The sequence below is a fragment of the Coptis chinensis genome, chromosome 2 (assembly GCF_015680905.1).
Source record: "Coptis chinensis isolate HL-2020 chromosome 2, ASM1568090v1, whole genome shotgun sequence".
Classification (NCBI taxonomy): domain Eukaryota; kingdom Viridiplantae; phylum Streptophyta; class Magnoliopsida; order Ranunculales; family Ranunculaceae; genus Coptis; species Coptis chinensis.
Genome location: NC_141457.1, coordinates 53,718,177 through 53,862,355, shown reverse-complemented (window position 1 = coordinate 53,862,355; position 144,179 = coordinate 53,718,177). Strand labels below are relative to the sequence as shown.

The 144,179-nt window shown below is 37.5% G+C and overlaps 10 protein-coding genes, 3 long non-coding RNA genes, 2 other non-coding genes and 2 pseudogenes across 22 annotated transcripts in view; 8 read left to right on the top strand and 9 right to left on the bottom strand.

The window, feature by feature from the left end:
• Window positions 1-4,612, bottom strand: part of TPLATE (ARM repeat superfamily protein) — a 9,598-nt gene extending 4,986 nt beyond the window's left edge. Inside the window, exons 1-3 of the mRNA XM_086589141.1 lie at window positions 3,281-4,612; window positions 1,145-1,741; window positions 53-414 (exon numbers count right to left, since the gene is read on the bottom strand). Coding sequence (XP_086445267.1) covers window positions 53-414; window positions 1,145-1,741; window positions 3,281-4,399 — 2,078 coding nt within the window. The 5' untranslated portion in view covers window positions 4,400-4,612. The remainder of the gene's footprint in view (window positions 1-52; window positions 415-1,144; window positions 1,742-3,280) is intronic.
• A 7,636-nt stretch (window positions 4,613-12,248) lies between these two features.
• On the bottom strand, window positions 12,249-13,207 carry LOC147516600 (uncharacterized). Its single transcript, XM_086593329.1, has 2 exons — window positions 12,941-13,207; window positions 12,249-12,839 (listed from the first exon to the last, which is right to left on the bottom strand). The coding sequence occupies exons 1-2, from the start codon at window positions 13,205-13,207 to the stop codon at window positions 12,249-12,251; spliced, it is 858 nt and encodes a 285-aa protein (XP_086449455.1).
• A 7,654-nt stretch (window positions 13,208-20,861) lies between these two features.
• LOC147516599 (uncharacterized) lies at window positions 20,862-22,792 on the top strand. Its single transcript, XR_015213704.1, has 3 exons — window positions 20,862-20,946; window positions 21,047-21,137; window positions 22,740-22,792. It is a non-coding gene; the product is annotated as an uncharacterized LOC147516599 (long non-coding RNA).
• Window positions 22,793-23,346: 554 nt separating this feature from the next.
• Window positions 23,347-24,423, top strand: LOC147516598 (uncharacterized). The gene is made up of 3 exons (XR_015213705.1): window positions 23,347-23,451; window positions 23,552-24,229; window positions 24,335-24,423. It is a non-coding gene; the product is annotated as an uncharacterized LOC147516598 (long non-coding RNA).
• A 20,174-nt stretch (window positions 24,424-44,597) lies between these two features.
• On the top strand, window positions 44,598-44,682 carry LOC147516597 (small nucleolar RNA SNOR75). The gene has a single exon (XR_015214692.1). It is a non-coding gene; the product is annotated as a small nucleolar RNA SNOR75 (small nucleolar RNA).
• A 77-nt stretch (window positions 44,683-44,759) lies between these two features.
• On the top strand, window positions 44,760-44,847 carry LOC147516596 (small nucleolar RNA Z101). Its single transcript, XR_015214658.1, has one exon. It is a non-coding gene; the product is annotated as a small nucleolar RNA Z101 (small nucleolar RNA).
• Window positions 44,848-45,795: 948 nt separating this feature from the next.
• Window positions 45,796-50,830, top strand: LOC147516595 (uncharacterized). Of its 2 annotated transcripts, none has more exons than XM_086589139.1 (7): window positions 45,796-47,272; window positions 47,350-47,480; window positions 47,607-47,729; window positions 47,831-47,875; window positions 47,960-48,011; window positions 49,962-50,058; window positions 50,323-50,830. In XM_086589139.1, exons 1-7 carry the CDS (start codon window positions 46,930-46,932, stop codon window positions 50,486-50,488), a joined length of 957 nt encoding a protein of 318 aa, XP_086445265.1. In that variant the 5' UTR covers window positions 45,796-46,929; the 3' UTR covers window positions 50,489-50,830. The 2 variants fall into 2 exon arrangements, with proteins under 2 accessions (XP_086445265.1, XP_086445266.1); XM_086589140.1 differs by having other exon boundaries at window positions 50,310-50,450.
• A 354-nt stretch (window positions 50,831-51,184) lies between these two features.
• LOC147516594 (NADP-dependent D-sorbitol-6-phosphate dehydrogenase-like) lies at window positions 51,185-53,770 on the top strand (annotated as a pseudogene). The gene is made up of 6 exons (XR_015211099.1): window positions 51,185-51,449; window positions 51,787-51,881; window positions 51,991-52,108; window positions 52,461-52,593; window positions 52,935-53,154; window positions 53,292-53,770. The product of XR_015211099.1 is annotated as an NADP-dependent D-sorbitol-6-phosphate dehydrogenase-like (transcript).
• Window positions 53,771-60,719: 6,949 nt separating this feature from the next.
• Window positions 60,720-61,747, bottom strand: LOC147516593 (uncharacterized). Its single transcript, XR_015213703.1, has 2 exons — window positions 61,693-61,747; window positions 60,720-61,267 (listed from the first exon to the last, which is right to left on the bottom strand). It is a non-coding gene; the product is annotated as an uncharacterized LOC147516593 (long non-coding RNA).
• A 5,481-nt stretch (window positions 61,748-67,228) lies between these two features.
• Window positions 67,229-67,849, top strand: LOC147516592 (uncharacterized). The gene has a single exon (XM_086593328.1). It carries the CDS (start codon window positions 67,229-67,231, stop codon window positions 67,847-67,849), a length of 621 nt encoding a protein of 206 aa, XP_086449454.1.
• Window positions 67,850-69,785: 1,936 nt separating this feature from the next.
• Window positions 69,786-70,685, top strand: LOC147516591 (uncharacterized). Its single transcript, XM_086593326.1, has one exon. The coding sequence runs from the start codon at window positions 69,786-69,788 to the stop codon at window positions 70,683-70,685; it is 900 nt and encodes a 299-aa protein (XP_086449452.1).
• Window positions 70,686-73,071: 2,386 nt separating this feature from the next.
• Window positions 73,072-77,804, bottom strand: LOC147516590 (ruBisCO large subunit-binding protein subunit beta, chloroplastic-like). Of its 4 annotated transcripts, none has more exons than XR_015213701.1 (11): window positions 77,094-77,804; window positions 76,880-77,006; window positions 76,650-76,776; window positions 74,877-74,974; window positions 74,647-74,755; window positions 74,308-74,502; window positions 74,076-74,178; window positions 73,875-73,955; window positions 73,683-73,776; window positions 73,328-73,415; window positions 73,072-73,241 (listed from the first exon to the last, which is right to left on the bottom strand). XR_015213701.1 is itself a non-coding variant. In XM_086594590.1 (10 exons), the coding sequence occupies exons 6-8, from the start codon at window positions 74,422-74,424 to the stop codon at window positions 73,693-73,695; spliced, it is 282 nt and encodes a 93-aa protein (XP_086450716.1). In that variant the 5' UTR covers window positions 74,425-74,502; window positions 74,647-74,755; window positions 74,877-74,974; window positions 76,650-76,776; window positions 76,880-77,006; window positions 77,094-77,804; the 3' UTR covers window positions 73,072-73,241; window positions 73,328-73,415; window positions 73,683-73,692. The 4 variants fall into 4 exon arrangements, 2 of the variants coding, with proteins under 2 accessions (XP_086450716.1, XP_086450717.1); XR_015213702.1 differs by lacking the exon at window positions 74,076-74,178 and having other exon boundaries at window positions 77,094-77,234; window positions 77,419-77,804; XM_086594590.1 differs by lacking the exon at window positions 74,076-74,178.
• A 7,943-nt stretch (window positions 77,805-85,747) lies between these two features.
• LOC147516589 (putative F-box protein At1g67623) lies at window positions 85,748-86,488 on the bottom strand. The gene has a single exon (XM_086593325.1). The coding sequence runs from the start codon at window positions 86,486-86,488 to the stop codon at window positions 85,748-85,750; it is 741 nt and encodes a 246-aa protein (XP_086449451.1).
• A 681-nt stretch (window positions 86,489-87,169) lies between these two features.
• LOC147516588 (lipase class 3 family protein) lies at window positions 87,170-95,084 on the bottom strand. Of its 2 annotated transcripts, none has more exons than XM_086589137.1 (7): window positions 94,545-95,084; window positions 92,282-92,479; window positions 91,853-92,125; window positions 90,229-90,331; window positions 89,114-89,232; window positions 88,842-89,018; window positions 87,170-88,010 (listed from the first exon to the last, which is right to left on the bottom strand). In XM_086589137.1, exons 1-7 carry the CDS (start codon window positions 94,836-94,838, stop codon window positions 87,264-87,266), a joined length of 1,911 nt encoding a protein of 636 aa, XP_086445263.1. In that variant the 5' UTR covers window positions 94,839-95,084; the 3' UTR covers window positions 87,170-87,263. The 2 variants fall into 2 exon arrangements, with proteins under 2 accessions (XP_086445263.1, XP_086445264.1); XM_086589138.1 differs by lacking the exon at window positions 94,545-95,084 and adding an exon at window positions 92,926-93,111.
• A 312-nt stretch (window positions 95,085-95,396) lies between these two features.
• Window positions 95,397-102,473, bottom strand: LOC147516587 (uncharacterized; annotated as a pseudogene). Its single transcript, XR_015211097.1, has 10 exons — window positions 102,334-102,473; window positions 101,153-102,005; window positions 98,933-99,016; window positions 98,746-98,841; window positions 98,488-98,640; window positions 98,287-98,376; window positions 98,094-98,213; window positions 96,003-96,128; window positions 95,725-95,808; window positions 95,397-95,666 (listed from the first exon to the last, which is right to left on the bottom strand). The product of XR_015211097.1 is annotated as an uncharacterized LOC147516587 (transcript).
• A 9,303-nt stretch (window positions 102,474-111,776) lies between these two features.
• On the bottom strand, window positions 111,777-112,079 carry LOC147516586 (uncharacterized). The gene has a single exon (XM_086593324.1). It carries the CDS (start codon window positions 112,077-112,079, stop codon window positions 111,777-111,779), a length of 303 nt encoding a protein of 100 aa, XP_086449450.1.
• A 475-nt stretch (window positions 112,080-112,554) lies between these two features.
• LOC147516585 (uncharacterized) lies at window positions 112,555-113,244 on the bottom strand. Its single transcript, XM_086593323.1, has one exon. It carries the CDS (start codon window positions 113,242-113,244, stop codon window positions 112,555-112,557), a length of 690 nt encoding a protein of 229 aa, XP_086449449.1.
• Between the last annotated feature and the right edge of the window lie 30,935 nt (window positions 113,245-144,179).

Genomic DNA, 144,179 nt, shown 5'->3' with positions numbered 1-144,179 from the left:
GTTCAAACTGTTTACGTAAATAGGTAGGTATGTGAAATAGAATAATACTTACTTGCTTTCTGGATGACTTGTAGCATATTTAATCCTTTGTAATATAAGACGGCACTGATGTTTGTTTACAGAATCAGCGAAACCACTATTTCTAAATTCTTCTAGTTCTTTACTCAACAACTGCCCTGCCCTACTGTGGCGTGATCCCAACCGCTGAGTACAGAGAAGAACTGCCTGGACATCTTGAAGCCTATTTGACGTACTGGCAGAGGAATCAATGTTAAACAAGACTTTGTGAATATTAGTAATGATAATGTTCAATGGATCCTCTGGGTCATCAGCTAATAGTGGATCAAGACCTTCTAGATCAATGTGTTCTGCAACAGCCCATACAAGACGAGCACATATTCTTGGCGTGTTCACCTGGTATTGCAAAAGAGAACGCTCATCGGTGAACATAACATTTCTCATAGTACTCAACGACTGAATGCCAAGAAATATGTAATCAACTAATTAAAAAAAAACGTCCACACTTGTGACTACAACAACTCCAAATGATGGAACTGCAGGAGGTGGATTTGCTGTGATTGTGCTTGAGGGTTGGGGGTAGATATGTTCATTACAAAACTGCTAAAACTTTATCATTGGCAACCAAGTATGAATTTGACAGGTAACTCAGAGCTTTTAGCAACACAGAGCCGAAGTGCACAACAAGTGAGAACATTGTTCTCCTTTGTTTGTTATTTTCACCAAGTATCAGGTAACTGAAAAAGATTTTTTTTTATTTATTTGGTAAGTGATCTTTATTAAGAGGGTAGTGCATAGCACAAAAGTTACAAAAGAAAACAAAAGCGTAAAACAGTGAGTGAGGACCTCACTTGTTTACAACCCAACTATTTTTTTGCTATAGACTTTCAACCCAACTAATTTACATCCGGATGCACATTCTTGAAGATGTTGCACTGTTGCAGTCAGCAATAAACTCAACGCAACTTTTTTAAATATAAAGCAACCCCAAGCAAAGTACTTTTATTCAATTGTAGAGTTGCAACTTTTTTACTGTTGCATTCAATCAGTGGGGTCTGTGCAGTTGTATTTGTCCACATGCAGTATAAACAAAAAAATAAAATAAAATAGCAAATACTTTACAGACCTCACGCAGATCTTTGACAAGGTCACGCTGCAAATTTTGTAGCCTTGTTTCATTTAGAATCTGATCCTGAGAAGCCCCATCCTTAACCCGTTTAACACCTCCTCTTGTGTCATAAATATGGCAAAGCCTAACCAGCAACTTTAAATAGCAATCTATAGCATAGGTTCGACCCTCACAGTCCCATTTAACACAGGGTCTGCAAACTTCCACCACCTCCAAAGCTGGTTCTGTCCAATTTAATGCACCATAACCAGTACCATAAGCCAGTGCTCCAATGACTCGGCTTTCTGTACCAGAAGTCTTTTGCTCCGGCAATGGAAGAGATAACTGAAAACAACTTTCCACAAGTGATGCTACCAGCTCCTCTCTAAATAAACTTTTCGTTGTTGCACTATGTAGATCATCTCTTATCCTCACATCCTCAAATAGCGAGGCAATATCAGTTTTCAGGAGGGGTTTCTGGCCTCTTCGAACGCTCTCCTTTGCAAAAAGATCAACACATAAAGCTGTTCGGCAAATACATGCAAGAGCATGCATACGATCTGATTCTGCTCTCAAATTTCTGACCATATGAAGTAACCTCTTAAACAAGGAAACCTACAGGTAGAACATATGTGTTAAGTGGTTGTATTCAACTTCATCTCTACAATTGTAATTAACATCTGTCCATGGCAAGAATTACCAAGTCCTCTACAACTTCAGACACAAAACTGAGAAATGAAGAGCTAAAGTCTGGGGTAGTACCTCAATAAGTTCTAGTTATTCATTTATTGATCTATCAGTAAATTGCATTATATTGATATTAATTAAAGAAATTACATCATCACCCAAAAAATAGGCAAGGCTAAGTTACTAAAGTGAACGATTCTTATTTAGCTAGTTTCTCTAGCTTCTTTTTTTTTTTCTTTAGATTGTACTAGGAAAACCTATGATGCCATTATCTTGCGGTATTGAAAAATATTAACACTAAAAGTTGTGTACATTGTATAGGTTGGCCAATCATATATCACATAAATACATAACGATCATACACATCTATGTATACATAGAGAGAAAAAGACTAAACTGCAGCAAGTTTGGAGTTGATCAAGTTCAGTACGGTAAAATGGTACCTGATTGCACCTAAATAGTAACTCAGTATACAACTGGCAGACAGAAGCAAGTTTGTCGTAATGTGGGGATCATCACATTCTAGGATAGGATGGAGAGATTAAAAAAAAATAGTAAAACATACTTTATCAACAACTGGTTCACAGAATTGTCGTGTCGGCTACATGGTGAAAATAAGAATGATGATTTTGTCAAGTTTCGAACTAGAAGGAAATAGTAGAAGCTTATAATAAATAAATGAACTACAGATTTTCTGCCTGGACAAGGTATGAATATTTTGAGGAATTACCAAGTGTGAAAATTTTAGTGGAAAATATACAAGATCCTAAGGGGCTACTAAACAAAGAAATTAATAATAAACTATGGTCGTAAACAAATAAGAAACACAATTGTTGAGCTGATGATCATCCTCTTAGTAAGGTGCTAATAAAATACTACAATATACAAAGAATACCACAAGTCCCCCTTTCCGAGATGTGCGCTTTCTATAAGCAAATAAAACTCGGAGACTGCCAGTCTACAAGATGCTGGCAGAGCTTTAGCCATTGGAACACATCAATCTATCCTACCTACACAGTCACCCTTTCTTGTCTTGCTCATTCCTCAAATGACGACTATATACGTTTTCAAAGACAGGTACTATACAGCCCCAAGGAGAATCTAAGCCGAAAGGATAGTCATGATTGTCTACTGGACTCATGAAAATATTGCAAAGAACCATAATCAACAAATGGTAGAAACATACAGTCCATATATCACAATTAAAGGCTCAGTTGGCATTGTGACATTTTCTGTTAAATAAAGCATGCCCTTTAACTTGAGTAGCACCAGTCTTCATTATAAATACTTTGAAGAAGTGCATATCTTCATTATAACAAAATTGTCTCTTATGTATATACACTTTTTTTTGTTAAATGGTCAACAAATGACCCACATAGAATTCATATAAATGTGTTCGAATGTTAAAGATATGCTTATAAATGCATTTGAACGTTAGAAATATAAAAAGTCGGGAAATGTGAGAACCTGCATATGAAGATCGAGTAGGTGTAAATTTGTAACAACAGCCCTGACAATCGTTTCTCTAGCAGAAGAAAACTCTTGCCTATCCCAAAGTGTAAGAATCGCCGTAATAGACGCCGAAGCCCACTCAGGCTTACCACCAGGAACATCAGCCAAATACAACATATTAATCCCAACTTCAAAAATCAAAGCTGGATCCAACGAGGCCAAAAACGGCGCCAAATGCGTAACCACATCCGAAACACCCACAAGCTTCTCCGCATTATTCCCAGACTCCAAAACCTCCACATTCCCATTCTTCGAAAGCTTCCTAAAAACCTCAACCGCACCGGACGCGACAGTCTTAACAGCATAAACAAGTGGGAAAACCGTAACTCTAAAACTCTCGATCGGTAATATCAAACTCCTAGCAATCAAAAAATTCCTCTTCTTCCAAACGAAATCCACCATCCACGCAACCCAACTTGATCTAATCGCCAACGAATTCTCACTATCGACCAACTTATCCCCAGCTAATCTACTCATCCTTTTACTATCAAATTCTTGAAACAATCTCCCCACCGACTCAACGGCCACTTTGGCCACGGCATCAGACCTATCCAACATATTCCCACCTATTCTTTTCCACCAATTAGACACTTTCTCTAACAAACTAACATTATTCTCACACAAAATTACCAAATCATCCCTAGCTAAAATACACCCAAGTGTCTCAGTAATAGAGTATCTCAAATTATCACTATTGGAATCAAAACAGTTACTAATCTCTTTACTGCAATCAGTTATTAATTTACCGAGACGGTGGGACGGGACCGCGGCTAAGATTGAGACGGCAGCTGCAGTTACGTCTGGGTCAGGGAAGTCAAAATCGAGACGGACACCAGTACAGACGGTTTCCCATAAGTCTGATGTGAGACGAGTGGACCGGATTAAATCGAATGCTAGTTTTTTACATACGGCGGATGCGGGTGAGGCAACTATTTCTTCGCATGCGGATTTGGCTATTATTGATATGTCACGTCCGGCTGCGGATTGTTGGAGGGCTTGTAAGAGGGCTCCTGATTGACGTAATGCGTCGTTTGAGCGGAGATCGGCTTGGATCTGTGCGAATAGGATGTCCATGTTTTTTTTTTATTATTATTATATTAAATGTGGGATGAAATCATATTTTTGAGCTTGGAAATGAAGTTGTTAGTTTTGGAAATGTTTGTTTGTTTGTCGTAGATCGAGTTCTGAAACAAATGTGGTGTTGATGTGTTATAGGCTGGCACTTCTGAGTTCTGACAGAAAAGGTGATGCTTTGGGTTGCCAAGTTTCTATTCCAAGCCCGGGCCCGACTTAAGAAATCTAACAGAGCCCAACCTTTAACAAATTTTAACACTTATTAGAGCATCATCAACGCGTTGTTAAAAAAAATTGTGACACGTCAGCTTTTTTCGTCGATCAAAATTTCTATTTTCGTGTCAAGTACCAACGCATTTTTGACAAATTTGGGGTTTCTATTTCAGACGGGAATAGTTGTCCCGTCTAATATGTTGGGCCCAAAAAAATATAGCCCATTTTAATTTGTCAAATTTAATTTTTTATTAAAAAAATTTGAAAAATTTCTGGACGGCTAAACTTATCCCGTCCAACATCTTGGACCCCACATACAAAATTGAAAAGTTTTATTTTTTTATTAAAAAAAAACAAAAAAATGCCGGACGGACTAAAGTAGTCCGCCCCCGCTCTTGGACGGGTTAAGTTGTCGTGCACACCATTTCTATATTCTTCACCAATTTGACTCCAGTTTTGACAATTCTTAAAATCAAAACGACGATTTAACAGCGCGTTGGTGATGAAAATTGCTAAATAAATTGTCAACTGTCACATTGGAAACACATTATAACAATGCGTTGATGATGCTCTTATTCAAGGCATGGTAAATACAAATCTATGTCCAATAGGAAATCTTTAAGCACAAGTAGAACTGAATTGTAGGCATCCCTGAAGTGCCAAATTTATCAACAACATTTGTGGTTGATGGTGAGCAGACATACGATGGAGAGAAGATACGGTGGAGGAGGAGAGAAGAAATGATGTTCTCATAAAAGATTTTGGGGGTTGTAAACGAAGAGGGAAATAAAAAGATTTTGGAGATTTCAATTTCAGAGGCAAGTAAAAAATCATATCGGCAATTGAATTAATAACTTTTAAAGATAGAATGCAATTACGACTGCTGAAATTTGGGAATAGAAGCACTAAAGAGCGAAACGCTACTGGAAAAATAAATAAATAATTATAGCGTTTTTTTTTTTCCAAATGCAGACCGAAAGTGTTTTTCCATGTAGTGTGGCTAATCAATTAAACGCTAGATTCAAATTAGTTATTTTAAAAAATGTTAGTATTGGCTCTGTAGTAACAACTAACAAGGTACTATGATGGGATCCAAGCAACCTCTATAAAGGGAAACCGAACTAAAGGAGATGTTGTTCTCATGAGGGCCAGCTCTAAAGGAATAAAGTTGCTCTCCGATTCCATTAAATCTGTAGGAAATGATGAGACCACTGGTTTTAAGCTCGCGGAGCTTCAAGCTCAAGCTCTTAATTAAAGAATATGCTGAAGGAGGCACAATGTTACTGTTACTTGCTAGTAGTGAGATTAAGGAAAATAACTTCAACTTCTTTTCTGTGGCTCAATCTATTGCGACTTTTACTTGATGCTCTGAAAAAAGGTCAAGTGATGTACGTCAAAGGTGTTCAAGACAAGTGAAATAAATTGACGAAGTATGTGATGCTCTGCAAGAGTTTCACCCTGGCTTCCGTTGCATATGTAGGGGTGCCATTTTTTATGAAAACCCAATTTTTCCCAATTCCAATCCAATATTTTTTCGAATTTGGCCATCATATTTGTGTTCCCATATCTGAAATTTGGACATCTGATTTTTCCGAAAAATAATTTGATCGGGATTGGATGTGTTTTCAAAATCCAATTCGATCTGATTTTCTATTAATTTCTGAATTTTTAACATATAGCGGTCTATTTCATATAGTTACTAAATTAAAACTACAGATACTTTACAAACCAAATAAAAATCCTAAAGAAGTAGAACATTGTCTCTCTCACAACTTTAAGAAATCAATATTGTCATTCTAGTATATGTCTCAATTTCTCCAATCTTCTTATTTACTATATCAATGCATTAACATGAAGAAAAAACTTATTGAATGAACATATTTAAAGGTTTAAGTTATTTATTACTGAATTAATACATTTCAAAATGTTTGCTAAATGAATGTATTAATTGAGTAAAAAATAGTTATTCTAAAAGAGAATCCGATTATATAATTCAAATTTATGATTTACTTCCATATTTTGCGGATTCTGAATTTTTGAAAATTTTCTGATTTTTCCGAACTTTTTGAATTCGGAAAAAAAATTGTCATCCGAAAAATAATTGGATCGGATTTGGAAAGGATATTCTCATCCGAAAAAAATTATAAATTTTTCCAAAAACCTTTTATCCGATCCGAAGTCACTCATTCTTCGGGTGAAGACAATTATTTGTATAATGTCATTTTTCTTCGCAATTGTAGCACTTTACATATTTCAACGACTTCTTTGACTTTGACCTAAACCTTTCATTGCTTGTAGAGACATTTTCATACGACCTTCCTCTTGCCACTAGCCCCTGACCTGCATCAATGTTATTCTTAACTTGTATCTTCTTCATCAACTCATAAGAAAGAAGCACACTTTAAACTTCGTCGAGATCAACATCTTCTCTGTTCATAAAAGTAGTCATTAGATGCTCATAGCTCTCGAGCAAAGAGAATATTAAACATACCGCTTGATCCTCATCATCCATTTTCATGCCAACATTCAAATAATTCGCGAGGCGTCGACGGAACTCACTAATGTGCTCTTGCATCGTTGAACCATCTACCATCATGTACCGATAAAGACACTTCTTAAGATACATCTTGTTCGTCATGCTCTTGGTCATATACATAGATTCTAGCTTGAGCCAAATATCGGCAGCAGTATTTTCTCCCATCACATTATACATAACCTCATTTGCAAGACACAATCAGATTGATGAACAAGCATGTAGATCGAACTCTTCCCAATCATCATCATTTACGTTCGCCGCCTTTGATTTAATCCCCTTTAAAGCCTTGTGCAAACCTTGTTGGATGAGAATGTCATTTACTTGAACTTACTAAATCCCAACGTTATTCTTCTCATTAAATTTATCTACTTCAAACCTAGCATTTGACATTTTGAGAGCCATTTTTCAAGTTACACACAATAACCCAGAAAAAATTTCACTTCGAAATTTTATCAAACACCTTGTCTACACAAATTTTGAACACTATGGGTCTGCTTGATAAGTTTTCCCACATGCTTGGCAAATATGAAAGAGGGAAAATATTTTCGCACTTAAAAATTTGCCGACAAATTACCAGCAGGAAACTAACTATTTGCCGCTGCTTGTTTCGTCGAGAGGCAAATGTTGGCAAATGGGATTTGCAAGTTTGTCGGTGCTTGATAACCCAAAAAAATTTGCCGGCAAATTCGGCAAATATTTTTAACCCTAATATAAATTTACTTCTCTCACTCTCTCCTCTGTATTCTCTCTCTCTCAAGGTAGCCGCCCTTTTCCTCTTTTAATTCGAATCAAGGTTACTTGTCTCCCTCTCTTCATTTCTCATTCAATTCAATTTCGTTTTTTTTTTTCCTAATATTAAATGCTTAACGATTTCTGTAACAGGTGTGAAGTATATTAATAATTAGTTCTGTTATACATTGTGAAATTTATTACTTACCATAGATGAAAATGTGCTTTAATATTAATGAGACTGTTACACCTCAAAGTTCTTCTTGTTTAGCTTTACTGCTTTTGTCAATATCTTATGATTGTTGTACTAGTCAACATAATGACTTATTATAAAGTGTCAATCAACTCTCTTCTAGATATCTACCGGTCGAATGGTCGTTCATTTGTTATAGGATTTGACATCTTAATATTTTCTTTATCTAACTTATATCCTTATATATACTTGATAGTTGCATGAATCTCATAGTTGTGGTTACTATACTGTATAAACAACATAGATCCTCATGATTTCTGGCTAGATTCTTTTATGCATGTCTTTATATTATCAATTTATCAGGCAGAATCTGTCTAATGTTTCCAACCCAGTTTATTTTCATAGTTATGGCAGGTCTGCAACACACCCGTTGGTCTCTGATGATGGATGACATCCTGATTCAAGTGTTGTTGGAGAAGTCTCCAAATGGTACTGGTGGAACGTCAAGGAATAGGTTTGACATCGGGACCTTAAAAGAGGCGGCTAAGGTTTTGAATCAACGCTTTAACTTGTCAATTGGGGATGTACATGTATATCAGAGGATTAAAACTATGAAGAAGGATTACAACAATGTCAAATAGCTTATCGACACTACTGAGTTTGGTTTTGCATACAACCAACACACCAAGGTTATTGAGGCTGATCGTCAAGCATGGGATGTGTATTTCAAGGTAAATGATTTGTCTATCTTGTAACACATTATTAGTAGAAGTTATATAACCCTAGTGTGCTTCTAAAAGAAACTGTTTATTGTTATAGGCACATCCCAAAGATAAGCACCTAAGAGAGGATGTTTCCTCATTTTGCCGAAGCTTGTGCAATATTTGAGAATGACTTTTCACATCATATTGTCAACGTTGATGCAAGGTTTGGGCTATTAAGCTTTGGTGACACTTCACAAGCTAAGAGTGTTCAAGCAGATACACAAGTTGAGAGTGGTGAAAGATTTGGTGGACACGGTGAAAGCTCGGGTGTGGTCGATGATACTACCTCCTCCCCCCTTTTAGTGGAGTATTCATGGTAGTATATTCCATAGCTGTTGAACGCACTTGTTATTCTTGAATTTGGTATGTGTTTTAGATATTTTAGAATAAGATTCTTCATGCAATCCGATTGTTGAAGAAACTTAAAACATGATTAGTATGTGTTTGACTTAAATTATTAAAAGTCTTTAATTTTTCAGTTATGGTTTTTTTATGCATGGGTGCTATTTCTATTTGGTCTTTGGTTCTTGAAATGGCTGGTAGAAGTTAGTAGAGAAGTAAAGTATAATTAGTGGCGGCTGCAGTACCTAGTGACTTAGTGCAGTGCCTAGTGACTCAGTTGAACTCTACCATCTCCATTGGTCGGTAACTATAAAGAAGTGGAAGCAGTTGGCTCTAGTGTGAAGAAGTTGCAGTCCCTTACTAAAGTTGGGAATGCTGCAGAGGCTGAAACATTGAAGTTTTCAGTGTTGTTAGCCCTATATTGTATTTCCCTCAGTTTTCATGGAAGGCCTTCCTTGTTTAAATTACCTTGTGGGAGAAATAGATGGAGCCAACCCGGTTAGGGATCCCCGAGTGCCCGAGAAGCAGCAATCAATGATCTCATTTACGAAAAAGGCAACTCCTAGTAGTAATATCGCTGCTGGTGATGGATTCCCAACAAAGGTTTTCTTTAACGGAGAGGAGTGCTCCCTTCCTACAAGTATTCCTAGCAATAGTGTTCATGGGACTGCTGCTGCTATGAGCTTATGGTCCCCCCTTCTCACTATTTTTGTTCTCTTCGTGATACAGCAATAGCTTTGTTTTATGAGCATTGGTGCTTGGTTGGCCATTTCTACATATTCTTTAATTCTTTGGTGGTGTGCTTGATCAAGTGGAGGACCAGACGTCTTTTGATTACTGAAAATTTACTCATCTAATGGGACGTAGGTCTTCAGAATCCCAAGGAAGGAATTGTAAGGGTAAAAGTTATATTTTTCTTCCTTGAACATTTGTAGTTATAGAAAATTTGTAAACTTCGATACAAATCTGGATTGAACTGATCAACAAGGTAGCTAGCTCATACTATTGCATATGTAACTCATTTGTTTGGCTATATTACCACAATGGCTTATGGAGGTGCTTGCTTCAAGCATGTAGCAATTTTTGATAGTTACTCACTACTTCTTCTAGACATTTAATTACTTTTCTAGAAGTACTATATTTGTCTGAGTATCACAAGTTTTTATAAAAAAAAACATACTATGGCTATCAATTTCCTGTACACCTGCTTCTTTCACACATTTTAGGTGGTTTTACACATATACGATTGTCTGCACAGTTTATGTGTAAGATTATGAGAATATTTGTTGGTTTGTTACTTATGTTTCATAACTGAAAACTACAAGATTTGGTCATCTTAGATTGTGACCCAATAATCTCAAAATGATTTAACTTAAATAAGATTAACAAAAGTTCTACAACTATTTGTTAATAATAATAGTTTTGTTGCTGTTATACAATGGAATTATACAACACAAACTGCATCTTTCCTAGAACATAAATTAGAAAATTACACTAGCATACATGATACATTGATACATGATACAACAAGAAGCCAACATCTTCAGGGGCTTCTTTCAAGGCTTCAACATTTCATTTCCTGCCACCAACAGATCCTCCGCCATTTCCCTAAAACAACTTATTGATCATATCTTCAATGTCTTCCACACTATACTTGATATACTTGTCTCCATGTTTCCCCAACTCTGGAACAGTTTGAAACCTCACCAAGAAGTTCCTATACGCCGGTGCCAAGTTTCCAAAGAACGAAACTCTCAACTCTGCTTTCGAAATTGTTCATCTGCGACAACCCAATTGGATTGAGTTCTACATACATCTTCAAAATGCATATTGAAAACCTTAAGTTTCTCTTTCATAGACTTAGCAACAACATTCGGCGCAAGTGAGTTATTATCCAACTTCAATGTCGCTAAAACTCGCCCCATGAACTTTTTGGTAATTCGGATGGTTTTGTCGAACCTTGATCAGACGTTTTGAATCAATCATCTCCAAGAAGTGATGCTAATTCACCATCTTTCACTTTTGAAACAATGTACCTGCCATTGTTAATCAAAAACACATAGCTCAATGCAGAGTCTTTATAAATTTTCGACTTAGTTTCCAAATTGCTTTCCAAAAGCTCCATGATCCAACTCAATTGTACCGCTAACGAAGAGGAATTTGTATTATCAGAGTTCCGATAATCTCCAATTGCAATTCCATCTCAATCGGTTGGTTCTATTGATGTACCTAAATAAAGGTCGTCAATACCTTTAGAATATTCACCTCATCATTCTTAGAATCAGAATACGACATCAATAATTTAGAAGAGATTGTTTTTCATGAAGCTTACAAAAATTGGTCGAGACAATTCGATATGTGATAGCGCACCTTGTAGTTGAACTGTAAATAGTATTCATGCCCTGTCCACAGCCATTATCACAAATCCCAAAACCAATCAAGAAGCATGAGCTGAAAACATGGTAAAAAAATGGCTGGGTCAAGGTGTGTTATAGAATCATATTCAATTCAAGCTAAGGCAAAGAAGCATGAACTATTGTAGGCTTGTGACGAGTAACCACCTCAGAAATTCCTGACCAAATGGTTTTTTTTTACTTTTTACCAAACAAAAAGTGATGCCATTGGAACAACTAAAAAGGAACAACACATTTTTTCCATACTAAGATCTAGCAGAACAGAAAAACACTATTGATATTTAACGCAACAAATAAGGTATAACTTAAGTGCACCTTCAATTCCTTAATCTTCTCTTGAAGACTCTCATTTGACTCCTTCAGCTTTTCAGATTCACCAAGTAGTTTGGTAACCATCCTAACAGCATCACTCAGTATAGCAGCCTTATCCAATTTAGGCGGCCTTCCAAGCTCCAAGATGGAGCCCAACTCAACAAACCTTTAGCATGCCAATGTCAATACAAGACAGGAAAAGTAAAACAAATAGAAATTAAAACACATACATAGTGACAACAAGCATGCCTTTCAAAATATCATACATATAGCGAATTCTAATTCAAAATATCATTCTAAAATATCCAAAAGACACAAGTTAACGGCCTACATTCTACTGCTCGATCTACTTCCCTGACTGCTCAAGCTTTCTTATAAGCCACGAATACTTCAACTGAGGATTACGTATCCCCAAAAAGAACTTAAGCAAGGGCTCATTCTCTACTAACAAATCAAGGGCCCTCAATATGAGATCAGGTTCCATGTTAGGAAGTTCTTCTAAAGCAGCGATTAACAAGGTGGAAGGGTCAACAGGAGTGAAGGCATTAGTTAGTTGATGCACTGCGTCGGTTAACTCCTTGAAATCTGGGGGTGGAGGCATGGCCTCAAGACCAAGACGAGACCTCTTGCGCTTCACTAAAGAAGGGGTAGTAATGCGCCGACTACCAGCTTGTGTAGAATCACCAACTACAAAGCTTTCACCAGGTGAACTATCACCATCATTGGCATTAAGATGTGGACTTGGAGGCTGACTTGACTCTTCCTCTGTATTCTCTGGCCCTTCATCTGTAACTTCTTCATCTAGAATCACTACTTCCTCATCATCGTGTCCAGCATTGCCCCCTTCCCCAGTTGCCACATCACTCCCAAATACAATACAAGCTTCCTCAAAATGAGGAAACATCTTTTTTCGTAGAGGCCTCGCTGTAGGATGGGCCTATAACAATAAACAATTGCTTAGAAGATATTGTAATAATAAGAAGTAATTTAGAGTTACAAGTTAGTAAAATATATTATCTTGCAATACTCTTCCCATGCCACATGATCATCATCAATACATTTGGTTTGTAGGTTGTACGAAAAACCAAAACCACTAGCCTCGACAGCCGCCTTGGCAGCAAGGTAATCTTTCTTCATTGTTTTCAGCCTAGAACGTACATTGTCATTCCCGATTGACATATTCAATCGTTGATTCACAGCCTCAACAACCTCTTTTAAGGTCTCGGGCTTCCACCCATTGTCTGACTTCCTACCTAAACCATTTAAAGTCTTTTCTAACAAGATCTCGATTAAGATCTCATCCATTGAGGGGTACCAACGAATTTGCTTCTACCTGGGAACAGGTGATTTGGTCACCTCACCCTCACTAACCACACCCTTACCCTTGGATGAGTTGGCCGCCCGCCTAGCCATAACTGTTAGAAGTATCATTAAAATACAAACAAAGAAATAAAAAAACAATATCAAATTCATTAATAACTAACAACCTCTAATAAGTATTCATTAAACAAATTCATAGATAACAATATCCATTAAAAACCATAATTAATACAAGCACCAATTCACTAATAAAAATTCACATTAAAAAGACAACGCGATCCATTATAAAAGATAATTAAAACACCATCACATATTTAATGTGGTCCCATGGTATCTTGCCACATCATTAAAGCCAAAGCATCTCTCCAATTTGTCCAACCGTGGGTAGGTACCATATCAATTGGTATTTGTTGGTCTTCATTACCATTAGTGTCATCCTCATTAATGCCCGCATCCCCATTTTCCTCATCCGAGCTCGATTCTTCATCGGTTAACGTACTGTCTGGGTTTTCCTCCCTCAAGAAATTATGGATATCACAACATGCAAGGATTACTTTTGTATGTACACTCGTATCATAATGAGGGGCATGCCTAAGACATGCAAAACGTTTCTTCAACAACCCGATTGTTCTCTCAACAACCATACGCAATAATGAATGCCTAAAATTATACAACTCTTTGTAATCTTGAGCATCCTCTGTGCCTATGTCACGGAGATGATATCGCGTGCCATGAAAGGGTATGAGGAATCCGGGACTAATCGCTAAAACCAAAGATCCCATAAGATAGTACTTCGATCCTGGGACGGTGTCATGTTAAGTTTAGTATATGACATTTTTATGTGCTAAGATAGATTACAATTATAAACCTTGACATACCAGTGGGTAGAGTAAGTTTGTGCCCAGGGCGAGATATGACACTCCTCAAGACTCGACCATCATGGGCAGAACCCTCCCATCCAACAAGTACATAAGTAAACTTCATGTCAAATGTACAGGCAACCAATACATTTTGGCTAACGACAACCTTTCTATTACGATATCTACCCTGGTCTTCCACATCTACTTTGGTAGCAATGTGAGTACCATCAATAGCACCCACAGCATCCTAAAACCAAAAATGGTTGTTAACGACAATTTTATAAGTCAAAAGTTTAATAGAATGGACATCAACATGCTTCTATATATATCTCTCTAACCTGAAAATACGGATGCCATTCTTTTGTTTCCTAGCACTGCTTAGGAGAGTTTGCAGCGGTAGCATTATTGACCACTTCTATATATAACCTCAAAACCACTTGCAATACCACATGGAAATAACGATAAACTGTTTTACATGAGCGGAAGAATTGCAACTCAATATTTCGTTGTCGCATGTCATGCCCGATTGTGTACAAGAAATACGCGACTTGCTCCTCGACTGACAGATACCGGCTGTCATTAAGACCAAGTCCACGCAAATGGAGGCAAAAGCGACGAAACATTTCTCTATTCATCCTCAACATGTTATGACAATAGTGGTCACTGTCCATATAAAACCTCCTCAACACAACACTCCATTGCAGATCCATATTCCTACGCAGAGCCCTAGGTACGGGTGCCTGTATAGCTCTAACAACCCTACGCCTAGTTATATATATCCTATACCACCAATCGTAGTATGCCATCATAGCTTGAGCAATAACAACAACCACCAAAGTCGCGACTGCCCTACACTCACGTGTAGTTCTCCTCATTCTACACAAATTCATAAAGTGTAATAATAAGTAACAACTAAAATACCACAAAGTCGAGATACAAATACATATATACGAAATGACTAGCAACAAGCCGCATGCATAGGCAGCTAGCAGGAGCACACACCACCTGACACACACACACACAAACTATCCTACAGGAGCATTCAAAGAGTCCCATTGTACACATGAAAAGCAAGACAACTTAGTGCGGTCTAAGTGCAAGTGTCAGTAGTGGCCAATATCTGAAAAATAAGTTTTTCATGTAAATAGCTATGGTAAGGCCAAGCTCCAAAATCAAAACCTATGGACATGGACCTATAGTAAGGCCAAGCTCCAAAATCAAATAGCTAACATCGGTTTGATCAACTGAACACAACACAATCTGAACAAGTATTTACACTGTACTAACTCGCGATTCCTATCCAACTGCACTCCACACCCTTCGTCAGACCCCATTCTTCCATCAATTCCCTCAACGCACTTTTGAATCTCATCCCACATACTTCCACATACTAACCTAGAAAGCAAAGTTAGAGGGCAAGATCCACGAGAGCAAAGATGCCCACCCACCGGCAGCTAGCAGCCCACCACCAACTCCACCAAAGATCCACGATAGCGATGCCACCAGCCGCAGCTGGCGGCCACCACCAACTCCAAAGATCCGCGAAGAGAAGAATAACCACCCAGCCGAAAGCAGCCACCACCACCAACTCCACCACCACCACCACCACCAACTCCACCAGCAGTAGTAGTAGCAGCCACCAGCAGAGGCAGTAGCAGCAGACCACTCCACACTTCACACCACATGACTGTGCACTCTTCACCACTCCTCCGCACTTCACACCACCTGCACTAGACCACCACACACACTACACTGCACTGCACACATACTACACTACACTACACAGACCTCCACCACCCACAAACGGACCTCCATATACTCCGCCTCCACCACCACTTCACTTCCACACCGGACACACACTTCACACTACCAGACTCACAGCCTCCACCACACTTCACACCACAGAGTTCATATCATTCATTATTCTCCTTCAAAGTTCAAACACTCCAAATAAAATTTAGTAAGTGAAAAAATGAATGACTGATAATGCCTCCAAAACAGTCCACACCACGACCATTCTTAACCAAGCTAAATATACAAACTTTTTTCTATACCATTTTTTACGCACTGACATTGTTGTTGAAACTATTATTTTCCTAACAAACACAACCTATAGGCTACAATCTTGTACAAAGTCATCAAAATTCAAAACTACCCGAGTACGACAGATCAAAACACAATATGTCAGAGAGATCAATTCCACTTAATACAACTATAAGTTTCCTATCATTGTATACCCATAATAAAACATATTATCCATCCATAATAAAGCATACAAATAATGCATTATAATCATTTTATCAAGTTTAAATCTTTACATTTCTCTGACACAACAACAAATACCCTTTGTTTAATTCCAATCTAAAATGATGAAGCTTAGTTCACCAGAATCTGCTGCCATTTCTGCTATGTCAATGGGACAACTTGTAGTGGAATGTTGGTTCAACGATTGTGCAAGTATTCTCGACAAAGGAGATAATTATGTGAATGTGGGAGATACAAAGGAGATAACTGAAACTTTTGGTGTCAAATCCTATTCACCAAGAACAAAAAACTTGTTGCGTACTGGGAACGAGTTTGTTTTTTTTTAACAGAATAGGCCCTGTAGCTCTTGTTACGACTGAATAAAAAAAAAAAAAAAAACCTCTTCACGTTTAAGATCTACAAACAGAGATTTGGACACAGGATACCATCGATTGTCATCAGAAGAAACTGATGGGCAGCACAGAGTAAGAAGCTTCGCTGAAAAATTTGCCTAAAATTTATTACTTTTTCCCCAAAAAGGAATTCTTCCTAGAATTAATAGGGGAGTAACAGGACACAAATAATCAAGTCTGAATCAAAATAAACAAATAATTAACAGCTAAAAATAAAAAATAAAATAGTCAACACCCAACAAGTAGATCAACAACAAGAAAAAAAAAGTTCAAGCTATAATAACTAGTAAAAACTACCTCAATAGAGTTAAGCTTTCTTTGGTAAAACAGATCAGCAAATTCAGGAACACCACCAATATTTCTTCCAATCTTCTTACAAATCGTGCGAAATCAAAATCACAGTTATTAAAATCACAGATCAGTAGAGTAACACAAACCTTGAAATCAATTTTTTCTGAAAAAAATCAAAAGAGAAAGAGGAAAAGAGAGTTGCGGCGCTAACCTGAGAGAGAGTGAGTATGAGAGAAGAAAGTGAGTACGAGAGATTGCGACCTAGGGTTGATTCAATTTGGCAAATAAAGTGGGAAAATTTTGGGCGATTTTTCTCTGGCAAAATATATCCATCTCTGAGATGGATAAATTTTTCCTGCTTCGAGTGGGAAAATTGGGTCACGTGACTGTTTTGCCGGCAAATCACAAAAAAGTTTGCCAGGTCCTAAAATGCTACCAAGTAGTGGCAAATAGGTTGTTAAGTGGGAAAAGACTGATTTGCCAGCGGGAAAATCAGTTATCAAGCACGCCCTATGGTTCTTCACCAAAACTCGAAATCCTAGGTTGTATACCTCACTCTGATACCAATTGTTGTGAATAACTAACTGCAAAATTAATGCTATTCACTCCAAATAGATCAACCTTACACAAAGTTTGATCCTTCTTTCTAGACAAGACTTCAACACCCTTCAAGTACTATCCCAACACTTCTCAATATCAATTAACTAGCATATAAAGTAAAGAGACTAATGCAAAAGAAAACAACCCACAAACCACAAGACACAGATATAATGTGGTTCGACAATGTGCCTACGTCCACCGGCGAGTTTCAAGCTTTACTAGATGTTCAGAGTAATAGATTACAAGAGCTCTCAATTCACTCACAAAGAATGAACACTCAACTCACTAAGAATCACTACACTATAATAGGGATTTTGCAACAATTGCATTTTTTTCGTTTGTAACACATACTCAGCCGTTAGTAAATTAATAACACTTAGAGTTCTGTTACAAAATTACGTAACCGTTAGTAATTTACCTGAATTATTTTGTGACGTCTATTAGATATTAACTAATGGTTACTCAAATGTTGCAAGTGTTAGAAAAAAGTAAATAGCAAAATTGGGACTAATTAAAAGAAAACAAAAAACTAACGAACTCATTAGGTCAGTAACCCTTCAAGTGAAAAAAAAAGAGGAAAATTGGCTGCTGATGTTGTTGTCAATGTAAGTGTTCATCTTCCTTTTCATTTCTTCTTCCATACATTTCTTCCTCTTCTCCATCTTGCTCAATTCGCGACTAATAAGAACATTTTTTTGCTCGATCTCGTAGGGTTTTTAAAGTTAGCTGTTGTGGTGCCAAAAAGGACATACCTTTATTCAATATTTCAGCACGAAATTGTTTGATCTGTGGAAGGAAGCTTGCTTTGAAAATGGTAACTAATAATTAGGGTACTTAGCTTCACTGATTTTGTTTTCGTCTGGTTATTAGTATAGTTATAAAAAGCACTTGAATTGTTTGATTGCTTGTCTATATGGGGTTGGGTTTTTTTGGAATTGTTAATTTTCAAGTATAAACTCCATTTTAGTATATTGAGTGATCATTTTCTTCAAATTATTGTTACATCTTTTTTGTTTGTTTTTAGTTTTTGATCCGAATGGGACAACACCATTTTCTTATGTTCATGTGTTTTTCAAGTAACAAGTGAAAACAGGTTAGCTTTGTTGAGGTTCGTGTGATCAAAATGATGTATGACCCATGTCTTTATATCATGTTTAGATCCTGTTTTTAAGGTTTTAAATATTGAGAAGTTTATACTGGAATGGCTGATTTTGGTTTTTTAAATAAATCAAAGGTTTATCTTGTGTTTTGAAACATCTCCTTTGTTTTACTCTTTGGTTTGTTCTTGACTGCCCATTTCTTCACATCAAAGAGTACTCTTGTTTCAAGTTCTAATCTACAATTGATTACTGATGCTATAAAAGATTGCAGAGAGTTACGAAAACAAAAAGGCTATAAAGCCAAGTGTCTGTTTTTTAAATCCCAACAGTCATGTGACACCAGTGGTTACATTGACTATTTTTACCTGCTTTATTGTTTGTGTGGGAATTGGCCTTTTCTGGGTTCTACCCTTGTATTCCTTTGGATTCTTGTGTTGTTTTACATCTTGGGGGATACAACTTCTACTTACTTTTGTACATCACTTGAAAGCTTGTCAAAGGTATTGAAATTGTCTCCTACTATAGTTGGAGTTACACTTTTGACTGGTCAACCGAATCCACAGTCAAAGAAGGTGTAACAGAATCTTTTGTATAGCATTGAATTATTATGGATTTAAGTTTTAAAGAAGAGTGTTCTGGCTTAAATGAAACCTAACCGACTTGGCCAAACTCAACATGTGGGAACCGAGATGACCCAAGTCCTTGAACACCAACTCGACCGATTTGAGAGAAGGAGAGGTGGAGACAATTAGGAGAGGTTTTGGTAGAGATAAACCTCTCCATGGCGTTTGTTTCTGACACTAGTCTTTTCTTTTTGTTGGTCCTTTTTATTGGGACGTTTTGGAGGAAGGGTTTTAATGTGTGAGTTTTTTGGGTTAAGGGGAGAGCGAGAGAATAGTTAAGGGTAGGAAATGATAATTATCTCAAGTAAAGTAGAGTAAAAGTAATGGAATCTAGTAACTTTTTTTTGTTTTAGCAAAAGTCCAGAAAAGCCAGGTCAATGTGGTCCGTTTTGGTTGACCTAATTAGATTCTCTGTGTCAAGTTGTTGCTGTGATCATGGTTGGTGGACCAACTAAAGGTGAAATCTTGATTTGATTATGATTGAATTAGTTGAAATTTTAGTGTTTAGATTGGTAGGTTGGATTGGTGGTGTCTGTTTTTTTTTTAGTAGAATTTTGGTTATTGTGTTTGGATTTTGCAGGAACTCATTTTCGACCGTTGTCGTTGAATATACCCAAGCCATTATTTCCTTTGGCAGGGTAGGCAATGGTTCATCATCCAATTTCATCTTGTAAAAGGGTATGCTCTTTAGTACTTCTGTTATGTGTTTGGATAATTTTATTTTATTTATGTAATTAAGATGAATTATGGGCTTGTGTAGATCCTTAACTTGGTGCAAATCTATCTCGTTGGGTTTTATGAGGAGCGTGAATTCGCATTATATGTTTCGTCCGTTTCTAATGAGCTTAGATTCCCAGTAAGGTAATTGTTATGCACTAGTGTGTTTCTAGCTTTAACTTTGGTTACGTATACTATCTGAAAGTTCGGGGTTTATTGATATGCAATTGCAATGCTGAAATTTTATAGATACTTGAAAGAAGATAAACCACATGGTTCAAATTTGGTGGACTTTACAACTTTAGAGATCTAATCATGGAAGATAATCCGGTTTGACTTCTATTTTTCTCCTTACTCATGTGGACCGAGATCTGTTTGTATAATGATTTTTTCCAGTTCCGTGATTCCATTTCCAATAAAATAGCTAATATGGTTGTTGTTTAATGTGGCGATCCACACATCTTTTTTGCTGAATTGTGACATTTCTTTGCAGTTTTCCATTGCCGAAATGCTTGGTAGGTCTATCAAGTCGGCGATGTTTAATACTCCTATTAATAATAAACTAGAATTGTTTCTACCTTGAATTGTTTTCTTTGTGATCTCATTGTTGCTTGTTGTTTTGGCTTGCCCTTCATTATAGCTGCCCATAGAAGTTATGGCGGGATGGGAACAATCTTAGTGATTCAGTCGGCTAATCAAGCATGAACTTTGTTTGAGTAGATTTGATGTCGGCTTAGTTGATTTTTATCATGCTCATTTTTTTCCTCACTTTTCATGTGTAGGTTTTGGCCCGAATCAACAAATCGGTTTGGGGAATTGGTGGCAGATCCTATCACCAACGAATTATTACGTTACACAAAGAAACCAGAGACCTTTGTACGTAATCAGTTTAGATTCAACTTCTTTTCAGTGTATAGTCGGCAGCTTGTAAATGAGAACTTGTTTCTGACCAATGTTGTTTTCTTGTGATCAACAGGTGAGTGATCTTATAAATTGTGGTGTGTACATATTTACACCAGATATTTTTACCGCCATCCAGGATCTATCTACACAACGGAAAGACAGAGGTTCGCAACTATAGATCCGTGCTGATAGGATGTCAATTAAGTTTCATTTTTTTTTTAACTTTTTATATTTCCATTCGATTAGAGCATAGTGCATATTGGATTCAAACTGCCCCGTTGAGGATGAATATTTGCGCGAAGTAAAAAACTTCTATATATAAGAGAAGGGCTTTCTTTATCTTCACTCCCGTTCGTGTGTGTTTGTGTGTGGATGTGCCTGCAGTCTAGACCCATATAACTAGGAAACTCCAACTTCTAGGCATATTCCATGCGACGGATTTCTCTTTTAGTTCTACGTACATATTCCTAACTGTAATTCTTCTCTAATGAGGTGATACCTTTCACGTACTACCCTACGCTTAAGCACGTCTAGTAGATTGTTATTTGACACTGAACTTAGTGAATGGGTTGAGCACGTATGGAAAAACAAGGAAGTAATGATCTCTGCCCTTTCTCCTATCCCTAAGAGTCCAATGATCCCCAAATAAAGTCGTGGCTATATAGTAAACTCATGCCACCTTGGACCACACCCTAGTCAGAAATGAAGCTCACGTTGTCGGCCTCTTGTCCGTGAGCCAATGATTTCTCATGTTTAACGGTGGGCACACCTTCTCATCTGTTTCCGCAAATAAAACTTCTTTCATGTGCCGAAGGTGGATTCAGCTAACTTTATTAGTCTTTCTAAAACTGTGAGTGTTTATACCAGGGACGTAGGTATTTGCATTCACCTGCTTCTTAAAACAGAAGTGAAAAGAATTAGCATGTGTCAAAATGTGTGAGCATGAGTGCTAGAAGACAATCACTTCTGAGTTGCATACAAGCCACCTGGCTAATAGACCCCCTTTTTGTCTGGGTTCCAACTTTCAATTGTACTTTTGGAATGTCGGGACATTAAGCTGCTTTTTAGTGAGGTTGTATGCAACTCACATAGTGCGTTTCCTGTTGCATCCTCTGTCAGGTCATATATTGTTTTTATGCTTTGCAATATGAATTTTATTGGCTCGATGTTAAAGTGGTGTTTAGCTAGCTTCATATCTTGAACTTATCCGTTTTTAAAGGTCTTACGCACACACAAAATTCTTTATTTGGACTATTTCATTCAGTTTTTATCAAAGCATTGAACTTCAATAGATAAATGATCACGAAAGAACGTTTAAAGCTGGTTCCTGTGATTTGTACCATCTGAAAGCTTTGGCTAATCTGAGTACAGAATTTATAATAAATTTAATAGCTCGTTCTAGTACCAACTTTTGGGTCAAATACTGAAAATGGCCTTCTCTAATACCGTCATAAACTTTGGAGTTCCTAAAGCCTGCAATCTCTCAAGTTACATTCATAAACATAAATCGAAATCGATGACTTGTGCATTTGAAAATTGAATCTAGCATTTGGTTGTTACCCTTGTGAAAACAATTCTACTATATATTGTTTACTCATCTGATTTCAAAACATCTATTATGGACTTTGTGATAATATGATGAAAATTTTGATTTGTTTATTTTCTCAGACAAAAGATAAGGTGTCGGTAGATATATAAATGTTGTTATTATTGCTGATTTCTTATATTACTACTGTTGATTTTCTTTTCATTTTTTCATTTTGTAGCTAATCTGCGACGTGTATCCAGCTTTGAAGCTCTCTTTAGTCAGCCACAAAGTATGATATTTAGCTTTGTAATAAGTTTGTTAAATTAGGGTTATTTTGTCTTCAAAACATCATGGATTACTCAACGTGATATCAAAAGATATGTTGAATTTACTTTATTAAATGCATTGTCTTGTAATTCCTGGAAGTTGAAATTGTCTGGATATGAAATTTCTCAACTGGTTGTCTACATATTAGTGTTCTAAAACAACATAGAACGTGAACATGTTATATATCTAATGATGTTATTTGATACATAATCTTAACATCATATGTTGTCATTGTAATTTTTATGATACGACTACACAATCTAGGACTTGCGATTGAACACACTTCGTTTAATTCTTTGGTAACTGAAATGATGCAATAAGGCAAAGTCTGCAATCAGTTAAACTCTTGCTGATGCAGAGTTTACTTCTTTCTTTTGAATGCGGTTGACGGATGTGATTATTATTTACTCATGGAGACATTATTATTGCCATGTCTCCATTGGCTTGCGAAGAAAAAAGCTTTACTTTCTTTGACTTCTATCGGTATGTTTTCTCGCTTCAACGGGACACTTCCTTCGAGACTTTGTAAGATTGGATCAAGATATTTTATCACCTCTTGCCGAAAAAAAACAGCTATATACATACAAAATACTAGATTTCTGGGAACAGATCAAAACTCCGAGGTAATAAATTTCAGCCAATTCTCCATTTTCTTCTTTTTCCTCATTGGCATTAATAAGGAGACTCTGATGACTTATCCAAACTTTACAACTGAATGTGCAGAATGTCTCTGAAATGTTCCGGACTCTATCTTGCACAGTTCCGGTTAACTTCTCCTCATCTTCTAGCGGCTGGCGATGGTTCAAAGAGTGCTACCACTGTTGGGGATGTGTATCCATCAGCAAAAGTACATCCATCTGCAAAGGTGAATGAATTTTTTTTCAGACCAAATACAATTTTCCCCTGTTGTAGCAATTCATAAAAAGTCCATTAAATATGACGATTTCAGACCAAAAACACAAGGTGTTTGTCACAGCCTCAATGAACTGAGCCATAGGAATTTACACTGACTAGCCCCTGAAATAACAGAGGTATGATGAGGAAGACCTATATTTTACCATATTTATAAGTCAGCATAACTTTTTAGTGCTTGTTATGGTCAGTTTATATCATATGATTGAATCCTTTAGCCTAATTTATAGTGTAGCATGAAACTCTCATCTTTTGCATATAACAAAATCATTATTTTTTGTTATCCCTGAGTTCGAGACGGTCGAGGCATGTGAACAAGCGTACTTTAAGGTATGTCAGATTGACTGAATTTTTTTCCTGATGAAGAAGCATTTAACGGAAATAATAAGCCTGCCGGCGATCATCTTAATGTTCCTGATGAAGAAGCATTTAATACATGCGTTGTCGGCCAAAAACAAGGGGGTTGGACTACCTTCCCCTTTGTCACAGGTCTTCATCCCATTCCATTCGTTTTTTGCATGATGGTTTAATAAGTGTCTTCATGTTTGACAGAATCATGACTTTGTGCTTATTTTATATTGGTTGTGGTTGCAGTTACTTTAATGGGCTTAACTATTGCTGCTTCTGGGTGGAATACAAACTTGATCGTATATCTAATAGAATGTTTCAACATCAAGAATATCAAGCAAAGATGAGGATATCCAACGTTGTCAATGGTTCCTCCAGTTTTTTCCTATAGTTGGAGCTATCATCGTGATTCATTCTTGGGCAATTTCTTTGTTGTATCGACGGCTTCATTGTTTATATCCTTCTTTGGTAGTAGACCGACTAAAAATTACTTACATGTATCTTACTCTTCAAACTCAAGCGCTCATAGTCATAAATATATTTATTCGTTAAAGAATAGCTGATATGGGTTTAATTTAATTTGCATGTACTTATCTAATGACATTTATTTTGGCTTATATATTTTCAGGGTCTTGTTCTATTAACACTAACTGCAAGCCTCCAATCATTACAGGTGGCCCATATATAAAAGGGCTAGAGAAAACATTTTTCTTTTGTATAAAATGAAAATTCGATAGTAACGGATACAGAACTGTTAGCAACAAATTTTTTTTTATACAATGAAAGTTCGTTAGTAACGGATACAGAACCGTTAGCAACAGAAAATCGAAGTGACTTTTATATCCATTACTGATAGATGATAAAAAAATTTGATAATCTTTACTAATAAATTCTAACGGTTACGTATCCGTTACTGAAATTAATTTCAATGACATTTTATAACCATTAATAAATTTTGTAACAGATAATAAGTGTTACAAATATCTGTTACTAATATTAGTCACATTTTTGTGTCAACGCAAGATGACCGTTACTAATATTTTTTACAACGAATATATATCCGTTACAAATAGGTTGTTATGGTGTAGTGAATTCTCTCTTACAATCTCTCTCTTTTTCTTATATTGGTTAGGTTAAGTTTTTAGAGAAAAAATTTATGTTTATACTGTTTCCGAAAACAGTCGAAGTCCTGCTAAAATAAGGTGGAGCGCGGGTGCGCCCTTGGCCAGGCGAAGTCGAGCGCCCGACATACTGTTTGTATACTATTTTTCTTTCTCTCAACCCAAATTTTGGCTAATTAAGAAAAACTCCAAAGAGGGGGGTGGAAAAAAAACTCCTTTTTCTCTACAGATGTGTATTCTATGTTGAGTCCGGTTTTTCTATAACTGGGTATAGAGATCAATCTCTGTAACTGTTGAAAGTTTGGTGACACCGGCCTGTCCACTTATAATTCCAGCAAACTGAGCCGTCAAGTTTCCACTGTTAGTTTTTCTTCTATTTTTTTTGTTTTTTTTCCACTGGTAATTCTCACTATTTTACCACTTTTTTGTTTTTATATAACTTATAGAGGAACCGGACTCTTTTGTGAGACCCTCAAACGACTCTCTTCAAGAAGTTGAACGATTCATTAACCTTTATGATAACCGCAACTTCAAGACTAAAAGCTTAATGTCTAAACTAACGAGTAACAGGGTGTTCAAGTCTGTATGATATGTAATCCACTGTCTTAAGATAGATGATTTGATCAGCCGGGCCCTATCAGCCTTTAGACACAGATATTCACCACTCTTGACAGCCCAGAAAGCCCCCTCGTGGGATATTCAAAAGCATGCCAGTTGGTTTTGAACTGGCTTCATCGCAGCCGGTTTTACTGACAGGCTTAGTCTACATCAATTAGTTTTCGGGATGTACAATTCTATAATGTACTTCCGATGATTGTTAATATATCATGCACTTGCTGATTTGCAATCAAGTAAGTTGTAGGTCTCTACTGGGTTCAAGCTGCTAATCCAACCTTTAGGAAGCGAGTCCCTGATGTGTTATCTAATATGCAAGCAGTCGTTCCAAGTTTGAATACAGCACACCGAACTTGTCCGCCAGTGGCTGCATAGTTGCTCGTCTCAGTCATGGCGAGCTTTACGATGCTTATCTCAACTGCATAGATGATATAAGCACTCCATGAGGAGATGGCTGTATTACAGAAGCGGAGAATATCTGAGTAAATCATAATAAAACCACACATCTTGTTCCGGTCCCAGGTGGTGAAGTAGGACAGTTTCAAAGCTAGTAAGATTCTGACCGTTGTAGTTGGCTGAACTAACCAATGTTGAAGCCAATAGAGAGAGTGGCTTATGCATGGCTAATGGAGTGGATGGTGCATATATGAGAACCTCTGACTTCCGATCTGAAATTCCAGGATGGGAATAGTCGTGATAATAGCCTTCTGTTAAGATAATAAGTCTCCTACAGGGATGCGTATAAGCAAATTATGATGAAGAGCCTCTCTCAAATGAGCACCAAGGCCATATCACTCTTCACAAATTACACAAAATAATGTAACTGCTACCACTCTTCACAAATTACACAAAATATCTTGGGACTAACACACCTTTTCTCTCCACGTTTTGCAATGTGCCAGTACACCAAAATAATGAACCCTCAAAAGTTTTGTTTGTTCTTTAAAAAATATCATATCTTTAATCTTCACATCAACTTCAAAATGGCAGTCCAATCTTTTCAATATTTATAGCTTCCTTTGCACAAGAACGCTCAACTCATCGTTGTATAGTCCGTGAAATTCAACTTCTTGTGTGGTAATAATGTTGGCTTTCCCGTATTAAATATCTCCTAGATGTTGATTCAATAAAAAGAGTTAAGTGAATGATAATGTCGAAGGGAATAGTAGCATATTAATTTACACTATAAATTAATTGTCAACTTGTTACCTTGTTAAACTCAAACCCAATGGTACCAGGAAATGATTGCATATTGTTACGAATCAATGGCTATGGCATACTGTTAAGAACTGATGGCTGCATACTTGCGGTGTCCCCATCGTTAGTTGAACAAACTTTAAAACCAGTAGGTGGACGAGACTCGAAGCCATGAAATCTAGAATCCTATATAAAACCAAATAGTATTAACTGAAAAATGATAGGATTAAACCAAGTACGAACACTTGAGATTGTAAACATCAAACCAATTAATTACCCGTTGTAGCAATTAAGTAAAGGTTGGATATGAGGCGTCACCAATTTCTAAAGCATGAGTGCAAGAACCCTGTAAAAAAATCAATAGTACCACTAAGACGATCAAAATAACTCAAGTATCAATTCAAATTAGAAAAAGTCTACATTGGCGATTAAGTCACTTGTTGTAGCAATTGAGTAAAAGTTGGGTAGGAAATATCCCCAGCATTTACTGGATAGACTTCAAATCCCATGGATTAGTGAAGCCGTGTGGAATGTGAGGCATATTGTGGTCTAAACTAGGAACATGGCGAGCATCTAAACCATGTGGAAAGCCAATCACATTATGGTGCAAACCAGGAATACACATGGTTAGCTTCGAAGCCATGTGGTGTAAGGCATATTATCGTTCTCGACACATTCAAGATATCTTGAGAAAACTTCTGGTGCATTGCCTACATCCTTGACTAACTTTTCTGCATCCCCTGAAATCAAATAGTAACTCTATTTAACTTGCATGAGAATATAAGTCCATCAATGGACAAAAATAATTAATTAAACAACCTTTGCTCGTACTAGTTTGCTTCTTTTTGGGTGGTACTTCAAGACAAATCTTTAGTCTATTCTTTGGTCGACCTTTCTCACATCCTTCTGCAACAGTCAAATGCTCTTCAACCAATCGGGTTGAATCCTTTGATCTCATAGTATTTGTTGAGGCATGCATCTTGACTAGCTTTTATATCATATTCAATTTTTTTCAAAGCATCCTCCAATGCAAGCTTAGCCACCAAGTGTACATCTTCACTAACTGAGCCCTTGACAGCACAATTAATAGCCATATGACAAAGTTCATTAATTGTACCTCAAAGATGTGTCTGCATTGCAATCAACATGAATTGGGTTTCCACTTCTGTCTATGACAAGGCCACTTTTAGCATCCTTTGTCCACCTTTTCAAAATATATTGGATTGGGATCTCATGAATATTCAAATGCTAAAGCACCTTGATAATATGACAATAAATGATTCCAATAAATTCAAACTTCTTGCAGTTACATACAACATGACAATTTAAGTGATCAAATTGAACAATACGGTTTCTCCTCTCCTCTTGGGTAACTTTGTACTCATATACCCCATCATTGACATCACGACCTTCAAGCTTGCAGAGAAGATGCGCTTTATATTCCTCTTCAAACATTTTATATATGACATATGTATAAGAATCAGCTGCTTGCTTTAACATTGTTGCAGGAGCTAATAACAACTTTAGCATTGACTTAACCGCTTCAAAATCACTAACTAATTTTGTATGGCGTCGCCTTGTAAGTGCTTTTTCATATCGATTAACAAACTCCGTCAAACTATATTTTCTCTTCACAAATTTCTTCAAAAAATTATTGATGCTTTCACTACGTTGTGTAGTAGTCATATCTGCACAAAACGTATCTCGACCATACACCAATGCCCATTTTTCGTGTACCTTATATAGGCTAACCAACCAATCATTTTTTACCAAATCAAAGTCTTCCAACATCTTATTCCATCTACTTTCGAATTCTTCTACTGTTTCAGAATTATATATACACCTCTTCAAAGTCTTAGTGAAACCGTCTACCTTATATACGTGGGAGAGATGTTTAGCACTATTGAGAAATATGTGCTATAAACAAAGTCTATGGTTTGTTTATGGAACTGGAAAAACTTGTGCGATGGCTTTTGCCATTGATGGACACTGATAAGCAAATATTGTCCTTGGTTTCTTTCCATCCATGTCTCAAATAGCCAAACAAATGACTTTGCCGTCTCATCTATTAAAAGTGCACCACCAAAAAAGATCCTTATGATGATTTACCCCCACGAATGGAGCAAACGGGTGACCATATACTTATTTGTTCGATATGTCGTATCAAAAACAACCACATCGCCAAAATGGTTATAATCAATAATGGGCATTGCATCAGCCCAAAAGAGATTAGTCACCTGGTTTTCATCATCGAACATGATATCATAGAAAAAACATGAGTTTTCTATTTTTTTTCCTTGTGAAATAATTCACTAAAGCACTTGCATCACCCAATTTAAGCTCTTCCGCTCGCTTCTTTCGAAGAAAATTATTGTAATCAACCTGTGTAATCCCAACATTGGCATGTCCTCCAGCTTTTTGAACTATGTAATCAAAGCCATCAACTGGTGGAATTCCTACTGCGTTCAAAATTTGAATTTCTCCTTTATGTACGTCTTTCATACTTCGGTGCGATCTCAACATATGCTCTTTTCTTGGAGTTAGGAGAAGATGATTGTGCTCAAAAGTAATTGAGCTAGCAACCCATTCATCCTCATTTTGTTTAATCATCATGCGTGCTTTACAACCAGTTATTGTTTCTTTATGTTCTCTCACATTCTTCGCTCTATGGTCATTCCGTCTAAAACCTTCTTTGAAACAAACAAAAACCCGACTTCGCACTGTCCCATCAGGCCTCTTATAAGAATTTCCTTTCCAAATACCAAAACCCACCTTCCTTGCGAACTCGTTGTATTTTTCGTACGCGTCATCTTCCGATTCAAAAATCATTCCTACGTACACCATATCATTGGCATTCTTCATATTTCCTTCCTCATCTTCTACCATTAATTCGACTTTATCTTCAATTTCGTTATATGAGGCTTGCAATGATTCACTCCCTTAGCTCTTTGTGCTATTACTCACACCTGTTGGAAGAACCGGTGAAATCGACGTAAATGTATATACTTGATATAGTTATTATAGCATTTAATTTGTGGAGAAGAAGAACTACCTCTGAGAATCTAATCGATATAATTTATTTTAAGATTCATGAAAATGAAAAATCTAAAGAAACACACCTGTGTCTACCATTGGACTTTTTGTGTCTAGCGCGGAGATAACTTTGTTGGTGGTTGGAGTTCTCATTTGAGAGGTAAGAGTAAAGGGTTGAGGTGGAGTCGCCATTTATTTGTTTATTTGGTTGCTGGAAATTAAGGGTTTAGAGAAAGAAAATGAAGAGTTAAGTGGGTAGAAGAAGAAGACATGGTTACTTAAGGAAACTAGGTGGGGTTTAGTGATAAGAGCCCAAAAATGTAGTTTTAACCCCTTTAACAATATCACTTTTGACCAATTATGTGATTAATAAGTAAGAGTTAGTATTGTTATCGTGTTTTTATGTATTTCAGACATTGGAGTCAAATATGTACAGAAATACACATTTTTTGCAAGATAAAGGAGCAAGGATTGGTTGCTAAGAAGTTCTATGATAAAAGGCCAAGATTCAAGGAGAAAAAACATTTTTAAAGCCCAGTCAAATCTGAAAAATCAAAGTCAACGCGGGCAGAAACAACACACAAAAGTCAGCAGAACTTCCGAAAGCTGTATCTTTGGACTCAGACCTCGGAATTGGGCCTACCTTATGTCAAAACGACCGGCTTGGAAAGATCTTTCCAATGGTCCCATCCTTGACCCAATCAAAAGAGCAAAAGTAGACAAAAAGACTGTTGAATTCAAATCCAACTGAAAATCCCTTTGTGGACTGAAGTACTGAGGTTTTGTGCTCGATTTTCCGGCCCAAAACATGGTTCCTCAACCCATACACGAATTTGTGAATCTTGTCTTTTCTATATTAAGAGACAAAAGCTCAGCTCTTAATTACTTAGTTTTACTTCATAAAAATTAATTTTAGAACAATAAGTACTTAGTTTTTACTTAGTCAATTAGTTTTAGTTAGTTTTTACTTAGTGAATGATTAAAATACTTAGTTTTAATTCATTAAATTAGTTTTTATAGATTAATCTAGTTAGTTGTCAATTTTATTAGTTGTTAGAACAAGTTTTGAATTTTAGAATAAAATACTTAGTTTATATTTCAATCTTCAAATTCGAATTCAAGTTATTTTAATCAAGTTTAGTTTAATTTAATTATGTCTTATTATTATTATCTATTGTTAATGAACCCAATGAAACTAGGCTAAAAACTCCATTAGAGGAGTTTTATGAAGTCTATGTGAGGGTTATGCTTGTTCTTATTTAGTTTTCTGATTGTTTTATGTGCTCCAAGTTCAAGTTTTATAATTGTCTAGAGATAGAGATTATAGAAGTTGAACTAGAGAAAGGAAACTCCACAAAGAGATTTATGGAGAGAATCTCTCTTATGCTAATCATATCTTAGTACAGAGATTGCTAGGATTGGTTAGGGATCAATAATAAATTGTGGCTTTTGTTGTTTTACCTTGTGTAGATTAATAAAGGTTAAGATTAAAACATGAGAAACTAGTTAGAATAATCATAGCTTCACATAGATGGATTAATCCTTCCTCTATGTTCTTCCAATTCATTAAATTCACCTTTTAATTGCTTAGTTAAATTAGTTAAATTTATAATTAGTTTTAGTTTAAATAAATCACAACACTACTCTCATTGTTCTCACCATTGTTTCCTCGTGTTTGAGTAATTGAATTCGTTTAAGTCTAGATAGATTAAGAGTGGAACGAATCCTGACTCTCTATTTTGTATAATGAATTGAGAGTAGGAATATTGATTTAAGCACTTATTTATGTGATTGATTATTTGTGTTTACGCATAGATAATTAGTTTACGTAAAATTTGCTATTATCAAATGATGTCGCTGCCATCTTAAACTCTTTCAGGACAAGAATTCAATTGCTTGAATCTAAGGGGCAATCCCCCATTCTCAACCCACCCACCCTTGTTTGGTTCTAACCATGATTGTCTGGTTCATAAACTAAAAAATTCCCGAAAAAAGCCCCGTAGCGCATCCCATCCAAGGCTAAGTTTGAAGCGTACCACTCGCTAAAAGCGCTTGGAACTCGAAGTTGAACCCGGCGCGACCAGCCCTATCAAGGCAAATTTCGGCCCTGGCGGCTTAAAGTGCCTAGAACTTCGAGTTGACCTGAGCGACCGCCTACCAAGGCCATTTCGACCGACCCCCTCTTCTCTCGAGCGACCCGATTTTCCGCAGGTTAGTCTAAATTTCCATTTCTTCAAGTTATTTCGTGTTTCTAACTTGTTAAATACACTAAGCTAGCGTAAACAAGACGTTATTCATAAGCATAGCAAGGAGGTATTCAGGTACTCCTTCTTACACTCCTCGCCTCTTCTATCAGAGGAGTTTCAATTCTAGTATAATCAGGCTTGTTTTTTGTAGACGCAATATCACATGCCTATCTAGAATTTCACACACTACACCTGCATCAATGGCTAAAGAACCAGAGACACATCTCTCTGATTTTTATAAAGCACTAAACGATGGCCCTAAGTCATGCATCATTCTTGTAGACCTAGTAGGGGATTTTTGAATTCCCCCTAATATATTTAACTTGTTACCGATTTTCCATGGTTTAGACCATGAGAAGCCTAACTAGCATATGCGTAGGATAGAACAAGTTCTCACTACATTCCATCATCCTAGCATAAGTTCGGATCAAGTTAAACTTAGGGTGTTTCCTTTCACCCTAGTCGACAAGGCGGCGTCTTGGTTAACTGCCCAAACACCAAACTCGGTGGACTCATGGGCTAATCTTGTTCAATTGTTCATGGAACAGTTTTACCCACCACTGAAGACAGATGAAATGCTTCAAAAGATTCATTTCTTCCACCAGAATCCTCATGAATCCTTTTCAGAGGCCTGAAATCGTTTCACTGATCTTCTCATTGAACGCCCGCATCATAATCTTGTGAAAGACACGCTTGTTCGTGCCTTCTTCAAAAGGCTTTTACATCATCATAAGGAGGTTCTAGATATCATGAATGAGGGTAGTTTTCTTAGTAAAGGAGCCTTGGAGGCTTATAAATTCTTAGAAGATCAATCTAAGAGGAACAACAATTGGGGAGGTAACAAATCTTCCAGCTCCATTCCTTCTTCTGAGGTTAAACTTGATCCCGAGCTTAAAACTCTTATCGATGTCCTCACTAAAAAGGTAGATGTTCTCTCTATTCAACAACAACCCACTTCAGTCATGAACATTAAATCTACTCGTTGTAATGTCTGTTTTAGTCTTGAGAATTTCGACTTTTATTGTCCTCTTGTCTATGCACAACCACCACCACAACCATCACACTTCAACCAGTTAACTCAACATTAAGGACAAGGGAACTTAGGTAACCAGAATAGAGGTTTAGTGCTCATGACCCAGAACTATCAACATCAAGACATGAACGCTCAACAAGCCTTAATTCAAGTTCAACCATCTACATAAGAAGTAGTAGTGACCTTGTTGGAAAAACAAAATCAAATTATGGAACAAAACTCCAACTTGATGAAAGATCAACATGATCAAAACTCTAATATGATGAAACAAATGATGCAAATGATGCAGTCTTTGTGCCAAAAGGTTATTGACATGTCTCCTAACCAAAATAATAACCAAACAGGCGTGTTTCCAGGTCAAGCAGTGCCTAATCCTAAGTCAACAAACACCTCCTTCGAAATAAAAAGTATTTGGTGTAATGGTAATATAACCCCAGGGGACCTACAGGCAGTCACTACCATTCGTTCAGGGCGAGTAGTTGATAACCAAGTGACTATACCTAAAGATCACCCGCAAACTAAAAATGATACCATACCAAATACTAAAATAGAAATTGAATACCCTACACCTGTAGAGGTTCCAATATGGACACCTAAATGGAAAATGGCTAAAGATAAAGCAAAGACTAATAATATTGTTGACCCTTATGCTAAATATAGAGATAAACCACCGTATCCTCAAAGACTAATTGTGTCTAAAAAAGACGAGAATTTTGATGAGATTAGGGAAGTGTTTAAAAATCTGACTATAAACCTACCTTTTCTAGATGCTATAAAAAGTCTACCTGGACACACTAAGTTTCTAAAATAGTTGTGCACCAAGAAGAGGAAAACCAACATACCCCATGAAGCCTTCTTAACTGAACAATATCTCTCTTTATCTGAACATAACGGAATTGTTAAGTACAAGGACCCTGGTCGTCCTACTGTATAATGCACCTTAGGTGATACCTGATAGGGTTATATACTAAAAGCATTACTTTTGTATTAACTCTAATTCTTTATATTTTGAATGAGAATCATATGGGCAAATGTTATGCATTTTATATATGTTATTAGTTATATGCATGTGTCTAATACTTTATGTTGTAGATGATATGGTGTGAACACACAGAAGATCATATCATCAGTACCTTATAAAGTATAAGTAATCGTTCACAACCTAGATGGATTTGGACAAACCATTAGTACGGTTGTAGTATAATCTGGTATTAGTCTATCTTGACTATAGGATTACACTAGTACACTTTGTGTGTATTGAACAGGACCAAGTGAGGTTGATTCTCCTTATACCGACTATATAAGAGAACAAACGCCTCTGTTATTATGGATGATTGTCCTCCTAATCCGGATATAATAACGGGCACTTACATGCATTGTACATTGCTTTAAATCATCAATGAGTGAGATTCATTGGTGAATAAACAAACTCAATGGATTGGGTAATGACATTGTATGTAAGGTGTGCTGTTAATTATAGAAGGAATCTGTATCCCGCAAGAAGTCGGGTTGATGATGTCCCCTTGAGGAGCTCAAAAAGATTGTCATGTAAACCCTGCAGGTGGATTTATTCCGACATGACAATGAGGTTGAGTGGTACTACTCAAGGACATAAGAAGTTGATTAATGTAGTTGTCAGTAACTTAACTTAATCAACGAACATTCGATATCTTAAACACGGGGAGATCAACGAGCATATAATATGGAGCCCATAAACACTGACACATAATTTAGGATTAGGGCGGTAGTGCAACAATGACATTTAGTGGAATAAGTCATTTGTTGACGGACTTGGGCCGTGTGTTTTGGGCGAACATGGGAAGCCCAAGCCCGTCAGGAGGCCCAACCCTAATTTCTTCTCATGGTCCATGTTGTAGCCTATAAATAGAATAATCTTTCTCTGGCCGAAATTCAATATTCATCTGAACAGAAAAAGAGGCAAGGAAAAGATAAATCCAAAATTAGATCTAGCTTTAGGAGAAAGAAGGGGATTGGTAGATCGTTGTCCACACAACGTCCAATCTATTCTAAAGGAATACAACAGAAGATCAAGGGGTTGATTGTTGATTTGGATTCATAAAGCTTGGATTCTCAAAGTTATCAAAACCAGATCTGAAAAGGTATGTTCTCTAATCACAAATCGTGGACACCCATTGATTCCGCTGCGCGTGGTGTTCGCGGTTTGTAGAAATATTTGCATTCTGAATAACGGTTCCTACAATACCTTCATATCAACTGCTTTATTAGACCTAGGGGCGAGTGTTAACTTACTCCCTTTTTATTTATATAAACAACTAGGTCTAACAAAACTTCAACCAACCAAAATGACTTTGCAGTTAGCCGATTGTTCTATTAAGTATCCCAAAGGCGTAGTTGAAAACATTCTCGTTAAAGTTTAGGATTTTTACTACCCAGTTGACTTCATTATTCTCGACACAAAAATTGCTCATGATTCTATTCCCATCATCTTAGGGCGTCCTTTCTTGGCAACCGCCAATGCCCAAATGAATTGCCAGGATGGCTCAATGACTCTTTCTTTTGGAAATCTTTCTGTGGAGGTTAACATGTTTAGACTCAAGCAGGGACAACTAGGTTTGCCGGTAGAAGGAGAAGTGAAGTTCATTGAGAGTTTTGTATCTCACATTAGTGTGGCCGACGCTTTCGTCCCCACATTAGTAGATACCCCTCTTATGGAAGAAGACAAATATCATAATTTCGACTCCTTGGACGTGATTGATGACTTTTTCAAAGATGCAGATGAATACCATAATTATGTAGATGCGACCAAGCTAGATGAGGAATTCTATGAGTTTCTAAGAGCCTGTGATGATCCACCCTCTCAAAAACTACCTAGAGCACCACCTGACCACCATCCACTTGAGCTATTCCCTCATAGAATCCAACCATTCTTTCCACCCTTTTCTTCTAACACTTATCCACATTCCAAGTATTTTCCACAACCATTCTTTTTTTCATGATCATTCACTTGGACATCCTTTCGTTCAAAAAAGAAGAGAGTACACACTCGATTAGGTTCCAGATCCATCATAATTCACTCCTATTGCACTAAGCCACGTCATAGAAAATCTTGGTGTTTGATTTTGCTTGATGGTGCATTACGTGTTAACTATTTATGGAAAGATCCACAATTATTTAGATTATTGATATATGGTAAACTGCATGTTAATACATATATATCACATTAAATCTAGGGAATCTAACTTTAAAAGACCCAAGTTTTTGTATAAAACCACCTTTCTGGAGTATGGGCCAAACAAATATTTTCAAACTTAAAAAGAGTTTTCCAATTTTGTTTGGGGGGTGGCATATTTTGGTATTTCATTTCAAAATATTTTGCCACCCTTTGCCTGTCATGTTACTCCAATTTAGTTAGTACGTAACAGTTTAATTGTGCTTCATGTTATCATATCATCTTTACAATATTTCTGTTACAGGTATTGCCAATTTTTGCCACGTTTCTATGGTAAATTCTTTCCTTATCTCTTTACACTTTAAGGACAAAGCGTTCGATTGTTTGGGGGTGGGATAGAAACATTTGCAAATATTAGGCACTTTTAGGATGTAAATTATGCACTTTTCTTTATAAAAAATTAAAAATCATAAATATTGTTTATACTAGGCACTTAGTGATAATAGTATTGTTCCCTTCTCCATGATAATATTAGTCTAGAAATCTCACGTAGTACTTGAATTAGGATTTAATTTTTGAAACATAGATTAATAGGTAGGTAATAGTCATTGCATCTTTTCACGAATATCTTGCATGAGCATCTTTGATTGTACTTGGCAGTATTTTTCTGAGACCTAGGTTAGAGTACTTAATACATATCCTATAAGCATCTAGCCTAAAGCCTCATACGAGTGAAATATCTAAGTGATGACACAAGGGAGAAGTAAATTCCGAGTAGAGAAATCACACATTCACTTGCTTGATTACCACACCATATCATAAGTGAGAATTTAGGCCATCTTTGGATCGATATAGCCAGAAATTCACACCTATATGAAATTTATTATCCGCTAGTCGCCCCACTGAGCCTTTCATTAGCCTTTTCACAAACCACAAATCATTTACCCAAAAAAAAAAAAAAAAATCAGCCTACCTATCTGGATAAGTATCAGAAATAGGATGAGTAAAGAAAAGAGAAGAGAAAAACCTATGTAAACAAAAATTAGTTAGTTGCTTCAGAAAAGAAAAAGAAAAGAAGTTTCCATCCAAAGAAAAGAAAAAAAAATAAAATAAAAATAAAAATAAAAATAAAATAAAAACTTCAAAAATAGAATAAAAGGAGTCAAAAAGCCAAAATAAAAAGGCTAAGGATGGAAACAAAGTGTAGAAGCAAACGAACAAGGTTTTCTCTAGTTACATAATATGAAGACCCTATTTTCTCAGACTTGTCTTTTTGAATATCCATTTCCTTCCTTCTTGAACCAATACCTACACCCCGTATCACCTAATAAAGACATCTAGCTCAATTAGGAATAGGTTGATATGATAGTAAGTGGTAGATGTGTTTGATCGACCTCGGCTTCCTTGGATTGTCATTGAGATTATGAGGAAACGTGTGCCCACTGCACACTGGAGTTAGCAAACTTGAGTGGAAAAATCAGAGTGTTATGTGTTTTGACACATTCCTTGTGAGAACCTACTTAGGTACACTACCCAAAAGTTTCAGAAACGGACCTGCCATTGCATTTCATATCATAGTTCATTGTATAGTTGTTTATCTTAAGATAATTTGATTATTATTCATATATTAGCTTAGGTTTTGACTTGATTATTCTGTATTCATTGCTAGTGAGATGTATAGATATTTGAGAATAAATAAGGAAACAACAGTTTTATTTCTTAGTCGTTGTAGTATAGATGAAGTTTGTGAGTATCTTCACTGGAAAACTCTTATGAGGCTAAAACTCGTCCACTAGGGAATTCTTAGTGGTTTAAGGTCTTGTTGCATATGGTCAATGCAATCGCACTTTCGGCGAAACGAGATTAGTTAGAACTCCATTTTTGGTCACTTATTCTAATTTCTCATATTTGCTTGAGGACAAGCAAAATGCTGTTTGGGGGTGGTTTGATAAGAGCCCAAAACTGTAGTTGTAACCCCTATAACAATATCACTTTTGACCAATTATGTGATTAATAAGTAAGAGTTAGTACTGTTATCTTGTTCTTATGTATTTCAGGCATTGGAGTCAAATATGTGCAGAAATGCGCCCCTTTTGCGAGATAAAGGAGCAAGGGTTGGTTGCTAAGAAGTTCTATGATAAAAGGCCAAGATTCAAGGAGAAAAAGCCTTTTTAAAGCCCGGTCAAATCTGAAAAGTCAAAGTCAACGCGGGCAGAAACAACACACAAAAGTCAGCAGAACTTCCGAAGGCCATATCTTTGGACTCAGACCTTGGAATTAAGCCTACCTTATGTCAAAACGACCAGCTTGGAAAGATCTTTCCAATGGTTCTAGCCTTGCTCCAATCAGAAGAGCAAAAGTAGACAAAAAGATTGTTGAAGTCAAATCTAACTGAAAAGCCCTTTGTGGACTGAAGTACTGAGATTTTGGGCTCGATTTTCCGATCCAAAACATGCCTCCTTAGCCCATGCATGAATTTGTGGATCTTGTCTCTTCTATATCAAGAGACAAAAGCTTAGCTCTTAAGTATTTAGTTTTACTTCATAAAAATTAATTTTAGAACAATAAGTACTTAGTTTTTAATTAGTTTTTACTTAGTCAATTAGTTTTAGTTAGTTTTTAATTAGTGAATGATCAAAATACTTAGTTTTAATGCATTAAATTAGTTTTTATAGATTAATCTAGTTAGTTGTCAATTTATTAGTTGTTAGAACAAGTTTTGAATTTTAGAATAAAATACTTAGTTTATATTTCAATCTTCAAATTCGAATTCAAGTTATTTTAATCAAGTTTAGTTTAATTTAATTATGTCTTATTATTATTATTATTGTTAATGAACCCAATGAAACTAGGCTAAAAACTCCATTAGAGGAGTTTTATGAAGTCTATGTGAGGGTTATGATTATTCTTCTTTAGTTTTCTTATTGTCTTATGTGCTTCAAGTTCAAGTTTTATAGTTGTCTAGAGATAGAGATTATAGAAGTTGAACTAGAGAAAGGAAACTCCACAAAGAGATTTGTGGAGGATAATTTCTCTTATGCTAATATCTTAGTACAGAGATTGCTAGGATTGGTTAGAGATCAATAATAAATTGTGGCTTTTGTTGTTTTACCTTGTGTAGATTAATAAAGGTTAAGATTAAAACATGAGAAACTAGTTAGAATAATCATAGCTTCACATAGATGGATTAATCCTTCTTCTATGTTCTTCCAATTCATTAAATTCACCTTTTAATTGCTTAGTTAAATTAGTTTAATTTATAATTAGTTTTAGTTTAAATAAATCACAACACTACTCTCATTGTTCTCACCATTGTTTCCTCGTGTTTGAGTAATTGAATTCATTTAAGTCTAGATAGACTAATAGTGGAACGAATCCTGACTCTCCATATTAGATAATGAATTGAGAGTAGGAATATTGATTAATAACTTATTTATGTGATTGATTATTTGTGTTTACGCATAGATAGTTAGTTTACGTAAAATTTGCTGTATCATTTGGCATGCTGTATAAGTTATAAAACTGGTAAAATAGTGAGAATTACCAGTGGAAAAAAAATAGTGGAAAGTTGACGGCTCAGTTTGCTGGAATTATAAGTGGACAAGTGTCACCAAACTTTCAACAGTTACAGAGATTGATCTCTATACCCGGTTATAGAGGAACCATACTCTTCCATGTTTTGAGTGTGTGACACATTTCTACTACTTATAAGAGGCTTGGGTGAGTTAGCCATTGAGATGTCTCTCTGTTCTAACAAGTGCTCATTTCTTGACACATGTCACATGTAGCCATCTAAGCCGGTCAAACAAAGAAATCAATTCTAAAAGGTTTTTTTTTTCTATTTTTTTTTTTGGGACAAAACTGTTTGTTCAGTTCTGTCTCTGTGACTTCTGTCTGTTTTTTCACTGTTTGCTTTTTGTTGGGCCCTACCACAAAAAAGTCGATAAAAAAAAAAAAAGTTAAGCAAATGTAATTCACGTGCAAATCACGTGCTAATTGCTAGTAATAAATAATTAGGCTTGGGTAAATTAGTATTTTTGTAAGATTACACATGGGACGCGTTCTGTTTATCTAGGGCCGGGCCTATGCTGCCTAAGCCCTTGCATAGGTCCCCAAAATAAACCGAACTTAAAAAGGCCCATTATGTTATAAAAAACCCACTACAATGTTAAAAAAGCAAAATAAAAGCCTAAAAAAGAAAACAATAGGCCCCATGTTGCAAACCTGCTTGCATTCGACCTTTGGAAAGTCAAGGTCGACCTTATGTTTATCCACCATGTGGATTTGCTAATGCATGATTTTGAGAATTAACTTTTTTTTGTAACATCAAAAAAGGAAAAAATGGTGAAAGAAGAGAGAAGATCAAAAGAAAAAGACATATCATCTACTTTTTAGCTTCTTCTCGCCTCCCTAGGTTAAACATAGATGGATCAAACATTATAATAAAATCAAACATAGATGGATCTACTACTGGAAACCACACCCTTCATGCATTGGTATCTCCTTTCTAAATCACTAAATCACTTGGGTGAATTCTTGTTGACTCTGTGGCAGAACATTGGTGTGGGCACTAACTTCAAAGCTGAGGGTCTAGCCTTAGTGTAGAGGTTGAGACTACTTTAGATAAGGGATGGAAACATTATTTATGGGTGGAGTCGGACGAAGCTACTATTAAGGCTTCTGAAGCTGATCAGATTCCTTGGGAGCTCCTGCCAAGTTGGATGAAATGTAAAAATGTTATTCAATCTCTCAAAGCAACTTCAATATGGTAAGAACATTTCCAATGCAAGTCACTTTGAGGGGAAATAATAACTTGTCACTATTGTGAGCCAAAAATAATGACCTAATGGAAAGGTGACAATGAGGGTAGCTTTTCACTAAGTAATAATGAGGATAGCACTTGCTATGGAGATAGCTGCTAAGTTGTGAACTTCAAACGAAACCTAGCTTTTATTTCATCTCGTGTGTTTTTTCTTCTTTTCGGACGGGATGTCTCATTTCGTCCGATGTGTGTGTGTGTGTGTGTGTGTGTGTGTGTTTTTTTTTTTTACATTTAGACGAAATAAAACATTCCATCCGAATTTTAAAGTCACATTTGCAATGGGCACCCCCCTAGTAGCTTCTCACCAAGAAGGTAACTATGATGGAAAATAGTCCTATGTGGCGCCTATATAGAGGGAACAAGTTGTTGCTTGCATTGGAAACACTCTAAGAAGCCAAAATCACAGTTGATGCGCTAGCCAAAGTTGGTGGTAGACTTTAGGTTCAATAAAAGATGATTCGATCTAAAAGTTAGAAACGCCTTTGCAAGTGTTTTTTTAGATTTGAATGAATATAATACTCACTGCCATTTATAAACGGGATAAGAATTATGCATAAAATGGCTAGATCTTAGTGAGCGGCATCCTCTTGCCCACACTACACATTTTTGTCACTTTTTTTCCTTTCTTTTTAATACGATTTAAGCATACATAGAAAAAATAGCAAAAAAAAGAAAAGCTAATGAACTTTATCCACTGGCGAGATATCATATGTGTAGTAGTAGCCATATTCATATATGGGTATATATTGGGCCAAGAGATAGGCCCAAGACCATGAGATATAAGTAGGTAGTAGACCTAAGAGAAGAGGAGAAGAAAAAGAGGGGAGAAAGGAGGAAAGAGAAAAAGGAGAGAATGGAGGCACAAGAGAGGGAGGAAAAAGAGAGGTCTAGAGGGAGGAGGAGGGAGGAGACAACCAGAGTAGGAGAGATGAGACGACGTCCAGAGGAGACAACAACCAGAGGAGACGACGTCTAGAATAGACGATATCTAGAGAGGAGAAGGGAGACGTCATCCAGAGAGGAGGAGGAGGAAGAGGAAGAGAGAGCTAGAGAAGAGGAGTAGGGAGATGACGTCCAGAGAGGAGGAGGAAGAGGAAGAGAGATCTAAAAAAGAGAAGTAGGGAGACGACGTCCAGAGAGGAGGAGAGATCTAGAGAATAGAAGTAGGGAGACGTCGTCCAGAGAAGAGAAAAGATCTAGAGAAGAGGAGTAGGGAGACGATATCTAGAGATGAGTAGGGAGACGACGTCCAGAGAGGAGGAGGAGAGATCTAGAGAAGAGGAGTAGGGGGGATGACGTCCAGAGAGGAGGAGGAAGAGGAAGAGAGAGCTAAAGAAGAGGAGTAGGGAGACGATGTCCAGAGAGGAGGAGGAGAGATCTAGAGAAGAAGAGTAGGGAGACGACGTCCAGAGAGGAGAGAGAGAGGAGGCAACTCCAAGAGAGAGACACAAGAGGGAGGAGATAGGGGAGAACTACGGCGCAGCTTGATCCCCTGGTAAGGGGGTATGCAGGCAACCCAAATGGGTTCAGCTGAGGAATTTAAATCATGAGTATTTCTTATTTTCAGCATCAAAAAGAGGAGTCGAGACATATAAGAATAAAAAGTATGAAATGGGTTCATACAATACGTCGTATGTTTTTTAATTGACATTTTCCACAAGCAATATTACAATTGCCTTAGGCTATGTTCGATTGCTCAGAAAAATTATCCAAAAATTATTTGATCTATAATGGGAAATTCTCTCATGTAAATTTATCCAAGCATATGTACCATTGTTGCGTTTGGTCGCACTCACCTTGTTAGCAATTCTCCAAAAAATTTGCGAATAATACACGAATCAAATTTTTGAAGGCCTAAACGTTTAATACTTCCGCACTTTTAATTCGGAATAATTCACATTTGTTCACTATAAATGTATAAAACACGAATTCCCGAATTATTCAAAAATTCATTTAAAAAATACTTCATATAATAATAATAAAAAATGGAAAGCCAAATTCTTATAAGGATGAGTAGCATGAAGATACATAAATAAGAATAAAATAGTAAACTATGAATGCCATTCTTAAAAGTTTTTGTATATAAGTGAAGAATTTTTTTTTTGCAATTCAAAAGAGTAAACTAACTTAGAGACATAAATGTGTTATTTCTAATTCTTATTTTCCCCTACAATTTGCAAATCTACATTCTAAAATATATATGAGTACAAAAGAGATAGAAAAGTGTTGGAGAATAAAATGCTTAATGTTTGGGTGATCGAGTAAAATACTAGACTCTAGCCTGACTCACCTAATTCAAACGTTCAATTTCTAATGAACCCGCTAGACAACATGGTCAGATTTTTGAAAAGTAACTAGCTAAGACAAATATTTGTGAATTGTGAGTGACAATTATATAATTGATTGTTGTATATCTAGATTATTGGAGTTTATGTAGAGTAAAGTAGTGGAACCTTACAAAATCGGTAAAACCTTTGGGTGATGATACCAGAGGTTTAGGGCTCGAACCCTGCCCGCATCAAAGAATTACTGATCTCATTTAAAACAGACTTGCCAATAAATAAATAAATAAAAAGTGGTGGAACATTTTAATTATATTGCTAAATATATATTCCAAAACCTTTTTTTAAGTGTATTGAATGTTTGAAATCCGAATTTTTATTGCAAAGCGTTCAATACTCGTATAAAACATATTACATATTATTAACGTATTGTATTACGGATTTTTTTACCGAATTTTTCTAATATGTAAACGAATGAAACTCGAATAATTTTCGTACCGAATGATTATTGGTAAACTTTGAAAAATTTCACGTTTGAAATCATTCAACAAGGTTTGTTGTCATCATTATTTTCCAAGAAAAATTTCGTATGTTCAACTTCAAACACGAGAAAATAGAAATTTTCCAATGGTAAAAAAAAAAAAATGGTGGATCAAACATCAAAGGCCCTAACTAAGTTTAGATACCCGACAAAGGGCCAAATAAAAAGTTTATGCATTGGGAGCAGCTGATTGTTTTATTTCATCAAGCAATCAAGGGTCATTCCTGTAATTTAAGGCGTTCGGAAAGGGTTTAGTGAAGCAAAACCCTAAACGCTTGTCTATAAAAATACATAGAATCCATGCCTTCAAAGATAACTGCAATAGGCGTCACCGTTTTAGCCGCTTTAGCTTTTGTAGGCCTTTCATTTTGTTTTCGGTTCTTCGCTGTCTGATTTGCTTTATTGTTTTCCTTGTTTGTTTCAATTCTTATTACGTAGGAAGGTTTTAGTTTTGGGTGTTGGGTAAGGCCTTAATGATGACAATATTGATGACGAGTCTGAGAAATTCCATTCATTAAATCGTGATGTGAATTGAGGCATTTGTCTGAGAGGTTTTCCTTGATCCTAATCCATTTCTTTTGTAGTTTTATTATTAGTGTTTCTTGTAAGAAATCGTTTGCTTCTCTTTGGTTGTGGCAAATGAGGAACCTCATTTTTTAATGGGTAATTTGCGTCTGAATGTCTGTGATGCTATCACCTTGGAGATCTGATGCCTTGTTCAAACATAATTTTTTTTTACCCCTTCATTACCAAAATTTTGATATTATAATGTCGTATAAAACTTTTCTTTTAATTAGTCTCTTTGATAGTTTTGAAAAACCTGTTTTGATTAGATCATTAGAAGCCTTCGCATATTTTTGCCAGTATTGGTTTTCCAGAAATTTCATTTTTGTTATTTGTGATGAAATAATTTCAATTGAGGGACCTATGGAGGAAGTGTGTGCTTTCGGCCAAGTTTGCCTTGGAAAAATTACGTTTGTGAATGTTGGTCATTGGATCGATTGTTTTCTTTAAATCCAGATTCAACATACTTTTATGACCGCCTATTGGTACATGATAGAATCCAATCCATTTTGTACATTTTATTTGGGTGGGTCGAATAATGATTAATGAACGATTAAAATGATGTAATTTGGTTACAACCAAAGATCAATCAAATTAGTGTAAATGCACTATTTATATATTAAAAGCACAGATGCGATAGCCTTTGCAAAATGGCCCCTTGCCCAAAATAAAGAATATAGGGTGCCATAAATTGTTCGGGACTCCCAACTCCCAACTGGATCTAATGTAGTAATGTTTTGGGTCGGAGCTGATATTTCATAGTACTCGATAGTCAGCGACGAGGCTTTTTAAAATTTAAACCAAGTTCATTGAGATTTTACTCTTTGCTGTAGTAGTGTAGTACCAGACTACCAGTGTACCACACTGCCACTTAGCAGTAACCTAACTGACCTATCGGTTTCAGGTTTCAAAGAACTCAACTAACCTTCTGTGGAAACCGATATGAAATTGAACCACTCGCTTCTGTCCTGCTGTTAAAAAGTTAAAACTGGTAATTATCAAAAAGAAAAGAAATTGAACCACTCGCTTCTGTCCTGCTGTTAAAAAGTTAAAACTGGTAATTATCAAAAAGAAAAGATCACATTATCTGGACCTCTTTTTTTTTTTTTTTTTTTCGATAACTGACTGATTGTATTCATTCAAATATAAAAACACATTCATAACAACAAACTGCAAGCAAAAAAAACAAGGATGTAATCGGTACAACTAGAACAAACAAGAGCACTAAAAATCCCGTCTTCTCAACATAAACTCCACTAAATCCAAGCACCCAATAGCAGTCACCACATTGGAAACCCCATCTTCTTTTCCGGTTTCCATTTTTTTTTCCGGACCAGCTTCAAATTTGCTCGTACATCCACCGTGTTGGATCTCCCAGACAAAGGCGGCAGATTGGCAATTCCAAAAAAGAGCGCCCCACCATAAGCCCAATAAATGAGTAGTGGCCTGACCAAAGTACCCAAACTAGCAATCCGGAGAGGGGGTTGATTTAGGGAGAGAGCCATGGCTTTTGACAAACAAAGTTTAAAGTAAAACTAGAATTTCTAACTCAAGGGGCTGAACCCATGACAATGACGCCGATTGAGAGATATTAGACCTGGAAGAACCAGCTTGAACCAAACACCACCAGCTGAACACCAACAAAAACCTAGATCTGACTTATTCATAGTCTTCATACAAGAAAGGATCTGCAAAATTCGGAAAAGGGGCAGCAAAGCCAACCCCATAAACCACACCCAGATCTCATGAAACTGAAGAGCAGGACCAGTGCCGATCTTCCAAAGGGTTAGAGAAACCCCTACATACAAACAAAGAATACGAAAAAAGTGAAGTTTTTTTTCTTTTTCTTCATCACTTCCAGTTGAGAGAACTAAAATAATTTACGAAGTTTGGGTTGTGGAGGAGGTGAGATTTGAGTGTGAGAGGCTAGGGTTTGAGTAGAGATTTGGATTGGTATGCTTTATTTCTTCTTGAGCGGAAAGAGGAGGAGAACTACTGCTATCGCCCGCAGGAGAGGCTCTCACAGCTATGGAGGTACTCGGTTTACTTAAATTAATCGAGACAATTTCACTCTATCTCCAAATTATATGAGACTCTATTTCTACCATCCTTGAAAAGTGTCTCTAATTTTATCGGAAGTTTTAGAGGACCTGGGTTGTATGAAATTCCACCAAGAACGTAATTCTCACTTGTTTGCTACCTAACTGCTCGCTACATATGAGTATATGACTATGAAATGGTAACTACTAAATTTCACTCCCTGAAAGAGAAAAGAATGATCTATGCCAATTCTCTCTTACGACTTCCTTCAAATATATCACCTGCCCAACACACGTGCCACAAACCACCAATTCTTTCCAAACTCCCTTTCTTTCTCTCTACTCCAACCACCCAACAATTTCCTTCACTGAAATTCAAAAAATCAACACACCCCACCATCAGCATGGCATCATCCGACGGTCTACAATCAATTTCAATTACCAAAACTTGGACCCAACTCAATAACAAATCTGATTTTGCATCTCTACTTTCATCCGACGGCTATATTTCCATCTGCGGCTTCGGTTCTCTTCTATCAGGTACACTTTCTTAACACACACATTTCTATAATCCAGTACTCCCACGTATCAATCCATTATCTTACTTCCAAATTCAGAAAAAAGCGCGAGGAGTACATTTCCCGAACTCATCAACTTCCGAATAGCCAAACTCAACGGCTTCCGTCGCGTTTTCGCTCATGCTGCACCAATTTTTTTCCAACGTGGAATTGCCAATGCTGAAACTCAGGTCACACATACATACCTTAATAACATAATCTCATTTCAAACTGATCCTCGTTTTTTCATTTTTAAGGATAACTTTAGCTAAAAGTTACCATATACTTTATTGACTTTGCTTAAAAATGTGTTTCAGGAAATATCGAGTTTAAGTGTAGAACCTTGTGAAGGTGAAAGTCTAGTTGTTACCGTCTTCGAAATTAAAGAATCTGAGATTCCATCATTCATTGAAAGAGAGCACGAGTTTCGTTTTCTTGCTGTAAGTTTCGGTATTATTTATTTAGTACTATTACTGTTTTCGAGAATGAGATTGTTGTTCAAATACATTTATGATTTATCTTTTCTATTTGATGATTTTAGGTGGTGCCAGAGACTCTGGAAGGGAGGCCGTTTACTAATCGAGCTGTGAGTGAAATTGGTTTTAAATGTAAGAATAGATTACAATATTGCAGTTAAGGGAGGGTATTTACTAATTAAGCTGTTATTTAGGTGCTTTGCGGTCGTTATAGTGATGAGGAATATTTTCAAGTTAGATGCAAAGGTTAGTTAATCACTATGTTTGATCAGTTTGAAATTATTACTATATTCACTCGTCAAATTCTACAATGAAATGTAATTATTTGAAATTTGAAGATAGCTGGTTATTGACATTTTGATTGTTTACGAGGATGATTGATGTTATTGTTGCTGCATTAGTTTCCATTTAGATATGATATGATGTAGAACACAATGTCTACAAGATAGGTCCACACTTGATAGGAATAGACAGCAAGCCAAGTTATTGTTGTGGGCTTGTAAATGCATTAGTTTTCATTTTCGGTTTAACTTGATTCTTGTAAGCGACTTCCGTGCTTTGCTTACTGCCTTTTGAGGTGCAAAGAGAGCTTGTGAAAAAGGCTGGGAGTTTTCCAATATTCGCTTCAAGCCTTGGATACTTAATTACTTGATGGGATGGTAAATACTAGGACTGACAAAAATTAAGAAGCTATGTTTAGTTTCTCTTGGGTCCCCATATTCTAGCTAACAGCCTGGCAGTGAGGCTATATCCTTAATATACCTTAGTGCTGTAGCCTCAAGCCCTCAAGGCATGCGCCTCATACCATTACACTACCTGTGAGGCTATAGCCTTAAAACCTCAAGAGCTCAAGGCGCACACCTCATACCATTGAGGCGTAAGCCTCTTGCACTACCTGTAAGGCTAAATCCTTAGTGCAATATTAGATGTGAGGCTGTGACTCATACCATCGAGGCGTAAGCCTCTTGCACTACCTGTAAGGCTAAATCCTTAGTGCAATATTAGATGTGAGGCTGTGAGGTGTGCCTTGAGGCATTTTTTCTGACACTGGCATTGCCACTTCTCACCATGAGATGTTCATTTCTTCGGTTCATAAAGAACCCTGTACATACTCATTCCATTCCTATACACCTTCTTTCACAATCTCTTTAGGGCAAATGTCAATTCTATTTTCAAGCTGAGGGATGTACTGCATTAGGTTCCTGTCGTCATAGGACTGTTACTCTTTTAAACAGAGAGCTCAAAGAACTGTTTTATGCAGCTCTTACTTCTAACTTTTACTAGTTCTGAACTGGTAGCAGTACCATTGGTCTCCTTCAAATTTCATTGCTACGAGATCCGTGTTTGCCACTTTGTTTGATTCGACAGATCTCATTAAAATCTCACCAATAGAGTAAACATCTTCATTATTGTTTTGCAACATCACAGCTCCATTCACTCTTTGATCCTCTGAAGAGCTCTGAATTGCTATTTGAAGATCCTTTCTACCCAGGCCAGGTAAAATAGTAATATATTGATCTATGCGAAGACTACACCTCCTCCACCAACGAGGAGTCAATAGAGTGGCTTGCTGGATTCCTTGGGTCAATATTTGTCCTGCAAGGCAAATTTCCCTCCAAATTCACTTTCTTCCTAAGCTCAACAAATACTAAAAAGATAGAGAAAGGGTGCCTATAATTTTGCTAACAGTGAGGCTATACCATTGAGGCGTAAGCTCTTGCACTACTTATGAAGCTATAGCCTTAGTGCAATACTAGGTGAGCCTTTGAGACCTGCCTCAAGTCGTAAGCCTTGATGCATTTTCTTTAACACTGGCTTTGCCAATGCTCACCACGGGATATACAGTCTTTCAGTTCATAAACCCTTTTGGGTTAACTAGTATTACCCAACTAGATGGGAATTAGGGTCTCCCCCTTAAATACACAAAAAAAAAAAGTCAAATTGACTGTGTGTTTTTTGTGTGTATTTGGGGGGAGACCCTAATTTCCCATCTAGTGGGGGGGAAATCCTAATTAGCTCATCTAGTTTGAGGGGGGAGGGGGGTGGGGTGTAGTTAACCCAACCCTTTTTAGGTACTCATTCCATTCCTTTACACCTTTCAGAATTTCTTTGGGCAAGTGGCATTTCTATTTTCTATCCAAGGAATGTTTTGCAGTAACATCCTACGTTTATTAAGCACAATATCTTGTTTTGCAGGAAGCAGGGAGGTCTATTTTGAACGATATGGACAGTATAACATCCATAAGATATGGCGTGATGATATCTTACCTTGCCGTATATACCTTCGACACTGGTAAGACTCATTTGCCTGCTATATGCATATTATTGTTCTGGTAACAGACAGTTTGTATGTCCCACATTACGTTCTTTACGACTATATATTGACAATACTAGATATGTTTTATACCATCTTGTGAATTCCACTAAACCCGTATTAGGTAAATAGATTCTGAATTGGTTATCCTTGACTATAGCTAATCCTGAGCAACCTATCCTGTATTTACTCTTGAAGTTTGAATTTATTATCAACCAACTTTACCGTAGAGGAAATTCCCAGTGTGCTGGCAGCAAGGAACCTCAGTGATGTAGCTTACAACAACTTCTTGGATCACACTTTCCTCGGGGACCGGAAGACAACCATCCGCCAATATTTAGGCATGAAAGGTTCAGGCATCATGGAAGAGGAACCTCCTGAAACATTGAAGACCCGTTATGGTGGTTGATTTCAATTTGCAGCGAGACATGGCTGCTGCCTTTTACGTTCTTAGAATATGGCAATCTTCGTAATGCATATGCCAGCCTGGAAAGGAAATTGGCTGTGCAAGTTTTATCACCTTTTGATCTATTGTTTCCTTTTGCAATCTTTCTCAGAGTGATTTTCAGTTAACTGGTTATGTTGTCTCCCACAACACTGCCACTGCATGGTCCATTAAGAACGAGCACTGATTAGATTTTTTTGTTTTGAATTTATGAACTTTTAGAAAAGCAGAGCACTGTATCAATTTCAACTTTGTAATTGGATGGGACTCGTGGAAGTGAAAGGAATTGCATATTATTTATTATTATTATTACTATTATATTTTTTTTGATTAGATAACATGCTGTAGTAATATGGATTCAGTCCCGGCCTCTAGGGTGAACTTGGTATCCCCTCTTCTTCTCCTCCAATTTTATGGTGCGACAACTTGGGTGCCACATATCTTATTGCCAATCCTGTGTTTCACTCACGTACGAAACATATAGAAATTGACTATCACTTTGTGATAGAAAGAGTGACTCGATCAGAAACAACTTGATGTTCGGTTTATTTCTACGAAGATCAAATTGCCAATATTTTCACCATGGGACTCGGTTCACCACGAACCAGTTAACCATTCGCCCACGCTCAACTTTGGGGAGGGTATTAGACCAAGTCAAGAGAAGATCTCAATATTCAAGTTCCACCAGACAAACCTCAGTTATAAATAGAGAGTGACTCATGGAAAAGTTACAGAGAATTCTGAATAAAACTTCCTTCTCTTGCTTTACAAGTTTCATTTGTAGGGAAAATGGCAACGATCACATTGAACAACGGATTGAAGATGCCGATAATAGGATTAGGAGTATGGAGAATGGAAGACAAATCAGTCAAAGATCTTCTCCTCAATGCAATAAAAATCGGTTATTGCCATTTCGACTGTGCTGGTAAAACTTAAATTACATTCTCAACTACTGAGTTTGCTATTTGACTTTCTTGATTACTTTCTAGTGTACAATTTATAGCATTCCCAGTAGTTTTATTATATTATCTCTGTGACGGAATGGAATTTAAATAAATATGGATTAATTGACAGCGCCCTATTTGTAGGGGCACAACATTGAAAAGAAAAAAAAAATTGCACTACGGATGGATCTTGATTCCCCATAGAGCCTTGATGTTACGACATAGTGCTTTCTTCGAGCTGCAACCTTTTTTGTGTTATTTTTTTTTATGAGCAGGTGATCCTATATTGTTGTGTTAACAGTTATATGTTATTTCCAGCTGCTTACCAGAATGAAGTGTAAGTAGGGGAAGCACTAAAAGAAGCATCTCAGACGGGCCTTGTGAAGAGGGAGGAACTTTTCATTACCACCAAGGCTAGTTGAAAACTTTTTCGTTACTCATATTTGGTTACTTATTTGTCTTTTACCTAACAGTTTTTCAAAGAAGTAAGTGATTGTTCTCTTGATTCTGTTCTTGTTGCAGGTATGGAACTCGGACCATGGACACGTTATAGAGGCTTGTAAAGCCAGCCTGAAGAAACTTCAGCTAGAATACCTAGATTTATACCTTGTCCACTTCCCTATAGCTACCAAGCATACTGGTGAGTTCTTGCTTGCCAATATATTGTTGGACTTCCTTTTTCTTTTCTTTTTTATTTTTTTCAGAAATAAATTGTTTGTTTTGGTAACATTTTATATTTGCTTAATATAAAACCAGAAGTCTATGTAAATGTTTTACATCTCCAGCAATTAGCTAACCGGAATCGAGAATCAGGACCTTCTGATCTCGAACTGCTAAATCATGATATATAGCTAGGTGATTTTGATTTACAATGGAAAAAAAAATGTACATACAATCTTTTTCCGATAGCTTTCCCTCATAGGGTTTTCCTGGATATCAGTTTTATTTATTGTTTATATATGATTATATACCATGACTACGTATATATCCAGGTGTTGGTATAATTTCCAATCCTCAAGATGAAGATGGTGTTCTGGAAATAGACACGGCTATATCTCTTGAAAGTACATGGCATGCCATGGAAGATCTTGTTTCAATGGGTCTGGTTCGCAGCATTGGTATCAGGTAATCTAATTATGGATATGTAAACAACTATATATATCAAGTAAAAGGGGTTCAGGTCGTAATTTTATGAATCCAACAGTTAGGATCTTGTAATCCTAAATCCATCAAACTTGGATCAACTTCTAGTGATCCTATCTATTTCATTCATTAGGATTGTAGAAATTGGATGGCTTTCAAATGATGCAGCTATTATTCTTCCCAGTTAATACACATCCACTCAGGCATACCTGTCCTGTAGAGTCCATAAATGCACTATCGTTTTCTTTTGAACTGAAATAACTCATCACTACAATCTTCTCTTCAGTATTTGAATACTCTAATCAAGTTTTGTTTATGTGCAGCAACTATGACATCTTCCTCACGAGAGATTGTCTAGCTTACTCAAAGGTGAAGCCTGCAGTGAATCAAATAGAAACACATCCTTATTTCCAACGCGAAGACCTAGTGAAGTTTTGTCAAAAACATAAGATAAGTGTTACGGCTCACACTCCTCTAGGTGGTGCTGCTGCAAATGTTGAATGGTTTGATTCAGTCTCGTGCTTGGACGATCCAGTTCTCAAAGTAAGTTGATCTGTCTTCTCGTATATGAATCAAATGTAGGTGGTTAGGACTTACTACATAGGACCTTTTCTTAATAAAGAAGTGTCATAATGGATCCGTTATTTTCCTCTATGGTTAAATCTCACTTGTATTGGCAGGGTGTGGCCGAGAAATACAAAAAGACTGTGGCTCAAATTGTTCTCCGTTGGGGTATCCAGAGGAACACAGTTGTCATTCCAAAGTCTTCGTTGCTCAAAAGGCTGCAGGAGAATTTTGATGTGTTCGATTTTGAGCTAACAAAAGGAGACATGGAGTTGATCAAGGGTGTAGACCGTAAGCATAGAACTAACCAACCAGGCAGCAAACTTTGGGGAATAGATCTTTATGCGTAAGTCGGTCGTCTTTCATTAGCAAATACATCCATAAGTGGAATAATTGTTAAAACAGTTACTAGAATGGGACATAAACTATTCTTTGTCCATACTCGTGTGGCTACTACTGCGAATCATTAGTGCTCCTTAGTCTTTATGATTTGGCTGAATGAGTGAGACTGCATCTGATGGTGCGCACCTTTCATCTGGAAATGATTTATTGAAAACCTAGAAAGCATTTTAAAATAAATATTTTTGGCATGAGATATTGGGTATTATAGCAGCTCCATTACATTTTTTAGAATGTTATTACATCCCATATTATTAATACAATTCATTACCAATTTACCATTTTTTCTGGTTATTAAGTTCCAGAAAATACATAACAGAATGGGATGCTAGTTTCAGGGCAATGTCATTTGCTAGTAGTGCTTGTTTTGTCATGTGGCTTTAGCGACTTCTGTGTTTTCGTGGTTCCATTGGAGTCCCCGTTTCTGTATGAACTATGAAGTGCACCAAAAGCTAAATGACGTAGATACGAATAGTGCGTCACTCAGCTACTAAAGGTCCATTTCACACTTCAGCTTAACAGAATATAAGCTGATGAATTTTCTTTCAATAAGCAAGCATACCTCATCCTTGAGTTCAAGTAATATCAATTTATTGAAATGCTCTTTGGTTTCTAATGCAGTTGGAAAATAGGAATTCACCTTCCCATTGGCTTGTTAAATAAATGTCCGAACCAAGGTTTGCATATAATAGCGCGTACATTACTTTTTAGCTATGCAGCTGGGCTTGTGAGAGGAATGAAAGGCCCTTTTTTCTCTACTTCAAATTGAAGGAGGGAACAAAAAGGGGAGGGAAAACTCAATCTTTTCACACCATTCATCTACGAACTTGAAAGTGAGATCCATTTGGCTCTCTTAAAAGGAGGCGGAACTAAACAAGGAACTCTCACCAAGCAAGAGAGACTTGTGGCAGTCCCCTACTGGAAAAGGATGCCAATTGTCCAGTGATGAATCTAAAGGAGAGGGTGCCACGCAAAGATTGAAAAATGGAGCTACAATCATGGTTGTAATCAACTACACATAAAGAAGCTACAAGGTTTCGCCCCTTCAAAAGAATTTCAAAAATTCAAGGACCCGATGTAGGCTACATATCACCAAGCAGTTACTGCAGTAGCAAAGATTTGGGAGATTATGAGAACCTGGCATGGTAGCATTTTGATGCAAAAAATTGGCATATAATATACGACTATGATAGATTCGTTTTGCAACATTGGAGTATGTTGTTTTTCAAAGCGTGTTACTAAGAAGTAAGAAACATAGAATGGAAGAGGGTGAAGTGGTGAACCTTGGAAAGTAACGAAGGGAAGAAAGAATACATTTACTTTAGTCCCACATCAGGAAAAGCTTATAACTGAAACATAAGACTGCATTATAGAACACAAGATCCAATAGAGAAAACTCAACCCGTCTTGTCAGGGGTGAAGGGCGACACGTCAATGATCGTTTAGTGACGGCGGGTCGTGCCAACACCCAGCAAAGCGAACACACCTTTGGAGGCGAGTGAGTTCACCCTACTTTTTGGTGTCCTTGCCCGTCAATTTTTGGAAGCCCATCTACTTCTGGTGGGCTCGTGCTACTTTAGTGTGATTACTGTGGTGGTACTAGTCATAATTAATCCCTCAAGCCGCCGCCTCCCAAAATTGCAAGTTGAAGCCCTCAAAAGTTAGCCCTCACAGATTTGAGAGGCGGACTGGTCCACTGGTCCGGTCCTCCTCATACTTATAAGGGGCGGGTTTAAGTTATGAAACATGAGCCCAGCCTTCACTTCGCTCTCATATGTTTTGAAATCACTAAATTAGTTTTCAATAGGGGATAAATTAGAATATAATATAACATATGCGTTTTTTATAATTGATTTAATTATATGTATATAAGTCATACATAAAAACAAATCTAACATAACAAGTAGATGTTTTAAGAATATCATCTCTTCCACCATCTCTAAAAAAAACTAGTAAAGTATAATTAGATTGGGCTCGACCAACATAACAAGTAGATGTTTTAAGAATATCATCTCTTCCACCATCTCTAAAAAAAACTAGTAAAGTATAATTAGATTGGGCTCGACCCGGCTCTCATTTGGCTCTAAAAAATGAGGGTCGAAGGGCGGATTAAGGGCATGAGTTTTCATGCTTGACTCTATTCGACCCGGCCCTCATTTGGCCCTCAAAAATAAGGGTCGAGGGGCGGATTAAGGGCTTGAGTTTTTATATTTGACTCTACTCGACTCTGGGCTCTCAATACAAAATAGGAGCGGACTGACCCCGACCCTCAATCACGAGGGCTTTTATGGTTTGAGGGGCGGGCTAGCCAGACCCGGCCCTTTTATCACCCCTAGGCGGTACCTAGTTCGGGAGTGGCTGCACGCATGGATAATTTTGCTAGAGTATTGAAAAGACGGAGCTTAGTGTCACACGGATATTGTGGCAATAGGAGATGTATTTATCGATGAAACAGAATCAAATTATGTACATTGTATTTCAGTATTATGCATTCTATATGAGAATTTACTTCTTACCCCGAAAGTTTATGACTTACCTGAGAAAGTGAGAATTGGCAGGTCTTAAATACGAATCAATTTTATTGAAAAAAAAGTGATGCTAGAGTAGATACTATTACTATCATTAATTTAGATATCCGCTACGGGCACCTACCAAATTGTGTTTGGCAGACTCCAAATAAAAAAAAACTATTACAAATTTACCATTGTCCTAAAAATCTTATTTTGTATTAGGCACCCTCATCTATATCAAGAGTATTCTATTACAACCTCTTATTGTCTTTACCCTCAAAAACCCTATTTTTTTAAGAGAGAGTATTGGGCACCACTGGAATTCGATCGGGCAGTCTCCAGTCCAAGCCCAACAACGAAGCCCAACAGCAATAGCCCAATACACCCTCCCCCCCTCAACGCATACCGGCTACCATTTTTTCAAACCGTTTTAGCCGGTATTATCTCTCTTGCAAGACTGAACCCAAAAAAATAAAAATAAATAAATAAGATCAGTTTTCTGTCGTGTTCATACTTCGAGTAGTGTTGAGTTGTGAATCAACAATGGGAATTGAAGTTGATGACTTTACCCAATTCGAGTTGTGTTTTTTAAAGTAAACTTCGAATAAATTCGACCTTCACTGCTAATTAACTTGTTTGAGATTGTGTTTTTTAAAGTAAAACTCAATTGATTGACTTTCACTTCGAATAAACTTCACCCATTGACTTGTTTGAGATTGTGTTTGAAATTGATCGTTTTTAGTCCAAACGACCCAACCATATCGCCCAAGAGAGTTCCTAAACGACCCCACCATGTCGTCCTGGAGATTGCCCAAACGACCTACCCATATCGTCTCGCTAAAAACTTGAGAACTTTGTCTCAAACGACACGCGCAGACCGTTTTGGTGTACACTCAAACGGTCTCGCCATGTCAATTCAGTGTACACTCAAACGACATGGTGAGACCGTTTGAATGTACACTCAAACGACATGGCGAGACCGGTTGAATTGGTTGTTAGGCCTGGGCTTTAATGGCAAACTTGTAATATTTCTTTTTTTTGGGTTGCCCAATCCAATTTGAAGAGTGCCCAATTAAATCACCTTTTTTTAACTTCTCATACACTTTTCACTTTCAAAACTCCAAGTCCTTAACAACAAACACAATTTTCTCTCCATATCTCAATCAAACCCTTAAAATTGACGAGGCTACTACTACATTATCAAATTAAGTATACAGCAGACAATTTTTATGTTTTAATGTCAAATTATGTGTATGGCAAGCGTAATTTGCATAGAATTTGTGATGGGTGTTTAAAAGGCACCACGATGTCATTTGGTGCCTTTAATTTCGGAGTCGTTTAGATTGTTTAATTTCAGCACCCAACCACTGAATAGACACCTCCCACGGCACGACAATGTAGCTCCAAAGCTAAAAAACCATAAATGTATTTCAAACGGCACTCCTGCGCAGTTTGGGAGGGATGAAAATGAGACCCCCACGCCGTTTAAGACCAATTCTTGTGTTCGGCCGCTGTATATCGTTTGAAACAAAATCTCACGGCATGGGTGGGCCGTGGGAACTAGATGGAAATGGATGGGTCGTTTGCCACAAGGATGTCTTTATTTTTGGATGAAGTGCAATGTTTGTTAGTCAATTTAATTGATTTCTTTATCTTCTCTTTTTATCAACTTATCTTTTTTATCAAACACAATAGTGAATCAGTCATAGCACACATGTGGAGCAATGAGGATCATTTTAAATGCTAAAAGGTATTCAAGATAGTGAAGTGTTATTCAACAATGAGTGAAGACCAAGGCCCAAAATATCGAATTCGGTGAATATTTCGATGTACCCAAAAAACGATATATATCGGATATATCGGAAATATTAGATATATCTATTTTTTTGTTGACCAGTCAAAATTTTGTTTTGTATGTCGATATATCGAAAATATCGTCGATTATATCGGAAATCGAAAAGCTAGTGTCAGGTGGGGTGTCTTCGGTATATAGCATCTGGGCCACTCATTTAGGCACAAGTACTGGTGTATTGTAACAAAGAAGTACTGTCCAAGGGCCCTCATTCCTGCACACTCATACACCCTGATGCACCCTAGATGCCCTCATATCGGAAATATCGTCGATTATATCGGTTTGGAAATATCGTCAATATATCGGTCAAAGTCAACAATATTTGGGAAAAGTCAATAATATCGGTCAAAGTCAACAATTTATATCGGCTATATCGGTCGATATATATCATTATATCGGAAATTACGATATATATCGGGAAAAAAAGAATTCAATATTCGGTTGAGATATATCGAATATATCCATATCGGTATACCAAAAAAACGATATATATCAGCGATATATCGGATATATCGGCGATATATTGGGCCTTGGTGAAGACTACTTGAAAGCAGTAGACAAAGCTAAGAAGAAGCTTAGAGGATTTATTGCTTAGAAGAATTGTGCTCTTTTGACACTTCGTTTAGCGAGGCACTCAGTTGGAACATTTTCCTTTCTTTTTTAAAAAGGTAAGCATCAGAGTCATGGAAGTTAAATTTATGAACAACATCGCTTGCTTAAAAAAGCTAAGCTTTATTTCTATTCATTTGGACCTATCCTTCTCTCTCTATCTCTCTCTCTGGATGAAAGAAGATGATAGAATAGTTAGAGGAAGCATTGTTTCTTTGAAGTAATAAACACATTCCTTGACCCAATATTTGGTTCTTCACACATACTCCTCGACCCAACCATGATTGCTCGGCCGGTTTGTCGTTGGAAGCTGGATTGCTCGAAGGGTAAGAGAAGAAGGAGATTGGATTCCTTGGTTTCTTTTAAGTTGGGCGCAGGGGGGGGGGGGGCGTGTAGTGGTTACAGGTAGTGCCCAACAAAATTGCAGACCAATAGGACTCTTAATTTAACTAGTTTTCGAATCCGTTCTACGAACGGGTGCCGTTATATTGTATTATTCTGAAAAATATTTGCAACTATTTTGCAGCTATGACAGAGTTATGAGATCTGAATATTATAAAAATAATAATAATAATAACAGGCCTACTATCTTGATAATTAACAATTCATAAGCCCAAACTCCACTTAAAAAAATAATATATGTACATTGGTAGTTAATGATTCAATAGCCCAAAGTCTACTTGAAAAAATAATTATATGTATTGGATTTTGAATTAAAAACCGAAAGCCTATTAGCTTGAGTTATTAATTTTGATTTGGGCCTTTTGTTTTGCTATTTTTTGTGTGTGTACTTGATAGCCCAATAATTAAATTGTAATTACCATTTAAATCGAAATAAAAAATGAAAATATTGACACATTGATACTTAGCAACATAGATGATACATGAAAACACTAAATGGAGATAATACTCAAATGGAAAGCACTTAATTCACTAATTTTTTCAAGTAGGAAGCAAACTAAACTAAAGATATGAGTGGTGAAAATAGTAGCAGAAATTGGACTTATTGTACGTAGGTTGAATTGAATGGTCAATGGCTACATACTTTAAACCAAAAATAATAATAATATATGCAAACATGTGGCATGGAAATCTACACGGTTGCTGGAAATCAATCCCCAGTAACCTGTTACCGCATAGCCCCACTCTTTCACAAATGCAATTCATGCAAACACCTGGTAATTTGGTAAAGAGTCGGTGAACTTAAATTTTGATAACAATGCAAAATCATGGCAATATTGTCAAACTAAAAGTCAATAATATTAGGCAAAATTACCAACTCGTATCATATCGATTATTAAAACTAGCCAAAATGTACATGCTTTGCACATGGATAATAAATAAAGCTTATTAAAGAGGATGAAACTCCACTACGTATAGTTGGTTTGTCAACCATTTATGCAAACTGCAAAGAATGGATTACAATAGCATATTAGCATCTATGCAACATTTCTATGTATTACAAATGGTCATCCTAAATCCACATAGGAGATTACACCAATAAGAATAAGAGTGCATACGTTAGTCATTCTGAGTTGTCCATTTCTTAGTAACAATGACAATGTTGCGTGAGTTTTCTTATGCAATAACAATGATGGTGTTGTCTAGTTGGTATATGAAGAAGATGCAACCATCTGCTCATTATAACCACCTACCCCTCACAAGTGAAGTCAATTGATATGGCTGCATTGCCCATACACATCAATAACTTGTCCTAACGCTTGACAAACACACTAAAATTCTGGCAATTTGGCTTGGGAGCCAAGATCTAAGAAGATGAGAGCCTGCTGTCAGTCAAGTATCAACAATTTGACGTCTCTACAACATGGAGAGGGCTGAACTTCGGAGAAAATAAATATGGCAATAAAGGAGACGCCCTCTCTCAACATGATAGAATATGGTGGGATGATGACGTAGCTTGATGAGATGAAGTGTAACACTTTCAGTGCCTGTTGTTCGCTTTCTTGCTTTTTATAGCCCAAAGAGCTTGATCTACAGTCAATGCTTGGATCAACTGAAGAAACCTATGGTAATGGCCTATACCAACATTTCATGCCCCTGAAGAGGAAATGTTTAAAAATAAAGCTGTCATATATATTTTTCTCACCAATCAAACACAATCTAAAGTTTTAACAAAGAAGAAAATTTATTTCTCATGGCAATAAACGAAAATAAACCAGGAAAAAATGGAATTGACATAATTATAAGGTTTTTCTAAATTTACAAAGAGCTTGCTTGCAATTACACATATTTCAAAATGTTTGGATGAAAAAAGCCTATACATGAAGGCCTAAGGATATGATTTTACCAAAAGCAGGAAAATTCCAAAGAAAAAACCAACTAAAAAGTTTAGACCTATGGATAGTCAAGTAAATACAACCATATCAATCTATAGAGCCTTGTGATAAGCTACCTAGCATTGTGCTTTCAAATCCTTTCTGCATGTGAATAACAAATAAATAAATCTTTTCAACTGAGTATATGACTATGAACATGCTAAATTTGGGTTCTAGTTTTTTTAGCATACTTACAGTTAGGATATCATAATAATAGATATGTATACATAAAAAAACAATAAACAACGCCAAAAGCACTAACTTCACGGAGCGGCTGACTTAAGCAAGATTTGACATCAGTTGAAGCTGTCGTATCTCGAAAGATGAGTAATCTTCAATGTTTACACCTTGTCAAGATAGTCCCTCCGGGAGCCTAGAATTGCTTCCTTTTTTTTAAAAAAAAAAAAAGAAAATCCATGAACACAACATACTTTTATGGATAATGTTCCATGAACACTACATACTAAGAAGAGGTTTTAAGTCTATCATGCAAAAGCAATATAGCATGTCTTTGAGATACGTTGGCCTCAAGACAATTAAGACAACCACTATATTAGCAGGAAAAAGAATTGTAATGGGAATTTTTACTAATAACCATATCGGTTTTTAAGCGGTTAGCAAACTGTGGTGGCTTCACTATATGGATCAAATCCATCTTACTTTTGAAGAAAAAAAGTATATATCTGATTACATTAATAAATAATAAGCCTTTAGAGCACTTTCGAAGTGACTTCATGCTTAGAAATACATAATAGACTTAAGCATGTTTATGTTTAAGAGGAAAAAATATCTTAAATGACTCCCGACTTACATTTGTAAGCTCAAAGTATGGCCTCAAAGCCTTCTTCATTCCTTTCTGCATGAACAGTCCTCTCGGGAATTTCCCCCAATTTGTAGCGAACTATCACAGCCCATTTGTTGCCTTTGGACTCGAAGCAAAGTCTTGAGCAGTGCTTTTGAAGCTGCTTGCAAAAGACTTTCTTTTGCATCTGTGTGCTCTAACTGAATGGTGTGAATCTTGTCCGACCGAGCAGTACCGCAGAGCTGCAAAAAGGAAAGTTGGGTGGGGGTATTAACACACTCCACATAAAAGAAAAGAATTATCACAAGACACATAAATGCTATAACACTACCAATTCAACAATAACGGTAATGAAAATAAGAATCTCAACAAAAATGAAATCCTATACATGGTTCACCACGATTTGGCCACAACAAAAATCGACCATATCGGTTTGCGGTATCCTTCAACTCACAAACTTCATTTTCATTATATTTCTAACAAACAGATTAAGTAGCGCTCCACGAAACAAAAAGTTAATATCAGACAACTTGTAACACAACTACCATATTGCATGACCACCATCTTAGGAATCTCAAAAGTAATATACGGGTTGAGGAAATAGAAATTACCTGCTGATTTGAGTGTGCTTCGAAACGTGGTGCCTTTGACCTAAGCTTTTCTGCCTGATCATATAGATTGTAATGAGGGTAATTGTGAAGTAGCAGGTTCAGAAGTGTTTCCTGCATCACCACCAAAAGCTTAGTGATATACTCTAAGGTGCTTCACCAAAATAGTAGCTATTACTAATACACATACGACTAACTCATCATGGCGCAATGTAGCAATCCGATGCAAAGGCGGGGAAGGTTTCTGGTGAGAAAAATATTGATTTTAAATTCAAACCAAATTCAAAGGTTAGCAAGCAAAAGCAGCTGGTAGTCTAATAGAGAAATGGCTGGAACACCTACCATACGTTGTACTGACTGGTAACAAATTGCCTTCACCTTCCACATTGTTACTGACAAATCCAACACATTTTAAGTCATAAATTTAATAGAAGCATCGACAATGGGTATTAAAATGCATCATAATTCAGTGTAGCACATACTATACATTATATACATATCAATAAGCTGGAGGTTCGCTAGGAAATAACTGAGCCAGAAAGTTGTACATGTAAATTTAAAAAATGGTCTTAGACTATAGAAGCTTCATAAAAGAGAGATGGGGAAGTTGCCAAAAGACTGCAAAAGTGCAAATCTACTTGAAAGTTTGGCATACCTTATTCAACACACTACGAGTCCACTACAAACCCCATCCAACCTCTGCAATGCATAAAATCATTCAGGATAAGGCAGTACTTATTATTAAAGAGCCTAGCGTCCTAGCCCATAGGACCCAAACATCTAGCGCCAATGCTATCTATTCATTCTATTGGCAGCAGATAACATGGATATAGGCATTGTACACTTTCAATACAGTCAGATTTTAGATTCCCAATTTGGACTGCGGGAATCTTGTTTTCCTGAGACTGCTCATTTTCGTTTTACTTCAAACGCGAGTCAAAGTTACCACAGAAATCATGAGAACATAATGACAACCGTGCTCGAGTAGGAGTATATAATGAGGTCGATGCTCTACTAAATCAGTCAATCAGAAAATATCTTCGATTGGAAAAACACATTTACGCTGAACACGCAAGTCGGCTGGGGAGTCAATTACAATTCTCTTTTCACTAAACCTATTTGAATGTCCATATCTCAGATATTTGTGCCACCGCCTAAGACTCTGCAGCCAACATTAAAACTTATCCATAAAGAATTCTTTAACTCTACGGGCATTCAACTACATTATAATTTGTATAAGGCTCGGTTTTCAAGATATATAGTTCCTTTGGGTGTGAAATAAGGCTATGAAAATCATCTTTAAAAAGACCAACTACAACAGTAAAATCAAAGAGATGCACGGGAAACTACAATTAAACTCATCCGGATAGTTACAAGAATTTCGGAAGTATATCTGCATACATGGCGGGCGTACCTATTATTGCCCAACCGCCGTGTCAACATCGCGATTACGTGGCGGCCTCCACTTACGATTGAACTTATCAAAGCTCCTTGTTCCCACTACATTTTGTTTATCCAGCTTCTCATCAATGAGGTTTAGCACCTCTTGCAATCCGATCCCCATAATAGCGAGAGGTTTCCGGGCGGTTTAACATCTTGACAAAGTAAATCAGCATCCAACACATTATCGTCGGAGAACTTCGCCTTGTGTGTTATTATCAGTCTTCAAGCCCTCGGAGGAATCATTCTCTTGATCATCCACAGCCTTCCAGTCTTCCAAGGAATCTTGTTGGTCATCTGACTTTCCGGTCATCGAAGGAATCATTTTTCGTTCATCTACATTTCTCGACACTCTCCTAGTGTCAGTTCACTCACCGAATTATCCTCATCAACAATCTCTTCGGACAATGTACCGATTCGTACCATTATTATCGGTGAGGTGAGACCATACTCATCAAAGCATCACTTTCGAGCACGTTCTCCTCGAAGATCTATCCGAGTAAATTTGAGACCGGTTAATACTTAATACTTCATCGATGCGACATCAATGCATTTGAATCGAAGTATATTAAGTTACCAACTTTGTAAAATAAAAAAGGTTGAATGAAAAGCCCAAGAATGAACAATAGGTCAAGAGACTACATTAATAATTTTCTCTTTCATTTTTTCTCAAGTTCCTAAAGTTATTGACTAAACCATATATGACTTCGATAAGCATCCAACAATTTGCTTGTATTTTAGCTGAAAGAATATAGCTCAATTAGTCTGTCAGTATCCACAACAAAAACAAATAAAGATCCGTCAAGTTAATACCTACCAACTCCAAAAAAAAATCCGCATAACCTCAAGAGGGATTCTCATAAATAATAATTAAAAAAAAAAAATCAGAAGATTGAAAGAATAAATCAACAAACATGAAGAATGATCGGACAAACCGACAAACCTTCGATGGACTTCAATTATGAGATTGAACCAATCTTTAGTTGAAGTTTGGAAAATAACCGATCAGAGTGCTAATAAATATTTTGATTTTTTTAAGATAAAGAAAAGCTTCATATAGGTCTTCTCTGCGAATCAGGAATGGAACAAAAAAATAAAGAGAAGATAGAGAGAGAGGATTGGATAATCTAGATCGAATTTGGTATAGGTCTTAATCTAGAATATTGGGGGTGTTCGTGGTTTGTTCTTGATTGAGAAGGAGATAAGAAAGAGAGTTTGGGTTTCGTACTCTCTCTGGTCTTTTCATTTTTTTCTTTAACCGCCTAATTAACTGTCATTTAATAAGCAATTAGTTGCATTTATAGTGGCGTACAACTCAAAATGAGGCGTGGATTTGGTTTTTTAATTTATATGTAAAATGACCGATTCCTTTTATTTGAAGTGTTAAGTAATACTTTAATTTAAGGACAATATCGGTACTGAAAATTTATAAAGACATAAAAAGACAAAGTAGTCCTCATTAATAAATATGTAAGCATCTAATTTTATTATTCATCAAGGGTATTACGCGTCAGAAAAAGACCCGGATGAATTTAAGATGCCACGATCATTATAGGCTATACTAGTAGTAGAGATATGTGCAAGCTTAAGCACTTGAAATCATTTCTTTTCTTTTCTCTATTAAATATTAGAGATCTATTTTGAGGTTCTGTTTGGCAGTAACAAGTTAAGCCGTACTAGGTGGTACTTAGCCATATTTGGAGTATCCAATTCTTGTGGTTCATGTCCTAGAGAAGATCAATAACATAAGGTGTTTGGTTATTGCCTACTCTTCCTCAAAACTTATTGCACCCCAAGTCAGAAACGCATAAAAAAATCATGAAAAACTTCAAATAGAAAACCTAATACAATGCAATCTTAAAACAGATTGTTAATCAAACTCCCAAATTAATATACCAAAACAACTCATATATATTTATATTTTCTTGAAAAGAAATTTACAAAGAAAGATTATATAAATTTCTTTGGTAGCAACAATTCAGAAATCACCAAAATCAAGTGGGTTTAATCTTGTATCTTCAAATTTGGAGAAATCAATAGATGATGTGAGTAGGCCGGGAGATGTTCAAATTTGAGAAAATGGAGATTTTGTGCGATGAAAATGGTGGGCTTTGCTTTGAGGTATTGCACTTTTCTTTTTTGTTTCAAGTAAGATAAGCAAGGTGTGGAGAGAAGATTGTGGGAAGGAAGAAATAAAATTGTTGAAGTGGTGAAGAAGAAGAGAGGAGGTAGTGTTTTCTCGTTTTTTTTTTGTCGGTCTTTTCTTATTTACTAAGATGTAGATCGGAATCCAACCTTTTCAAAAGGATACTATTATTCACACTTTTGTGGTTGGCCCAACCAACTAGTAGCATACGGTCTACAGGCTTGGGCTCAAAATATAGGAACCAAACATAAAAATCGGGATAGTGCACCCTAAATCATGAATGGGTTGGGCAATACAGGCTGCCAAACTGGGCCTGATTGTTTGTTCAGCAACTCATCATGAAATATAAAAAAGATACCTACACCTTAAGTAAAAAATAAAATAAAATTGAAATAAATTATCTAACAAAAGCGTCACCTCTAATTCAAGCTACAGTATAACTGAGTCATCTCTTCTTTTGAAAACCGAGTTTCACTATTACCGACCGATTTTAACCTATTTTCAGTTATAGTCATCAACGAAACTTCAATACCACCTTTTTGAATAGTAGATTCAATTCTAGAATCATCGAAAGATATATCTGAATAGGCCAAGATTGAATTTTTCCAGCTCTCTATGTTGCGTTGCGAAGTCTGTATTTGGGAGGGTGATTAAAAGGAGTTTCTAAACTATCTTCAATATCACGATGTCAATTCTGCTACTCCATCAACACAGGAACCAATTTTCTGTTTTTTTGGTTTGATTATAGATTGACTTTCTTGAGTTTTAATTGCTGCTAATAGTCCATGGGGTTTATGTTATTGTGTTTTGTATTTGGCTTTAACTGTTTGAAAATTGGATGGAGCCATGGAGGTTTTGTAATTTCTCACTTGTGGGATGACACTATGGCACTGTAATTATTGTAGTTGATTCAAGCTAGTTTGAGATCCTATGAGTTTCTTGACGATTAATTACTGCTGATCTTTTGGTGAAGTAGTGGAATCAAGTGTATGTTTTATACTTCTTAGTTACCAAGATAACTCAAGCTCTACAAACAAAGGGGAATCAAGGAGGAGGATAACAACATCAAAACATTACAGAAAAAAGGAGTAGCACCATCCCCCTCAATGTTAAAACTTATGGCTATGAACTGTAGAGGAATTGGAGCTGCATCGACTGTTAAGATTATAGAGGACTTGGTCCGTGATCATGATCCAGATATCATTTGTTTTTCAGAAAAACAAAAGCAAGTTGCAAGAGAATGGAAGGAGTTTGAAAACGTTTAAAGTACAGTGGAAAATGTATTGTTCCAGCTGAAGGCAGAAAAGGAGGTCTCACAGTCTTCTGGAAGGAAAATTACTTAGTTGATATCATGGGAGCTACTACCAACCACATTACGGGTAAAGTTTCTAATCTTGGTATATCAAATGATTGGTACTTTACTTTCATATATGGAGAACCCTCTTCTTGCAATAGGAAGAGGGTCTGGGATGAACTGAGAGACCTCTCTCTTTATATCCCAACACCCTGGATGATTTTTGGGGATTTCAATGCATTATTATCTTTAGATGAAAAAATTGGTGGCCATAGTGTCCTTAACAGAAGCATGTTTGATTTTAATGATTTTATTAATGATATTGGTTTGATAGACCTAGGTTTTAGGGGACCTAAATTCACCTGGTGCAATAACCGATCCTATGGTAATCATATTTTAGAAAGACTAGACAGAGCCCTTGCTACTCCTAGTTGTGTAGAATTTTTCCCTGAAGCAAAAGTTTTTCATATCCCTAATGTCTCTTATGATCACTTAGCTCTAGGCATTTCTCTTAATAATTATGAACCATTACCAAAGAAACCATTCAGGTTTTATGAAATGTGGTTACGAGATAATACATGCAAGGATGTGATTAAAGAAGGTTGGGATTCAGTGGAGGATGATCTTACCATGGGGATAGTAGGAAAAAAAAATAGGAAGCCACAAGGGAGAAGTTAAAAGTTTGGAACAAGAGACAGTTTGGAAATATTTTTTGTGAAATAATAAATGTGAAGAAGAAGTTTGAGAGTTTGATGAAACAAGAGATGAATGAGAGGAATTATAAAATAATAAAAGAGCTAAAGGAGAAATTGGTAGAGCTTTTTGAAAGAGAAGCTAGCATATAGAGGCAGAGATCTGGTCAAGTATGGGTGAGAGATTATGCAAGAAATACCAAGTTTTTTTTTATTTTTTTTTTTATTTTTATATATATCTACCATTTATAGGAGAAGAAAAAACAGGATTAAGAAACTTAGAGAGGATGATGGCTCATGGAAAAAAGGAAGAGAAAAAGTGGGTAAAACCATAAACAATTTGTTTACAAAGCTCTTTGAAACACAATACCCTCAAACTGATAATTCTATCCTAGATCTTTTCCAGCCTATTATAACCAACAGGAAAAATGATTTGTTAGGAGTTTGTCCCTCTGATGAAGAGATATGGAGAATCATAAAAAAATTGCATCCCTTGAAAGCCCCTGAACCTGACGGCTTTCAAGGGATTTTTTATCAAAGATGTTGGGATATAGTGGGCATCACTATTATCAAAACAGTGAAGGATTTTTTCTTATACAACACACTTCCACTAGATTTAAATGAAACTTTCATTACCTTGATCCCAAAGATACCTAATCCAGATCACATATCCAAATTCAGGCTAATCAGTTTGTGCAATTCACATACAAAATCATCTAAAAAATTCTAGCTAATAGACTAAAAACCCACCTACACAAAATTGTCTCACCCTTTCAGGGAGCTTTTGTAAAGGGGAGATTTATTGGTGACAACATAGGCTTAGCAAGTGAACTGTTTCACAATATGAAAAAGATGAAAAAGAAAAAACAATGATGGTTAGCCCTAAAGTTGGATATGAATAAGGCGTTTGATAGAGTTGAATGATGTTTTATGTATCAGATTTTTGAAAAAATGGGATTTAGCTAGCAGGAAGTGGATAGCTATGATTAAAGTTTGTTTGGAATCAATATCCTTCCGAGTTCTTTTAAATGGCTCCCCTTTGAGTCATTTGTTTCCACAACGAGGTCTAAGACAAGGAGACCCCCTGTAGAGCTGCCTCTTCATTCTGGTCACAGAAGCTCTCTCTAAAATCTTCAAGCAAGCTGAGGATGAGAAAATGATTAGTGGCATAAAAGTGAGAAGAGGATCACCCCCTATCAGTCATCTGCTATATGCAGATGATCTGATCATGTTTTGCAAGGCAAATTTGAATGAAATAAACAGTATCAAGGATATCTTATAGAAGTACTGCAATGCATCTGGTCAAGAGGTCAGCTGGGAGAAGTCTAGTGTTTTTTTCAATAGGAATGTGTATAACACACATCAGAAAATGATTCTTAGGAGATGGAAGGTAAGGAGTTCACAGAAAAGGAGAAATACTTGGGAGTACCAATCATATTGGGAAAGAAGAAGGGAGAGGACTTCGAGTATCTTTTAGAAAGTTTACAGAGGAAAGTCAGTGGTTGGAAAGCTAAAATCCTTTCACATGCTAGCAGAACCACCTTAGTCAAATCAGTAGGGCAAGCAGTGCATATCTATTCTATGCCATGGGAGTTTATGCATTACCTAGCAGAATCAATGAAAGGATAGATAGACTCAATCAGGATTTTTGGTGGAATGGAACCACAAATTCTACTACTTGGCACACTATGAGTTGGGAGAAACTATGCAAATCAAAGGCAAATGGTGGTTTGGGTTTTAGGAAAGCCAAAGAAATGAATTTGGCCATGTTGGTTAAACACACTTGGAGACTTATTACAGATGAGAATTCAATATGGTCTAGAACTTTTAATAGTATTTATAAGTAGGATTATTGCTTTAATAACCAAGATGGTAAGAAGAAAAAACCACAATCTTTTTTCTGGAAAGGTGTGATGTTAAGTATGAAAGCAATAAAGAAAAGATTCATGTGGTTACTTGATAATGGCTCTAGAATTAAAACTTTTTTTGAAGCTTGGTTATCTTTTCTTGATAAACCTCTTATTTTAGAAAACAACCTAAACCCAGAAAGAGTCAACCTGAACCTCACACGTAGAGTATCTGACCTATCTAGGGATAATGAGGAGGAATGTGACATTACTAGGTTAGGAGAATTGTTTCCTAACCTTATCTATGATTGTATTAAAACCTTAACTATCAAACCAAATGTCATTGATAAAATCATTTGGTGGAAAGATAAGAAGGGAGTTCTTACAGTCAAGTCTGCTTACAAGTTACTTGCCAAAGATTATGAGGAGGGTGAGAGCTCTAGAATGAATAAAAAGAGTATAAGGAGGATCTGGAAAATAAAAATTGATGTAGCCACTCAACTTTTTACATGGAAAGCTTACATGGGAGGTCTACCCACTGGAGCAGTATTGATGCAGAAGAAGTTTAAGGGTGATGCAAGTTGTGTTTTCTGTGAAAGACACGTTGAAACTGATTATCACCTTTTCTTTGGTTGTGATTGGAGTAGAACACTATGGTATGGATCAAACATAAGTTTGAGGGCAGATGCAAAAGAAGAAAATGATATCAGATGTTGGCTTGATGATTTCATTAGTTGGGAGAGAGACAAGGATTTACATGCTTCTAATACCTATGGTTTATGTATGATGCATGAAATCTGGAAAGCAAGAAACAAACTCAAGTTTGAAAGAAAGAGGAGCAGTTTTCAGGAGCTCTACACAATTGTGAATCAAACAATCAAGAGATTCACAGAAGCATATACTGTAGAGATCAATCCATCCCCTAATGGCCAGGATCTTAGTCATGTCATAAACAATACTTTAGATTTAGCTTGAGCCATAGGGAGTTATACAGTAACAAGAACCTCATCTCTTTTGATGGTGCTTTTAACAGATGTGAGAATACGGGGGCGTCGGCCACAATATGCAGAAGTCCAGATGGTAAATTACTTGGAGCAGCATACATGAAATTCAATTGCCAAACAGCTATACATGCAGAATGTTATGGAGCAGAAGTCACAGCTGCTCTAATTTAGAAGCTAAAGCCAGGGCCCTCTATAGTCTTGGGAGATAATTGTCAGTTGATGGGAATGCTTGCAGGGAATGAGGAAAGCTTAGGCTGGCAAGTAGAGGAACATGTGAAGAAAATCTTAGATTTATTTCAAGTTTGTAATATAAATAATGAGTCCAATACTGAGTTCTTTTGGATAAGACGTAACACCAATGGAGATGCCCATGAACTGGTCGAGTGGGCAGCAAGATATGTAGGAATTGGAACTCCTCCAAATTGGGTTTTTGAGTCTGTCACTCCTCTTATGAGATTTTAAAGAAATGGAAGGAAGTCGATTATCGGGGTGGGAACTCATCATGAAATATTTATAGAGAATAAGTGAACAGTCAAAACTGAAAACTTGTGTATGTTCCTCTATAACTTCCATATAAGCTGCCGCTCTTGTATACTCTATGCTTCAGTACCAGCCAACTCCATATCCATGTCATATGAAACCATAGGTCTAAACAAACCTCAATTCATTCTAGAGCATAATGAAGATACAATAAGTATCAAAACTCGTAGAAAACTAAACATAAGAGTGCTAATAACTTGATAAATCCCTAATGCCTTTTTTGACTTAACCCCCAAAAAGTATAGGGGTGTAAAAACGGCCCTCAAGCCCTCAGCCGGCCCGACCCGACCCGGCCCATAGACAAAAAAAGCCCTCAAATTTAAGCCCGCATGCAATTTGAGGGCGGGGGCCCCGACCCTCATCATGTTTTTGAGGGAGGGTAAGGGCCTAGATATGGAAACATGAGGGCGGCCCTCAGCCCGACCCTCTAAAGCCCTCACAAAGCCCGTATTAAGGCCCTCATTGATATTTAGATTTTCTAAACAAAATTACGTATAATACCCTTAGTTGTACGTATAATGTCCTTGATGGAAGTTCTCTCTCTTGTAATGAATATATTGTTAGAATATGTGAATATATTCTATAGGATACAACTGTATTATATGGATATATCTCTATCCTATAGAACATATGTTAATGAAGTTTGATAGGTTTTCAAGAATTTTTGTAATGAATATGTTAATCAGTTAATGAAATCTGATAAAAACCAAATATGTTAATGAAGTCTAAACAAGTTGTATTCAAGAGTTTTGAATAATTGACAAGTTGTACAGCCCGGCCCATAGACCCGGCCTTTAGGCCCGACCCACATTTTTCTAAAGGGGGCTGAGGTGAGGGCAAGGGCTGTATAATTCAAGTGTTGGCCCTCACAGGCCCGACCCTCATAGCATAAGGGGGCTGGGCCAGTCCGGCCCTTAAATCATATGGGCTTTATGATTTGAGGGCCGGGCTGGCCCGGACCGGCCCATTTTACACCCCTACAAAAGTATACCCCCCTTTTGACTTAATCACCCATTTTGGAAATCATTATTGATTGCTTCTCATTCCGTGTTTTTTTGTGTCTAACGGATGTTGGTATTTTCCATATTGACAATTTTGCCCCTATTTCAAATTTGTAAAAACCCTCCCATTTTCAACATACGTCTTTGACCATTAACCAACCTCCTCTCGTCACTTCTCTAACTTTAGCAACTCCTTCTCCCTCATGTTCCTTCTTTAGAAAAGTTTTTTTAATTACTATAATTTGAAGATATTTCTCAAAAAACAATAAAGAGATGTAGATCTAAACATCTAATGTTGTTCTTCATTATAAAATGGTCTAAATTTGTGATAGATGATGGAGGAAGCTCCAAAAACGCCATTAATGGTTGTTGCTAATGCCTTGAAGCGGTAATGAGGTTATATTTGAAATTGAGGGGCTTATTCCAAGTGGAAACTCTAATAAACTGTTTTGGGCACGTGTCATGTGGGGTTGATTTACAAATTTGAAATAGGTTGGTTAATGGTCAAAGACGTATGTTAAAAATGGGGGGTTTTTACAAATTTAAAATAGGGGCAAAATTATCAATATGAAAAATACCAATGTCCGTTACACACAAAAAAGACAAAGTGGAGGACAATTAGTAATGATTAACATATTTGGGGGGGGGAGATCCTACTTCCATCATGTCCACGTAATCATATAATGGTGTACCTGTAAAGCCAATTAGGTAGGGGGGGGGGGGGGCGGGGGCGCAGATCCTACTTCCATCATGTCCACGTAATCACATAATGGTGTAAACTGTAAAAGCCAATTATCTTAATAATAAGACCGGTCCTTCTGAAATAATGCACATAGTGCAATAAACAAAAAATTGTGTCATAAGATACAATGGGCGTTCATTCTTGCTTTTGCATCATAAAGATGTTGTATCCTTATAACCATTGATAGTTAATGATAGAAATTATTGACAACCTTCATCCCCATGGCCCTATTGTCAACCATAACCTGAATGCAGAAATAATGTCAGAGTCACTCCAAAACCAAAAACAACCCATACAATAGTGCCACAAATTTCTATGAGCAGTACATACCTGAGTTATCCATGTGGTTTCTTACTGCTACCGGCACAGACTCAGCTCCTTGATGTCAACAACTACCACATCTGAAGTGAGGAACATTCTAGCCACAGAAGCAACATGTTAAGTTCTAAGCAGCACATGATTATCAATAACAGAAGACGCCGCAGTCAAAACTATTGTTATATCCACAAAACCATCATAAAAATGTAGCACAATACACGAAATTGATAGTGCACAACAAACAATAGTTTGTTCTCAAAAACATATATAGTTCCACATTGTGGACAAACATATCAATATGAAAATCAACCAGGACAACATGCCAATCCATCATTTACATTTTTGACCAAGACTGCAAAAGAATTACCTTGGTAGGATCAATAATTTCCAATAGCCATTAAATCTTCGTATTTTTCAATTGCAGCGTTGTACCCATACTTTGGGTTGTGGCTGCATAGAACCTGAATAAAGAAGATAAAAGATAAAAAATACCTAACTTTAGCTCAATGCATCCTAGATAAAATTTACATAAAATATATTAACCCGGTGAAATGCTTACCCTCTCCATGACCACACTTCCATTGTCACCAACATTTTTGGCAATTAGCTTTAGTGGGTAGCAGGGGCGGAGCCAGGAATTCTATCGAGGGAGGAGGGGGTGTTAAAAATCCCAATAGGTTACAACATAAAGTAAACAAAAAAAGTCAACAGAGCCAAGCTCAAAATCTGTTATAAGCCCAATAGTTTAGATATTACTTACTACAAGCCTAACATGTTTCAGGCCTAAGAAATGAAGATGGATCTGGGCGACCCAAACACTAACATCTCTACCCGCTTGCAATAATGAACACCGTGCCCCCAACCTACCATCCGCCCATGATAATGAACACCGTGCAAAGTAATATAACAAAACAATGCATAACTCCCTCACAGAGAAAGAAAAAGTAAACTAAAGTTATTCAAGTCCAAAAGAAGTATATATCGACATATACCTTTTGCTTCTCGTTATCAAGAGTTTCCCTGATAGCATCAACCTTTGCTGCAAGTCTCAATAGGGTGCACCCTCCACCAACTACAATGCCTTCCTTAACAGTTGCCTTAAAAATCATTGACAACACCAAATTGAGTTCAAAGAATAACCTGTGGAGCAACCAACTCAAGAGTCCTAGGGACTGTTATACTTGAACCTGCATTATGTCGACCAAAAGATAGATGTATAAACTGAAATTAATCGGGCAGCATCATGTAAAGAAAAATAAATGTAGACCTGAAATTATAAAAAAAAAAAAAATTGAAAAAAAAAAAGAAGAAAGAAAGAAAAAGGATCTTACGTTTCTTAAATTTTAATTTCACGTACATATGAACATTCAATAGTATGTCCTCGACTTTGTGCATCCTTAAGATAAAACATTATCCCCAAAAAGGAATAATGGACATGGACTGTGGACAACAAAAGACAGTTTATTCGCCTTGTCTTAATAAACAATATAATGTAAGTGTATATAGACATTAAGATTGAACGTGTAAAGTGCTGTCTTTGACTGCCTTGTATGCCACATACATCCTGAGTTTTATCCTCTGATGAACAACCATAAGCTATCTATCGTCCAGTCCATGTATGATGGTGATTGCATCCTATGCAGTAGTTGCTACATCGTCCTGATTTGCATGAGGAAATTGATCAAAGGCAATAATCAAACAATCAAAATCTTAAAAAAAAAAAAAAAAATTGGAGCCTCTTTGTTGGTAGGGCTTGGGAATGGAGTCTTTGAGGTGGGAGAAGCAGCTAATAGAGCAGCGGCAGGGAAAATTGAGAAACACGAGGAGGCTTGTAGAGCTAACCAACATTGTTTCATTCCTTTCAGTTTTGACACTTTTGGTTTCTTGGCACAACAGTCTGTTGAGCTCCTTAAGAGAATGCAGAAAGTTATGGACTGCAACGTAATGACAGTTGGTTCTAACGAGTTTGTTTTTAGGATGATAGGATTTGCCATTCAGAAAAGACTTGCGGCGCAGCTTGTTGCACGCTTGTCCTAATTATTTGTAAAACTCATTATCATTATTAATAAAATTTCCACTTAAAAAAAAAAAAAATACTGGTCGAAGATGGTACTTAAGGAAACTTGCTCAATAAATCTACGAATCACAACCGATCCATGACCCATGAATGATTAACATTTAACGGCCAGGTAAGTAAATAATACATTTCTTCTACCTCTTGAACAGAGTTTTGATGATTCAAGCGAGTAGAACTAACTCATAGAATTGTAACCTTGTAGAATCATGTTCATTAATAAATTAAGCATATCTCCTTAAAACCCTATAAGGCTAATCTTATTTCTTAAATAGAGGTCTCTCAATCAAGGACTTTTTAGCTTTGTGAGGCTGCAAATTATGCACCTTGAAATAAGTCCCATGGAAAAGAAAGTTTAAGATTGAAAAAGGACGAAGCTATATATATAGTTCTCAATCACTATGAGCAAAACTACATTCAAAGAGCCGAGCTTTGTCAGAAAGACGACAAAATCGGTTATTTAGAACCATGACAAAGTTAGAATCAAAAAATGAAAGAGCTCAACAAAGAGCAAATAGTCAAGATTAGATTACAGTCATTCGAACCCAAAGGACCTCAGGTACCAAGACTGAAACCAAGCAAGCCAAGTAATATTGACTCAGATGATTAATAGGAATTCACTAAAAGAAGTTTATTCTAACCTTTGTAACTTGTAATTGTTCCTCAAGTTCTTTGCATGTGGCCAAAGCATCCTGGTGGTTTTGTTTTTCTTTTTGAAGTTCAACATCTAAAGTCTAAACTTTTGCACGAAACTGCTCACTTCAGCACCCAACTCCTATGCTCGTGTTTCAAGTGTATTATAAGATTCGATTTGCCATACATTTCAACTATGTTTTCGCCATGCAGTTCGACTTATGAGAAGATACTGATTATCAAAACTTCCCAAATTTTTATAGAATGCCAAATACATTGCATCTAGTTGTTGAGAGAAAATCAATTAGCAAGAAATTATTAGTGCAAAAACCATAAAAGCTTACCAAAAGTCCAAAACACATATGACCATTGCCATGATGTATGGATGCAGTGCAACAGATGGGATTGAAGCATGTTTTAACACGAAAATATCATTAGAGAAACCATAACCCATAGCCAAACAGGGGGAAAAATGAAACACAAAACACAAAAGTTTCAATAAACATTGTATGGAAGAAACCCAAAGACAATCCTAACATGAAATATATATATATATATATATATATATATATATATATATATATATATATATATATCAAGACAACAAATGTGTCAGCTGCGACTCACTTTCAATTTATCCTCCTCCGAGTATTCCCCAGCTTCTTCTCTGAGATGCAACTAGCTTGATCTCAGTTCCATGTCCGGCCTAGTGGTTCGTTCCATGAATCCTCAGAGATCGCAAATGATCTATCAGCTTTAAAGGTCAAAAAAAGATAATGTAATTGTTAACATTGATATGAAACCACAAAAGAAGTCGAGACAAACTTCACATAAAATTGAATGAAGAGAAGTCCTACTGTTTGTCATCGTTATGCTTGATGATTACTTCAACATAGTTAGCAACCAAATATACCGAATAAAATCCAACACCACATTGTCCAATAAGGTCGAGATCATGTCTTGTCTTCATTTTCTTGACAAAGGCTGCATCATATAAAAAAACATTGCAGATTGTCAATTTACACTCGGTTAACTTAGAAAAATAGATATATGGACCGATTAGTTTTATACCTGAAGTTCTAGATTTTGCGATGGTTCCCAAGCTCTTGATAAAATCCTCTTTTTTTCATAGATGCATATAAGTCGAGCCAACTTTGTATAATGATCAAAACCTAATGCTATATAGTTCCTCTAGCTCTTGCTAAGCAGTATCTACTTTTAACAATTAGTGATCAGCCAAAATCTTAAAACCCCTAAAACAATAATCATCGAACATAACATGCTCCTTTGCCAAAATTCAGATACATAATAAGTTAACTTCCTATGATAAGCTTCCATTCCCCTTGTCTTGTGCAGAAAAAAAAAATATAAAGTCAACAGAATAACAGAAGCTCACCATTTATGTGACGCCATAGTTGCTACAGTTTAGAATAGTAACTCCATACCCACACTCATTGATTCAATGGTTAGAAGGATTTATAATTCATTAATTTGTGAAGACTACATGAACGTTTTGTCTATAAATCTCTTAGTTGTAAAGCCGAAGCGTAATAGTCAAAACACACCTATTACCTAATGGTTCTTTAGTAAGTACAACCATTTGGGTTTTGACTTACTGATCTTGAGTGAAATACAACCATTTAGATCTATCAATTGAGGTTTGACTTGCTGATCGATTTTACCGGGTTTTGGGTTTTCACCTCACAAATAAAGAAAATGATTCTACTAAGGTTACAATGAACTTGGTGTACAAAGGAAGAAAATGATTCCACTAAGTTTAAGGTTACTATGACATGACTCAGTTCTAGTTTAGTAGGAAAATGTAGCCACATGCTTTATTATTGTACTCATTACAGCTACATAGCTAGAAATTTATCCTCGGACCAATCATGAATACAACATTCACTTACGATTTACGAATAAGTATTACATGAACAAAATTTATGTATAGTGCAAATAATTTCACAAAAAATATAAATTACTACTACTTAAAAGTTAAGAATGACTAAATTCTTGGAAATAAAGATGCTTATTTAAAATGTAAATGAATGAAATTCTTCATTTGTGATTCACATAAAACTGGGAGATAGCTACCTTTGCCACATTAAAACCCCTGAAGTCTTCATTGGTCAAGTTGACTTCTTGATGTATAGATGAGTTACCTAACAGGTTATGTGATTGTAAATGTATATATCAATCTTAGAACTATATCGAACCTACTACTTGTATCTAAAATTGACCTATTGGAGATCATTTGGAGGACCTACTGGAGTAGGGGAAAAACATATAAAGAACTGTTCAAGGGAGACTGAGCAAGTGGGAATATACGCGATATACCACATATTGCTCTTATCAAGCAATCAAATGGCTAACAACGTAACAATTACGAATCATGGATAATCCTACATACTAATGCATCATAATAGTTATATATAAGAATCAAGAAACTCTAAAAGCTCGACTTGAATATATATATATATATATATATATATATATATATATATATATGACATACGCAATCCTACCTACCTACCTACCTGGGGACAACGATACCAATTGATCCCCACTAAGATAACTTGCAATTGGACAAACTACTACTCCAGACAAAAAAAATCTAAACTTTCACTACAACCAACAACAACCCCAACCTTCCAAGCAATCAACAACTATCACAAACAAGTAATAATAATGCAAAAAAAGTAAAGCATACGACAACACAAGATGTAATGTGGTTCGGCCAATGATGCATACTTCCACAAGAGCTAATCCTTTTATAAGTATAGGAAGGAAGATTACAATCACTCCTCAAAAAATCTCTCCACCTTACTAGATCACTCCTCTCTCCTTACAAGCTTTTCTCTTTGCAAGAGTTTTCTCTCAAAATTGGGTTTCTATTCAAGACTTGATTTTCCAAAACCTAACTTCTGTTTTTATACTAAACTTACAATTTCGCGGTTACTGTAGAAATAGAAATTGACAAGTTTAGGCATGAGCGCGGGTGCGCTCTCTTATTTTCCTCAAACTCAAATTCCAGTAAAACACCTATCGTGAAAAAACTAAATCTTTTTTCACGGCAAGGCATGGTACTTTGATTTGATCAAGTTAAGTTAAGTCGGAGGCGGCGCTCTAACTTCTTCAGACGAACAGTACCTGTTCATCCAGCTTCTTCCTCATCCTCATGTGAGGGATAACTCCAACAATGTGATCTCCACAACATGGAGACCATCTCCACAAAAAATCGGCTCCTTTGAACATGTCAAACCCTACCAAAAGTTCAATCCAAGTTAAAAATTTATCTGACGGTCTAGAATTTGAACACCTTTTTTACAAGACTAGATATATCCAATTGAGCTGATTTTTTGTGGAGATAATATCCATGGTAGGTAAAAATCATCTCTACCAAAAATCAGCCCTTAGTTCATGTGCAAATCTGCTTTTGGAATGCGTATGTCATTTTTGTATGTCGACGTAGCAAGCCCTGTGTGTGTATGAAACACTGTCATAAAATTATTAGACTCTGCCTACCTAAATCCAAGGTGTAAACAGTGTAACAATGTCGTACTCAAAAACCTACTAAGAACATCTTACTAAAAGACTTACAATCTTCATAGTGATTCAAGTATGACGCTCTTGTACATCCGTTATTCCAAATTTCCATTATTGCGCCTGAAAGAAATTTTAAAATTTGAAAGAGACTAATTAAAAAGTTAAATGGCCTGGGCGCATACTTGACACAGCTTAATTTCCTTTCTTTAAACATTACAAATTAGTAAAATATGACCTTATTCTATTTTTATGTTTTTTATTATTATTCAGAATTCCCTGGGGACTCTCTCTTTACTTGTAGTTCGTAATAACAGTTTAAAGAGAATGAAGAAACCTTGATTCGATTTTAAGCTACTACTTGTAAAAGATGTAGTATACCTTATATTAGTACTTAGGCTAGATGCATAAACAATCTAAGAGAATAAACTACATTATTAAGTTATAGAACATACCGGGGGACTAATGGTGGGAAGTGTCCCTGTAACTCGAGCAAACAGAACCGACATTTATCCAATAGCGTCAACAACTCCCAACAACATATGAAACATAGGATCTCTTCTTCAAGCTGTGATCAATATTTGTGGTTTGACAACGGGTTTTTTAGTTTTTAGGTTTTTGCACGGGTTAATTTGTTTTGACATTTTTGGGAAGAACCGATCATTCTTTTTAGAAGTGACGAAGGTTTTCGACGGGGAAGAAAGGGTTTTTTTATGCGACGAATTGTTTTTTTTTGGATTTATGTGTTTAACTTTTCGGGGTCTACGTAAACTTTCATTTTCCTCTCCTCTTTTTTCGTAATACCCTTGGTGACGTGGATAGCCGCCTTAGAGAGCTCTTGGACTGCTATTGTATATATATATATATATATAGATTTCCAGAGATTGAGCTTGAAGCCCAATATTCCAATTTAATAACGGATAAAAAACAGACTTTTGTAATTATGTCAAAAGCCCACCCAGTCCATTTATTGGTAAAATTACAAATTTGTCCTTCAAACAGAAATCTAAATTAGACAAAAAGATCGAAAACATATTTTCCAAAAACAATTATATCGAAAAAAAATAACACTAGTTCCCCAAATTTCAAAATGAAGACCCGTAATGAAGAAGAAAAACAACGATTCAAGCAATCTTGTGCAAGCAAACACAAAATTTATTTTAAAAAAAGGACAATCAGGCGGCAAAAAGGTTAAAAACCAAATTTCATTAATAGTTTCACAATTTTGATATACCAGGGTTTTCATTTTATGAAAAATTGGAAAATAAATTGGTTAAAACATGTTGAATGTATTCACATCAACATTAGCACGTGTTGCATCAAATATACTATGGATTTCATTTTATGAAAAAATTGATTTTACATGTTGTTTTCCATTGCAATATGATTTTTGCTTCGAATTTATTGTCGAAAAATAGTGTTGGGTTGATTTGCACTGTCACTTGCCACTGCAACATGAGTGTTTGGGTTGAATGCAACATGAGTGAAAAAGCAACACTGGGTAAATGACCATGAGGGGTTTAATTAGTGATGTTTGTTTGAGGTTTGATGGTGGTTTTCCACTATGTTGCAGTCAAAAAAGCAATGAAACAAACATTCATGTTGTAGTGAAAATTGGTTAAAACAAGCTATATGAAGAACTAGTACTAAATCATTCATTTTCTTTCAGGTTAAAACAAAATTAGGCAAAAAGTGGGGATTTGAGTTATAGGTCGTCAAATATGAAGTCAATGGTTGATCTCATGAATTCAATTAGAGAAGACATAACGGATGTGCATATGGAAAAAAATGATAGATACACCATTCACAAGTCTGTTTAGTGTCGGGAAAAAAAAAGTACGTTTAGTGTCTTCTTTGAAAATAGGTCGAATCTTAAGTCTACAACAAAATCAAACATTGATGTTTGGTCAGTTTTGAGCACATTCTCGGGAGGAGATGGTTAAATTTACCCAGAAAGATGTTTCACGGACTTTCGGGTTGCCCTTGGAAGGGGAAAATGTGGTGTTGTATCCACGAGGTATAGTAGAGAGCAATAAATCTGATTTTATGAAGACTTACTTTGGAGGAGTGTCCGAAATCAAATTCTTAGAAGTAAAGAATGTGATTACAAGTGTTATGAAGAAAATTGGGATAGATGGAAGACGATTTTGTGAGGTTGATATCCCTATACTTGACTTCGATAATATTCTTTCCAAATCCAACAAGAATCAAGTGGTCATTTGTTCCACATATTGAAGATTTGAATGGGATGAGAAGAATCTTGTGGCCAAAAGTAATCCATACGGAGTTTATGGATTAGATAAGACATAAAATGAAGAAGCTTTCAACGGTTTTTGGTTATGTGGTTGCACTTTTGGTAGGTTTTGTTTTGCAAATGAATTCTATATCTAATACAATCCATTTGCTAAAACTTTTGTTTAAAATTGCAGTATTGGTTGTGTGAGCATACAAAGATAATCACACTAATAGAAGGATCTAAAGTTACCGAGCCTAGAGTTTGTAAGTGGAGCTTGGATGTACTCTGAGAAGCAATGAAGAAATGTATTATAAAGGAAATGGGTCCTGAAACTCATGCATGGTTTGTTTAATATCATATTGCAACATGGATATTGTACTTTAAACTCTCACTACAACATTTGGGATTAGTGTTTAATTTAGATGAAATCATCAAAAGTAGAAAAACAAACACAAAAAGTCCTCCACTTCACTGAAAAATAAAGCCACTGAAAAAACCTTTGTAAATGGAGTTTGGTACTAGTAATACTACTATATATACCTTCAACACCCTCTTCTTCACTTTTAGTGAGATTGTCTCTCACATAGGTCTTGAATACAAATGAAAGTATGAAGTTAGACTCTTTGTAAAATGATATTTGGAGAGAATAAAGGAAAATATAAGTTCAAAATATGAACTTGTAGAGGAGGACCGCCCTCTCTCGACCCGGACATCAAATTTCTCGCCCGGTGGTTTGCGGTGTATCTCCCCTCACCCTCACCCTCACCGTCATTGGTTGCCGAATTCGTGCCAGTTTTGATCCTCCTACTGATAGTGAGAGTGGTAGTGGAAGTGACAGTAATGACAATAACGAATGAGAATCTCTATTTGGTACTCCTATTATAGAATATTAGCTATTATTGTTGTAATGGGATGAATAGATTCCCCAAATAAAAAAGTACAGGATTGGAAATTTGGATATATAGACAATACTACTTTATATTTCATTACTACTTTTAATAGAAAAAGGTATATGTAGTAGTATTACTAGTACCAAACTCCATTTTCAAAGGTTTTTGCAGTGGTTTTATTTTTAAGTGAAGTGGACGACTTTTTGTTTTTGTTTTTATGCTTTTGATGATTTTATCTAAATTAAACATTAACCCCACATGTTGTAGTAGGAGTTTTACAGTGCAACATCCATGTTGCAGTGAAAGTTTATAGTGCAACATCCATGTTGCAGTAGGATATTAGAGAAGAACCATGCACGAGACTTACCATTTCAAGACCAATCTCCTTTAGAGTACATTTCTCCGTTGTTTTTTTTTTTGCTTGGTAAGTATGAATACATTAAACTTTAACGGAAATACAAAATGATTTTGGTATAGGGTGGGCAACATGTTGTCCCCCTATTTCATGGCTATCCAAAACATGTCTGTAATCCTAAACAAGTATGCTAAAGCAAATTCTCACAAAAATCTATAAAAGCTTTGAAATGGAGCCTCCCATTTGTGCAGCCAGTTTGGTCGCCCAATCGTGGTGCTCACTTTGCCTTCAGCTAATGTTATTCCCCGTTTAGCCAACAAGTCCGCGGTGGTATTGCCTTCCCTCCATATAGTAGAGATTTTCCATCTAGTCAACCTCTCTGTACATGTTAACCACATGGTTGCATCATCCATAGGACATTCCCAGTTTCAAAGGTTTGAGCAGCTACTTCGGAGTCAGTTTCTCCATTGCTTCTCGGAGTACGAGCTCCACCTACAAACTCTAGGCTCGACAGCGTCAAATCCTTCTATTGGTGTGATTATCTTTGTATGCTCACACAACCAATATAATACTGCAATTTTAAACAAAAGTTTTAGCAAAGGTGCAAAACAAAACCTACCAAAAGTGCAACCATACAACTAGAAACCGTCCAAAGCTTCTTCATTTTATGTCTTGTCTGATCCATCAACTCCATATGGATTACTTTCGGACACGAGACTCTTCTCATCCCATTAAAATCTTCAATATGTGGAACAAAGGACCAGTTGATTCTTGTTAGATTCGGGAAGAATATTTTCGTAGTCAAGTATGGGACATCAACCTCACAAAATCGTCTTCCATACCAATCTTCTTCACAACACTTGTAATCGCATTCTTTACTTCTAATAATTTGATTTCGGGCACTCCTCCAAAGTAGGTCTTCATAAAATCCGTAAAACATCTCCTGGGGTAAATTTAACCATCTCACCACCACCCCCCCACACACACACAAAATGCATCATCTACTCCCCGAGTATGCTCAAAATTGACCAAACATCAATGTTTGATTTTGTTGTAGACTTAACATTCGACCTATTTTCAAAGAAGACACTAAACAAACTTTTTTTTCGACACATACTAAATAGACTTGCAAATGGTGTATCTATCCATCATTTTTTCCTTATGCACATCCGTTACGTCTTCTCTAATCGAATTCATGAGATCAACCATTGACTTCATACTTGACCTATAACCAGGGCCAGCCCTGAACTTTGAGGGGCCCAAGGCGAGTTTCTTAAAATGGGTCTATATTATTGAGAAAAAAAACAAGTCTTTTACGCAAGGGGACGTGAGCCAATGTTTGAGTGGACTGGACTGCACATAATTTGACTGGACTGAACAATCTTGAGTCCTTTACATGTGGTCTAGTAGGTATACGATTATACTTGGGGGCCCAAAATTTGACCAACAAGCTGGGGGCCTTAGGCGGCCGCCTAGTTGGCCTGCTATCAGAGTCGGCCCTGCCTATAAATCAAAATGATTTAGTACTAGTTCTTCATATAACTTGTTTCAACCAATTTTCACTGCAACATAGTGGAAAACCACTCTCAGACCTCAAACAAACATGTTTTTCAGTGCAACACTCATGTTGCATTCGACCCAAACACTCATATTGCAGTAGTAAGCGACAGTGCAAATCAACCCAACACTATTTTTCGACAATACATTTGAAGCAAAAATCATATTGCAATGGAAAACAAAATATGAAATCAAATGTTTTCATAAAATGAAAACCCTAGTATATATATTTGATGCAACACTCATGTTGCAATGAATACATTCAACATGTTTTAATAGCCAATTTATTTTCCAATTTTTCATAAAATGAAAACACTAGTATATCAAAATTGTGAAAGTATCAATGAAATTTTGTTTCTAACTTTTTTGCTGTCTGGTTGTCTTTTTTTTGAAGTAGATTTTGTGTTTGCTTGCACAATTAAGATTGCTTGAATCGATATTTTTTTTTCTTCATTACGGGTCTTCATTTTGAAATTTGGGTTTAATTTGGGGCAATAAGGTTTTTTTGTTTTCGATCTAATTGTTTTTGGCAAATCTTTTTTGGGATCTTTTTGTCTAATTCAGATTTATGTTTGAAGGACAAATTTGTAATATTACCAATAAATAAACTGGATGGGCTTTTGACATAATTACAAAAGCATGTGTCTTTTATCGGTAATTAAATTGGAATATTGGGCTTCCGGCAATCTCTGACAAAAATTATAATTCCACTTCTGTACTTAACAAAAGTTATATACTGGAGATGGCTCCAAGAAGAAGCAACTGTGGTCTGTGGGAAAAATCTTTCTGAGTTCTGACTATCACATGGATCAAAATATTGGACAGTGACTAAATTGACTTTCAAAAGACGTATTAAAGTTTGGAAACAATTAGCTAACTAATTAACAAACCATCAAGGATATAAGAAACTCCAGTAAAACCTGCAAATTGAAAGAAAGTCTTGATGGATGTCATAGATCAGAACAGGGATCTTCTGGCATTATATATGCACTAAAAACTATTATCCGAGGGAATATCAACTATATATACCGTTTCTTTTCTTTTTTGTATCTGATAGATGATTTAATAAAATTTAAAATTATTGAATGAATAACAGGATCCTTACAATTATTAAACATGCATTTTTTTGAAGTTAACACCAACACTAAGCGCTGCCGCAGAGCATATTGTGAAAAAGAGTACGCTCATGATCCCACTTGCAAGCTTTACAATCAAACATGACTTGTTCGTCTTCGTCGCTTAGATCCCACCCTTGACCTCTCTTTCTTTTATTGTTCTTGCATGCCAATGTTGAACATAAGGGCTCCTCTGGGCAAACAACGTTGTTCAACCAAATTTTGCGTACAATCGCCTTACATTTGTTTCGCAATTCTGATAGTCCAATATTCCTTGACCTCTTTCTCTTCTCAACCTTATTTAACAGTTCTATACCCCACTCTTTCGATTCGTCCTTGTTGCATAGCAGTATAATACCTAAAACATATGCCGCTTCTTCATGTCCAAGATTTGTGGCTCTCTCCAGAAACTTGAGAGCATCCTCATGTTTATTGTTACAGAAGTACTCAACCATGCCACGTCGATATAGTGCCTCAGGATTTCCGCTTTCCTCACAACGGGGTAAGAAGGAAAGAAGTTCAGGTGATGGTTCCCATTGTACAACTTCAACTCCTTCCAATGAAACATAGCGTAGGACATAACTGTTGTTTCCTAACTCGTTCAACGTTTTGCAACTTCGTTTAGTGTTGCAAATATCACTTAAAGATGAAGAAGCGAGAGGAACTAGTATCTCTAAGACTAAATCACGTGGAATAGTTTCTAGGATGGAGTTGGATTCTAACATTTTCTTTTCACTCTCCATTGACCCCCCTTTCTTTCCACTCTCCATTGATTTCAATGAACAGAACTATTAGACTGAAGTAGAACACTTGAGAAGAAAACAAGCTAGGCAGAGGGTTGAACTATTGAAAACGTATTAATAAGATTGTAGCGAGACGTTAGTGAGTTGATGATTTTTTTATAGAAGCACAACACAATTTATATCTAATTTGGAAACAACGAGACTTTCTAATTATGAGTTGCTTTATCGTTTCCTTTCCGAATAAGGAAACTTCATATTACTCAAGTTTGGCGTACAGGACAAGGTGCAATATATTCAGTAAATTGCACGTACAAACAACGCAAACATTTTCGCACGTTCACTAAACAATCTCTTAAATATTACTATATGTTGATACTTGATAAGCTAGCCGTCTAACTGCGGGCAAGTCACATGGAAAAAGATCCAGATTCTCGGGCTTGTGCTCGATTGAGAAGATGTTCGCGAATGCACCACGCTCAGAAAACTTGTGGATGTTCTCTGTGAAGTTTAAGCGCAATCCTCCCTACACGTAATAGCTCAATACCATTCTAATTCCCTATACTGATACCTTGTGATGCCAAACGGCAAACACAACCTAAATGAAGTGGTTTCTTAAACTGCTTGCTCAGTAGATTGAAAAATTGGGATAACGAAGAGAAGGAAAAACAGCGTAGCACCACAACATTCCACTGAGGACACCAAACATTGTTTGATGAGGACTCTAATGAAAATTGCAAATTAGAAAACAAGATCATCAGTATCATGTGATTGCAATCTATTCTATATCATAAAATTTCTTTTATCACACTATACTCGTACATATTTCTTCTTCCTTTTCAAGTTCGCTGATTAACATTTCCATCATCTTCTTATACATAGGCATATAGTGATCATTGATCATGGTCCTCGAGAGGCGGAGCTTACTGTACAAATCTCGAGGTGTCTCATAGATACCTATATGTCCCTCAACAGGGCTATCATCACAATCAGTATCATCAGATGGTGGTATGTAAACAATATGCATGATCCTACCAGGTGGATAGAAGTGCTGAGTCTCCAAAGCATCCACAATTGCTTCAGGCTTCTTGTGTTCTACTGCATCAACCAACACATTCTCCTCTTCCGTAATCTCCTTTGCAGCAGCTGCTTCTTCTTCCCGCGCCTGAACATCAGCTTCACCCTCCTGCCTATGAAGCTCTCTCTCCAGCTCGTACCACAATTCACCTTCAGTTATGTCTTCCGCTGCGGATGTACTGACACGTTCCACCTGAATGCTCTCATATTCCTCTGTCTCATCCTGCTCCAATCCACTTCTTGAGCAAACATAGTCTGGCTCACCTTCGTCTGTGTCTCTTGCGACCTCTTCAATCTCAAGAGCATCAGAAGTTCTATTTGATAAAAGAGAAGCCTCAGATCTGTCTCCATCCTCTTTAGAAGTTGGTAATGGAGTTACACTACGGCGGCGAGCACCCATGCAGGACCACGATGATAGAGATGACGGGGTCCTGACAACAGCCTGAGCGACATTCTGTGCACGCTTCATGACAACCTGGAAGTACCCAACATATAATCATAATGACAACATGAAAAACAAAGTTCATACTTTAGATCCAAGTTAAACCTAATAATAATAACAAACATGAAGCCTGCATCAGGCATCAGGACAAGAAAGACATTTTGTTTCGCTAGGTAGCAAAAAAAAAAATTTGTTTCGCTTAATTAATATCTGAGAAACATTGACACAGGTGTGTGTTTGGTTCCTGACATGGTGACCTATATGAAGTAGGAGTGTAGGACATAGCTAGGTAAAAAATATTTCAATTCTCTAGTTACACCGATATTTCTTGGGGTTAAAACCTTATAAAGCGCCTCCTAACAAGTAAAGCAATGCTAGGGCATCTCATGGAGTTCTGACTATGTTAACAGAGAGTGTTCTTAGTCTATCAGGGTAACCACAATTAGAAATTTTATGCATCAATGTGTTTGTGTCCACACGGATATGCCGATACTTATCTTATTGGGCACGGATTAGCTTTTGTTACGGAGACACAACACAAACCTTTCCCTACTAGAAAGATTTTTTTTCTGCAAGAGTCAATTCATTATTGAGGCTTTCAAAATATGAAGTGTCCATGTCACATAGCTTAATGTGCTACTAAAGTACCAAAGAGAAAGGCCAAACCGCCAAGCCAATGCCTTGCAATTTATCCTCTCCGCGGCCTAATACTTGTTCGGCAAAGACAATATTATTTCCTCAAATTCTAACAGAAGCATAAGAAGTTTGTAACATCAATTGTTCGAAAGAATCATTTAGCACAATAAACCACATCCCTAGCTGCTCAAAAGCAGACATAAGTTCTCAAAGTTGCTACAAAGTTACCTGAGTACTACTGGAGACTGGGCGCAAAATGGCACCTGCCCCAGCAACCCTTGCTCTTGCGCTAGCTATAGAGGGTAGACGTGATCCTAAAGCAGATGCAGATCGATAAACAACATTCAAAATTCTAGTATGCTCGACTTGATCCCGCAGATCACTTAACCAAGATGATGCAGTGACCTGCAAGAAATTTAAGGATTCTGACGTTTGGTATGATAAAAGACAATCACAAAAACCACTCACCATAAGCAGTTATTGCGTATGAAGAAGGGCACCTCAGAACGAAGGACATCAATAGAAGCAGTTGAGAATGTCGGCACCAGATCAGAGCCATTGATAATTGTTGTAATGAAGTGCTTCCCGGATTCTGCCAAGTCCCACGTCATACAGGCGGCTGTAATTTCATAAAACGTTAGCACAACACATTAAAAGAGAATGAATGTAACTAATTTGGAGGTAACCCAAAGGTTTCATGTGCTCCATGTAGTATGAAACTATGAATAACTTTGATACCAATCATCGGGATGTGTCTCTAAATAATCTGAAAACTTCAACAAAGAGTACCATTACCGAAGACTTCTTAGAGTACTTGCATGGAGAAATTCTCTATTGTGGTCAACGGATATTTTTCTACTTATAGAACATATGAGTTGTCATAAGATTACAATAAAACTTGAAGTAGCCATGGTTCCCCATCTTGCAGTTGAGAATTCTTCTTGTGTGATGTTGATTGGTAGAATCTCTTTTATGTGCAAAACATATAGGGAGAAACCAAGAGACAAGGACCATTTTCTTTTAATCATGCGTACAGGAATCCAAGAACTAAATAATATGTAGGTTCAAATATTGACCATATACTTTACTGCCCCTTTCGAACTACAAATATTGATAGGACTCGGCTTCAATGGGATGAATTTGAAATTGGGTTAACCAGGAAATGACTACACTATATTGGAAAGCCCATCTTCCATATTTATCAAAACCAATTCAACATTTGCTCGCATAACGTTTGCTATACACTAAGCAGAGCCAAAACCTACAAGTACTATTTGTACCAAATCTAAATAAATAGCTTCCCAAGGTAAGATGCCTTCCACTGAAACGAAGATGACACACTTGAACAACACAAGGAAATCATATTTTAACCAAAAAGAACTCTTCCATTATCCACTACCAATCCACTAATGAGTTTGTTCATAGCTCGTGCTTACAAAATGGGGGAAAATGGTAACGAAACAATCACGTCAAACCGGAGTACACATGTATAACAAAATATGAGTGGATTATTCACATTTCAATGCTATTTATCAAAGACATGGATGCTATGAGCTTATTAACAGTTCACAGTAGTCACATCAAATACCAGCCAACTTATTTTATAGAGGCATACCAGGAGCAAACGTGAAGCAAGTGGTTGAAGAAAATTCTTTTCGTTCTCTAAGTATATAAGTTAATAGTGCAGCAGTCCCACCCCCTAGCGAGTGCCCGACTATCTGGGAAAGAAAAGAATATTTAGTAATTAGAATTTTCCTACATATTTAGATGCTTATAGGCACTTGAATTAATATAAGAAGAGCTTTCGATGCAATAATAGAATCCTTAAACAGGAAAGCAGAAAGTCAATTTTCTCCTTTTTACCCATGAATGGCATGCTGCACTAGTCTCACAAACTAATACTTACCTTTTTCTGTAAGTCCCTATAAATTTTGTTCAGAAAAATAAAAGTTCAACAAAGATGTTATGTTGACAAGGATGTCACATGACAGACTAAAAGAACAATAAGGTCATATAATAATAACATCTTCCAGCCCAAATATGAGATGCTCATGTCTCACTCCTCTCAACCTAGTGTCAGATGATAGCCATGTTCACAAGAGGTATTTTGCATTGCAATCAATTGACCAGATTTTTACAACTAGTCTTCAAACATTCTACAGTTCCTTTGCAATCAAATGCTCGAACAAGTTGCATCAAAAGAAGCTCCCAGAAGATTTTGTCAACCAGTTAGAGATGGCAACTACTATGGATTTTGGATGCTGTGCATCAAGGGTCCATGTAAAGTGCTTGGACATCGAAAGCTACCCAAGAATGCAACCCGAATACACTTCAAAAAGAGCTTGAAAATCGAAAGCTACCCATGAATGCTTCAAAATAAGAGACCAATGTGAGTGCTTGCACATGGAAAGCTAACCAAGAGTGCATTTACCCATGATTACTGCCTCGTTCTTTTCAATTTTCTATTGTAAGAATTCTGCTAAGCCTAAGTTTCCAAATGAAGAAGTGCACTTTGGACAAACCCTTTTAGTCCATATTCTCCTCCATGGCAATTAGTAATGCCAAGGTTCATTTCAGCCATCTTTTGTTTATTTACGAGTATTTGACTCTTTTGTAGTATAAATACATAGTAACTAGATTCAGGAAAATAAGCTCCCATTGTCGCCATCACAAATTGTTTTTTCGTCATAGTCACATGTTCAAGCAAGTGAGAGTTTAGCCCATTTTGAATGTCTCCTGAAGAGGTCCACAGGAGTTTGTCCAACAGAAACTGAAAATAATACCGACTCTATAAAGTGTTGATCGAGTTGTTCACCATCCCTCAGTCTCTCACACACAATTTAGAGCTATGTATGCATGATTTTAAAGATAGATTATTCCAGCTAAAGAATATACCAAGTTGGTTTTTCTCTGACCAGGACTAGATAATAGCTCAACACTCATTCTCTAAGAGCATCCCAGCTTCCTCTTCATGTGGTCACAATCTACCTTATTAAAACTACTCTCATGCCTGTCTGATCATCCATGATTCCATGAAAGTTAAAGTACTTTGGCATACACAGATATCAGTCACTCTGTAGAGGTATCTATCATGCTGAGGAATCACAGTTATTAAGTGGTCTTCAATATTGTCTTTTAGCTAGAAATTGATCAGATCTCATTTTTCAAGGGGTGAATGAACACCATCCAATGACATAAATAGTTAAACGGCGTGTAGAACAAATGAAAAGATTTGGTACCTTGACTGTGTACTCAGGACATTCACCAAGAGCATTAAGAAGGCAAGGACTGCAGCACTTTGCAATCCAACGAGCTGCAGCAACCATTCCACAGTGTGCATATCCTAAGACCAAATTGCTGATACCACCTTCATGTAAAACAGAATGATGAAAAGGAACCACGGCTCCAGTTGCAGCTGTTAGTGTGTCCTTTATGCTATGAGTCCCTCTAATTAACAGAAGAAAGCATTTTGAACTTCTATCACATATAATTGTGAAAGCTGGCTTCAGAAGCTGCAAGTATTAAAATCATTAAGGCCTATGGTTATGTGAGATGATATATGTTATGGAATACATGAAACACATACTTGAGGTTACTCTATTCGATTAAAGGTAACCAAAAACTGTAATATTAAAAGACAGTCCAAGGGGAGCTCAGATTTTACCTACCCCTGCTTTAGGCTCTTGAAGAAGCACATCTTCTTGTGAGTATCCAGCCAACTCTAAAAACACTGGAAATGGCTTCTTTGAGAAAAGCATACAAAGACTTAACAAATGTAGAAGATATGTCAACTCAGCCCTGATTTCAGGACCTTTAAGCTGTACACAGTTGTTTCCCGCATATATACTTGCAACTTGTAGATTACCCTGAAACAACAGATTTTTTTTAATTGGCACTGCCGCAATTGCAAAACAAAAAATTCTAAATTTATATTCATTTAGATCTACTAAAATTAGTTCACAATGCGTGTATTCGGATCGAAAGTGAAGTCCTAATCTTGAGAAAAAAAAAAGGGGGGAAGAAAATCCTACTTCACAAATTCACATGAGTTATTGAGTTTCCTAGCTTATATAAAACACTTAACTAATAACAATTACAAAACTAAGCAAATCGTAACTAATTCTAATAAAAACTAAAAAAAAATGCATGTGTGTACATCAAACTCCCCTCTAACTCGGTTCCGACGACTTGGACATCTTGTTTCCCATCTCTGGCAACAATGAGGTCGCATATATGCATTTTGTCTGCCCTTAGTGAGCGTTATCTAATGAGATGGCATTTGACTCAGTCATTAATTGGAAAGTGTAATGACCTGTCGACCCTGAAGAATGCAGTATTTCCCCCCATGCATAATAACCAGCTCGGACAATGTACTGTGAAGTGGTTCAATAATGAAATCAAACACATCGAGACTACTGAAATGGCACAGAACATAATCATGGTCTCATGGAAAGTTGATATGTGAGAATACACTCAAACCCAGAGTCTCAATAATGCCTCTCAAAATCAAAGAGATGTTGCTACCATTATCCAATACCACATGCACCAGATAAGTCTTGGCACACTACGTGCAGAATCTGAAGTCGGTGAAGTATGCGCTATGAAAATAGGGAATGCTGTAAGTCGAAGAACACTGAATCCCTTGTCTTATGTGCTTTCTCATTCTATTTTGTCCCAAGTGTTAGTCAAAACTCATTTCTACGGACTATTAGCTTCAAAATGACCATCTACATTACTGTTGAAGCACTTATAAATGTTTTTGCAATATGAAAGAATGTCGTCACAAGCTCATTTATTCTCAAACTTGATGTGCAGAGTTGTAAGCTTCCTCCATGGTGCTAACACAATCATACCGAACATCTCCCAGTAAACCATGCTAGACCACTTATCTTTTTTTGTTTTCCAAAACCACCTCTTTAGTCATTCCAAAAAGTTTTCCCAAGCCTAAAGGATGGGCGCCTCTTTGTCCAAAATAATACATGTTCAAAAAATTATAGAAGAATCAAACTAAGTCATAGAAATTAAGAGCCATCATGTCATATTAATAAACTTACTAAAACTAGCATGAAAAGAATGCACCTCCAGATCCTTGACCCGTATTTCCGAAATTATGAGTTTCTATGTATTCTTCAAAACCAACATTATCAACCTAAGAAGGCCTTAGGGAGCCAAAAAATCAAATTTGAAGAGATACGCTTCTCTGCAAAACTCTCAAAGAGGGAGGGAACATGGGGGGTCGAGCAAAAATCTCAAGTTTAGCTGAATTTAAAAAAAAAATTGTTTCCAGTCAGACCCATTATGGTTGTTTTTTTAATTAATGTAGGAATGTGTTGTTTTGCGCTAAAAACCAAAGTTGATCAACAGAAGAAAAAAAAAAAAAAAAAAAAAAGGCTTTCAGGTAGGTGCCATAGTCCATTTTTGAAAACCCATTGAGGTTATGGCCTAAGGGCGGTATAAGCTCTTTATGTGCATTACAGCATAAGCCTCAATTCTTATTTAAATAGAAATTGTCTAAAAAGAAGCCTATCTTCCACTCCCCCTAAAAAACACCACCACCAACAACAAGTACAAAAACATTATAAGTAGTTCTTGATTACTAGTTTACTACAATCTCATAATTCTCTAGTGCAGGTTAAAGCACCTCAATGCCTACTTGATCTTCATATTTATAGCAGGAGAAAGTGCTGCCCAGTTGAAAGATACTTTAAAAGAGAGAATTTTGTCAAGAGGGAAACCACATAAATTTACTTGTGAGCTATTGAAAGAGGGCAATCTAAATTTATCCAGGATCCAAACGTACATATTTTTTTAAGTGAGCTATTAAGTGTTTAATTAGGGATCATACATTTATACCTAAAGTGCATTTTCTTCTCTAAAGGTTAAAAAAATCATATAAAACATACACAAAATAACAGTAATAAAAAAACAGACCTGACGACGAATGAGATAATTAATACCAAAAGCCAAATCACCAATAGGCCATTTCCCTAAAGTCTCAGAATAAGTAAACCTAAGCGTTTCAGACAAAGTAGAAATCGCTTCAAACCAAGTGACAGGTGCCTGTGCTGGTCTCCGTACAATTCTCATCTTCCTTCTCCCAGACCTCAATTTCTGCAACTCCCCATCCGAATCACCATCATCTTCTTTCTGTGACAATCTCCTACTCAATACATAATACAACAACATCGCTGCCCCTGCTGCTGTCGCCATCGTCCCCGTCGCCATTCTTTACAAACAAAAATGTGTCACCTGATTTATTAATTGCAACTTAATTTTTTTGATTTAAGATATATATCTATAATAGCATACGTGGCGTACCTAACACACGAATAAAGCAACTAAACGACAAAATAGGAGGGAATTACACGAGTGACGAACTCATGTTGCCTCCACCAGTCGAGTCTAAATTTTTATTTGATAGTAGACAAAAAAAGACTTCACTGCTTGGGTCTAATCAGTTGACCTAATTATAATAATTGCCTCCACAAAATACCAGTACACCGAAAAAGCAATAAAAAAGTCACCGACGTGTATTGATTATTATTTGAATTCTTTAATGGCCCCACGTATATATCTTGAAATCATTTTCAGAATGATACTAGGAGTGCGTTATTTTACACCTCATTGAACTCCCTGGGCATTTTCAATTTTTTGATTCAGATTATATCTATTACCAACATCCTTTTCCTCCCTAATATGTGTGCCGCTCTTACAACATCACAAATGCATAGCAATAATGTGCAAAATAAAAGGAAAAATCCATATGAAAGTAAAACAATTCCAAGTTCAAATACTGTTTTATATCAAGAAGAGGCCCGTCACAGGGGATATATTATATATAGTTTCGGCAGCATAGGTAATAGCAGAAAATAAATATGTTTTTCAGTGCAAGATCAAGGACGCCAAGCAAAACGAGCGTACACCCTCATTTTAGGAGAGTCTTGACAATGTCTTTGAGACATTGAGCTTCTTCGGGTGAATGTAGGACTGCCCACAGCCAACAAACATCACAGGTGCCCCAGATCTGTAAACCATGGAAAGAGCGGCTCCAACCTGCATATATGACCCAGGTCAAATTAAATTGGACATCCATATTGCATCTAGATCCTACCTTGTCATCAATAGTGTCAAACTTGGTCAGCAGAATACCATCAATTAACCTTGCATTAGGTGAAGTCGCGAGGCCTGCCAATCTCTGTATTGGCAACGCAAACAGGCTAAATTAAAATTCCATCAACCAGAATGAATGACAGAGAAAAGTAACGGTTGATATCTAAAGGACAAATCTAAGAATCTCTATATGCTCTAATCTTCACAGCACTAGAAAGAATAGGAGGGGAAATGGGTGTTTCGATTTTCATATGAGATGCCTGCATCTGGACAAACAACCTGATTCAACTTTGACAGCTGATCAACAGCATCATTCCCCACCAATGCTTCCCCAACAATCAGAACCAGATCTGGACTGTTCAGATAAATTAGCTTTGATAATGCTCTCATAAGAGGTTCATTGTCCTGAAAACGTAGTAAGTGTCTCTAAGTTAAAAAGATTGATAGAGACAATAAACATAAAAAGTAACCAAATGTAACTAAACTAATATAAATGAGTTATTTACAGCGTTAGAAGTCTACACACAGCGTTAATCGCTTCCTACATTGACTGGAGCTTATGGAAGCCCTTAATCCCGACTACCTGGTTGAATTTCCACCAAAAACTATCAGCTGTACTTGCAAACAACATGAAACGGTTGGCATTCACCATTGTTGCTCAAAAAAACATGTCACCCTTGACCTCTCGAAAAACAAAAACTTCAGTCTTTTTTTTGCTCGGTTATCAACAAAGAGAATTTTTTTGCTCTTACCAACCTACTAGTAAATAAATGTATGTGAGAAAATCCAAAATGTAAAACAAAATATATATCTGTGACACTAATTCTGATGCACATTCAGGAGCACTGCAAGTCTGTAAGATCCATGTCACAAACTTTAGGACAATTAGAATGTAGTCCCCAGTTGAAGATGAAAATGAATTGTCCACAAGTCTTCACTTTGGAAAATAATTTTGATACGGTAAAAACTATTTACTTTTGTAATTTCTTTTAGGTAGCGATCTTTATATAGTTAGGAGATGGCCCCAACAGAAATTAGCATTATCAAAAATTTCTTAAGTTTGTCAATGATCAAGAGCTTATATATAAATCAAATTTCGAATAATTGCCATGAACCCCATACAACAGACAAAACCAGCATTTTACAAGCACACGTAGCCCACGTGCAAAGCTTCAAATAGGTTATAACTTGTTCAAGGATATACCTAATTGATTACTTTTCTCTATGGTTAAGCTCCACGTGTAATAGTAGTTATGCTACTATCAGTAAACTATGTGTGAAAACTTCCTCTAGACCTTGGACAGGTTGTAATGATCTACAACTTACTTTTTGTCGATGAAATTTGAGAAAAAGCCCACGCCCATAACAACCTTTGGTCCTTGGGCAGCTATGTGGGATAGCATCGGCACATGGTCTGGGTGGACTGGTGGACGCTTGTTCCTAAAGTGGTTGAACTATGATGCCCCATGGAGTTTTTGTCCAACATCAGTCAGAATTGTAATGATCTACTACTTGTATCGAGGCCTCTTGAGGAAAACCCTGCACCCATGATTGGCTTTGGGCAATTAAGTGTCTACAATATCAAAATGTGGTATACGGTAGGCTGTTACAAATTTGGTATCACAGCTGGGGACGGCTAACGTGGTGAGAATGTGATAACCCATGAAGGTTTAATCAAACATCAAATGGGAAGCTGTTCTAGATTCTAAATATATTGGAATGATATATCAATTACCTGTGGTGAGCCCATATAAGGACCCCCACCCCCATGTGGGCTGGGTAGACCAGTGGGGATTACGTACAGCACGTAGTATGGGTGAATATGTACTTCACAAGAAAAGTTTTTTCTTTTTTGGGTGTCATAAGAATTTCCTGGCGAGGAATGTGAGAACAAAACTACACATGGCCTTATTGGGTTCCAAAAGTGACCCCGAGAGGGACCAAGTACCAAATTCCCTTATCGCAGGTTTCTCTATATATTCCTAGTTGGACCACATTTAAATAAGACAATTTTAGCCTTTTGTTTGTTATGATTTTGGGACCCACCTGAACTTGAAATTTCACTAACCGTGCATTTTTTCTCTCCATGATGTTGAAAATGGGCTAGTTACTACTTTACTACTACGTAAGTCGTTTTCAAAATCTGACATGGGCAGCGACCCAAGACGTGTTGGTAAGTAATTAAGCCACTCACAGGTCCACCCTTGTCTAACAGTAACAACAAAACCTTAAAGAAGATTCATAGGACTAGATCATCTGCCTATGGAAGACATCCTTCATGAATTAAAATGTACATGTAGTAAGAAGGATACAAAAAATGCACTCATTAAAATACGGGTGATTAGAATATCATCGCATGTGAGAATATACCTGCATACATCCAGCTGTATCTACAAGAACAACATCTGAACCATTACGAGTAGCCTCCTGGATGGCTTCCTTTGCTACAACAGCAGGATCTTTGTCATACCCTTTTTCAAATATAGGAATCTGTCAACAGGAAATGTATCAGTAACAGCCTTCTGTGATCTAGATTGCACCAAATATAGGTGTCTAATCATACATTCAGTTTACGTGCATGAGTCCGAAGCTGCTCAACTGCTCCAGACCGGAACGTGTCACAAGCAGCCATCATCACACTGACATTATGTTCCTGAAGCCAGTGGGCAACGTGCATAATGAAATCGTAAAAGTAGTAGAAGCATGAGCAGACTTCTCCCAGATCAGGTGTATTTCAAAATTGATCAAAGTAGAGAATTTTAACCTTTGCAAGATTGGTGGACTTTCCGACCACATTGACACCAATAAAAACAATAACATATGGTTTCCCTTGCTCCTTGGAAACATGCACATCCCTCAGTATGTCAATAGATCGTTTGGGTGTTAAGATGTGAACAAGGGCCTCCTCCATTGCAGTCTGCACAGTCATCATTTGTAATGTAAATAAGAATCAGTTGACAACAGTAACTAACACTATTTTAGTATTTTTTCACATAGAAGAAAAAAGGAACAGCTTAGATACCTGTATGGTCGATGATATCCTTGTGAAGGAACCCAAATTTTTACCCTCAAGACTAGCTGCAACTGACTCACAGAGTTTCTCAGCTATTTCCTCTGCCTGAAAAGACACAATAATGAAACCTAATAAGCGAATGATAATCACACGGAGTACGAGAAACTGAAGTTACATGTTGGACAACGATTCATACCACATTCTTGGTCATGAGCCTATCTTTAAGAGCTTTAGAGCTGATTCCAGGTCTGACTTCTCCAAATTTGCTTTCCACGCTATACTGAAAGCAGAAAATTGCAAGAAGCTAATATCAGAGAAAAAAAATAACAGACTCCACCCTTTGTGAATCAAACAGTAAAGGTTAACAAATACAAGGTTCCTACGGGCCATTTGAGGTGAAAGCTTATTTCCATCCAACTGTAATATTAACCAATCCACTCAGGGTCTAATAACTTCACGGAATGTGCCAAAAAAGTAATTGTTAAAGTATGAACTTCACGAGGATTTTAGCTTGGGACCTACAATAAGCCTTATGTAGGTAAGAAATAACAGACTCCACCCTTATGCTGTTAACAGTAAGTGTAAAAGATAAAAAAAAAAAACTATGTGCAATCAGCCAATCACAGCCATCTGAGGCGAAAGCTTCTTGCCTATCCAATTGTTAAAGTAACATATCTACTCGGGGTGGGTCTAACATCTCCATGGATTGTGTTAAAGAACACCAATTCTCTAAGATATGAAACTCACAAGAACTTTAGCTTTAATCTTAAGATAAGATCACTATACGCCTCACCAACTTAGTCTACTGATAATTGCAAAAGCAAATTTACTTTAAAAAGACTAAAAAGAATCGCTTCAAAGTTCAAACAGAAATCCAGAAGCAATCGTCTTTTATCATTTTCTTTTTTTATTATTCAAATCAATTGGGGCATCAGAACTCGAATTTGAGAATAACCCTCTGCCATGCTTTCTGTTAGCAAATAATTATTTTCCCAATGTACTATTAAATATTTTCCAAAACACAAACAAACCCAGATATTGGAAATGAAAAGCAAGCCCTTTATTACAAAATGGTTTCAATTAGGCAGAAAAGAAGATCATCTTTTACACAAAGTGCAGTAAGTCATGATCCAAATACAACTCAACATAAAACTCATAAAAATATTTTCTTGTAATACTGAGGTCAGGAATTCAAAACCACTAACTTACCACTTCGCAATATAAGGATGAGGCATCTATCATAAACACTCTAAAGTAGAAGACAATGATTTCTTATTTCAAACGCTTGACAATACTGATGCTGGCAGAAAACATCAATTTAGCAATATAAAGAAGAAGGGACATCTCAAATTACAACAGAAAGACAGTACAAACATGTCAAGAATATTTTCTACTATTTTGTTTGGTATTTTCAATGTTTGCAAGTGCAATCAAATGCCCCCGACATTTTGGACACCTAAGTAGTCGCTTTTTGTTCAGAACACGTAAGTTGTTTGACAATTGACACAAAGAGAAATCTTGATTCTCACAACAATACCGACATTGAATACTTTTGACAAAATGACCTTAAAACACATTACAAACTCCTTTCCTGGGAACTACTTTTTTGTAAAGCAAAAGTAGGTTCTGCAAATAAAATTTTCCTGTTGAATATAATTTTCTAAAATAATTTTTTAACATTGTTGTCGTGAATCCACCAACGTGCCACACCTTCACATTTCCACTGGAGAGTTACATAATTTAAGCAGGTTGCTTGATACCATCTTCTAAGGGAAGTCTTAATAAACAAAGACAACCATTGACCAGACTATTCTGCTACAATATGTGTATGTTTCCTGCCAACTTCAAAGTCAGGTCACTCAACAAAGAGGGGTGATGTTTAATGTACAGAATGGAATTCTAAGGTATTTTGATAGGTTACACATCTTCGCATTCTTTCCAAAGTTACTTGAACAACAGCGCACTATGAACACATGTTCAAGAGGGAGTGATTAGACAATAACGAGCCATGGATATATACCCAAAAAGATAAAATCCTTTTTTTTTTTTTTTCATCCTCAGACAAAGGGTGAATCTTAAATACTATCCCTGTACCAAAGTATTAGCCCAAAGTACTAGAATATGCACGAATGTACCTTTTAGTACAATAAACGTTCTAAACTGGAACGCATGCTGTATTTGTTTTCTAAAAGACAAAAGAAAACGGGGTTATTTAACTTATCCGTAAGATGAAGCTAGACCAACTACTATCTGCTAAACGGTAAGGTTAATATCTTATCAGATATCAAAGAGTTAAACGCAAATGAATACTACAAAGCCTTGAATGTCAAGCACATGCATTCCCACTATTACAATTGATCTGCGTCTGACTACAAGACAAAAAAAATGAACAATTGCATAAAAAGAGACCGCTTACCTCTGGAACATTGAGGAAAACCATCCCTTCTTTTTTGCACCAAGCTTGTTGTCTTCGTCTCCTTCGCTCTCACTATCACTGCTGATAATTTCTTCCTTGTCCATCATACTTTCACCAAGATTCGCTGCCACAACTTCAATATTTGTTCCCCTCTCTCTTCTACAGGGTCAGTAAAGTCAAGTTTAGGGTCTGATACTCTGATGGTTTATCATCCCAAACTCTGTTTTTCTTTGACTCCACCTTTGGAGCCTTGTTAACAACAGTATCAGTTTTCTTTCCACCTTTGGTTAGTTCTTAGCTTCTGAAGCTTATTTACATCTAACGCCCCAGCTTCAGAACTCCCATTTCCTCTTTTCTTTGATTCACTTTTCACATGATATTCAACTCTGCTTTCATGCCCCCATTGGAAATTCCATTCTCCAATTTAAGCCCTTTGGATGAATCTTTATCTCCAGCATCCTTAGAACCACTACTCTTTTGATTTCCACCGCCACCACCCGAAGCCTGCCCTTGCTTCTTGCTCTGAACATTTGTATGTCGCGCTGCTTGCTTCACTGTTTTTAATTCATCAGCCCTAGCTTCAGCCTCCTTCTGTAACTGCCTAAATACATCATCAAATTCATTGTAAACCATCCGCTTCGGATCATAAACCCAAGATCGTTATGGAAGGTTCATTTAAGAGTATAAGCAGCACGAGGAGCATCGTAATTGTGTTTTTCCAATAAGCAAGACCGGATCAATGTGTCAATTGGTGATCCTTTAAGAGCATTCCCAAGCTCCTTAAATGTCCATAGGATCAAACTTCCTCTTGTGAATATTAGTAATTGTTCTAACATCTCTTATCTCTACAAAACTGAAACAAAAATAAGAGGTAGTACATAAAGAACATTAGTAATAATTTGTATATATGTAAGTGGGAATAAATGTTAAAAAATTGTACACCACAAAACAAACTATCACAAGATTAACATCTATACGTCCTTGAAACCTATCAAAAGACTAGCCAGTGCAACTTATATTCTGTATTGCCATGGGTGGCGTAGCCAATGCTGAATTATACGCATATATAACAAACCAAATAATATGATTATGTGTTTTTCGTGAATTGTATATTATAATATAATCGTTTGCAATGATGAGAAAGTTAAACTTAGAATTAGAAATTTAGAATGAATACGTACCAGAAAGTAAGTGGTGTGTGTTGTTACATGTAGAATCTATTTTATTTCCTCGTACTAGTTTGCTTTAAGTTTTTATACATACAAACCCGAAATCTCCAAGGCTTTGTTTCATTTGATCATGTGAATATTCATGACGTTAATTCATTTAAATGTGAAGTTCTCAACTACAAAATTATTTTTAAGCTACATTTATAGAGCTACACGCTTTTTGGCTATATATATATTTTTTCTTTGGTAAGCCCCACTAAGATAGTATGATAAAACCAGTGTTTAGAAAACCGGACCGGTGGTTGAACTGGTGTCCGACCAGAACCGGTAAATTTTCGTTTCGGTTCAGGTATAACTTGAGTTTTTGGTTGAACCGGCGAACCTAAACCAACATGCTATTATGTGTTTCTTGTATAAGAAATTCGTTTTGATATATAATACCAATTAATATTGAATTAAAACATGTATTTATTCATTTTATTATTGTAATTATTAAAAAATTTGCTAAATAAGCATCAATCGGTCCGACCGAGTCGAACTATAGTTGAATCTGGTTGAACCATTTTAACAAAAAATCGGTTCAATCACCGGTCTGGTTTTCAAAACATTGGATAAAACCAATGAATGTACTAATGTAGCAGCAAATTATACGACATGTATCACTGATTTGGGAGTCCTCGGCCCACTAAAACAAAAGTGTTGCGAGCTATTCTTGTATGATTTGTATCCATTTATGATTGGATTGCTAAACAGTGCGGTTTTCGTCACAATATTATATCATGCGTTTCAAGTCTGAGGCATGTATTTATCTTCAAAACTTTTGTAACATGGTAAAGACTCAATTTCAACGCTCGGTTCGCACTATTCCTAGTGACAATGGGTTGGAATTCCTTTCTGGTCATATGAAGTCCTATTATCATGAGAATGGTATTTTGCATCAACACACTTGTGTTGAAAGCCCTCAACAAAATGGAGTGGCTGAACTTAAGTTAGTGCGGACATCAATAGGCCCAAGCCCAGATGCATAAAGAGGCGTCTATCTTTTTAGTAGTCTTTTGTTTTTAGAATGTCATGTAGCATATTAATATTGGTTTATTGCTTTTTAGGATAGTTATAAATAAGGGGTTTGAGGTTAGGGTTAGACAGTTGATGTTTAGTAGTGATTTTCTTTCTCAGAGTCAATAAAAGAGACTTCTTTATTTTATGATTCTTAATTGTTTTTTTTATATAAGTTGTAGATTTCTTCTTTTTAATCGCTTTCGCTCATAAATCTACATCAAATCTCGTATCGGAGTACAAATCGTTCATGGTAAAATCAAAATTTTTTTATTTCTTCTTTTTCATTTTTTTTGAGAAAATTTTAGTGTTACAGTTCATCGGGTATTGTTCACGGAAATACTGTTCATCGAAAACACTATTCACAAGTACTGTTCACCCGAGATTGATTTTCTGTCTTTTTCCTCTTTTCTCGTTAAAGATTCAATTTTTCTTGTTTTAGAGTCAAATTTCAATTTTTATATCATACATAAAGAAGCCAAAGATGCAGCATCTAGAAGAAAATGTCCATGGTTTGAATGCCAAGTTTGAAGCTATGCAAGAATCATTGAATGCGATTCTAGTCGCCCAGCAACAAAATTCTAGTGTTTCTCGAGGGGTTGGTTTGCCTTTGCCTCAGTCACAACAAGTGCCACCAACATCAATGGCGCCTCCTCAGAATTTTCAAGTACCGCCAATATCTATGCCATTCAGCTATCATCCGGATTTCTGTCAACAACAGCTAATGTATTAGGGTTATTCTCCTTATTATCAGTCTTGGAATCATAGTCAGTATCAATCTATGCCACAGTATGCGCCTAACCCTAATCTGGGATATGCGCCTATGCCAAGCTATCCTCAACAAGAACTTTCTAGGTTATAGACTGCTCCTCCTTCCGTGCTGCAGGGTCTTGAAGTGGTGGGTACACCTATTGTGACTATAGTACTCTCGCCTCCTACCTTGGTCACTACTACTGCACCAGCAGACACTACAGTAATTCCAGCACCCACAGATACTGTCTTGCTAGAACAGGTTGTACACCAGTACCAACCATTGCGTCATTTTGATGTTCGGTCTGGTCACTCGACTTCTCACCCAGGTCTTACTGATACAGCTGCAACAGCAAGCCAGAAACGAGTTGAACAATGGTTCCAGCATGACCATCCAGTCGAGGTTCCTCTAGTAGATCGCGAACCTTTTAATCTTCCTCTTGTTATTTGTTGGAGCTCTAAAGTTCCACCCCCTCTCTCTCTTCTTTTTCCTAGGTTTAGCCTCTCTAGTTTTGCCCAACAAGTCCCCTTTCTCTCTCTCTCTCACTGTTCTTTTTATACACCTTTGTCTTCCATCATAGTCGTCCACCTATCCCTTCATCCCTCGCTCACCTTTCTTCCATGTGTAGGGCTTCTATCGTGCACCTGGGGGACCGCGGACTAATACTGTGCTCACGAGTTCTCCGCATATCTTGCCTCGGGCCCCTCCCACAGTCGATCCCCTACTCCTCGATTTTCAATACCACAGTTCGTATCGGGTCACATTACACCTGATCCTTTTTACCGCAGATCCTACCACTACAGATGCCCCTTCTCGACGCCACGGCCCTATATAGGCCCGGGGTCAAGAATACTCTTTACTTCCTTGCCAGAGCACCAAGCCGCCCCTTTCTGACTGCTCATCGATATGTGTGTGTTGTAGTGAGTACTCATCACCTTTTCACTGCCCCTTCGTATTTTGAGCCTCCACGTGTCCCCCATCCACTGGACCACCTGCCGACTCCTCGGTTTCTTCACCCTAAGAATTTTACCATTTTACCCTTCCCCTATTTAGAGCTCGCTCATTTCTTCTTCCTCACTCACTTCACTTTGCTTTTCTCTCATTTCTCCTCTCTCCTTCCTCAACATCTCCTCCCCTTCCCTCACATTCCGATCCACTGAGACCCTTGGTGATTGCTCCGGCTCGTCTTTTCTATATTGGGATTCCGATTCAGGTTTGTCATTTCCCTTTCCCTTTTGATTTAGTGTTTATCTTTAAATCCCTTCTTCTATTTTAGCAACTGTTCAAATCTTCCTCTTTTTTCAAAAATGTTCCTCTTCCTTTCCCGATGTCAGTTTCCGACTCCAAGGACTCCTCTTCTTCCCGATCTATGGAGGTGGCCTTTCCACCTCCAGTGGTTGCTGCGGTAGTCCCGTCCACATCCAGACGATTCCTTCTTCCGTTGTCGCCCCCTCTCCGAAGTCGTAGACCTAATTTGAATGTGATTAGGGTTGCCTATGGAATCCCTGCTGACATCACCATAGATCATGTGCCATCTGTCACTCACTACCCTCATCTGGTTCCCCGATGGCCGAGGTCCCTTGTAGTTACTGTCAGTCAGATCATCGCTGGGCTGCGGCTTCCCTTCACCCTGTTAAACGTTGAAGTATGCAATCACTTTAACATCCCTCCTTGTCAAGGCATTGGGAACTTCTGGAGGGTGATGTACGCCGTGAACTATTATAATAGGTACGAGGATCCCAAATTGTCATGCCGTGATATTGTCTCCAACTATTTCATAAAGACCTGCACCAAAAATGTCAGTGTAGGGTACCAATCCTTCTGTGTCCGCCCCAAAAAGAAGTCATTTGTCCTTCACATCACTACTTCTGACAAACTGTGGCATCACTACCCACTGTATGTATCGGGGAATTTCCTGCCCGCAGACCTTCCTTTAGGATTGACACTTAATCACCTTGCTTTCCAATCTAGTGGTAAGTCTGGTTGTAGCCTCCGTCTATTCTTGCACTTAACCCACGTTATTAACGGTTTTGTTGATGTCTTCTCATGCAGGTTAGCGACTTGATTCCAAATCCTGCATATACTTAGGTGTCACCACTCCCGTCTTTGACAGGCTCCGCAGTCTAAGATCGGCCCAAGCTGCCTTTCTGAACCTCCACCCGTCTACGGGTACCCCACTGTTAGAAGTGCCTGACCTTCACAACATCGTGGGCTTTTCCGCGCCCTTTTATCGTCCACCCCCTCCCAAAGAAAGGAAACCTAGAGCATCGCCTCCTCCCAAGAAATGTTCTCGTCCCCACACTCCTCGTCGCCGCCCTGTCCGAGATTCCTCAAATTTTTCTACTGCTATTGCGCCCAGTGACCCTATTCCTCCACCCGCTCTAAAACCCTTTTCTTCTTACAGATCTATTTCTACCTGGGAAGATCAATACACCCCTCCACTCTCTCCCTCCGCAGACATGGACATCATAAAAATGAAGTTGTTTGATAGTGATGAGGATGATGATGAAGTGATGGAAGTCTCTCCCACCGCGGTGGTTTCTCCCACTGTTAGGCCGCCAAGTAAGCGACTGAGGACCAATGTGTCTGAGGAACCTGCTCCTATCGTCCGAGCCACTGAATCTGAGGCCCCTCCTGAGCTTGTCCGCCAGCCAGGTAAGGAGACAGCCTTCCCCTCTAGCCGAGATGTCACCTCAGAAGTGTTCGCCCTAACTTTTAAGGTTCGCAACCATAAAGTTACTGTTGCGGACTCTGCTTTCGAAAATCCTGTTGTGGCCTCCTCTCTCTTCTACGGTTCCCATCTGCCGAAAGATCTGGCTTATGCAGAAGGTGGTACCTTTGAGCACCATCGTACTTCCCTATACACTAACTGGGAGAAGGTACCCTCTCTTATCTCCGCCCTTGTTCCCTCACCTTTCATTTCTGACTTGTTGTTCTTCTTGCTTTTAGGTGAGCCTTGATATCTCCTACATGATCTGCGGTCTCTTTAGCGCTCGGACTAAGGTGGATTCTCTGGAGAAAGAATCCAGATGTCCTAACGGTCTAAGAGCCACTTGTGCCCGACTCCATCTGGAGCTAGAAGACGTGGATCTAGCCAAAACCCAGGCACAGGATGAATTAAAGAATGCGGAAGCCAACCACCAGCTATATATGGATATGGTTAATGAACGCTTAAGTCATCAGCGTACAACACTCCTCCAGTAGCACCAAACCAGTCTTGACGCTCTTGCTCTACAACACCAAGAAAGTACTGCGGCCCTTTTAGAGCAGCATAAGGCGAACATTGTCACCCTTCAAAACCGTTTCAAGGCCTTGGTTGACAGGAGGGTGGCCAAGAAACTACAAGAAGAACATGATCGACTTCTCAAGGAGGGTCGCATTCTGCCCGAGAAGCCGTCCACCCCTGCTGAAAAGTCTGCAGAAGAGAACCTTGAAGCTGCAGGTGGAACCGAAGTGATGGGATCCATCGTGGAAGATAACACAATGAAAGATATCACTACTAATGATGAGATCTCTACTGCGATCCCCACCTCTATGGAGACCCCAAATACTTTGAAAATCATATTGAGGATTTCCTGTCTTGACCTTTTGTGTACTCCATTTATTTTTGTGACAATGTATGTTTATTTGTGCAACTTCTGTACTCCTTTCGTTACGACTTTGACCTTGTGGATGTTTTCTTTCAAGTACTATTATTACCTCCTTCACTACATTCGTTATTAATTACGTATTGATGCTCTTTGAAATCTGTTTGCTCTTGCACTCGCACTTTACTTGCACTTTACTTTACTTTACGTATTGATGTTTCTCGGCAGCTGAAGAGCTGGCTGGGGGCAACTCACCTTGCCCCAAGTTTGATTAAGACCTCATATTCGCAAAGGGCTCATCCCCCCCGCTATCTCTCGGTGGCTGATGAGCCGGCTGGGGGCACTTCACTCTTCCCCTAAGTTTGATTTGGACGTGATGTCCGCGAAAGGCTCATCGCCCCCGCTATCTCTCGGCGGCTGATGAGCTTGCTGGGGGCACTTCACTCTGCCCCTAAGTTTGCTTCGGACGTGAAATCCGCGAAAGGCTCACCCCCACCACCCCTGTCTCTCTGAGGCTGATCCGCCTTTATTAATTAGCCATGCCAATTTCTCAAAAGTGCCATTGTATTATATATGTGCAAATAGCCCAAGTCCCTTGCTCCGGACTGGTATTACATTTAAACATAAAACTTTTTCAACAGTCTTACATTCCAAGGTCTCTCCATCAACTTTCTTTCCATGGTCTGCAGCTTGTAAGTGTTAGCTCCTCCGACATCCACCACCGTGTAGGGTTTCTCCCAATTTGGTCCCAGCTTCCCATCATTTGCTTTCTTGGTACTTGGAGTTACTCTGCGGAGCACAAAGTCTCCTACTTGAAATTACTGCGGTCTCAACCTCTTGTTATAATGATTTTGCAGGTGTCTGTGGTACTCCTTTAGTCTGATGCACGCAGTGTCCCTCCTTTCCTCAGCCAAGTTCAAATCTCTAGACAGTATGCCCCAGTCCAAACCCCCTTCAACAGCCTTAGTGCGTGTCGTGGATGCCACCATCTCCGTTGGGATCACTGCCTCTATGCCGTATGCTAATGAGTCTCTCTAGTGGAGGTTCGTGGGGTAGTGCGGTAAGCCCAAAGCACGTGACTCAATTCATCAGCCCATGCCCCTTTTCGATCTTCCAACTTTCTCTTGAGGTTGTTCATTATGGTCCTGTTGGATGATTCGGCCTGTCCATTACCCTCGAGATTGTAGGGAGCTGAGAATCCCTGTTTCACATTATAAGCCTGCAAAAACTCTTTCACCTTTGACCCCGTGAACTGTGTTCCATTGTCCGCTATGATGGAATGTGGTAACCCAAACCTGCATATGATGTTTTCCCATAAATATTGAATCATTTGCTCCTCCTTCACCTGTTGCAAGGCCACGGCCTCTATCTACTTGGTAAAGTAATCTGTAGCGGCCAGTATGAATCTCCTCTTTCCATTAGCCATTAGCAGTGGACCCACAATATCCATGGCCCACATAGCGAACGACCACGGACTTGATACATTGTGTAGCAGCTCCGCTGGTGCAAATATTAACTGAGAAAACCTCTGACATTTTCCACACTTTTTAGCAAACTCTATTGCATCCCTTTTCATATGAGGCCAAAAGTAACCATGAGTCAACAGCTGGTGTGTTGTGGTTCTTCTCTCGGAATGACTCCCACAATCTCCCGTATGCAATTCCGCCAGTACTTCTTGTGCCAGGTCCGACCCCAGGCACCTCAACAGAGGTCCATCAAAATTCTTTCTATACACCTCCCCTTCTATCAGAGTGTACCTCTGCGAAGTCTGTTCCAACCTTCTCCTCTCTTTCTTATCCACCACCTCTCCTCCGGATAGAAAGTGCTTAATTGGGTCCATCCATCCTCTTACCCCTTCTGGTGTTTGGCATATTTCTTCCACCCTCTCGATACTCGGTTTCTCCAACCTCCTTACTCTAATGGTTCTCTCTTCCAACCTCGGTATCGCAACCACGACGTAAGCCAGGGCGTCTTTATGTCTGTTCTCACCGTGACCCAAGTGTATGAACCTGATCTTTTTGAACTTTATTGCTCTTCTGTGTACAATCTCCAAATATCTTGACATTTGCGCACATCTAGCAACAAAACCTCCGTTTGCCTGGCACATTACCAAATTTTAGTCTGAGTACACAGTCAACTCGTCCACCCCCAAATCCTCTGCCATTCCTAGTCCCGCTATCACAGCCTCATATTCTGACTCATTATTGGTTGCTGCGAACCCCAACTTCATAGACAATTCTATTATGTCATTATCTGGAGTAACCACTACGACACATATTCCGCTACACGTGTCTGTGGCAGACCTGTCTGCGAACACTCTCCATCCATTCTTCTTATCCCATGGGTCTAACAAGTCCGGTTCCCCCTCATGTTCAGGCTCCATGACCATCTCCTCCCCCCAGGTAGGATCCTCCGCCGAGAACTCTGCCACTACCTGTGCTTTTACCGCAGTCCTTATTTAATATTGAACTTTATAAGAACTCAGCATCACCGCCCATTTTAGCATTCTTCTGGACTTCTCTGCTTTCAGCGTTTGTTTAAGGGGCAGATTTGTCACCGCCAACATTGAATGTGCTTCAAAGTAAGGTTTCAACTTCAATGATGAGAATATTAATGCCAAAGCGTACTTCTCCACTCTACTGTACCAGGTCTCCACATCCAACAATGTTTTACTTTGGAAGTACACCGGCTTTTCAACCTTATCAACCACTCGGACGAGGACCGAACTCTGTAACTCCCAAGTATAGGTACAACCTCTCTCCCGGTTCTGGCCACGACAGCAAAGGCGCCTTGCCCAAATAACCCTTCAGTTCTTGAAACGCTTCCTTGCATTCGGCCATCCAAACGAAGTCCGGAGTACTCCTTAATAGTCAATAAAGCGGCCTACACTTGTTTGACGACTTAGAAATGAACCTGTTCAATGCCGCGACTTTGCCCGCTAACCGCTGTACTTTTTTGATATTCTGAGGTGAAGGCATCTCTACCAACAATCGTATTTGCTCGAGATTGGTTCTATTCCTCGATGTGTCACAATGTATCCCTGTGGTCACCCCAAATGTGCACTTATCTGGGTTGAGGTTTAAATTGTGTGCCCGTAGTATGCTAAATGTCTCCCTCAGGCCCTCTAGGTGCTCTTCCTCCGACATGCTCTTTTCCACCATGTCATCTATATATATATATATATATATATATATATCTCGATTCCCTTTCGGATCTTGCTCTCGAACATTTTCTCTCCCAGCCGCTGGAAAGTGGCCCTGGCATTCTTCAAACCGAACGGCATCCTCATATAACAATAGGTACCCCCTTCCACTATGAAGGACGTCTTCTCCTGATCCGGTCCATACATTGCGACCTGGTTATACCCCATCGGCGCGTCCATGAATGAGAATATTTTGAATCCTGCTCGGTCCACTAACTCATCCACTCACGGTATAGGATAACTGTCTTTCAGGCACTCTGAGTTGACATCTATGAAATCAACGCACATACGCACTTTGCCATTCTCAATCTGTACCGCGATGATGTTGGACAACCAGTCCATGAACTCCACTTCCCGTATTATTCCCGCTCCTTTTAACCTTGCAACCTCCTCGCGAATCCCCTCTACATACTTCGGACTAATGCTTTGAATCCTTTGTCTCACAGGCTTAACATCTTCCCTCATGTGCAAACGGTGACATGCGAAACCTGAGTCTAATCTAGTGATATCCTTAATTGTCCAAGCAAAGACATCTTTATTTTTAGAGAGGAACTGTATCAGTTTGTTCTTCCACTCTTCAGGCAAACTGAACCCTATATATTGACGTAAACTTCTCCTCCTCCCCCGTCCCCAAATTCACTATCTCAATCTCATCGAGAGTCTTCGGTACCACTGATGGCTCTGCCTCCCCCTCCATAGAGGTACACTATAATTGCTATTCCCACCTCTTCCTAGGGTTCGACGTCTCTCCTTCATCCCCTCGGATCAACCTCTTCACTGTCTCCTGATGACTATTCTTCGCCATCACCTGATCGCCACGAACCTCATACATCCCAGTTGGGGTGGGAAAGTGGATCACTTAGTAGTAAGTGGATGGTACCGCCTTCATCTTGTGAATCCACTGCCTCCCTAGAATGGCATTGTACTGGAAATTGGCGTCCATCACCTTGAATCGAGAGAACACTGTCACCGGTCCCGTTGTCACAGGGAGAAAGAGTTCTCCTAAAGGCTCAGTCATGCTTCCATTGAACCCGTACAAATTTGTCTGCGATGGTCTCAATTGTTTCCTGCCGATCTTCATCTCTTCCATTGTCCCTCTAAACAACAAATCTACGGTGCTGCCACAATCAATTAGTACCCTTTTCACCATGTAATTACCCATTTCTACCGTGATCACCAATGTATCCTCGTGCGGGGAGTCGACCACCTTCAAGTCCGTGTTAGTAAACACTATGCTTCCCTTGTCAGTCGCGGACCATGGGGCTGGCCGCGAGTGTCCTGATGCTTTATTGACTTGTTGTATGCTCGCGGTTCGTCTTATCTTATCTTGGTGGGCGTTGTGACTTAATATCTCTCCACTGAAAATGACGTTGATTGTCCCCAGTATCTTTCCCTGGTTTGTACCTGCTCTTCTTTCCCCTTCCCCGTTGTAAACTCCTTCAGCGCCCCTTTCATATCATCCTCTGTACTAACCACTTAAGTATATAGCATTCATTCGTCTCATGGTTCTGTATCTGATGGTAGGCGCAATAAGGCTTACCTGGTATTTCCTCTTGTTTGTTTCGCAAGCCCTACAAATTATGAATCAGCAGTAATATTTCACTTAGCGGCTGGTTTACTGGTGTCTATTCCATTTCCTAGTAAGGTTTTCTCTCTCTATTCTCCCTCCTGACTTTGTTTCTCCCCCTTTCGGGCCGCGAAGAGTAGCCCCGGTACCCACTGCTTCCCCTGTCTGATGCCTTGTATCTTCCGCAATCCTCGCTTCTCTCTAATGACAATACGGCCTTCCCCGACCTCTTCATCTCTTTTTGCATAGTGTCCTCATACCTTATATATTTATCCACCCTCAGGTATAAGTCTTGTAATGCCACGATCTCGTTCTTGGCCACGGACTCATGTACCCTAGTTCCCGGGCGTAACCCCTTTTCAAATGCAATCACCGAGGTTCTTTTGTCCAAGTTTTCCACCTTTGACATCTCCGCCTTGAATATGTATAAGAAATCTCTCACTGACTCCGCGGATCTCTGTCTTACATTGAACAGAGCTGCGATATCTACTACCCTCTTTTTCTGGTGTATGAAGTGGTCCACAAAAGCTTGCTCTAACTCTTGAAAGTTGTTTATCCTCTTCAACGACAACCGGTAATACCAGTCAGTGGCTCCCCCCTTTAATCTTGCGGGGAACATCATGCATCGCAGCCTATCATACCGAGGTTCTTGCCACAACGACATCTGTTGTTGGAAGTGGTTGATGTGATCTGCCGGATCTCCCTTCCCATCGTACCTCTCAAATCTGGGCTGGTTGAACCGCTTTGGAATCTCAGACATCCAAGTTGCGTCAGCCAATGGGTTGCGGTTCAGCCCCGCCACCACCTAGTTCGCCACTCCACTTATGCCCTTAGCTTGCCCCAGATTCGCTTTCAGGTCATTGGCAATCATTTCCCTCACTTGCTCCCTCGTGAGTCCATGCCCGACATTGTCCACCAAGTTGGGCCTCCCCTCCTCCTCCTTCTCCGACTCAGACGCCTCTCTCTTCGACTCTTCTATGGTCTCCTTCTCCCTCCAAAGTCCATCGTTCTCTTCCCTCAATCTCGCTATTTCCACATGTAACAGTCTTGTTCCCTCTGAAACCGACACGGTGGTCTCTTCTCCGCCTTGCTCTCCCCTATCACTCCTCACTGACTCCCCCTCCTCCTCTGCAACTGCCACCTTCATTGGCCTTCCTACTGCTTTCTTCACTCTTGTTGCAATTTCTCCAGTTGTTTAGATCTTTTCCCACAGACGACGCCAAATGTTGGAGCTCTAAAGTTCCACCCCACCCCCTCTCTCTCTTCTTTTTCCTAGGTCTAGCCTCTCTAGTTTTGCCCAACAAGTCCCCTTTCTCTCTCTCTCACCGCATGTTCTTTTTACACACCCTTGTCTTCCATCACAGTCGTCCACCTATCCCTTCATCCTTCGCTCACCTTTCTTCCACGTGTAGGGCTTCTACCGTGCACATGCGGGACCGCAGACTAATATTGTGCTCACAAGTTCTCCGCATATCTTGCCTCGGGCCCCTCCCACAGTTAATCCCCTACTCCTCGGTTTTCAATACCATAGCTCGCATCGGGTCACATTACACCTGATCCTTTTTACCGCATATCCTACCACTACATTATTCCTCTTAGGCATGTAGGCAGACCTAATTCTATGCGAGGTTTACCACAACTCCAACCATTGGAGCGATTTGTTCCCCCTCAGAGACAACATGTTATTGTACAACCGCAAGTGCAACCTGTGGGCCAACATCAGCTACACAGTCTACCAACAGTAAATAACATGCAGGAGGGTCCTTTTATTCAGCCGAACCACTTGGGTGCTGGCTATGGCATAACTCCTAGAGGACGTGGTCATGGAGGTGCAAATAGAGGCAGGGGTGGTCGACCACCTCATAATCATCATATTCCCCTTTGGCAAGCTAGACGAGATCAACTTCCTCCACCACCACTTAGGTGACATGTTAATGATACTCTCTCTTTTTCTTCTGATAGTGATTCTTCAGATGACAGTGCACCTACAACTGGTAATCGTGTACCTACTAATTTAAATACTGTTGGTCGTTTAATTCGTTTGTTAGAAAAAAAATAATCATGGTGATATTAATATTTATGTACCAGAGTTTGATGGGAAGATGGATGCTGATGTGTTTGTGGATTGGTTGACTCGAATTGAAAAGATTTTTGAATATAAGAATATTTCAAATGCCAAGTGTGTTCGACTGGTAGCTACAAAATTAGAGGGTTATGCGCAGGTATGGTGGGATGAATACCAAAGAGATCACACTATTAAGGGCAAGAAATTGGTGCAGCGTTGGTCTAAGATGAAATGAGCATTGCGCAAATAGTTTGTTCCTAATAATTATGAGCGTGATTCGTTTAATCGCCTACATAATTTGTGGCAAAACTTGTCTTCTGTTCAAGAATATACTGAAGCTTTCAATCTGCTGCATACTCGCCTAAATATGACTGAGACTGGAGAATTCAAGGTCCATAGATATGTCAATGGCTTACAGAAGCACATTCAAGCTTATTTGTCCTTTGTTAATATTCAAACCATGGAAAATGTAGTTACTTATGCTAGAAAGTCAGAAGATCTCATCAAGTCGTCCAATTCATCATCATATTTTGTTGCCCTATCACCTGTTAGTACTGCCTCTACTACAGTTCATCCTGTCAGTGCATTTTCTGCATCTAGGAAGTGTTTTGAGTGTGGTGTTATTGGCCACATTGTTGCTGAATGCCCAAAGAAAAAGAAGCGCCCTGTTTTATTCACAGAAGGAGACAACGAGATGGGAGAGGTTACTGAGGAACGACCTGACACTGCTCTAGATTTCCAACATGAGGCGTTATTAGTATTTCCTGCTTCTGACCCTCCACCATTATAGTTTGTGGACAAACTCTTTCAACTTGGGGAGTGTGATGCGGACATCAATAAGCCCAAGCCCAGATGCATAAAGAGGCGTTCATCTTTTTAGTAGTCTTTTGTTTTTAGAATGTCATGTGGCATATTACTATTGGTTTATTGCTTTCTATGATAGTTATAAATAAGGGGCTTGAGGTTAGGGTTAGTCAGTTGATGTTTATTAGTGATTTTCTTTCTCAGAGTTAATAAAATAAACTTCTTTATTTTAGGGTTCTTAACTATTTTTTTTTTATATAAGTTGTAAATTTCTTCTTTTTAATCGCTTCCGTTCATAAATCTACATCATAAGTATATACACTTATTTGAGGTTGCAAGAGCATTATGATTTCTAGCACACCTTCCTTTAACCTTTTGGGTGGAATGTATTCTCACTACTACTTACCCCATAAATCGAATACCCACCCCAAACCTTAATGGGAAATCTCCTCATGAGTTACTTTTCAGCACAACTCTTACATATGATCACCTTCACGTATTTGGTTGTTTATGCTATGCTAACACTATATCAATGTCACCCGTCACAAATTTTCTCCTCGAGCTTCAAAGTGTGTGTTCAATGGATATCCTTTCGACCAAAAAGGGTATCGAGTATATGAAATTGATACTCCCTGCATTTTCACCTTTTATTGAGTTTGATTTCCCATTTCAAAACATGTCCGCTACTAGTCCTCAGGCACCTGTCATTCCTACACCTATTACTCATGATAACCAAAATAATTCTTTACCCACGACATCTAGTCCCACTTCATCAACACGTCCATCATCTATAACAACGAGTCCACCACCACAATCACCACCACCACCACTACCACAACGTCCCTAACACAACATTGGCCCTCCAAATTATCTTTGCAGTTATGTTTGTCCAACTCTTCCAAAGGGTCCATCATCGACTTCCTCATCTTGTCAACCCTCAACAGGTATTCACTACCCCCTTTCTAATTATCTTCCGCTAAGCAATTTTTCTACTAATCATGTCACTTTTCTTTCATCTATTTCCAATCATCATGTACCATCATGCTTCTCTGAGATTGTTAAATATCTTCATTGGTGTGAAGCAATGGTAGCTGATACTTTTTAATTCTGATGTTTAATGAGAATGGGAATGGTGGAATGAGTGTATGGATGATGATGGATGATGGGTGTCATTGGTCAGAATTACAAGAATCAAAACTGAATTATCCCTCAATGAGTAAAGGATGAGTAGGATATCGTTCCACTTCTAAGTTGTAGTAAGTCGTGAAGGACGAGACTGGAAAGGGGGTCTTGATGAAAGCTTGATTCCGATTATCGTAGAGTCGTCGTAATTTCTATTCCACTCTAGAAACGATTAATTCGCCATGAGAATGGGTTTAATCGTTCGCATGCTAGTTATGAATTGGTAGATCGAAATGTCATGTGTAATTAGGGATTAGGAAGAACCAATTGTTTCACAGGTGATTCAATTCGGATTTGATTATTATCCATTCGTCGTTAGTGAGTTAAGTTGAGTTAAGGTGGAATCAATCCCCCCTAATTCCTTATTATATAATCAACGTAGTATTTCCGTAGTTGAATCAATTATAGTTTGTATCTTGTGGGTAGTTGCATCGTAGTATAATTCCCCCTCGTAAACCTCTCATTAGACTTAAACCCGATTAATTAGATTAGAAAACATCACATGCTAGAGAACTAGGAGTGGAACGAACTTGTTACTCCACTCTATTTCGATAGATTTGAGAGTAGAAACTTTAATAAATATAGACACGTAAGATAGTTTTAGTTTACTTACGTTTTGAGTTCATCGTTCATTACGTTTTGAGTTCATCGTTCATTTCGTAGGTAGACTATTCAATTTTATGTTCTACCAAATGGCGCCGCTGCCATCTTAGTTTCACTTTAGCATTGTTTTCATAGTATAATTAGTCATTTTTAAGTCCCATTTCACCCACCCACCCTTGTTTGATTCATACCGTGGTCGCTTTCGTTTCAAATTGAAAAGTTCCGCGAAAAATTACACGGAGCGCATCACGCTTCAAAGCGAAGCACTGCGCTTCAAACGCCTGGAACCTTGAGCGCGACCCGCGCTAAGTTACTGGAACACGGAGCGCGACCCGCGCCCATACCGAGCGCGACCAGCTTAAGTTATTGGAACACCTGAGCCGACCGCTCTAAGCTGAAATTTGCCGGATTTCCACGGGGTTTGTTTCAATTTCGATTTTTCAAGTTTTTCAGTGTTTTAACTTATTATATACACGAACAGCGTAAACAAGACGCTATTCATAAGCGAAGCAAGGACGCCAAGGTATTCCTTTCTTCCACACCTCGTGATCTCCGTTAGAGGTTTCTACTAGTATATCGAGAATTGTTTGGAGTGTTGCATGTTTAGTTAAGTTCAACTTAGTCTTGCATAAGATTAAGGTCCGGGTCGAAGAAAAAACAACTAATGTAATTACACGCAACGTCAACAAACAAGTCTAGCTAGTTTCCCACCCACTACACCTCTAGCTACTATTTCACACACACCACTGATATTATGGATGAAGAAATAGAGACTCCTCTCTCGACTTTTATAAAGCCTTGGCGATAGCCCTAAATCTTGCATCGTTCTACCGGACCCGATTGGGGGATTTCAAAGATCCCAAATATATTTAATTTGTTACTCGTTTTTCATGGTTTTAGACCATGAAAAACCTTATCGCCATTACGCGTAGGGATTGAACAAGTCCTTATAACATTCCACCATCCTACGGTTGGTGCGGAACAAATTAAATTGAGGGTATTCCCTTTCACCTTAGCTGATAAAGGCGCGCCTTGGTTAACTACCCAAGCCTAATTAAATGGACTCGTGGGCCAAACTTGTTCAAATTGTTTATGGAACATTTTACCCACCCCTAAAGACGGATGAAATGCTTTCCAAGATTCACTTCTTTCATGTGAATCCTCATGAATCATTTTCAAAGGCTTGGAATCGTTTCACCGATCTCCTTATAGAGTGTCCACACCATCACCTAGCCAAAGACACGTTAGTTCGTGCCTTTTTCAAAGGACTTCTACACCACCATAAAGAAGTCCTAGACATAATGAATGGGGGTAGTTTCCTAAGTAAAGGAGCCCGAGGAGGCATATAAATTTTGGAAGATCGGACTAAAGCTAATAATAATTGGGGGTAGTGACGATTACTCCGGCTCCGCTTAGTTCTTCTTCAACAGATTAAGGCTACCAAGTATGTTTGAGGTTAAATCAGATCCCGAGCTTAAAACTCTAATTGAATCCCTCACAAAAAGGTAGACGCGCCATTTTGCACAACAAAAGCCTATCCCCGTCATGAATGTAAATTCAAATCCATGTAGTTTCTGTTGGAGTCCCGAGCATCCCGACTTAATCGTCCCTATATAGCCTATGAACATTCTTGTTCCATTAATAGTGAACCTAACGCCCGCGGAGACAAAATCCCAACTTCGGTTGGAGAAATAACAACCAAGTCACACCTACAGGGTACAATAATCAATATGTTAGGCCAACGCATAGTTATAACCAAGCTCCACCACAACAAGGACATGATCAGGGTAATTATAATAATTATAACAACCAAGCGCAACCTCGACAAGGTCAAACACAAGGTCAATGTAGTTATAATAATTATAATGCTAATAGAGGTATCGTTCAGGTAAATAATAACTATCACAATCCGCCCATAAATAATCAACGCGAGATAGTTGCAGTCACACCACCCGTGACTACTACACCCACACAACCGGATCGTCTTGACACCTTCATACAAGTGAGCCAACAACTTTTCCAAACCATGGCTCAATCTAACCAACACATTCTACAATCCATTAATAATTTAAACCAACAGTTAGCCCAAGAGAAAGCCCAACCAAAAGGCGTGTTTCCGTGCCAAAGCGATACCCAACCCTAGAACAAACCACGGCCTTTGAGGTAAACGGTAATACTAGTACGGAAACTACAACCGTGGGTGAGCTAAATGCCATCACCACTCTCCCGCTCGGAAGAGTGATTGATAACAAAGTAACTATGCCTATAGTTACCCCATCAAGATTCTCCTACACCGGATATCGAACTAGATACGAAATAGAAACCCGAAGAACCTACCACCGTAGAGGTACCGGTTAAACCACAACCTAAGAAACAGAAAGCCAAGATTACACATCAAGTCGAGCCATACGCTAAAATATAAATTTAAACCACCGTTCCTCGTAAATTAGCCATGCTAACCAGGGATACTAACTTTGAGGAGATTAGGAACGTTTTCAAAAATCTAACGATAAACCTTCATTTTCTCGAAGCTATAAAAAAGCTACCTAACCATGCTACGTTTCTTAAGGAGTTGTGCACTACTAGGCGTAAGACCAACATACCTAAAGACGCCTTTCTAACTGAACAGTTCCCAACTTTATCCGAAAATAATGGAATTGTTAAGTACAAGGACCCTGGTCATCCTACTGTACAATGCACCTTAGGAGATTCTCACACGACGACTGCGCTACTAGACCTGGGAGCTAGTGTTAACTTACTCCCGTTTTATTTGTATAAACAAATAGGTCTAGAGGAGATGCAACCTACTAAAATGATATTGCAATTAGCTGATCGGTCTATTAAGTATCCTAAAGGTGTGGTTAAAAATGTGCTGGTTAAAGTCCAAAATTTTTACTACCCAGCCGACTTCGTTATCCTCGACACAGAAGTCACTAACGACTCTGTACCTATCTTTTTAGGGCGTCCCTTCTTGGCTACTACTAACGCGCTCATAAACTGCCGCGATGGTTCGATATTCTTGTCCTTTGGCCATCTTTCTGTGGAGGTAAATGTTTTCAAAACGAGGACACAGTATCCCGATTCATCTACAAATGGCGAGGTTAGCATGATCGAGAGCTTAGCTCAAGATTACTTCAAAAACATGTTTCCGGAGAAACAGATTAACAAATTCCTTTCCTTCGGAAATTTCGACTTTAACAATGACTCCCTGGTAGTAGATTTAAATCAAAGAAGAATTCCTCGCGAACTCTTTTGCACCGCTTCTTTACCACTTCGCGAGTCCCCCCTTGCCAACAACCATTCATCCCTTGATGCTATGACGGAAGATGAATTTTTCAATCTCTATCCCAGTGATCCTTTTGACCCACCTATTGAGGAATGTCTTGCATATATCAAGATTTCGATGATATGGACTTGAGAGCTCTAGCTGAGAATCATTCACCTTCCGTCACCAATATTCCCCACCCTCCACCTTTTCAAAGGAACCTCGAGTTTGCTTTCGATCCTTTAGTTTCTCCCCGCGGCTTCATGATTTTTTAAATCCACCTAGTAAACAAATACTTCCCAAGGATAAACCACTTGACACCTTCATATTCAGACTTGAGACGGTCCCCTAACTACACCATGAATGAGTTTTTGCTAAATCCACATCCTCATTTTTTCCATGCTTTTTTCTCTAAAACTTATCCCAATCCACCATATCTTCCACAACCATTCACTTTTCCACACTTATTCACTATGACACCCTCTCGTTCAAAGATGAAACATAAGTGTGCATGCTCGGTTATGTTATAGGTCTATCCGACTTCGCTTTCATTCCACTAGGTGCGTCGCAGTGAGGAAATCTTGGTGCTTGATTGTGTTTGGATATGTTTTCTGTGATATTTATTTATGGAACGATCCACAACTATTTCGGGTTGTTGATATATGATAAACCGCATATTCATACATATATTTAGATAAAGTCTCGAAAGTATCCGACTATAAACGACTCAATTTTGTGTTTGGTGCATTTCCTTTTATTTCCATATATTGGTGAATGCACCATTCAAGTAACCGGCCCTCCCTATGGAGTGTGTGGTTGTAAGTACCGGATCCTAAGTCCACGGTTCACATAATTCACGTTTTTCCACTCTTGCATGTTTTCTTGGTTTTGAGTCATGTTTTCTATGGTGTGAATTATGTCTTTATCGCTTATTGTTTTCCTTTATATTAAACCTAATTCATAGAAAGTAAAAAGTTTAAAGCTATAAAAATAGTAATCTAGCAAGTCTCGAATCGACCTTAAAAGACCGACGTTTTAAAACAAATTTTTACAAACCTGTTTTTCAAAATTTGTTTAAAAGGGTGTTGGTTTTTCCATTCTTGATCACTCAAATTCCTATTCTTACCCCCACCTTGCAAAAAAAAAAAAAAAACCCTGAGGCGCACCTGCGCCCAAGTGGAGCGCGCCTGCGCCCTGACTTCCGTAGACCAGAAAATTTCCAGTTTTCTGCGGGTTGTTCCCGGGTCATTTGCAGCTGTTCCAGAGCGTAGTTTTGAGATGACATCTCCTACAATAATACCGGAACAGTATTTCGAAGATTTGTTCCCAAGCACTACTTATGGTGCTTGGACTCGCGAGGTGATCACACACGTAGGCTGGGAACCGCTTATGGTTCTTGCTAGCATTTGTTCTTGGACTTGCCATGCCCGCTGAAATACAAGACCCATGGTGCTATTGGGTAGATAATATGCATGTCCGGGAGATAAGGTAAGTTTTTAATTCCATTTAGTGTCTGCTTATGTCCCAGACAATTTAAGCCTATTAACCCCATAATGGGTGGAACTCTTATAGAGTTGCGTCAGTTTTTATATTAGTATGTTTTAACCTTGTTTTGTAGATGTTCCAGAATTTCATGCGTTTCCACGGTACTTTTCTACCCTCTTTATTTAAATGCTTTGAGGACAAAGCATGCTTCTTGTTTGGGGGTGGGCATAGAAACACGTGTAATTAAGGCATCTGTTAGGATATAGATATGTATAATATGCACTTGTTTTCTAGTTAAAATTTCATAAATTCAAAAATATAAATAAATAAGTTATGCTATACACTTAGGAATATTGGTATTGTTTTCTTTCTCTATGCTCTTAACAATCTAGAAGTCTCACGTAGCTTTTGCTTTAGAATAATTGTTAGAAACTTAGGTTAATATGTAGGTAATAATCTTTACATCTATCTATAAATATATTACATGAGTATCTATGATTGTTAGCAGTAAGTTTCTGAAATCTAGGCTAGAGTACTTATTCTACAAATCCCGTGAGAATATAGCCTAAAGCCTTATAAGAGTGAAACATTTGAGAAACGACACAAGGGAGAAGTAAAATCCGGATAGAGAAATCACACGTCCACTTGTTTGATTACTAAACCATATCCTAAGCGAGAATTTAGGCCCTCTTTGGATCGATATAGCCAGAAATTCAAACCTATGAATTATTTTCCGCTAGTTGCCCCTTTGAGCCTTTCTTTAGCCTTTCATAAACCACAAATCCTTTACCCTGTTACAAAAACAAAGCAAAATAAAAAAAAAAATAAAAAATCAACCTACCCAATTTAGAATAAATCTGAGAATAGAATGAGGAAGAAAGAAGAAGAGAAAAACCTATGTAAACAAATATTAGTTAGTTGCTTCAGAAATAAAGAAAAGAAGTTTCCATCCAAAGAAAAGAAAAATAAAAATAAAAATAAAAATAAAATAAAAACTCCAAAAAAATAGAATAAAAGGAGTCAAAAGCCAAAGAAAAAAAATATGGCTAAGGATGGAAACAAAGTGTAGAAGCAAAAGTAAATAACAAGGTTTTCTCTAGTTACATAATATGAAGACTCTATTATCTCAGACTTGTCCTTTTTGAATATCCGTTTCCTTCATTCTTAAACCATCTCCTAATCCCCGAAACACCTAATAAAGACCTCTAGCTCAATTAGGAATAGGTTAGTGTGATAGTAAGTGGCAGATGTGTTTGATCGACTCCGGCTTCCTTGTGTGTCATTGAGATTGTAAGGTAAAGTGTGCCCACTGCGCACTAGAGTAGCGAAACTTAAGTGGAAAAATCAGAGTGTTGTATCTTGACTATTATTGTGAGAACCTACTTAAGGACGCTATTCCGAGTTTCATAAATGGACCTGCTATTGCATTTCATAGTATTACTCATTGTATATATGTTTATTGTAGAGGATTGATTATTATGCATATATTAGCTTAGGTTTCGACTTGATTACTCTATATGCATCGCTAGTGAGAGGTATAGTTAATTTAGAGCATGAATAAGGAAACAATAGTTTTATTTCTTAGTCGTTGTAGTATAGATGAAGTTTGTGAGTACCTTCACTGGAAAACTCTCACGAGGCTATAACTCGTCCACTAGGGAATTCCTAGTGGTTTAAGGCCTTGTTGCATATGGTCAATGCAATCGCACTCAGCGAAACGAGAGTAGATAGAACTCCATTTTTGGTCACTTATTCTAATTTCTCATCTTTGCTTGAGGACAAGAAAAATGCTGTTTGGGGGTGGTTTGATAAGAACCCAAAACTGTAGTTTTAACCCTCAGAATGATCATACTTTTAGACCAATTATGTGAGTAATAATTAAGAGTTAACACTGATTACGTGTTTTTATACATTTCAGGCTTCAAAGTCCATTATGTGCAGAAATGTGCCACTTTAGCGAGATAAAGGAGCAAAGGTCGGTTACTAAGGAGTTCCGTGATTAAAGGTCAAGATTCAAGAAGACAAAGCCTTTCTAAAGCCCGGTCAAAGCTGAAAAGTCAAAGTCAACGCGGGTAGAAACAACACACAAAGTCAGCAGAACTTCCGAAGACCGTATCTTTGGACTCAGACCTCGGAATGGGGCCTACCTTATGTCAAAACGACCGGCTCGGAAAGAGCTTTCCAATGGTCTAAGCTTTGATCCAATCAGAGGAGCAGAAGTGGACAAAAAGTCTGTTGAAGCCAACTACAAACAAGAAGCTTTTTTGATTTGAAAAGAATTGGGTTTTGGGCACGATTCTGCGGCCCAAACATGGATCCAAGCCCATGCACGATTTTTGGATCTGAACATATAAAAACCAAAGCTTAACTCTTTGTTAATGGTAGATAGTTAGACTTAGATTAGAATTAGATTAGTTAGCCTCCATTAATGAGTTTTAGAACTTAGTTTTAGAATTTCATTTCTTGTTTTAGATTAATTTCTTGAATCATTGAATATCATTCATTAGATAAATAAAATAGTTATTATTCTTGTCATTTCGATTTTTGTTATTTCAATCTATTAGATCTAGTTTTAATTATTGTTGGTTACCATTTCTTAGTTGTTAATTAGAATTTAATTATTGTTTAATTTATATTAGTAAATTTCGAATCTTGATATTATGTTTAGTTTAGATTCATATGGAAATGATTGCGGAATGATTCTCGGCTAAACCTCCATTAGAGGGGGTTGAGAAGCCTTGATGAAAGCTTGATTCCGATTATCATAGAGTCGTCGTAATTTCTATTCCACTCTAGAAACGATTAATTTGCCATGAGAATGGGTTTAATCGTTCGCATGCTAGTTATGAATTGGTAGAAATGTCATGTGTAATTAGGGATTAGGAAGAACCAATTGTTCTGCGTAGCAGTTCAATTCGGATTACGACGATTCGTCGTTAGTGAGTTAAGTTGAGTTAAGGTGGAATCAATCCCCCCTAATTCCTTATTATATAATCAACGTAGTATTTCCGTAGTTGAATCAATTATAGTTTGTATCTTGTGGGTAGTTGCATCGTAGTATAATTCCCCCTCGTAAACCTCTCATTAGACTTAAACCCGATTAATTAGATTAGAAAACATCACATGCTAGAGAACTAGGAGTGGAACGAACTTGTTACTCCACTCTATTTCGATAGATTTGAGAGTAGAAACTTTGATAAATATAGACACGTAAGATAGTTTTAGTTTACTTACGTTTTGAGTTCATCGTTCATTTCGTAGGTAGACTATTCAATTTTATGTTCTATCACATATGGTCAATGCAATCGCACTCCGCGAAACGAGATTAGTATAATTAATAATAAATCACTTATTTGTGATCTTAGTTTTTTCTCTCGTCTTTGCTTGAGGATAAGCAAAATGCTATTTGGGGGTGGTGATCAGCTCCCAAATGTGCGTTTTATTATCCTTATATTACTGCATTACATCATTTCTTATGTATAATGAAAAGACAACTCATAGCTTTTATTACCTTTTTTAGGCTACAGAGCAATTCAGATGACTTATCATAAAAGATGTGTCTTAGCACCAAAAGGAGCCTTATTTACACTTATTATGAAGACTTGAAGCTGCTATGAAAAGTACTTATAAAGTCAAAGTCAAAGGTCAAAGGTCAAGGACTCAAAACTATATAGCTGAAAGTCAAGTCAGTAACTCAAAAGACCAGAGATAGATGTCCTTGATACAAAAGAAGGTTTTCTCTAAAACCTAGCTTGATCAAGAAGAAATGAAAAAGCAAAACGAAAAAACAAAAAGGAAAAGCATAAAGCAAACTTGGTGAGAAGTCTTGATTGTAGAGGGAGATGGCATATCAGTCTTTTGTAAAAGTAGGGGTATAAGTACTCAAAAGTAGGATGAGAGAATGCACCTAGATTTATTCTAGTGTCATGTAGGAGTAGTGTATAATTTTCTTTTTCAAGTCATTTACATTCAAGTTGTTTACTTTTTGTTCTTCAATTTAATCAAGTTATTTCTTTCTTTGTTTTTCAATTCAATTAAGTTATTTCTTTCTTTGTTTGTTCTTCCTTTCAATCAAGTTATTTCTTTCTTTCAAGTTAGTATTTTAAATCATTCAAATCAACAAGTCTTTCTCATGTTCTTCAGTACAACTAGAGTTAAGAAAACAAGTCTTAAAATCTAAGAAACCTACCTTCCTTCCTTCTAAACTCCCATTCATTCAAGCTCCAAATAGTTTGTGGTGAACCTCACTCAAACAACTTTGGGATACTAACCACTAGTCTACTTCAGTAATCTCATGGAAACCGAGTTGTTTAAATAGGTAATATGGAAGGACGTTAACACTTGCTCCAAGATTAAGCAAGGCAGTGGTTGTGTACTTATCTCCTGTAGTGCAAGGGATGGTAGGACGACCAAGATCTTTATATTTGACAATTCTATTAGTCTTTGTGAGGGATGGAAATTGTTCTGTAAGAAAGGCATTTTTTGGAATGTTAGTTTTTCTTTTGTTGGTGCACATATCCTTAAGAAACTTGGCATGTTTGGGTAAATGCTTGATGGCATTGAGAAATGGTAAATTTATGGTTAGACTCTGAATGTTTCTTTGATTTTATCAAAATTTTCATCCTCCTTGGGTGTCATTAAGCGTGCTGGAAAATGTGTCCTTGGTTTGTATTGCCTAACTAGGTCAGGTGGATGAGTTGATGGTTTAAGAATTGGCACATTTATAGGGATATGTGGAGGTATCTGACTTTCAATTTCTAGTTCTGGTACTAGAACTGGTACTTCTATAGGTGCAGGGTCTTCTGGTAAGACTACTTTGTTGTCAATCGTTTTGCCAGAAAGCTAGGTTGTGACTGCTTTAATCTCTTGCAGTTTAAGGTTTTGAACTTTGTGTCCTGGTAATGCATTTTTCTAAGTTGTGTATTGGACTAATAGGGTTAGAGATTGTAGCATGGAGGCTAGAATTTGGGTTTGTTGTTGCATGACCGATAGCATTATTTTGGTGGGCTTATCTGTTTGGACACTAGTTGATGGTGTAACTAGAACTAGGTCTCTTTAGTTGTTTATAGGTGGGGTTTGGTAGTTATGGTTAAAATGGGATAGAACCAATGCTCTGTTCTGATTGTTATAGGTACCCTTGTCCTTGTTCTTGTCTAAATGTATTTGTTGGTTTGTTGAAACCTGGAGGTGGTTGGTTTTGTGGAATGTTGGTCCATGCGAAGTTTGGATGTTATCTCCATGGTGCATTTGGTACATTCAAAGCACATACTTCTTCTGGCTGAAGTGATATGGATCATAGGTTTATGATCAAGGAACATGTGGCATCTATATGATTTAGTTTTAGATAGAAATTGCATGGTGAGGTATTTATGTTCATGACAGGATGAGGGATTTGATCTTTTTGTTTGGTTGTGAGGGCATCTATCTTTCTTGCGAGGGTTTCGATTAAGTTTTGATTTCAGGATCGGATTTCACCTCAAAAATACCGCTAGCCTTAGATATACTGGGTTGGGCTGTTCTAGAATTGTTTATATCACCACAATGGGTACTCTTTTCAGCTTGGTTTTCAAGAAAGGTTAAGGCTTCAATTGCACCTCTATCCAAAAAATTATTATTATTCATGATGTCGAGGGTTACTTTGTGTTCTTGGAGAAAACCTTTGAAGAAACATTGGACAATAGTGAATTTTTCTAGTTTATGGTGAGGACATGGATGGAGTAGGTTAGAGAATCTATCCCATGCTTTGGAAAATGTCTCACTCGGACTCTGTCTGAAGAGCTGTATCTTACTTCTTATATCTTCTATTTTCTTCGGCGGAAAATACTTCTTCATGAAGGAGAACACAACATTTTCCCATGTATCGAAAGAATTGGGCTTCTGAGAAAGAAGCCATGTGTGACTCTTACCAGCTAGAGTGAAAGGAAACACTCGTAGCTTCACCTAAATGTCGGTGACGCCCGAATGGTGAAAGTATTAATTACATACTTCATGTATCCGGTGTAGATGTTCGTACAGTAACTTGTGTTCAAACCCATGGAATATGGGTAGAATATTGAACACATTTGGTGGAATGTGAAAATCGCTCATGAGCGGTGTGAGTCATATACAAGATGGATGTCCATCGTGCAACGGTGTGTAGAACTTGGAGAGAGGCTCTTCAGCTTGCACTACTTCGTCGGCTATCTTAGTAGGTGGAGGACGAGAAATTAGAGATTGTCTAGGATGACGTGCTCTCCTACGTGAGTAAGTTTTATTCTCGCTAATACTTGTAGTGCATGAACGCAGTATCATGCACTTTTAGCAAGATGGCAAAACTATCCTAACATGCGCAAACTATGCAGTGTATACTCAAGCAATCGAAATTCGTGTTTGCAAGTTTGGAGTTTTGAAAATCTTTGTTGGTCTATAAGTTACTATTCCCTGTTCAAAGGAATAATTGGGCGCGAGACTAGGATAGATCTACTACACGGTTCAGAAGAGTAAGCAATCACATCACCAAGTGGTGTGCTATACCAAGAATCTCACTCACGATGAATCTAGGGGAGGGAGTGAGGAAGGTAGTTGGTCCACCAGAATCTGGTAACTGATTACTCTAAATCTTTATGGCTATATTTTTGTCCTTTTCTAGAGAAGCATGACTACTTTAGGCTCTAGTTGATTGATTTTAATTTGTTTGTTTGCTCTAGAGCTTCAAGAATCAGGCAACGTCTAATTTATCTACATTGGGGAATGACTTCCCAATGGCTGTTATGTGGCTCGGGTTCAACCTTATGCGTGAATGTAAATTGCAGTGCGGAACAACAAGGTGGAAATTCTGGGTGTCTTAGTACAAGACCTAGGGGTTACTACAAATTATGAGGCAGAAAGCTTGGCAGTGGTTTTAGTCGTTGAAACTAGGGCTGTCAATGGGTTTCGATAACCCGATAACCGATCCGAGCCAAACCGATAAAAAACGGTTTGGGTTTTGATAATTTAGTTTGCCCTCTACTGACCCGAAACCGAACCGAACCGATAAGATATTGGTTTGGTTTGGGTTTGCCCTCCACCGAACCGATAAGATAGAATTTTAGTAATATTTATGATTAATTTTGTATATGTTTATCAATTGTGTGGTTAACATTAATTAATTTAATTTAAAATTTAATTGATTTTATAGTTTTCAGTTCAGGTCGGTTCGGGTTCGGTTTGCAATATATCTTATCGGTTCGGTTTGGTTTCAGATTAAACATAATATTATTGGTTCGGTTTGGTTTCGGGTTCCCAATTTTCTTATCGGTTCGGGTTTGGATTTTCCAAAACCCGACCTAAACCGATCCATTGACAGCCCTAGCTGAAACTGGCTGGCACAAACTCTGGATAGAGAATGAATAAATGGTCGTAGTCCTTGCATTCAAAAGCGGTGAAGTTCCATGGTGGCTAAGCAAGATGGTATAGAGCTTCAAAGCTTGTCGATTGGAAAATTTCACATACACTCAAAGAGGCAAACTTTGGTGTGGATGCGGCAGCAAAACATGGATCAACTTTGAGTAAAGGAGTTCTCTCTTGGAGTCCCAATAGACCTCCTTTCATTAAGTCCTTAGAATGTCCTCACCGGACTGACTACAATTTTGATACTTAGAGTCTGTTGTAAATCCATCTTGTTAGAGTTGTATTCTTTATAATTTATTATTAATAAAATGTCCTACTTGCAAGAAAAAAAAATTGCAATGTGGAAATTAAAATTCAAACAATCACGTAAGCATGCTTGAACATACAAGGTATCCTCTTACACGAGCTTCGAGGAGGTTTATAATTTACCTCTCAAGCCGTACTTACATGTTGCTTGAGGAGAAGGTGACATTGGTTGGCACGTGATCTGAGAATCAGGCCCAACTGTTCGAGTGTTCCTTATTTTAGATTACAAAAAAGGTCCACTTAAAAAACAATTCGGGTTTTTAATAATTAAGCAACTTTGCCTTCAAGGGTCCAAAACATAAAAATAAACTAACACTACTACTAAGACTAATAGATTAACTATTTTAGCTAGATTACCTAGATTAACTAGAGTTAATCGTAATTAGTGTGTTGATTACCAAGTTAATTCAAAGTGCACGATCATATGATTCACCACTCGCCTCGCACACTTGAACTTCCCAAAGCAATGAAAACTCTAACTCTTGGTAAGTTTCACAACTTCAATCAAGTGTTTAACTCATGTTCATCCACATAATCAACCAAAACTCATTTTTTTTTTTCTTTTTTTTCTTTTTTTTTTTTTTTTTTTTTTTTTTTTTTTCTTTTTATCTCTATCTATTACAACAAAGTCCACTGATTTAAACTACTATATTATAAAATCCGGGTTCTTAGTTGCAACCACGAATCAAAAATCTTCGAACTGTGAAAAAACGAGACACCACTGTGCTAAGGTGGTTGGGTAGTCGTGCGCCATAACTATGGCGGACGCGTAGGCGGTTGCTCGGTCGGTTCCGGCCAACTTGCTCCGTCTTCCAGCAGCAGCTTCAACTCCTCTCCAGTGGTTGAATGTCAAACCTAGATTTGGAATAAAATAGATCAGTATTGAAAAATAATGAAATATAACAATGAAAATTAAAAAAAAACCATAAATGAAATGGTGAGAGTGATGTTTCCCTCCTTAGATGCTCAACCAAAGTTCCATGCTCCTCCAATCCATGACGGCAGCTCCATTTGAAGTAATCTAATGGTTAGTATTTCAAAGTTGTTTGAGTGAAGTTCATGATCAGTCCCCAAATGTGTGTTTTATTACCTTTACAATGCTTCATATATGCCCTTCTTGTACTTAATGAATAGTCAACTTATAGCTTTTGCTAACGTTCGCCAGATACCGGCCATTTAGGACGCATATTCCTAATACGCGCAGCTTAACACAAAAGGATGGCTATTTACGCTGCTTGGGAAGATTCCAGCTTCGAAGCAAAGTTGCCGAAAAGTCAAAGTCAAAAGTTAAGTCAACTGTCAAAATCAAAGACTTAAGGACTCAAGACTGAAAGCAACAGACCCAGGGACCTAAAGCAAAAATCAAGAGTTCTCTTAGGTGGGCTTAGGTCAAAGGCTCATACATTTGTTTATTGAAGGAAGGGTATAATTGTAAAAGGTGTCCTATATAAACCAAAGTTGTAGAGAGAAACCATTGCCCTAGATCTAATCTTTGGTCATTAGGAGTAGGATAAATGTTTTTAAATTAAATTGTTATTTCCTTATTTTCCATTTTCATGTTCTTCAAGCTTTAGTGTAAACCCAAGTTTTAAATCATTTCCATGCAAGTTTCTAAATCATTCCACTACAAGTTTCTAATCATTTCAATATAAGTTAAGATTGAGAGTAATTCCAAAAGCCAAATAGGAGAGAAAAGTTACAAAAGTTAGTGTTTTAGCCATCATAAACCTTCCTCTAAACAAATAGTCTAAGATGGACTTCAACACCCTTCTCACCACTACCAAATCTTCTTCTTCAAATGGCGTCGCCGTCATGGATTCTTATGGGAAGAGGAAGATGGAGAAAAGCACCAACCATTGAACCTTTCTTCTTAATCTCCATTTCAATTTTTTTTAGTTTTTTTTATAATTTTCGCTACTGATGTTTCGCTTCTGTGTGTTTCTAGTACTTTTCTGCGTAAGCGGAGCCCGACAGTAGCACGAGGAGACCCACCAGAGCTTGCCTTAGAAAACATAGTGCAAATGGAGAAAAAGGACACACACCCGCGCCTGCAACACTCGCGCCCACGTGCGAAACGCGCACACGAACCGTTTCCCCGCGTCCGCGTGAGACACGCGCCCACGAACCATTTCCTATCGGACGCGAATGACATGTGACCGCGTCTCCTTGGACTCGCGCCGCGCCTCATTTTTTCCAGAGGAAGATTTTGTTGGCTCAGCTAGAATCTTCATATGTAAGTCCACTTTAATATTTCATAGTTTTTTTTAATTTAATTGTTAGTAGGTAAAAAGTAGATAGATTTACAAGTTTTTGAGTTTTCAAAAACCAAAAATTTAATTAAAAATGTATTTTAAAAATTAAAAGTTTTTATTAATTAAAATGAATTAGTAAGACATCAGCAAGATTAAAAATTAAAAAATTTGTTTAGTAGCATGCTTAGGTTTAGTTTTCATTAATTGTTGTTTATGCATGTTTAGCTAGATTAAGATAATATCATATAAGTAAGTCAAAACAAAACACAAAAAAATTAATTAGGTTAAACACAAAATAGTTTAAACTTTGGAAGTTTAGTCTTTTGGTTTAAGTTTACTTACCAAGAGTTGTGGATTCAACCAACTCGGACAGGTTGAATGTGTGTGGCACGAAAGAGTAGTACCACGCGCGCACATCACAACCCAACTTGGGGGTTGAAGTTCCAATCTTTGACGAACACTTTCTAAACTTTTACGTATTTTGTTTAATTAAGTTAAATGTAGTTAATTTTCGTGTTTACCGCTTTCATAGTTTAAGCCCACGAAGGCAATCAATTGTAATTTATTAGCTTTGTCAACATTTCGACCCGACTTGTGGTCTTAGTTAGATTAAACTTGTAACTATAAGGAAAAGCTCGAATGGTGGGTTGACACGCAAGACACCAAACACTTAATTCATCAACCCCACCACGTGGTCGTGTACGCACAGCTTGGGAGGTAATTTCTAAACCTCCTCGCTACAAAGTGTAAGAGGATACTTGTGTGTTAATAAGCATGCTTAGATGATCGTGTGATTTACATTTTAGTCTCGTATTTACATTTAACGCTAAGGCTAAACCCGAGCCATAAAAGAACAAAAAGTGGGATTAAGACCCACTTTAGAACGGACGTTGTGTGAAATGTTTGTTACATAGACCAAATTAAAAAGGTAAAATCAACTAAGCAGAGCCAATTTAGTCACGTCCATCAGGACAAACATCTAGCACGAATAAAGAGATTAGTAAACTACTAGATTCCAGTGGACCAACCACCTTCCTCACTCCCCTCCCTCAGAAATACCATGGGTGAGATTCTTGGTGGCACACTATCTGGTGAAGTAGTGATCTTCTCCCTTGATGCGTGTAGTTCCTAAAACCCAGTTTCGCGCCCACTATTTCATTCAAACATGGCATAGTATCTAATCTATAGACATTGCATGCAAGCTTTTCAAAAACTTCAAAGCTACAAACGAATTTCGCTGTTTGAGCATCCAACACATCTGTATGTGCTTGTAAGCAGATTCTAAAATAGTCTCGCAATCGTGTATGAGACTACGCTCAGGCTGTACAAAGCTTAGCGTGTTTAAAACTTACCCACGTAGGAGAGCACGTCGGTCTCAACATTCTCCTATTTTTCATCCCCTAACTATTAGGATGGCAGATGAAGTAGTTCAATCTGATGAAGAGCCTCTTTATAGTTTCTACACACCATTACAAGATGGACCTCCATCTTGTATATGACTCACACAGCTCAATAGCGATTTTTGCATCCCACCTAACGTGTTCAATCTCTTACCCGTCTTTCACGGTCTCAAACACGAGTTACCATACGAACACCTATGCCGGATACATGAGGTCTGCAGTACGTTCAATCATCCGGACGTTTCTGATGTTCAAGTTAAACTGAGAGTGTTTCCCTTCACTCTAGCTGGCAAGAGTCACGCTTGGCTTCTTTCACAGATGGTCGACTCGTTCGACACATGGGAAAAGGTAATGTTCTGCTTCATGAAGAAGTACTTTCCACCAAAGAAAACAGTGGAAATAGTAAGCAAGATACAGTTCTTTAGACAGAGTCTGAGTGAGACATTCTCCGAGGCATGGGATAGATTCTCTGATCTGATCCATTCATGTCCTCACCATAAACTCAAAAAATCCACTCTTGTCCAATGTTTCTTCAAATATCTTCTCCAAGAACACAAAGTTACACTGGATATCATGAGTAATGGAAACTTTTTAGATAAAGGTGCTACAGAAACTCTAACCTTTCTAGAAGACCAAGCTGAAAAGAGTACTCAATGGGGCGACAAATAATTCCAGAACATCCCAGCCCAGTACTTCCAAAGCCAATGGTATATTTGAGGTAAAATCCGATCCAGAGATGAAAACCCTAATCGAAACCCTCACTAAAAAGATAGATGCCCTTGCAACCAAACAAAAAGACCATACTCCCCAACCAGTCATGAACATCGATGTAGCACCATGCACTTTCTGTTTCGATCTAAATCACGTATCTACCCACTGTCCCTTGCTCAATAACATAACATCACTTCAACCAGAAGAAATATGTGCTTTCAATATACCAAATGCACCATGGAGGCAACACCCAAATTTTTAATGGAACACTAATCCACAAAACCAACCAGTTCCAGGGTTCACAAATCATGTGAAGCCACAAAATATATTCAATCAGTTCAGACAAGGATAAGGTACTTACAACAATCATAATAGAGCAATGGTTCCATCCAAATTTAACCAGAACTACCAAAATCCACCAATCAACAACCAAAGAGACTTAGTACCAGTTTCCCAACCTACTAATGTCCCATTAGACAAAACATCTGAGATGATGCTATCTTTGATGCACCAATAATCTCAAATCTTGGTGTCCATACAACAATCTCTAAGCTACCTAACTCAAGAGAAAGCTCAGAAAGGTGTGTTCCCTGGACAAGCAGTTCTTAATCCTAAACAAGCAAACTCAGCCTTGGGAGCTACAAGCACCTAAATTCTCTATTCCGTGATGTATTTCCAATCCCTTCATTCTTTTACATCTATTTCCTTAGAGTACATCAGAAAAGGTAATCGGACCACTCCACTTGGAGTGTGTGGTTGTAATTGCCGGATCCTTGAGTCCACGTATATACTTGCATATTCCTTGTTAACACTTTTACTCATAGTTTGGAGTAGTGTACCTCTATGGAGCAAGTATACAATTTTCTTTTTCTTTATTTTACACTATTTTTGTTAGAATTGCTTTTCTTTGTCGTTTTTATAAAAGTTCATGGTTTTTCCAGTTTTTATAATAGAGGATTCTCGACACAACATTAGTCATGTGTTTTTGTTTCAAAATGGGCAATGGATTCTACACGGACCAACCACTAGAAAATTGCAATCTAGGGGCGGGTTGAGATCAGTTTTGCCTATTAAGGGTTACCTATATCATCATGCTATACGCACGGGTAAGGACATTCCATGTCTTGTGCAGAAGATCCACCAACTCGTATAACTAAAGCTTTGTCCGTCTAGATTTGGTTCACTCGGATTAACATGAAAGTTTCCTAAGACAATTTGTTATGGTATGTTTTTATCACTGTTTTTGAAAGAATTCTTTCTATATATCTCTACACAGTTTTTAAAAACTTGAGGATATAAAAATTAAAATTAAACCATTATTTGTTAATTCTATCATGCACCTCTCTATTATTGTCTCGAGAATCTGACGTTAAAAGACTTAATTTGAATAAAAAAAATTCAAAAATTTCCCCCTCTTTTCTAATAACTCAGCAAAATTTTGAGTTGCTAAACTTTAGCTACCACATTGCAGAACTTTAGCTACCATTTTCATACCACTAAAATGGCCACCACACTCTTTGTCATGACAGAAGGATAAAACCTCATTATATTCCTACTGGGGAATACAACGATGAGTAATCTGATCCACACAATACTTAAAAAGGTAGGGCTCATCCCAATAGTATAGCTTAACTCTGGCCAAAAATCTTTTACGTTCATTTCTTGACCAAACATCAGGAATAATATCAAAAGCTAAATAATTCACAATGTCGACATACCAAGGTGCAGAAAAAAAATAGAATAAAGATGTTCATCAGGAAAAGAATTAGGTATGGACTCAGAATCACTATCATTGTCATTGGTTAGTCTAGATAAGTGATCGGCAACTACATTTTCGACTCCTCGTTTATCCTTAATTTCTAGGGTAAACTCTTGCAAGAGAAGAATTCATCGGATCAATCTTTGTTTAGCATCCTTCTTGGCGAGAAGGTACCTAAGAGCTGCATGGTTAGTGTAGACTAAGGTCTTTGGACCAACCAAATAAGAAGGGAACTTATCTAAAGCATAAACCATAGCTAAAAATTCATTTTCTGTAGTAGTATAATTTCTTTGAGCATCATTTAAAGTCTTACCATCTAGTTTCTGGCCTAACACAGCCCCAACATCATAATCGCTAGCGTCGCACATAAGCTCGAAAGGATTAGACCAATCGAGAGGCTGTATAATCGATGCGGATGTTAAAGCGGCTTTTAAAGTTTCAAAAGCCTGTTTGCAGTCATAATTATTAAAATCAAATATGGCATCTTTTAAAAGCAGATTAGTTAAAGGCCTAGCTAGTTTTGAAAAATCCTTGATAAAATGTCTATAATACCCTGCATGGCCTAAAAAGGCTCTAATGTCACGGATAGTCCGTGGTATAGGTAAAGATTCTATTTTATCTAATTTGGCCTTATCTACTTCTATGCCGCCACTAGATACAATATGACCTAGTACTATTCCTCTTTTTACCATAAAATGACATTTTTCCCAATTTAAAACCAGATTCTTTTTCTCACACCTTGTCAACACCTTGGAAAGGTTAGACATACATTCACTGAAAGAGTCTCCATAGAGAGAAAAATCATCCATGAAAACTTCCATGAAGCACTCTACCATGTCACTAAATATATGAAGCATACACCGCTGGAAGGTACCAGGAGCATTACAAAGGCTGAAAGACATTCATTTATAAGCATATGTTCCAGAAGGACATTTGAAGGTAGTCTTGTCTTGGTCGTCAGGATCGATAATGATCTTAAAATAGCAAGAGTAGTCATCTAAAAAACAATAATAAACATGACCAGCTAGACGTTTGAGCATCTGATCTATAAAAGGCAAAGGAAAGTGATCATTTCGTGTCATAGCGTTTAAGCATCTGTAATCAATACAGATCCTCCATTTCATAGGAACTTGTGTGGAAACATATTTACCCGCACTACTAAAAGAAGGGTTTTTTGTGTCACTTATTTTTTTTTGTCTCGTGTCACTTGCTAGAAAAAAGTGACACACAAAGTTTTGATGTGTTACTTTTTTATGGAATGAGGGCAGATGTGTTGCTTCTAGGAAAAGTGACACAAGTAATTTTATGTTTTGTGTCCCATTATTTGAACATGACACTAGTGGTTTGCCTTGTTGTGTCACCATCTGGGTGTAAAAAAAATCGAAAACAAAATTAACAAATTATCGAAATAAATAAGTGACACTAGTAACTGCTTATGCCCCCACGAAATTGAAAGTCGTGATTTGGGCCAAAAAGAATTAACTTACTAAACCTAAAAAGAAAAACCCAATCTCGCAAAAACACTGAAGAGACCTCACCGTTCTTCCTCCCAACTAATTCTCACCGGCGTTCTAACACCATGCGCGCTCTCCCACCCAGCGGTCTGTCGTCCATCTCTCATTCTCTGTTCCAGTTCCCATTCCAGCTGGCTCATAGAATCAAATACATTTTCACATACCATGTTCCCTTCTTTCCTTCAGTTCTGAAAATCAGTTCCGGACAAGAGCTTCATTCACTATTTTGTCCTTTTTATTGAAAGCTCTTATATCTTGCTTTCAAGACCTTCAAATCTATAAAATGTTCATCGATTTTGCCTCCTTGGATATGATTGTGAACGAAATTACATGTAACATCAAATTTGCTTCTCGTCATTAATGTTTGGAATATAGGCACATTTATTCACGTGCTGTGAAGATTATCTCCTTTTTTTTCTAATTGCTTTTCATAGGTACTCTCAAGATTGTTTTTCCTACATTTATCTTCCTTTCTCACTCAATTTTCCGCTTTAATCTGTTTTTCTTTAAGGTTTCACTGCCTTCTTAGAATTCAATTATTAATGGAGCTTGCTGTCTTTTAATAATTTAAAGTAACTTGTATATAATGATGGAAACTCTTTTCTTTTATGATGAACAATCATATAATGACATCTTAAAATACCATCTTTTTTACTTTATTTACAGGATTCTTACCGTTAACAAAGGCTTTTGGACAAATTGATGTTTATATGTGGAGATGGCTCGTGTCACGGGTGTCCCAATTTCTTTCTTATTTTCAAGAGGTCAAAGCATTAAGGTAAGTGTGTTGGGTTGCTTAACTGGATTAAACTAGGAAATATGATGTTGAGTCAAGCTCATTGATCTTCTGACTCTAAAATTTTGCCTTCAGGTTCTTACCCAACTCCCCGAGGAAAGCTAAAGGAAGAATCTTGTTATCCCTAGTCAAAAAAGCGAGGGACTGGAGACAAAGACAGATTGAAGGTTCAACTGTAAGTTTATTTTGTCCATGTTATTGTTTTTACATGGTAGTTTTTTTATAGGGCTCATAGGGCATCGTTTAAGCAAATTGTGACTTTATGAACATGATCTAAGGGTTGTGTAGTATTGTATCTTATAGAAATCTCACTATTTTCTGAACTTTCATAAAGTCACAGACTTTAATTAAATTAGCTGATAAGTTGGCTAAAAGCATAAATGCACTTTGACCCATTGAATTATTCATAATATAGGTTTTGGCAGCCAAGACAGGATTCTATGAGAAGCCTATTGCAACTTTGGACTTCGCTTCTTTATAGTCGTCCATTATGATGGCCTATAATCTATGTTATTGCAGTCTGGTGAGTCTTATTTCTTCCATTTGTCGTTATTGCTCACTGCCTCAGTGCCAAATGGTTATACTGTTTAGATTTAATAATTGACTCTTGTCATTTTCAATTTGACGATCATAATGTCTGAAGCTCTTTTGCTTGTGGTCTCTCTTAAGGTAACACCTGAGGATGTGCATAAATTCAATTTGCAGCCAGAATGTGTAAACAAAACTCCATCTAGTGAAACATTTGTCAAATCGAATCTTCAGAAGGTAAGTTCTGTTATTGATGTTTTTTTTTTCAATTGTAGCATGAGACATCCATTGGATGAAGGTTTGTATGTGGTGCTCTGAATGTGCAAAATCAAGGGATACTACTAGAAATTCTTGAAGAACTGTTGGCTGCTCGTAAAAAAGCAAAAGCAGATTGGAAGGTAATTGTTCTGTTTTTCACTCTTCCGAGAGTTTGTAGTTTATTGTCCAGATAAATCTCTTAGTTGTTTGTATTTATAAATTTCATATTTGATAAGCACCCAAAAGTGTATTATGAAACCCCGTTGAGACATATAAATTTGGTTAACTATGTGTTTAATAATCATGAAATAAATATGTTTTCATACTTTTGCAGGTATTCGCAGTAAACATGGAAATATGGTTTAAACCTGTAATAAAGCACGAGGAACGACATATATATGAATTCTTCCAACCGCATACGAAGCATCAAACTTCAAGCTCCTACCTCTTGAACCGGGACTCAAATCGACAAGTGAGCTGCTCAGACAATCAAGGCGATGAACTCTACGCATAGGCGGGAAGTTGTAAAATTGCCCAAAGATCGAACCGCCACTAGACTACACATAGGGCCCACTATGCGGGCCCACAAGATTGGATTAGTTATCAATCATGGAGCATGTCAAGACAAAAATGACAAATTATTAGTGCAAAGTTGACACCTTGCATGTAATTAATTAGATTAGGTGTTAACAGTGAAAAAAAAGGCAAGGTGTCACTTTGTTTTAATGTGGTGGATAAAAATGAAGTAAATGTGGTTTGATGTTTCACATGGGAGGAAATGAGATGTCTCTCAAATGGAGAAGAAAACAAAACAAGGGGGGGACACTCCATTTACTCTCTTGACTTATTTTTCTTACCTTGTATTATTTTAGTTCCTTAGCTATTTTCAGTTTTTAGTTTTAGTCTTTGTAAGAAAGTTTGTAATAGTTTTAATGGAGGAAACATTTGTTTTCTTCTAGAAAATAAAAAGCAAGTGAGTTTGATTGTTTATCTTCTTCCTCTTCTATCTCTTTTTGTTTTTCTAGTTGTAATTTCCTTGTCCCAAGGATCATGAGCTAACTTCCCTTTTGGGGAGTTGATCCAACTCATGTGAGGGAAAAACAATTGTTGTTGGTTTGGTAGGTTATTAGGAAGAACAACTAGCTCTACATCCTATCCCAAAATGATAGTTGGTGTAGTGTCTAGTTAGGAATCAAAGCAATGAGCTTAGAGATAAGTCATTGCTTGGTTCCACTTGCTAGCATGTATGAGCTCTTAAGTGAGTTGTACATACTAGGGATCAAGTTTTCTTCCATTAGGGGCTTGTCTATGAGTCTAGGAAGAATCAATAAACTTTTCAAATCAACAACTAAATGTTAGTTTCACATGAGGAGGATTAGCTCTCCACTTTTCTTTCTTTAGTAATTTGTCTTTTGTATTAAGTGCATGATTTCAAACTTTAATGTTTTTCTTAATGTTGTGTAGGAAAGAAACCTAGCATTAGTAATATAACCTTATTCATTAGTTCCCTAAGAGTAACAAACAATTTGTAGTTGTCCTAGACTTTAGGTTGGTTCGAATCCTTACTTTAGCTCTACGAAAACGAAAATCGTGAGTAAGGAACTTTGAGTTGCTTTTGTACCAAATTAGAGATTTTAATCTCTAACGTAAGGAAAAGCTAATATCAATATTCTCACAGATGAAGATGTGATAACTTACTGCCACATTTGCATCTGTAAAATATTATCTGTTTTATAAATTCCAATGAGACATACATATGAAATATGTTAATGAATTTACTTTCTTTAAGATGCATCACAATCCAACAGGTTGTGTAGGTACATATGTTTCTCATGAACTTTTGTTCCCTAATTGGTCAAATGGACTCCTTTGGAATATTACAAACTTGCTCATTGTAGTAAATACTTCCAAGCTAACTCTGATTTTATAACTTGTATGATTTTTAGATTATTATCGTTACTTATGCTATTCAGCTAAGTATCAGGGGAAAAAAAAGATTTGTTGTTTAGCTAATCTTGTAGAAATTAGTTCGGCTGGCACTAAGTTATTTTTCATTAAGAAGCAAAGGATCCACTTGAGAAGGTTGTGCTGGATGGTCGCCAGCTAGCCTTAAAGGTAAGTTATGTAACTTTCAATCTCTTATTTTCCTTTATTTTCTATATTTTTGTGGCATACCTTTCTATTCTTTGTAGAAGTGAACTAAGCTGCAAAATGTCCATGTCATTGTCCCATTTTGGAATTGCTCAAGCAAAGTATGCATTTGGTCACCTAGAAAGTTTTACTATTTATACAACTTTCAATCTCTTATTTTCCTTTATCTTCTATATTTTTGTGGCATACTGATAAGAGCCCAAAATCGTAGTTTTAACCCCTTAATAATCATACTGTTAGACCAATTATGTGAATAATAAGTAAGAGTTAATACTGATTACGTGTTTTTATGCATTTCAGGCTTCAAAGTCCATTATGTGCAGAAATGTGCCACTTTAGCGAGATAAAGGAGCAAAAGTCAGCAGAACTTCCGAATGCCATATCTTTGGACTCAGACCTCGGATTGGGGCCTACCTTATGTCAAAACGACCGGCTCGGAAAGAGCTTTGCAATGGTCTAAGCCTTGACCCAATCAGAGGAGCATAAGTGGACGAAAAGTCTGTGGAAGCCAACTGCAGCTGAAGAGGCCTTTTTGGACTGAAAGAATTGGGTTTTGGGCCTGATTCTCTGGCCCAAAACATGGCTCCAAGCCCATGCACGATTTTTGGATCTGAATGTATAAAAACAAAAGCTTAGCTCTTTGTTAATGGAGTTAGGTTAGGTAGATAGTTAGACCTAGATTAGTTAGCCTCCATTAATTAGTTTTAGAACTTAGTTTAATTAGTTTCAATTCATTGTATTAGATTAAACCTTTGAATCTTGTTCTTCATTTGATTAGATCAATAAAGTAGTATTTTTTATCAATTTCGATTTTTGTCATTTCCATTTCTAGATCTAATTTCAATTCTTGTTCTTATTTCATTTTAGTCATTAATTTAGATTTCATTATTGTTTAATTAAGTAAATTTCAATGCTTTATATTATGTTTAGATTTAATTTAAATGGAAATGATTGCGGAATGATTCAAGGCTAAACCTCCATTAGAGGGGGTTGAGAAACCTTGATGAAAGCTTGATTCCAATTATCGGAGATTGTCGTAATTTCCTTTCCACTCTAGAAACGTTTAGTTCACCATGAGAATGGGTTTAATCGTTCACATGCTAATTATTAATTGGTAGAAATGCCATGTGTAATTAGGGATTAGGAAGAACCGATTGTTCTCGCGTAGCAGATTCAATTCGGATTACGACGACTACTTCGTCCGCTAGTGGATTAAGTTGAGTTAAGGTGGAATCAATCCCCCTCTAACTCCTTATCATCGAATCAACGTAGCATTCCCTTAGTTGTCTGATAATCGACTAGTTGCATTTCGTGGGTATTGCATCGTAGTATAATTCCCTTCGTAAAGCTCTCATTGACTTACGACTGATTTCTTAGACTTAGAAAACAATCCATGCTAGGGAACTAGGAGTGGAACGAACTTCCTACTACACTTAGTGCAATTCGCATTGAGAGTAGAAGCTTTGATAATTGAGACTCGTAAAAGTCCAGTTTTAGTTTACTTACGTTTTGAATTCATCGTTCATTTCGTAGGTAGACTATTCATTTTACGGTTATCAAATGGCGCCGCTGCCATCTTAGTTACACTTTAGCATTGTTTTCCTTGTAGAAGTAGTCATTTTTAAGTCCCATTAAACCCACCCACCCTTGTTTGTTTCATACTGTGGTTGCCCATTTCAGCGTGACATATTCCGCGAGAAAATACACGGAGCGCCAGCTTCAAGGAGAGCGACCAGCTAAGTTTCTTGGAATTTCGTCTACCAAAGCGGCCACGCGCCATACCAAAGCGACCAGCTCAAACACTGTAATTCGAATTTACACTGCGCGCGACCGCCCCATTTGGAGCGCGACCCGCGCTAAAAACACTGTAATTTGACAATTACTTCTCGCGCCAGCCTATGCGCTGACGACCATACCGTGTTAAATTTATCGGATTTCGACAGTTTTGATTCGAACTTTGATCTTTCATATTTTTCAGTGTTCTAACCTGCTATATACACTGAACAAGCGTAAACAAGACGCTATTCATAAGCGAAGCAAGGACGCAATCAGGTATTCCTTTCTTCCATACCTCGCATTTCCAGTTAGAGGTTTTATACTAGTATATCAGAATTGTTTGGAGTGTTGCATGTTTAGTTAAGTTCGACTTAGTCTTGCATGAGATTAAGGTCCGGCCGAACAAAAACACCGAACGTAAATACACAACAACATCAACAATCAAATCTATCTAGTATACCACCCACTACACCTCTAACTACTATCACACACACCATACCTGACATAATGGTTGAAGAAAGAGAGACTCCTCTCTCCGACTTTTACAAAGCCTTGAGCGATAGCCCTAAATCGTGCATCGTTCTAGCAGGACCGGTGGGGATTTTGAATCCCCCAAACATATTTAATTTGTTACCCGTTTTCATGGGTTAGACCATGAAAAACCTTATCGGCTATCGCGTAGGATTGAACAAGTCCTTACAACATTCCATCATCCTACGGTAGGTGCGGAATAAATTAAACGAGGGTATTCCCTTTCACATTAGCCCGATAAAGGCGGTCTTGGTTAAGCGCCCAAAGCCCTAATTTCGTGGACTCGTGGGCTAAACTTGTTCATTTGTTTATGGAACATTTTACCCACCCCTAAAGACGGATGAGATGCTTTCCAAGATTCATTTCTTTTGACAAAATCCTCATGAATCATTTTCGAGAGGCTTGGAATCGTTTCACCGATCTGCTTATAGAGTGTCCACACCATAACTTAGCGAAAGACCGTTAGTTCGTGCCTTTTTCAAAGGACTTCTACACCACCATAAAGAAGTCCTTGACATAATGAATGGGGGTAGTTTCTTAAGCAAAGGAGCCTCGGAGGCTTATAAAATTTTAGAGGACCAAACTAAGCGAAATAATGGTGGGGGGTAGTGGCGATTACTCGCTCCGCTAGTTCTTCTTCAACAGATTAAGGCCGCCCGGTATGTTTGAAATTAAACACGATTCGAGCTTAAAACTCTAATCGAATCACTCACTAAAAGGTAGAGGCCATTTACGTACAACAAAAGCCTATCCCCGTCATGAATGTAAATTCAAACCCATGTAGTTTCTGTTGGAGTCCCGAGCATCCCGACTCCAGCGTCTATAGCCTATGAACAGGCTTGTTCCATTAATAGTGAACCTAAGCGCCCCTTGGAGACACAATCCCAACTCGGTTGGAGAAATAACCAACAAGTCACACCTCAAGGGTACAATAATCAATA

What these genes read in the sequence shown, in the direction of transcription:
- LOC147516588 (XM_086589137.1), bottom strand. Translation starts at nt 94,838, where the DNA reads ATGGCGACGGGGACGATGGCGACAGCAGCAGGGGCAGCGATGTTGTTG. An exon ending in TTCAAGAGCCTAAAGCAGGG is followed by an intron (nt 92,126 to 92,281) that starts GTAGGTAAAATC and finishes TAATACTTGCAG; the next exon opens with CTTCTGAAGCCAGCTTTCAC. An exon ending in TTGATGTCCTTCGTTCTGAG is followed by an intron (nt 89,019 to 89,113) that starts GTGCCCTTCTTC and finishes AATTTCTTGCAG; the next exon opens with GTCACTGCATCATCTTGGTT.
- LOC147516595 (XM_086589139.1), top strand. Translation starts at nt 46,930, where the DNA reads ATGGTAACTACTAAATTTCACTCCCTGAAAGAGAAAAGAATGATCTAT. An exon ending in GGCCGTTTACTAATCGAGCT is followed by an intron (nt 47,876 to 47,959) that starts GTGAGTGAAATT and finishes GCTGTTATTTAG; the next exon opens with GTGCTTTGCGGTCGTTATAG. An exon ending in TTTTCAAGTTAGATGCAAAG is followed by an intron (nt 48,012 to 49,961) that starts GTTAGTTAATCA and finishes CTTGTTTTGCAG; the next exon opens with GAAGCAGGGAGGTCTATTTT.
- LOC147516585 (XM_086593323.1), bottom strand. Translation starts at nt 113,244, where the DNA reads ATGTCTGAGATTCCAAAGCGGTTCAACCAGCCCAGATTTGAGAGGTAC.
- LOC147516592 (XM_086593328.1), top strand. Translation starts at nt 67,229, where the DNA reads ATGGGAGCTACTACCAACCACATTACGGGTAAAGTTTCTAATCTTGGT.
- LOC147516600 (XM_086593329.1), bottom strand. Translation starts at nt 13,207, where the DNA reads ATGGATGAGATCTTAATCGAGATCTTGTTAGAAAAGACTTTAAATGGT. An exon ending in GTATTGATGATGATCATGTG is followed by an intron (nt 12,840 to 12,940) that starts GCATGGGAAGAG and finishes TTATTGTTATAG; the next exon opens with GCCCATCCTACAGCGAGGCC.
- LOC147516586 (XM_086593324.1), bottom strand. Translation starts at nt 112,079, where the DNA reads ATGGGTAATTACATGGTGAAAAGGGTACTAATTGATTGTGGCAGCACC.
- LOC147516591 (XM_086593326.1), top strand. Translation starts at nt 69,786, where the DNA reads ATGAAAGCAATAAAGAAAAGATTCATGTGGTTACTTGATAATGGCTCT.
- LOC147516589 (XM_086593325.1), bottom strand. Translation starts at nt 86,488, where the DNA reads ATGGAGAGTGGAAAGAAAGGGGGGTCAATGGAGAGTGAAAAGAAAATG.
- LOC147516590 (XM_086594590.1), bottom strand. Translation starts at nt 74,424, where the DNA reads ATGATTTTTAAGGCAACTGTTAAGGAAGGCATTGTAGTTGGTGGAGGG. An exon ending in TTGATAACGAGAAGCAAAAG is followed by an intron (nt 73,956 to 74,307) that starts GTATATGTCGAT and finishes CTCCCTCGATAG; the next exon opens with AATTCCTGGCTCCGCCCCTG. An exon ending in GAAGTGTGGTCATGGAGAGG is followed by an intron (nt 73,777 to 73,874) that starts GTAAGCATTTCA and finishes TTCTTTATTCAG; the next exon opens with GTTCTATGCAGCCACAACCC.